The 142,485-nt window shown below is 43.8% G+C and overlaps 6 protein-coding genes across 12 annotated transcripts; 2 read left to right on the forward strand and 4 right to left on the reverse strand.

Annotated features, from left to right (window-relative positions):
- The first annotated feature begins 3,090 nt into the window (after positions 1–3,090).
- Araf (A-Raf proto-oncogene, serine/threonine kinase) lies at positions 3,091–14,962 on the forward strand. The gene is made up of 16 exons (XM_005000242.3): positions 3,091–3,265; positions 4,566–4,720; positions 4,855–4,958; positions 5,622–5,724; positions 5,815–5,969; positions 6,076–6,174; positions 8,853–8,994; positions 9,096–9,123; positions 9,212–9,363; positions 9,463–9,665; positions 11,867–12,043; positions 12,123–12,169; positions 12,667–12,785; positions 13,011–13,142; positions 14,008–14,142; positions 14,392–14,962. The coding sequence occupies exons 2-16, from the start codon at positions 4,625–4,627 to the stop codon at positions 14,524–14,526; spliced, it is 1,827 nt and encodes a 608-aa protein (XP_005000299.1). The 5' UTR covers positions 3,091–3,265; positions 4,566–4,624; the 3' UTR covers positions 14,527–14,962.
- Positions 14,952–81,995, reverse strand: Syn1 (synapsin I). Of its 2 annotated transcripts, none has more exons than XM_063245782.1 (13): positions 81,453–81,995; positions 70,498–70,555; positions 70,303–70,394; positions 69,037–69,193; positions 68,162–68,251; positions 20,328–20,390; positions 19,441–19,583; positions 19,276–19,350; positions 19,081–19,183; positions 18,064–18,210; positions 17,679–17,766; positions 16,975–17,566; positions 14,952–15,978 (listed from the first exon to the last, which is right to left on the reverse strand). In XM_063245782.1, exons 1-13 carry the CDS (start codon positions 81,827–81,829, stop codon positions 15,951–15,953), a joined length of 2,013 nt encoding a protein of 670 aa, XP_063101852.1. In that variant the 5' UTR covers positions 81,830–81,995; the 3' UTR covers positions 14,952–15,950. The 2 variants fall into 2 exon arrangements, with proteins under 2 accessions (XP_063101852.1, XP_005000298.2); XM_005000241.4 differs by having other exon boundaries at positions 14,952–16,016.
- On the forward strand, positions 24,968–29,318 carry Timp1 (TIMP metallopeptidase inhibitor 1). Of its 3 annotated transcripts, none has more exons than XM_063245783.1 (6): positions 24,968–25,126; positions 26,151–26,279; positions 27,621–27,700; positions 27,885–28,011; positions 28,227–28,430; positions 29,049–29,318. In XM_063245783.1, the coding sequence occupies exons 2-6, from the start codon at positions 26,159–26,161 to the stop codon at positions 29,129–29,131; spliced, it is 615 nt and encodes a 204-aa protein (XP_063101853.1). In that variant the 5' UTR covers positions 24,968–25,126; positions 26,151–26,158; the 3' UTR covers positions 29,132–29,318. The 3 variants fall into 3 exon arrangements, with proteins under 3 accessions (XP_063101853.1, XP_005000296.1, XP_005000297.1); XM_005000239.4 differs by having other exon boundaries at positions 24,969–25,126; positions 28,227–28,351; XM_005000240.4 differs by having other exon boundaries at positions 24,976–25,126; positions 26,148–26,279; positions 28,227–28,351.
- A 2,911-nt stretch (positions 81,996–84,906) lies between the features above and the next one.
- Positions 84,907–96,208, reverse strand: Cfp (complement factor properdin). 4 transcript variants are annotated; one of them, XM_063245785.1, is made up of 10 exons: positions 94,720–96,208; positions 91,254–91,347; positions 91,012–91,162; positions 89,617–89,792; positions 89,021–89,191; positions 88,698–88,889; positions 88,430–88,603; positions 87,998–88,189; positions 87,734–87,851; positions 86,148–86,394 (listed from the first exon to the last, which is right to left on the reverse strand). In XM_063245785.1, exons 1-10 carry the CDS (start codon positions 94,750–94,752, stop codon positions 86,229–86,231), a joined length of 1,467 nt encoding a protein of 488 aa, XP_063101855.1. In that variant the 5' UTR covers positions 94,753–96,208; the 3' UTR covers positions 86,148–86,228. The 4 variants fall into 4 exon arrangements, with proteins under 4 accessions (XP_012999764.1, XP_063101855.1, XP_063101854.1 ...); XM_063245784.1 differs by having other exon boundaries at positions 91,254–93,872; XM_013144309.3 differs by having other exon boundaries at positions 91,254–96,208.
- Positions 96,209–96,390: 182 nt separating this feature from the next.
- Positions 96,391–110,276, reverse strand: Elk1 (ETS transcription factor ELK1). The gene is made up of 6 exons (XM_003462550.5): positions 110,081–110,276; positions 102,045–102,318; positions 99,671–100,114; positions 98,580–98,993; positions 97,853–97,954; positions 96,391–97,773 (listed from the first exon to the last, which is right to left on the reverse strand). Exons 2-6 carry the CDS (start codon positions 102,252–102,254, stop codon positions 97,675–97,677), a joined length of 1,269 nt encoding a protein of 422 aa, XP_003462598.1. The 5' UTR covers positions 102,255–102,318; positions 110,081–110,276; the 3' UTR covers positions 96,391–97,674.
- A 1,121-nt stretch (positions 110,277–111,397) lies between these two features.
- On the reverse strand, positions 111,398–119,321 carry Uxt (ubiquitously expressed prefoldin like chaperone). Its single transcript, XM_005000244.4, has 7 exons — positions 119,188–119,321; positions 118,901–119,007; positions 117,210–117,291; positions 117,001–117,068; positions 116,596–116,703; positions 111,697–111,760; positions 111,398–111,500 (listed from the first exon to the last, which is right to left on the reverse strand). Exons 2-7 carry the CDS (start codon positions 118,996–118,998, stop codon positions 111,447–111,449), a joined length of 474 nt encoding a protein of 157 aa, XP_005000301.1. The 5' UTR covers positions 118,999–119,007; positions 119,188–119,321; the 3' UTR covers positions 111,398–111,446.
- Between the last annotated feature and the right edge of the window lie 23,164 nt (positions 119,322–142,485).

Consider the following 142,485-nt stretch of genomic DNA (forward strand, 5'->3'; position numbering starts at 1 on the left):
TGTGCCACCTTTAGCCTGCCATGAATTGTTTCTCCTCTGTGATGCCCCTCTGCCATGCCACCTTGCTTCAGAGCCAGCCAATTATGGACTGCAACCTCTATAATCTATACGCTAAATAAACCTTTTTTCCTTTAGCTTTGGGTGTCAGGTATTTTGTCTCAGCAATGAGAAAAGCAACTAAGACAATGCTTATGAAGGCCAAGAAATCCAATCCAAGGGTGCAGGCATCTGTGTGGTTTCTGGTGAGGACCTCATGAGGCAAAGTGAAAGGGAAGAGACCATATAGAAAGGAGAGAAGGGGACACAGGACCCAAATATTTTATAAAACCCGCTTCCCAAGTGGTAACCCAATCCAGTTTCAAAAAAAAAAAAAAAATAACATCCCTCTTAAAGGGATCTCCAACACCCCACAATGGCAGCCAAATTGCACCATGAGTATTGGAAGACAAACCACATTCAACAATGTCCATCCCATTCTCCCTCAACAACTAATCTCATGGTGCAGTTTAGAATTTCATACAAATGGAACAATCTCTTCCCCTCTCCTTCCTCTCCTCTCTCATATTACTACTTAATCCAGCCTGGGTTTGAACTCAGAATAACTCCTGCCTCAGCCTCCTGAATGCTGAGCTTTTAGGAATGCACTACCACACCTTACTAATATTTCTTTTTGTACCTGGCTTCTTTCTCTCAATTTTATTTTTGTCTTTTTCCTTTTTATCGGTACCGGGGATCAAACTCACGACTGCCCACTTACAAGGTAGGCACTTATGCTGCTGAGCTAAATCCCCAGCCCTTTCTCACAATTTTAGATCTACAGATTTATCTAAGATGTCCTATACTTTATTCCCTTGCATTGCTGAGTAGTAGTCCATTATCTCATTATTGTGTTACTTGGTCAGCTCTTTGTTGGACACTTAAACTGTTTTTAGTTTTTGGATATCACAAGTAAAGTTAAATCTGAATGTTTATGTACAAGCTTTTATAAGGATATAGCATAGTACCATGATGTGGCCAGCGTATCACAGCTCATTTTGTGTATCTTTTCAACTCTGGTTTGGTGATGTCAAATTATTAGCACAGTGGGAATCTTCACATGAACTTGAACTCATTATGTAGTCCAGGATAGCCTCAAATTCATGGCAGTCTTCCTGCCTCAGCCTCCTGAGTGCTGGGATTATAAATGTATGCCACCATGCCCAGCTTACACCATGATTTACAAATGCTACAAATGAGTTTTCCTAGAAAGTTGGTTGTATCTACCAGTATACATTGGATATGTTTTCATTTCTGAAATTAATAACTAGAAGTATTGTTAGCTTACACAGAAGGTGTATATCAAACTTTAAGGTGACAAACTTTTCTAAATGGTTGTACCATTTTATACTCCCAGTGTATGAAATGTTCCAGTTTCTCAGAAAGGGGAGATGGGAATTGGAGGTTATGTGACAGTCCAGTAAGTAGAAATTCTACCCTTTTTTTTTTTTTTGGCAGTATTGGAACCTTTACTGAGCTCCAACCCCTTTTTTATTGTTTATTTTGAGGCAGACTTTTGCTAAGTCACTAAATTGCTCAAACTTGCAATTTTTCTGCCTCAACCTCCCACAGTGTTGGGATTGTAGGCAGATGCCATCACCCTGTCTTCACTCTTTTCTAATATGGAGAAAAGGTACTCAATAAACACATGTTTAAGCAAGCTAAGGCTCCCTCACCTAGTAACCTTCCTTTCTGATCTTTCCCATTTCATCACTGAGGGATTTTGTGAGTCGCTAAACAGAATGTAGTCATTTTCAAACACAAAAGGACATTCATACCATTGAGGAAAGGATTTTTTTTTTAAAAAGTACCTCTTGCCAACCCAGTGAAGCCTCTCCATAAAGACAGAAGAAATTAAACAGCCTTATTATCGAGCAAGCATTTAACAAGACTGCTATACATCATAAGCGATATGCTGGAAAGAATTCAAGGACAGAAAGAAACCTATCTTGAGGCAGATACAAATCTTTATATACACATTCTCAAAGTAACCATTAACTTGCCCTCAGGTAAAAAAAAGTTGATAGGAACATTCAGAAGTTCAGTTCACCCAAATTCACCTAGTAATTTGGGATCTTTTAGTTAAAAGCCTTTATCTAAAGAAAACTAAGACTCCTGTGTCTACAACTAGCAGGTAGCAACTTAAAGCCAGGCACACAGATGAAATTCCCAGGCAGACAGGGATGCTATTTTTGTTGTTTTACATTTCAGGCAGATTGCTCTAACGCCTGTAAAGAACTTCAATTGCCTTTATCCAAAGGAAAACTAAGATTCCAATCTCTATGACAAGCAGGTAACAACTGAGAGCCAGGAAAACAGATGAAATTCCTAGAGACAGGAAAATTAGGTCTTTCACTGTTTACATTTCAAAGAGAGAGCTCCAAAGCCCTTAAGGAAAATATCGCTGGGTTGTGAAACTGGCAAGTATCCTACAGTACTTAGCTTGTATAGACTTACATACATCTCAAATGCACAGGAAAAAAAAACATTCACAAGTTTTCTGAAGGAAGTGCTCCAAGAAAAGGATAAAGTCTCCTTTTTGACACCAGGGAAAATTCAACCTTAAAAAAAATATCCTTCCAAAACTCCATACAATGACCGGCACTGTGCTCCATTCCAGGTCTACAATTCCCTTTCCACCTGACCACTTATGGCTTGTCTTTCAGATCCTCACCAACATCTTTACAAGCCTTCTAGAAGAGAAAACCTCACCTTCCAGCTCCGGCCACACCAGACACCTGCAGTAATCAAAAGCTATGATTATTATCAGTTGTAGAACTGATAATTGCATAACCCATTTCAGAGACGGTAAAACTGAGAGATAGGAAAATCTTGAAAAAGTGTTTGGGGTACTAGCCCTAATTTGCATCTTCCTCATCCTTTAAAATCTGCCTCAAATGATAGGAAAAACTACAACTACAACAACAAAAACCCACCTCTTCTTTATTCCCCGGCCTGACTGGCTTTAAAGCTCTCTGCACGCCTGCGCAAATCAGGACGTGCGAATTTGCCCTAGACCCTGACGTTTCAAGCCGCCTCGGCTAATCCGGAACACGAACACATTCTGCTGGTCCTGTCTTGACAGGCATGACCTTAATCCAATAAGAATGGACTACTGAATCTTGCAGCGCCAATGGCCAAAGTCCGAAGGGCGGTGGAGGTGGACTCTGTGAGGAAACAAGAAGACAGGCCCAAGATGGAGGCGCTGGAGGCTGTAGCGGTGTGACAGGTAAGGGCGGGTCCGGTAGCGTTCAGGTTTTGGAGCGGACGCGAACACGGGCAGGGAGCTCGGACTGAAAACTCAGCTCCAGGATGGCTGCGCCTGGACCCTGGCGCCCCCCGTCCGGAACCGGAGGAGTGGTTTGACCCGGGGCGAGACCATCCTCGACCGCGGGGGTGGGGCGGACAGAGCTGCTGTGATGGTTTCGCCCGCGGTGCGAGCCAGTGGCCCTGCGCCTGCGCAGAGCTCAATGCCCTCGGGAGGCAGGGCCAGACTGAATGGGGCCTGGGGCTTAGTTGTAAAGTGTCCACGTTCACTCGTAAACTGCTTAAAATTCCTTCCTTAAGAATTCCAGGGAGTGCATGGAAATGCGGCTCACTTCCTGACTTCTTTATTCTGGGATTAGTGATGAGCCCCTAAAACAGTCTGAGGATTTCCCCATCACCCCTCCCCCCTCTCCAACATCCTTCTGTGATCCCCCACTAAGCTAACATCAGTAGTCTGTTGTCATTAGTTGTTAGGATGATTTTTGGAGACCTTCCACCCTAGCTTCTTTTTTCTCACTTTGAGACCATCACCGTCTTTTTCTTTTCCCCATTAACAGTGTCTAGTGAGCCACCATTACTAGCCCTGTTATCTATCCTTCGCCCCATTAAAGTCCTTAGTGACTTCAATTATATCTCCCTTCAATATAATGACCCCCTATAAACATCTCATCACAGAGTTCAGTGACCTCCATTAGCCACCTAATGCAGCGTCCGTGACCCAACCATCAGCATTACATCCAGGACTCAGGAGTGCTCACAGTGCCCTTTACGAATGCTGATCTAACCTCCATGTCTCCCACACTAAGGGCAGGATCTAATGACCCTCCATTTCTTCACACGCTGTCTAGGCCACCTCCCATGCCTGTATATCTAGTCACTTCATTAAAATGTCAGTATAGCCTATTAATGCCCATTATAAACCCAACACTCCCAGTGCAGTGTGTGCTAACTTCCCTGTCCCCAGCACAGAGTCTTGTGTACTCTACCATCCAGGACAGCACGTGCTACCTCCCATTGTGTCCTGCTTCCTCAACAGTGATTCTGTGACCTTGGCACCCAGGGGTGAGACAAGCAGCAGAAGATTGAGCAAAAGAGGGACTTGGTAGAGTTCAGGTGTTAACAGGATCCTTGGGGTGGTGTGGAAATTAGACTACTGGGAGCAACGGGAGTCTGGAGTTGAAATTTTATGTTGTCCCTTGCCACTTTGCTTCAGGCTATCATTACTGGACCTTTAAATTTTTCCTCTGCCTCTTCTTTCCTAGAAGCCCCATGGCATCTGCCCAGACACACCTCAGTCCATCTTGACAAAGTCTGAGGCTCCATGGAGCCACTACGGGGCCCCCCTGCTAACGGGGCTGAGCCATCCCGGGCAGTGGGCACTGTCAAAGTGTACTTGCCCAACAAACAGCGCACAGTGGTGAGTCAGGAGGGCGAGACCGGCAGGGGTTTGGACGCAGTTGTAGGTATGGGATTGGAAAAGTGACAATGGCTGGTGGGTCACTGCAAAGGAGTGGGAACATCAGCTGGATCCCCACCTCTGCACACATACAGGTGACTGTCCGGGATGGCATGAGTGTCTACGACTCTCTAGACAAGGCCCTCAAGGTGAGGGGCCTCAATCAGGACTGCTGTGTGGTCTATAGACTCATCAAGGGGTAAGTGTGGCAGCCCTCTCCACCCACTGGGTGCCCACCTGCCTCACCTCCTCAGTCATATCAGTTCTTCTTCATTCTGGAGTAAAATCTTGTAACCCATGAGCCTATTCATATTTCATTTCATTTCTTCATTAGTTTTTTGGCCTGGAAAGTTCTGCAACTCATTCTCTCCTTAGCCCCTAACAGCGCACCTGCTCTGTCACCTCCTCCTGGAGTTCATCTGCTTTGTTTTTTCACAATGTTGTAAACTCATCAGCTGTCTTTTTCCTCGGTTTCTCAGTTGTCTCCTGAGTTGGGCCTCTCTTCCTTGGTTCATGGGTTCCTTAAATTTTTTATCCATCTTACACATGGTATTGTATTTGTTGTTTCACTTTCTTGGACTGGCTTGCCTCTAAAGTTTGGTTGCATAATTTCACTTGCTTCTTCCCTTGTGGTTAAGAGCATGAACTCTAATCATCATCCCCTTGTGACCTTGGGCAAGTCACTTTCTCCTGAGCCTGTTTCCCCATCTGTTAAATGGGAACAAACATAGTGACTAATTCAGTGAGAATTAAACATGCTAGATACTAGTCTATGGACTGGAGGCTTAGACTTTTGAGGTCTTTATTTGTCCCTGTGATCTCTCTCCACTCTCCCACTCATTCTCTTCCATGCTCCCTGCAGGAGAAAAACTGTCACCTCCTGGGACACAGCCATTGCCCCCCTAGATGGAGAGGAGCTCATTGTGGAGGTCCTGGAAGACGTGCCACTGACCATGCACAATTTCGTGAGTGTAGCATGGAGAAAGAGGGGGCAGCCTATGGGGGGACAGGGAGGGACCTGACTGGGCCTCAACCTCCTTGCTGTGTGGGAGCAGGTACGCAAGACGTTCTTCAGCCTGGCCTTCTGTGACTTCTGCCTTAAGTTTCTGTTCTATGGTTTCCGCTGCCAAACCTGTGGCTACAAGTTCCACCAGCATTGTTCCTCCAAGGTTCCCACAGTTTGCGTTGACATGAGTACTAATCGCCGACAGTGAGTTCAGCCTGGGTGGCTGGGGATGGGGAGGTAGAGGCCCAGCCACAATCCCTTGCAGACAGCTCAATAAGTTCCTTTTGTGTTATACCCTTAACACCTTAAGGTTCTACCACAGTGTCCAGGATTTGTCCGGAGGCTCCAGACAGCATGAAGCTCCCTCAAACCGTCCCACAAATGAGCCATTCACCCCCCAGGGTCCCAGGTAAGGATGCTTTAGCCAGAGGGCTACTGGGGAGAGACAAAGATCTGGTGGCCTTTGTAGACCACAAACCATACTTTCATTCATTTGTTTACTTGAGAAACATTTATCGAGTGCTTACAAACATAAGTAAAGGCATGAAGCTCTAGGACCTTGTGAAGGTTACCTATTCTCTCTGGGTTCCAGTTTACTCATCTATAAATAGGGGGTGATACTTTTTACCACCCAGGGTTCTGATGAAGACTAAATGAGGTAAGGCATGTCCAGTGCTTAAAGCAGGATCTGGTACAGAATAGTAAATAACTATTCTTATTAATAACTATAAATATGTATAAGCATCTAACTACTTTGTTGTAGTATAATTATGCTCAAGCCTTTATATTTTGAAATACATGTTATATTGTCATAAATTTCTGCCCTAATCCCAGTACTCCAGGAGGCTGAGGCAAAAGGATTGCAAGTTTTAGCCCAGCCCGGACAATTTAATGACTTAGTAAGACCCTGTTTCAAAAAGTAAAAAGGAAGCTGAGGATTTGCCTCAGTGGCATAAGCACCTGCCTGGCAAGCATGAGATCATGAGTTTGATCCTCAGTACCAAAAAAAAGGTAAAAAGGGTTAGAGGTATAGCTCAGTGCAAAGGCTCAGGGTTCAGCCCTCAGCACTACAAAAAATTACCTCCTTTATTTCTCTTTTATGATAATGTATCTGTATGTCTCTACAATGTATCTGTATGTCTCTGTATACCTAATATAGAGACATATATTTTGTAATGTGCTACTTATATGACAATATTCATACTATATTGCATGGTATTGTATTACATAAATTAATGTAGACTAACATTTTAATATATAAACAGGAATGGTTAAGATATTAATTACTTTTTTTTGTTTTTTATCTTTTTGAGACAGGGTCTCACTATGCAGTTCAGGCTGGCCATTGGCTCACATTGTAGCCCAGGCTGATCTCAAACTGGTAACAATCTGCCTGCCTCAGCCTCCCAAGTGCTAGGATTACAGGAATGTGCCACCACACCCAACTGGTATTATTACTTTTAAATATGAGTGTATGTGGATTAATTACCTTTGAATTTCATTTCAGATTAGTGAAAGGAACATTAAAAAATATTTCTGTAGCTGGGTTTATGCCTATAATCCCAGTGTCTTAGTTATTTTTCTCTCATTGCTGAGACAAAATACCCAGCACCCAAAGGAAAGGTTTATTTGGCTCGCAGTTTGTAGAGGTTGTAATCCATAATTGGCTGGCTCCAAGGCAGGTGGCTTGGCTGAGAGCCATCACAGAGGAGAGTAGTTCATGGTTCCCACAGATAGCGAAAGCAATGACGGAGAGATGATTCTTTCTGTCCCTCATACTGCATGCAGGCAATACCCTTGGGCAAGTATAACTCACATCCTAATCCTAGCCAGAACTATGTCAGGCCAATCAGTAGACTAATTTGCTGATCATACACCCTTAATTCTAGCATGACACTAGATTCAGCCACCTCTCGGAAAAAGTCCTGTTACCGTATGAGGCTTTCAGAGGACATCTAGACACAAACCATAATACCCAGCACTCTGGGAGGCTGAGGCAGGATTCTAAATTTTGGGCAGCTTGGTGAGACCCTACTTCAAAAATAAAAAGGGTTGGGTATGTAGCTTAGTGAGAAGACCCTGGGTTTGATTCCTAGTATTACACACAAAAAATATGTATGTATTTTTGTAACATATGTGTAATACGTATGTTATATGGATAACATGTACTATAACATATAACATGATGTTTTAAAGCATTGCCATTTTAATACACAGTACATATTATATAACAAATAATATATTTGAATAATACATGTCATTAAAATATGTATTTGTAAAACAGGTGTAGTGGGACACACTTGTAATCCCCGCACTCAGCAGGCTGAAGCAGGAGGATCTCCATGAGTTGGAGGCCAGTCTGAGCTACATATGACTTCTAGGCCAGCCCAAACTACATAGGAAAACTTTGTGTCAAAAAAAAACCTACGTAAGCCGGACATGGTGACACACTCCTGTAATCCCAGCACTCAGGAGGCTAAGGCAGGAGAATTGTTTGCAAGTTCGAGACCAGTCTGGGCTACAGCATGAGCCTAAGGCCAGCCTGAACTGCATAGCGAGACCCAAAGACAAAAAAAAAAAAAAACCCTATATAAATAAATTAATTAATTAAATCTTACCCTGTGCATATTTTGTTAGCACATATATTAAATCTTACCCTTTCCCCATCCCATTATCTTTGTCCCTCATTGTCCCTCCTTTGCTTCAGTATCACCTTCTCTGAAAAGCCTCTCCCAACACCCCTGTGAATACACTCTGTCCCTTTCTTTTGCTTTACCTTTTTTTTTCTTGCACCTATGGCCAGCAGGTATATTATATATTTCTTTATTCTTCATTCCTGTCTCCCTCTGCTGGAATATCAGCTCTTGAAGGACAAGAACTTTTATTTATTTTGTTCATTTTTTTTTTTTACCATCCAGAATGGTATCTGACACACAGCAGCCACTTGGTAAATGTTTCTTTAAATGAGTACTAATATGGCCTGCAGAAGTTGGCCCTGTACGCTAAATGCATGTTCAGGGCAGCAAGGGAAGCCCTCCCCACTCCCAGTGCCTTCCACAACACACTCAACTGCCTTCCTCCCGGCAGCCCCTGTGCCCAGCACCGCCAACCAGAGCACTTTGCGTTCCCTGCCCCAGCCAACGCGCCCCTGCAGCGCATCCGTTCCACATCCACTCCCAACGTTCACATGGTCAGCACCACAGCCCCCATGGACTCCAGCCTCATGCAGGTGGGTGTGAAAGGGACAGTGGCGCAGAGCATGTTGCAAGGGTGAAAGCCACTCCTGCCAGCCTCTGCGTTCCTGCTTTGACTCCTGTCCCCTTCTTACAGCTCACTGCCCAGAGTTTCGGCGCCAATGGTGAGATCCCTCCCCTGCCCCACTCCCACCTGGAGGTGCCCTCTCCCTGCCAGCCCCCTTGCTTCCACTCACATCCTCCTTTCCACAGCTGTAGCTGATGGTGTTAAAAGTGGTGGTGATGGAGGCCCCCGGGGGAGCCCCAGTCCAGGCAGCATGTCCTTGGGAAGGAAGTCACCACATTCCAAGTCGCCTTCAGAGCAGCGGGAACGGAAGTCCTTGGCCGAGGAAAAGAAGAAAGTGGTACGCTGGAGGGGATACCTTGGGGGGTTGCCACAGGCCGAGTAACATGGGTTAGGAGGTATGGGCAGCCCCCCCACATGCCACCCATCTGGCCCACAGAAGAACCTGGGGTACCGGGATTCGGGCTATTACTGGGAGGTGCCGCCCAGTGAAGTCCAGCTGCTGAAGAGGATTGGGACAGGCTCATTTGGCACTGTGTTTCGTGGGCGGTGGCATGGTGATGTGGCCGTGAAAGTGCTCAAGGTAGCCCAGCCCACCGCTGAGCAGGCCCAGGCCTTCAAGAATGAGATGCAGGTGCTCAGGTGAGGTGCCTTGTGCGTGGATGGGGGGCGGTGGTGGTGGCAGACACAGGCTTGGTGCCTGTCTGGGAAAAACCATGCCCCAGGATGTTTCCTGGATGTCATCTGCATTTGTGTACCACTGGAACCGGAAGTAATGTCTCTTAAGGATATCCCTCCATTTCTGGAAAATTGCCCTGTAGAAAGGACCTGTGCTGATGTTATTGTTTGTGTTTGGGATAATATTGATAGTGATTAACAGTTCTAGCTCCAAAATGTGATCGCCTCATTAAGCTGCTGTGAGTGGGTCTACATGTAGGCTGTCATCTCTGTGACCATAGCACTTAAGTGAAGAGTGTGGTGTCATTAACTGCAGTGCCGCAGTTAGGGAGGCTGGTGTTCCTTCCTTCCCCTCTGCTGTGCTGTATCATTCATGTTAAGGTTGTTGTGTTGTAGTCTTGTTATAAATTAATCATAATAACACCTTAATGCAAACAGCAGTGTTGTTGTAGTCATAACCATAATCAAATCATCATTCAATGATTGTAATTGCCACAAATAATGTGTAACTAGTGCTGTATTCTTTCATGTTGAGAAATCCAGCTGTTTGCTTTTTGCTGCTTTAGTTACTATGTAGCACAGTGCTACATGCCTGTGCTCTGCATAGACTGTGTGTGTGTATGCACATGCATATGTGTGTATGGTGCAAAGGATGCAACGCAGGGTCTTGTGCATGTTGGGCACATACTCTGCCACTGAGCTACATCCCAAGGCCCCAAGAGTGTAGAGTTTCTGTCAGTCCTGTGGATGCAGGATGTATTTTTCCCTGTCAAATGGGCCCAATTTTGTTGAATAGTCAATGTCATCATAATTGCCTGGGCTGTATTAATATATATCCTTATAATGAATGCCACAGTAAGATTTTTTTTTATTCTTGGGTCCTCTCTGTGAAATGGCAGTCATTTCAGTGTGTGCTGATTCGCATTCTATTAATGTACAGTGTATTGTCTTTGTGGTACTGGAGATTAAACCCAGGCCCTTTGGACTGAGCTGTATCTCCAGCCCTTTTTTCTTTTTTGAGACAGGGTCTCACTAAGTTGCTAAAGTTACCCAGACTGGGCTCAAACTTGTGATCCTTCTGCTCTGGCCACCCAGAGTGCTGGGATTACAGGTGTGCACTACCATGTACAGGTTGTATTAATGTTTTAACCATAATTTCCTACTATTCAATTCTTAGGTGCTGGGCTGAGGATTTCATTTTACCATGGGTTCTGGGCTTAATCCCTAGTAATGCAAAACCAAAACAACAAAAAACAAATGAAAATAGTTTTTAAAATCTTCATGTGTGCTTTGTTATCCTGTCTGACATGAGCAAAGTTATAGACCAACATCTATGTTATTTGCTTTGTGTTACCATTTCTGACTATAGTTAATACTTCTATAAGGGGTGAAGTTTTGCTTAAGAACTAGGGTAAGACAATTCTTGTCTAACAGTTTCAATGAGATGGACCCAGGTACTCAGGAGCAATGACAAAAAGAGCAGTGAAATTTTCAAGAGTACTTACTGTGTGTTCAGCTGTATTATAAAGCACCTTACAGATTATTTGTTCACTTACCCCTCCTGACATCACTATATCATAGCTACTGTTGGAGTGTTGCAGTTGAGGAATGTGAGGTCAAATGTCCTCCCTGAGGTCACACAGTAAGTAACTGGTGAAGACTTGATTTGAACTCTCAGGATGAGTTCAGACTCCAGGCTCTTTACATCTAAACCTGTCATGGTGATGAATAAGCTAATAATCATCACAGGTCACCCATATTCTGACTCTTCAGGTATTGGTATTACTGATGTATCAGCAAGGAAGACTGATGTTCCACCTTGTCTATAAGTAGTCACAGGCCCAGCCAATGGTCATTCTGAGGTGTATGTGTGGGGTATTGATAATTAGAGCGCTGCTGGGAGGCAGCCAGGTGGGGGCGGTAGTCTCTTGCTTCTGCTTTTGTTGACTCCATGAGGAAGTTCAAGACAGAAGCCCTAGTGGAGAATCATAGCCCAGCAAACATATCTCCCAAATTCACAGCCCACCCTTGAGCAGCACCAAAGACAAGGTTCAATGACTTAACAGGAAAATATGGGTAAACAGTACCATTCCTGATGCTCATTAATTGCATGATGGTTATTATTTTTCCTCCCCATCCGATACCACTTCCTTGTCTTCCCATAGGAAGACCCGACATGTCAACATCTTGCTGTTCATGGGTTTCATGACCCGACCAGGATTTGCCATCATCACACAGTGGTGTGAGGGCTCCAGCCTCTACCACCACCTGCATGTGGCTGACACGCGCTTCGACATGGTCCAGCTCATCGATGTGGCCAGGCAGACTGCACAGGGCATGGAGTGAGCCTCCTATCTAGAGGGTGGGGTGGGGGGGATGAAGACACTTCCAGCCACTTTACCACCTGCCTCCATCCCACAGCTACCTCCATGCCAAGAACATCATCCACCGTGACCTCAAGTCTAACAGTATCTGCTTGTTCCTGGACTGGTTGGGGTGGGATGTTAAATGGGGTAAGAGCTTAGAAAGATGTTTCTCATGTCATGTAGGTTTCTGGGAATGAAGGCAGGCATGTGTCATATGGTTCCTTGCCAGGGGGCAGGGCTATGACTAATGAGGTGGCTTTAATGGGGGAGCTTTTGGTTAGGAGTAAAGAGATGTGGCTGACTTAGGTGCTGTTCTTGACGCCTCTCATCAGGGTGTGAGGTGTGACAGTTGTCAAGAACATTGACAAGAAGTTCCCTATCAGGGTTATAGGCACCATGGGTTTGAAATCATTAAAGGGGCTTCCTGATCAGGGATCACACTGGGGCCCAGTGGGGAGGGCATTAATTGTAGATAGTTCTTAAGACATTAGGGAGCTTCTGGTCAGGTTCAAAGGCTGATAATGGAGGCGTTAATGGAACCCTCCCAGTCAGGATGCATGGCTATTGGAAGTTTCTGTAGTGGCCCTTGACATTGGTGGACATCTTCCTACATGAGGGGCTCACAGTGAAGATTGGTGACTTTGGCCTGGCCACGGTGAAGACGAGGTGGAGTGGGGCCCAGCCCTTGGAGCAGCCCTCAGGCTCTGTACTTTGGATGGTAAGTTGGACCAGGCCGAATGGGGAGCCTTGGAGACATGGGCTCCAGGATTGGGCCATACAGGGCAAAGCAGGGATGGGGCCAGGTACAGATGCCTAGACTGTTCCTGTTTGACTTTCTGTGGGTGGCTCCCAGCTGTACCCAGTGTGGTCAGCAGGGTCTGGGACTGCAGGCTGGCCATTTTCTGACCCTCACGGTTCCCCTGCTCTGTGTGGTCCATTGAAGGCAGCTGAGGTGATTCGTATGCAAGACCCAAACCCCTACAGCTTCCAGTCGGACGTCTATGCCTATGGAGTTGTACTCTATGAGCTCATGACCGGCTCACTGCCTTATAGCCATATTGGCAGCCGTGACCAGGTGAGTCTTACACCTTACCCACAGTTCTCCCAAAATTCCCACCTTTGCACAGACCAAGATATCACTTCCCAGAAACCTAGAATTTTAGGGGAAGAAAACTCCCAAAGTGAATCCCTTCAGTGTCCTATATAGACTGCTTTCTTCTCCATATCCACAATCTCTGGGGGGGGGGACCTCAAAATTCAGAATCCACTGAATTCCTATATCAAGATTGCCCTTTGGTCTCAAAACACCTAGAAACCCTCTGGACCCCCAGATAACTACAGTCTTCTGCTCTGGGTACTTAAAATACCCTCAGTCCCTAACACCCTCAAACCCTATTTCTTTCAGAAACAAAATCCCTTTGCACTTGCTGAATACTCATAGGACCCCACAATCACCCAGGATTTGGGTATTCAACAGGCATTGCGGGCCTGGCACCCATGATAATCTAGACCCCGTACTCACAGTTTTACAGATTCACTGTCCAGAACCTCCTAGACCCTCAGAGCCCCAAGATCTTCTAGGATACCAAGTGTCAGGGCTCTGAGTGAAGTCTTACAGGCAACATGGGCTTCACACTCCCATAGAAATGCAAGCTTCCCCAGAATTGCACATTTCCCCAAGACTCAATACTTTCTAAGCCCCTAAGCCCCCTAGAAACCTGTGGCCTCATGGTCCTGTGGGACCCATACATCCTACAATCCTTGATACCTCCAAACTGAAGTCCCTTTATTCTAAAAGCAGAGAATCCTCTTAAGTCCTCAGAGATCCCAAAGTATCCAGGGTTCCCCCAAAATGAGTCTCCTACATACTTCAAGACCCAGAATCCCTGGGCTTTTCAACCCAAACCAAAGTTCACCACATTCCTGCCCCCCTGCCCTAGATCATCTTCATGGTGGGCCGTGGCTATCTGTCTCCAGACCTCAGCAAAATCTCCAGCAACTGCCCCAAGGCCATGCGGCGCCTGTTGTCTGACTGCCTCAAGTTTCAGCGGGAAGAGCGGCCCCTCTTCCCCCAGGTGGGCTGGGTAGGAGGGCGGGATATCTGCCACAGGGGACTAGGAGTCTCCATCTCCAAGTCCTCTGTCGGAGGGCTCCCCTCTGAAGGTGGGGGGGGGCCTCTATCATAGAGGACTTGGAGGTGGAGACAGATGTGTATGTAAACCATTTTGAAGGCTCAGATTTATACTGTGTTTCCCCATTAGAGTGGGGGTGTTGGAGTGCCCATGGTGCTCCAGGCACCTCTTCTCACCCTCACCTGCCCCCAGATCCTAGCCACGATTGAGCTGCTGCAACGATCACTCCCCAAGATTGAACGAAGTGCCTCAGAGCCCTCTTTGCACCGCACCCAGGCTGATGAGTTGCCCGCCTGCCTCCTCAGTGCAGCTCGCCTTGTGCCTTAGGCTACACCTCCAGTCACCAGGGAGCCACCCTCAGCTCACGTGCCAAGGAGCCCTACCCACCAGCCAATCAATGTTCGTCTCTGCCTCAATACTGCCTCAGGATCCCCTATCCCCTGCCCTCAGAGATGTGGGATTCCTAAGTGCTTTTCCACTTTCTGTGGAATTGGGGACTCCCCCCAAAGACTGAGACCCCTTTCCTCCAGTTTGGTTTCTTTTTTGCTTTGGGGATATTTGTAAATTTAGGGAGCTCCTCCATCTCCAGTGGCTGGGGTTTGTGGCAGGACTCCACTCAGAACCTCTTTGGAATTTGTGCCTGATGTGCCTTCACTGGATTTTGGGGTCCCCAGCACCCTATGTGGATTTGAGAGTTCCGTGTCTCCTTGTCATTCAAGGACTCCCCTCTTCCTTCACCAAGAAGCACAGAATTCTGCTGGGCCTTTGCTTGTTTATTTTGTTACCCGACTCTTCTCTTGGGGTTCAGAGCCACTGAGGGTGGAGAGAGTCCAGGCAAGGAGTAGGGGTTGGAGGGAGGTGCAGACCACACAGACAGCATCACTGCACACATCACCACAGGCAGCACAGTGAGCGAGGACCACGTATGCCAAGCACGGCACAAGAGGAGGCCACATCAGTCACAGACACAGACATCACAAGCAGAGGTTAGGAAGTAGAAGACCACTGGCCTTCCATGTGCAAAGGATTCTGGGAGAATGGGTGGAGTTTGCATATTTAAAGACAGCTGTCTGAGGCAGGAAACTGGGGCACAGGTCCCTGGGAGAACTGAGGGGTCCTAGAAGCAGAAGGAACTTCCAGTGTGTTGAGTGGAGTTGGGAGAGTGGATAGAGGAAAATCTTTGTGGGGCTGGGTGGGGGTGGCATTTGAAGATGTGGATCTTCAGAGAGATGGGAGATCCATGGAAAGTGATTCAAAGGTGGGGGTTTTTTGAGTTTGAAAGTGCTGACAAGGAACAAAGTGCTAGATTGAGGATGAGGAATAGGGTTTTCCAGGACTTTCAGGACTCCAGGAAGGAATTCAGTAGTGCTTGATATTTGGGAATATCCAGGTAGTGATAATTTAGGAGTATCAGGAAGAGGGGTCACCAGGAATCTGGAGGTTCTAAAACATCTTTAGGTGACCAGGAGCAAGATTCTAAAAGGACTTGATCCCAAACGTGAGAACTGGATTTAGGACCAGGTATCTCGAGCGACTTGGGTATCTTGAGGGATGAGAAGTGGGATATTGGAGAACCCAGGAAAGGGGTTCTCAAAGGATGTGGAGATTCCAAAAGTGAGAAATGGTTTGAGGGCCCAGAGAGGGATTGCCCAGGGATTTGGGGAGTTCTCAGTGTAGGGTGTCAGTCGGAGAAGAGGCTGGCGAAAGACTTCCTCAGGCTGCGGATGGTCTCAGCTTTCACCTCATCCTGGCTAAGGCTGGGCCTGGGCGGGGCTGGCTCTGGAAGGTTGAAGGCATTGGTCAGAGACTGGGATTTGCTAGAGAGAGACAAGGTGGAGGCATGGGAAGAAGGGGAAAAGAGGAGGGGGAGGAAGGGAGAGAAACACAACGTTACCCCAGGCCCGGCCCCAGCCCTGCCCCTCCGATCCTGGGGCTGTGCCTGTGACCTCCCCACCCACCTTTAAGGACCTGGACCCTGTAAATTCTCCAGGCTGGGAGAACTAATGGAGGGGCTGGAAGCTGGGAGTTGGGAGGTGGGACTGGCTGTGCGGACTGAGTTTTGAGGTATAGAAGTGTGGGAGTAATGGGAAGAGCCTTAGGCTAAATGTGGTCTTTGAATTCTAGACTAGTTTGATATGAAGCAGAAGTGTAGGAGACACTGGGAGGGACTTGGACCCAGGGCTGCCTGGTGGTAGGGCCAAGTCAGACTAAGGAAGAGCAGTTGAATGGATCAGGGAGAATTCCTGAGGTAGGGGGAATTGGAATGGACCAGAAGAGCCAACGAGGGGAGGGTGTAATGATTTGAGAGGAGACTCAGACCAGATGGACTAGAAAGAGGCCTAGACTTGGAGAAAATGAGGATCTAAGATGTGAAATGATAATGAGGGCTCTGAAGTGGTCATGGGACTTAGCAACTGGGAGGAGGGCAAGTTTTCCAGGAAGGCTGTGCATATTGGACTAGGAGGAGATCTGTGTGCAGAGAAGAGTTAGGCCTGAAATGGGGACTTTCCCAGGGCCTACTGTGAGGAATCTCCGCTAAAAGTGGAGTTTCTCTGGGATTAGATTCCAAATCTCTGTGATAAAGAGACTGAAGGATCAGCTCTTGGGGGGGAGGGGAGGAGTGGAAGCCTGGGGTGGGGTTGGGATTAGGCTAGAGACAGCTGTGGGATAAAGCAGGACACTGGCCTGAGGAGCTTGGGAACTAGGGCTGTCCTACTGGGGCCACAGCCCACTTTGTGAATAGCAAGTTGAGAACTGCTATTGAGGTCCCCTTACTTGAGCTGGGGGTGTGGGGGTCCCCCGGCAGCGGCGGTGGCAGGTGGCGGCACATCCTGGCTGGGTTTCTGGGCCAGCTGTGGCTTGGTGGGACGTCCAGCAGGACCTGGGCCACTAGGCCGGGGCTGCTGTGTGGTGGGTGGCCCAGTGCGAGGTCCAGGACCTGCCTGGCTGGCCTGACGAGTGGGGCCTGCAGGGCCTGGAGGTTTCTGGGGAGGGCCCTGGCGCTGCTGCCCAGCTGGTGGGGCCCCCGAGGCCTTTGGCGGAGCGGGACCAGAGACAGATGTCTGACGGGTAGCTTGTGGGGCCCCCGCCTGGCGCTGGGGAGATGGGGAGGCCGGTGGACGAGCTGCTGGAGGTGCCCCAGGGCCTCCTGCTACTGGCCGGGATTGGCGGCCTTGACCCTGCGTCATCGGTGTGGCCTGGGATGCAGGCTGCTGAGGCCCTGATGTGGGACTTGGTAGGCGCTGAGGCAGGGGACTCCCAGCTGGGGGTCCAAGGCCCGACAGATGCTGCTGACCCTGCGGGGGTGGGCGCTGCTGCAATGGTGGTCCCTGACGCTGAGGGCCTGGGCCAGGCTGTGGAGGGCCACCTAGGGGACAGAGAAAGAGAGAGAGAGAGAGAGAGAGAGAGAGAAACGCACATGAGAGGGCACAGTGAGAGGCAGGGCTATTTGAAATGCTGAGAAAGCCATCGTCACTTACCCTGGGGTGGGGGTCGTTGCTGAGCTGGGGGCCCTGCAGGCTGCTGGGAGGTCTGGCGGCCCAATGGTGGTGCTCCTGGAGAAGGAGTCTGCAACAGAAGAGTGGAGCAGAAAAGGTTAAAAATAGCCAATCACACTGACCCACCTCCCACTCTGCCCTGTGATGCCAGCTGAGGTGATATGGGATTGGTAGTTTCCCACCCCATACTCAGGGGTCAGGAGGCACTCAGGGAGGTGAGGTAGCAGATGTGTATTATTTCTAAAACAACTAGCAACTGGCCACATGTGCACCATGGGATGCTGATAACCTACTGAGAATCAGCTCAGTGACACAGCTTGACCAAGGGCTGGCCTCCCCACCACTAGCTCGATGCCAAGGACCTCACCTGGCTGTGGGAGCCCCTGCCAGGGGAGGCATCACGCTGTCGCTGCCGGGGCAAAGCCTGAGCCATCTTATTAACCACAAGCTCCACAATGAGCTGTTTGTCTTCATCTTGGTGGTCACCAATGAGTGGCATGGAGGAGCCCACCACCTGGGGGAAGAAAAAGAGTCCAGTGAGGGGAGAGGAAGTCCTAAGGGGCCCCGATTGTGCACTGCAAGGAAGCCAGTTGTCTGCTATAAAACACCTGACCATTTCTGAGGTCCTTCAGAACAGGGTCAGCAAATCAAGAAAGGCCCATGGGTCAAATCCAGCCTGTTGCCTGCTTATACAGGGCCCATGAGCTAAGGATGGGTTCAATGTCTTTCAATGGTTGAAAAGTTAAAACAATTTCATGCTATATGAAAATAAAATAATTAAAAACTTAAATTTCAGTGCTCACAAACTGTATTTTAGACATAAACACATAAGCTGTGTCCATAAACAGTCACACTTGTGTGTTTATACAGTGTCTGTGGCCCCCTTGGCAGAGTTGAGCAACTGCAACAGACACCATGGCTAAAACTAAAAACACATACTCTGGTTCTTCACTGAAAACATTCACCAATTCTCACTTTAGTTTGCTAAGTACTTTGTCTGTTACAGAGTGCCTTGCTATTGACCCAGTTCACAGAACACTTTAAGTGCTTCACCATTCACCAAGATGTTTAACAAGTGGTTTGCTGCTCACCAAAGATGTTCAAGTTAGATCAGGTTGGAGTTTTGTTTGTAGTGCTGATGATTGAACCCAGAGCCTCATGCATGCTAAGCAAGTGCTCACCACTGCGTTACACCCCTGCCCCAGGTTAGAATTGACTGTTTTGCCATTTGCTAGGGATGTCCAAGATGCCAGGGTACTTTATAGTTTACCAAGCACCTTGCCATCCACTGAAGACTGAGCCATGGAGTACTCTGAAGTTTGGAGGGTTGCTGCCATACACCTACTCCTCCCTCTGTGCCCCACTGCCCCCTGGGTGCTCCCACCTCAATGATGTGATCCCTTCCATCCTTCCCATGCAGCGCTTCCACTGCGCAGATGTCCAGTCCCCCAAAAATCTCCGAGCACGTGTCCACCCATAGCTTGTACCTGCCAAGATGGGGCCAAGGAAGCCAGTCAAGGCCTTGCCAGGGGTCCTACACTCACCCTCCCTGTCTCTGTTCCCTGCATTCAGCCCTCACCTGTCAGACATGGCGATCTGCTCAAGCATTGCAGAGCCTGTGTTGGTCTTCCAGTTCCCTGACACTGACGTCCTCCTGGGGGACAAGCAAGAAGAGGCTCAGGGGGCTCTGGGCTGTACAGGGTAGGGCAGAGGACCCCTCCCCAGGCCCAGACCTCCCACTCACATGTAAGCCTTGTAGTTCTGCCCGATCTTCTGGACACGCACATCATATTTCGCATCAATGAAGGGCTCTGCAGTGGCATATGTCTTGGTCAATGCCACAACACTTGCAATGTCCTGGAAGTCATGCTGATTGTCTACCTTGACCTGTGCACATAGGGACAAGGGATCAGGACCACGGTGGGAAGAGGGGCTACCTTGAGGAGTATGTACACATGACACATGAGTGAGGTAAGTACACAAAAATTAGGTGGGCAAGCCAAGGCACTCAAGCATACACAATTGTGAGTCTCTGTTTTGTACATGTCCACCCAAACACATAAGGGTATATACAACTCTGAACATTCTAAAATCAATTGAATTTTCCACTTTAAATGACTGAGTTGCATGGCATTTGAATTATATCTCAATAAAACTGTGAAAACACTAGGTGTATGTGTAGCATATGCATGGGACACCCAGACACAAACTCAGTTGTACACACCATAACATACAGAAGCTGGGACACACTCAAACTTAAAACTCACAAGTCTGCTTTCTACATACATACAGACAAAATCAGCATACTGGACTCCAAGATCCTGGAATGTAAAAGATGATATGATGCGTGTTCGGCACAGAAGCACACATACACCCACAGACACAATGCTGGATACATTAGCACAGTAACAGGATATAAAATTGCCTGAATACACAATAGAAAAACAGGCTGGAAAAATTAGCTGAATATGAGAAAACAAAAATCCAAATAGACATCCTAGGACATACCACGAAACAGAATTACTGGTGTGCACTGAATACACAAATATCCATGTATCAACATACACACAGTGCCCCAAGTGTGCACTATACAAACACATGCACACGCACACACTCTGGCTGGTGACTCACCTTGCCCATTCCAGAGTGTGCATGCCCCATCTTCACAACCACGGGGTATGTTGTGCTGCTGAGCTGGTAGGGGAAAGGCAGAAAAAGCATGGTCAGGATAGGAGTGCTGACCACCAAGTAGTGTGGAATAGTGCTCAACAATCCCATGTAATGTGAGCCACACTACGAGCCATTTTGCAGAAACAGTAGGTCAGAGACAGGCAGACACCACCTAGGAGTCACACAGCATCTCTAAGCTGAGAATCAAATCTACAGCCCTGCCTGCCTGCCTTCCTGCCTGCCCCACCCCCACCCCAGTCCATACTTCCTGTCACTGCTTTTCCAGGCATAGGCATGATAAAAGGGTGGGAGACTTCCAGAAAAGGGAAAGTTTGTTTTTACAATGAATGGACCATAGCAGAATGAGTGTGTGTGTATGGGGGTGTAGTGATGGTTAGTACATACCAACTGGACCTCTCAGCCAAGCCCAAGCCTTATGTGTGCGTGACTTAAGAGACATAAACCGTCAGGTCTACCCAGCCCACGAGTGTTGAGACAGACAATCAACACAGGCTCCAAGCACAACTAGCTCTTAGGGGTGAATAGAGACCCACACAGTCATTCCTATGTGGACACTGAGCCAGCCAGGTGCCCATGGTGTGCACAGCAGCCAGAGTTCCTGGGCAGCACACACTCCACACTCTCAGTGACACACAAAGCCTGAAGTCTGGCTCCCTGCCCCTACCCAAACTCACATAACAGAGGGACACACACAATACAAGGATTTACCCATGTGGCAATACAGAGGCACACACAAATCTACAGGCCACACACAATACAGCTGCACACATACCAAACTCACAGACACTTGCAACACTCCTGGGCACACAAGAAGTATATGTAGCTGGGTGTTGTGGCACATGCCTGCAATCTCAGCATTCTTCGAGGCTGATGCAGAAGAACTGCAAGTTTGAGTCCACCCTGTGTAACTTAGTGACTTAGTGGGACCCCTATCTCCAAATGAAAATTTAAAAAGGGACTTGGGGTGTAATTCAGTGAGAAAGCCCTGGGTTCAGTCCCTAGTACCACACACAAAAGGATATCCAGACACACACACACCCAACCTCCCTAGCAGTATATACAACACAGGGAGACATGTACACAATCCAGAGATACTTTGTACAACTCAGGCTAAGCATACAGACCATACACCTATGTGCATAAACACACACATACTCTCTCTGACTCTCTCTCTGTCTCTGTCTCTCTCTCTCACATGCATTTAGGCAAATGGAATATCTCTAGTCTCCCTATGCGCTGGGTGGGGAAGAGAAACTGGGTTGGAAGATCCCAGCCTGTCACAACGTCACAGCACGGGTGCACACGCAGGGCCCGTGTGTCTGGCTGACAGGGTAGAGAGATGACATTCCCAGACAGGCTGCTGGGGTGGGGGCAGTTCCTGGTTTCCGACATGTACAGGAAGCTTGCAGACTCAGGATGACTGATTGACCGTCAGTCCTCATCCTCTCTTTGCACCTCCCCTTCCTCATTTCCCAAATGACTGGCGTCATCTTGGGGATGGGGAGGGAGAGTTCTTTAGGCGATATGCCAAGCAAACAGGGCCAAGGTGTGCGTGTGTATGTGACATATCACTGCAGTATACTCACAGCGCACAGAGGTGAATATCACACTTAGGATCACATAAGGAACCCATAGAAATCACACATAATACACTTGGCCATATTCCCAACTCTCAGGAAGGGAAATTCACACTAAGGGGCACACATGCCACTTCTAGAGACAGAAACATACCAGACAGACAGACAGACAGACACACACATCTGTTGAGGTTTCTAAGTCTTTCTTTACTTCCTCTGGACCCAAGTCTGAATGTCACCCTGGATCTGTATATGTCCATGACCACCCATTTGTATGAGCAGGGAACTTGGGATCCCTGGGAGACTCCTAGGCTTGAAACTTTTGTTTCTTTATTTGTTTGTTTGATATGTGGGCCATTTTATGTTGTCCAGGCTAGTCTTGAACTCATGGACTCAAGCAATCCTATTGTCCCAGCCTCCTGAGTAGCTGGGACTATAGGCATTCACCACCATGCCCAGATCTTAGACTTGAATTTTTGCTTCTCCTCTTCCTAAGGTCATGTGGCACCACAGATATGTAACTTAAACTCTCTCTGGGCCTCAGTTTCTTGATCTGTATAAAGGGCATGATCAGGCCCAGCACTTGGCACATCATGTGGAGATTATCAGGTATCTGCTTTGTACATACCAGCTGGTCCCCAGTGTCCCACTCTATCCAGCTCTTCAGATGGTCACAGACCCAAACACCCCTCCATGGGGCTCATCTCTACCCTTTCCCAAACTTGGATCCACATAACTTCTCACTTACAAACAGTTGGCAAAATTCTGTGCTGACTCAGGTTTGAGAATTTGAGCTAGCGTCAGAAGCAAGATTAGTGAGTGCCAGAGATAGGACTTGCCCTGTTTTTACTTCTGCCTTTCTCCCACCACTACACTGAGTTACTCAGCCCCATCTAGTCCAGTCTCAATCCCCTACTTTCACAATCACCTTCTCCAAATCTGTGCTTCCCTCTCTCCTTTCCAAGGTTTTATTGCTTCTCCCAACAGCTGTTTCTTCACTCTCATTCCTGGGCAAGCCACTTTACCCTGCTTTGTCTGTTTATGAGAATAAGAATGGTGTGGAATTCACAGGGGTGTGGGGAAGAGAAGAATGGTATGCAATAGGGATATGAGGGATATAAGAATACTATGTAATTCACAGGGATTTGAGGGATTAGTCAGTGTTTCAGGAAAAAAAAACCCGCTTAGCACAGAATCTCTGGCACACAGTAAATGTCAATCCTCAGAAAGTATTAGATACTATTATTATTATTGGTTTAATATCCCTTCATTAACTTTTTTTTAGGGGCTGGGGATTTAGCTCAGCGGCATAAGCGCCTGTCTTGCAAGCAGGTAGTCATGAGTTCGATCCCCGGTACTGATAAAAATGAAAAAGACAAAAAAAAAAAAAAAAAACTCAGTAAAAACTTTTTTTTTGGTGGTGGTGGTGGTGGTCTTATTGGGGACTGAACCCAGGGTCTTAGCACTGAGCCAGATCCCCAGCCCCCTTACTTTAAATTTTGAGACTAGTGCTTCTAAGTTACTAAACTGCCCAGGATGGGACCAAATTTGCAATCCTCCTGCGTTGGCCTCCCAAAGTGTGGCTATTACAGGTGTGTACCACCATGCCCCACTTCATGAACTAACATTAATGAACAAAGAGAACACTAAGATTAGATGAAAGAGATAATATACAACATAAAGGCTTTAGCAGACCATAAGTGCTGGCTGGTAGTTTTTATTGTGGGGCCCTGGTTATTGAGCCAACCTCCCCAAGTTAATCAAGCTTAATTGGCAAGTGGGAAGTTGACAGTGAACGACATAATTTACACAAAGACCTTCTTAGTGCACAGTACACAGTAAGAGCTTAATAAGTAGCTGCTGTCATCACTATCCTCATCATCATTCTTGGTCTGTCCTCTGAAATAACCAAGGAAGCTAATCAGCCCTCAGAACTCTTTGGCAGGACCCCAGAGGGTACTCCCACGAGGACAGGAAGCCAGCATCACTTGCATCATGCCACCCCCACTAGGGCTGTGGGACCTTTAGTGGGGAAGGGGCAGGGCAGGATGGGGTAGGGATCAGGTTTCTATTGACTCACTACTTCTTTCGCCACCATCTAGCCCCTTCCCTTGCTTGCCAGGACGGTGCTAGACCTGGGTTAGGATCTCAAGGCCAGTTAGCTTAGTTTACTCAAATCCCAGTCATGCCATGCTCTGTGACCCCCTTCAACTTCTCTATGTCTCATATTTCCTCATTCATAAGATGGGTTCCCACCTTAGAGGCTTGCTGCGAACCTTTTGATGTTGGAGTTTTCAATAGGCTTTCCTATGTAGCCCAAGGAACTTGATATGTTCTTTCCTCTCTTGAGTGCTGGGACTATAGATGTGCAACCTTGTCCTCAGCTGTTGTGAGCTTTGAGATAAATTATGCCGAATGCCACTATATAAATGCTGGCAATTTTTTTCCAGGTCTGGGGATGAAACACAGGGCTTTACCCTCACTAGGCTAGACCAGGGATCTATTACTGAGCTGCACCCATTAGTCTTGCCTGTTTTTTTTTTTTTTTTTTTTGAGAAGAGTTTTTTGACCAAGGCTCCTGGCCACCTGACACCAGTCCCAGGTCTGCCATTAGTTAACTCTGTTGATCTTGGATAATCACCTACTGTATTTCGTGCCTCAGTTAACCCACATTGTGTCCCACCCACATTGACCTGCCTCAGCTATCTCCTCCCCCGCTGCTCTACTGAATTTGCCTCCCCCTCGGCAGAAAGTCAGACACATCTGGGGTCGGCATGGAATAGATGCACAATAAATGTTAAAGAAACAAACTGTTTCAGGCTTAAACCAAGGAAAATTTGGAGGAGGTAGGTGGTGGGAGAGACTTTGGAGATCCTCGGGACAGCTGGCCTGACATCTTTGGGCGGACGCACAACGTGGAGCTGGGGGAGGGGGCGCGGCGGGCTGGCGCGCATTTGGGGAGGCGGGTGGATCTCCTCTGGGCAACCCTCGGCCCGCCCCTAGGCTTCTTGTGCTGGGGTGGGCGGATGAGTAATGCATCCAGGAAGCCTGGAGGCCTGTGATTTCCGCGCCAACCCCGCCCCTCTCGCGTGGACATTTATCCTCTCCTGCTCCGGCCCTGCCGCCATCGCCGCAGATTCCGCGCCTAGAGACACACCGGAGGTGAGCGGGGATCTGGGTGTCCCGGCAAGGCTGGGCTGGCCTGAAACCTGTGTGCGCGCTACCAGGCCAGTCCAGTCCTGTGCCAGATGCCGGGCTGCTCAACCTGATCTGCGGGAATGAGGACCCTGGGCTGGTCATGGGGAGTGAGGGAACGAGGGTGCGAGGCAGAATTGCTTCCCCAATTCCAATACCCCCAAATCCTTTGAACTTCTAGCATCCATACCTAACTGCCCCAAACCCATAACTAATACCACGAAGGCCTCCCAACCTTCCAACTCCTCCAGATTCCCCTATTGCCCCCTAACGCCTTACCCAAAACCCCTGTGGCTCCCTTAAGTCCTCAGTCTCCAACTCCTTAAACCTCAGAAATTCCTCTACATTCAAATTCCTCAAATAGTCATCCCCTTAAGAACCCCAACTGTCCTACCCCTTGAATCCCCAAACTCCCCCAACTCCCTAAACCAACTCCTTTGAATTCCTCAATCTTCAATCTCGCATATTCTGTATCTCTTAATATGCACAACTCCTATACTCTTAATCTCTCCAAATTCCTCCAGTTCCCCCAGACCCTAAATTTCTCACCCTCAAACTCTTCAACCTCCGGGTTTCCCCAAGCCCCTTAAATCCTAAAACTTCCCAGCCACCTTGTTCATCAGTTGCCTAGAGCTCTATAATCCTTCAATTTCCTTAAAGCACCCAAACTCCACACAGCCCCAAACTCTCCCAACTCTTTAAAAGCTCTGCTGGGCATGGTGGCACACGCCTCTAATCCCAGCACTCAGGAGGCTGAGGCAGGAGCATCACAAGGAGCTTCAGGCCAGCCTGGGCTACATAGTGAGTTTAAGGCCAGCCTGAACTGCATAGCGAGACCTTTTCTCAAAAGTCCTAAACTTCTCTGGGCTCTCCAACCTCCTTAAAATCCTCAGACTCCCCAACCCCAAATCTAGTACCCTCTCCCCCAGAATCACCAGATGGGCAGATCAGCTTATCTGGGGGCTGCCTTTGACCCTTCCTTCCCCAGCAGAATCCACCATGGCCCCCTTTGTGCCCCTGGCTTCTGGCATCCTGTTGTTGCTGTCACTGATAGACACCAGCAGGGCCTGCACCTGTGCCTCACCCCACCCGCAGACAGCCTTCTGCAACTCTGACTTCGGTGAGTCTGGTCCTTCTCTGCCCATACTTGGTGCTGCAAACTCTGCTTTAGCCATACTGGCTTCCTCAGATATTCATGATTACATTAGGCCCAAACCCTCCTCAGGACTTTGGTGCTGGCTGCTCCCTCTGCCCAGCACACACTTCCCTCTAGGTATCCATATACAGATAGGAGGCTGCCTAAAAGTCATCCTCTCCAATGGCCTTCCTGTTTTAAAATTTTAATCCCTGCTTCCTAGTACTCTTGTTTCATTTTGTTTTTGTTGTTGTTCTTGTTTTATTTTTTTGTACCGGGGATCAAATTTAGGACCTTGTGCTTACCAGGCAGGTGCTTATGCCGCTGAGCTACATCCCCAGCCAACCCCTAGTACTCTGGATTGCTGTTAAAGAGAAATATTCAGTGATACTTGTTAAGGCATGGTAAGGCAGACTTTATTCAGGACCAGCTAGGTAGTTAAGAGGGCCCGAGGCAATGAGATTTTTTTTTTTGTCTTTTTCCTTTTTATCAGTACCCGGGATCGAACTCACAACTGCCTGCTTGCAAGGCAGGTGCTTATGCCGCTGAGCTAAATCCCTAGCCCGGCAATGAGATTTTGTTGTAGGAGGGAGAGAAAAATTGGGCTCAACTTCCAAGATAGCAGGGGCAAGTGGGGATCTATAGTCAAGGAGCAGCGTGGGGGTCAGTGAATGAAAAATTACTAAAAGGAAACATCAGGAGTAAAAGATATTATAATTAAACAAATCAATAGGATTCCTGCTGAAGACAGCCCTGGGAGATAAGGAACCTCTTCAGATACTGAAAGCAATTAGATGGGCTGGGGAATTCTCAGTACACTGATTTAGCAGGATTTTTTGCTATTACTGGATCTAATGAAAAGTACATGGGTGGGTCTGGAAAAAGGTTCAGGAGCCTGACTAAAATGGTAAAGCAAAGATTTTTGTCACCCCCTCATTTAGCTTTGTTTCCCCATCACACTTCATATCTTCTACTGTCCCATATATTTATCTGTAGTCTATCTCCTCTTGGCTAGAAGGTAAGCTCCACAAGGGAAGGCATTTCTGTGTTTTGCTCACTGTTACATCCCTAACACCCAGAACAGCACCTAGCATACAGTAGGCACTCCAAAGTATTGAGTGTCAAGTGAATATATGAAAAAGGCTTAAAGCAGTGTCAGGCAAAGAATAGACACTAGATAGATGAATCAATTTGCAGTTGTGTGAATTGCTTAGTGTGCTGTAGGACACTCGGTGATCCTGATTTGCCGGTGTGTTTTTATTATGATGATTATTTTTATTTGTTCACATCCCCCAATTGATGCGTTTTCTCCTTCCTCCTCGGTAGTCATAAGGGCCAAGTTCATGGGAACCACAGCAATCAACATGACCACCTTTCACAAGCGTTATGAGATCAAAGTGACCAAGGTATCTACCTCCGTATCCCCTCCCTAGTCTTCCCTAACCTCTTCCTGCTTCTCAAAATAGAAATTTCTGGACATGAGTGGTGTGGAAAGTCAGTGAAGTCAGGATTTGGGTATATGACTTAAGGGAAGAACTTGGAGTGGGAGGAATATGTCGGTAAAAGAGGACTCTTCCCATCTGTCAACAGATGTTCAAAGGATCGGATGCCTTGGGACATGCCAACGACATCCGGTTCCTCTACACCCCCGCCATGGAGAGCCTCTGCGGGTACTTCCACCCGTCCCAGAACCGCAGTGAGGAGTTTCTCGTCGCTGGTGAGGCCCCGCCCCCTCACCCTGGGCCAAGCCAATCTGTCCAAGGACGCTGCCTAGCAACCGGGTGGGGGCGAGGCTGGGTAGGGGCCGATCCAATTTCAGCCTATGAGGCCAAGAACAGAGCAGGGGTCTGTATGTCCTTGGCACCAATCAGGGGCTATCCAGGCCCTGGGCCCAGCCAATCAAAGGCTGCCTGTGGTTTTCTCCCCTCCCAGGACAACTGCGAGCCGGCAACTTGCATGTCACCACCTGCAGTTTCGTGGTTCCCTGGCACAGTCTGTCCTCCTCTCAGCAGAAGGGCGTCACCAAGACTTACTCTGCTGGCTGTGGGGCATGCACAGTGAGTGCCTGGGCTCTGAGATCCTCTGCCTGGAGACTGTTCTTGGGACTGTACCTGAAACCACAGGCTTGTTCTTTCGGTGACTGTTATTTTGACTGCTTCTCGATCCCCAGGGGTATCCATGATCCCTCTGGCTAGTCCCCCAAGACTGAGACTGCAGCCTGAGGAATCCTGGTTGTTTCCTTGTTCTGTACCTGATAACTTCTTGTTGCCTGTTCCCTGAACCTTCTCCCTTGTCCCTCTAACTCTCCCTTGTGATTATTCTGTAATCCCACTGTCTTTTTCTGACACCCTGGGATTTTTATTTCCTTAGAATGTTCTCCAGGAAGCCAAAGTGCTTTTCCCCAAACCTACTGACTCTTCCCGGTATAGTTCATGGATGCTCTGCAGCTCTGACTACTCCAGACACCAGGAAGCATTACAGTGACTTTCTGGCTATTCCAGCACTGTTCCTTGGTGGCTCTGCCTCAGAGCCCCATTGTTCTCTCCAAAGGGAGAATACCCTAGAACACCACACTACCATTCCAAGGCCTTGCATGCTCCCTTGCTGTTTCTCCAATGGGCTTTTCTTGGATCTGAACCCAGGTGGGGTGACACCAGTTCTGAACAGCTCCATGCTACAAGCTGAGGAGAAAATTCTCCATGGAAGAGGAAGAGGGAGACCAAATCCTCAGCAGGCTTCTCCTTTCTCCTCTAGGTGTTTCCCTGTTCATCTATCCCTTGCAAATTGTTGAGCGACACTCACTGCTTATGGACAGACATGCTCCTGAGTGGTTCTGACAAGGGCTTCCAGAGCCGCCACCTTGCTTGCCTGCCACAGGAATCCGGGATGTGCACCTGGCAGTCTCTACGGACCAAGACACACTGAATGAAGCTTACCCCTTCTGGCACCTGAAGCTTTCATGGTGTTTACTCCTTTCCACTCTCTTTCCCCCAAATGGTGAAATAAAAGAATTGTCATTTAGCAGACACTGTCTCTGTGTAGCGCCGGTGAACAAACCCATGTCACCGCCAACCTGACAGGAGCACCATGGGCTAATGGGAAGGGCAAGAGGGATGTTGGATTTGGGGGCTGGGGCTGTAGCTCATTGGTTGAGCACTTGCCTAGTATGGATGAGGCCCTGGGTTCCTTCCCCCAACAAGATGGGGAAAAAGATGTTGAGTTTTTTATATAAAATTTGATGTACTAGTAATAATCTGATCATAAGAATTAGAGCTGGTCATCTTCAACATCAGTCATGGCCCTTTAACCTGTTATGAACTCCAAATCATTGAATACTTTAGTCAGTACTTTAAAATATTTTACTGCAGTAGTTTCTAATTCCTGTTTGCCCAGGGCTCTCCCATTAATAAGTTATCCCATGGCTATAAATCCCCCTATTCACAAATCTCAGTTGACAAATTCATTGATACATGTCCCATCAATTAGAAAACTTTGCCTCAGTCCTTGTCCTAATGTCCAGTGAGGATGCCCCATCCAAACCTACTGTCCCTACCCTTAGGTTCTGTACCATGACAAGAGGGGATGCAGATGCTCCCATGTAACCCCTGGCTGGACTCCTCAGGAAGAAGAGCTAGCCTTTGCACAATACCCATAGAGCTGGCCATCTTCAACATTAGTCATGGCCATTTAACCTGTTATGAACTCCAAATGGGAGTTTCCATTAGCAGGGGGTTTTGAGGCATAGAAGTAGGTAGGATGGAGAGAAGGGATGATCCTAAAATCCCAAGGCTCTGCCCTGCTCTTGCTCTCTCCTTCCCTCACTGACTAACCCTGAAGGAAAGTCTGACCACAGTGAATGCAGGTGGGGTTCAAAATTAGAATCACCCATGCACACACTAGCCTATACCTATACATGCCTCCTTTTACCTAAACTGGGATTTCTCTACCTAAACCTCATATTCCCCCATAAAACCTAAGCAAGAGACCCTCCAAACACCCTCTTCCTGGCCTTTCTGCTCCCCTGCTAGGCCTAGGCCTCTCTAGCCCTTTCCGGTCCCTGGATCCTGCTCTTGATTTTCTGAAGGTCCTGACTCAAATGATATTACTGAGAACCACAATTCAAGATCAAGATAGTGCTGGGGACTGAGTCTGGCAAGTGTGAGGTTGTGAGTTCAATTCCTAGTACCCCCGCAAAAAAAGATTGAGACAAACTCTCAGTGGAACACACAAGTGCCCTATTGATCTGAATCTGCTTTAGGAAAGATCCAGTATGTTGACTTTGATGAAAAAAAGGACCCCCCCCCCAAATCCGTCACATCAGACTACCCCGTGGCAGTTAAACCAGGCCTCCTCCAGAGCATTCTAGGTCACCAAGTGTGGCTCCCTGGATCCTATGTAGTCCTGCTCCACAGCATTCTACACTCCTTGGAGATTTCGGCAGGTTCAAGTTATGACCCAGATCAGGATGGGCAGTATTTGAGCAACCAATATTTATTCCCCTGAAAAGGGAACACCCAGGTGGCTCAGAGGTAGACCAACAATGTCTGCAGCAACATTTACACCTTGGTTTTGCCTGGGAGATCAGAACTCTGCCCATCAAAAGGGGAAAATGGCAGGCTTCGCTGGTGGGTACAACTGCAGGGGAAGAAAACATGGGCACCCTTTGGTCCCTCAGCAGCCTGCAGGACCTCAGAAACTCCCGACAACTCACCAAACCCTAACATTAGTTCCTTACACTCTTTAGTCGCTCCCTGACTTCAAGGCCCATGCCCTGAGCCCTAGCCACCCTACCCCTGGGAAGAAGGTAAAGTAGAAAATAGCAGGTGAAAGACAGAACCCAGCATGGAGGCCATTCTGCTCATCTGTCCATACTGCAGGAGGGGCTCTGCATTCAGATCTGGTGAACGTAAGCAGGCATGTCTAGTCCCTCAGGGCACAGAGAGACCAGAACAGGGCTCAACGCTATCTCTTCCTGAGACTCAGCATAAACTCTTGGCAGGAACTATAGTTATTTTTGTTTTTCAGTCTTTTTGAGACAGAGTCTCACTATGTAGTTCAGGCTGACCTTGAGCTCACTTTGTAGCTCAGATTGGTCTTGAACTTGCAACAATCCTCCTGCCTCAGCCTCCCGAGTGTTGGGATTATAGGCATGAGCCACCACACCCAGAAGGAACTTAGTTCTAGGATGGCCACATCCCCCACCACTTCATAGAAAACCCATGCAAGTAAACACTCTCCAACATTTGGTGTGTCTGTGTATCAGTCTCATTAGAACTTTTGTGATAGTTGAGAGGAAGCACATGTGGTTGCAGCTACTGAGGTGTACAGCATGGGCTCCAGTTCAGTGGGTAATCTGGGCACCCGCCTTCCCTCTCCTGTACCACAGTCCTTTTCCTAAAATGTAGGTACCACAGTCCCTACTCAGAGTCCTTCAGACCTAGTCTCTTCTAGGGTTGGAGAATGATTAAGAGGTAGATTTACCTCTAAGATATTTTTCAGGTCAAAACACACATGAAACTCCGGCTGAGGATGTGGCTCAGTGGTAGAGCACTCGCCTAGCATGTGTGAGGCCCTGAGTTCCATCCCCAGTACCGCAAACAGCAAAAATGACAAAAACCAGGACACTCTCATAAAAATAGCTTAATGTGCAATATTACTAAAAATAAATTAATTTCTATACAGGCAGTGTTGTATACTGGTTAAGAACACGAACCCTGTAGCCAGGTCATTTGCATTCAAATCTGGCCCCTGCCATGTCCTCAGTCTGTGTCCTTGGAAAAAATCATATGCCCTTCTGTGCCTCAGTTCCCACATGTGTAAAACAGGGCTAAAATTATGCCTAACTCATAAGGATAATGTGTGTATTGAGTGAGGTAGTAGATATAAGGTGCTTAGAACTATGCTAGGCATGTAGCACTTATAAATAGTAGTTATAGTCAATATAATCAAATGTGCAATTGTAGCAATGGCAATTTTCATTAGTAATGAGTAATGTAATGTTGAAAAATATTTTTTTGAGACTGGGCCTCACTATGCATTTCAGGCTGGCCTTAAATTCACTATATAGCCCAGGCTGGCCTCAAACTCTCAGCAATCCTCTGCCTCAGCCTTCCGAGTGCTAGGATTATAGGCATGTGCCACCATGCCCAGCTGCAAATAACATTTGCTATCAGAAATAAAATAAAATGTTATAAATAATGGAAATTAGTAGCAGTGATTTCATGCACTCTAGAACCCTTCATATAAAACTCATGATCATGATAATCACTCCAGAGATGTTAAAAATATTTAATATACTTATTTTTAATATTTTTATTATGGTGAGGCTTATAACTGCTGACCAGTGTGCAAATCCCATCACAAATACCAACATTTTAGATTACTTCTAAGGAAATATATCTCCCAACCAGATGATAACATTCCCCATATGCCGTCCTCATTGTGGACAAATCTCTGCTTTTATAAATCTCTACTGTTTCCAAGACTCCAGATGACAAATCCCTAAGCCCTTGGTAAATCTTTCCTTTGATTAGTCCCATCTCTTCACTGAGACAAATCCCTTTTCACAAATACCCCATGAAGAAACATTTTGTTCATGAATATTCCAGTGCCATCTCCCCAGTGATAACATGCACTGACAAATCATGCCATTCATAAATATCCAGCAGCACTCTATTGTCTGCTGAGGGATCCCAGCTCAAGTATCTCTCTTCACAACTACCTGCCTGGTGGCATCCCTCCAGCTAACAAATCTCTATGAGTATCTTTCTAAAACATCATAATCAGGACAAACTCTATGTATTGGCAAATCTTCCCATTGCAAATTTTGACCCACTGGCACATCTCCTCATTATCTACCAAGAATGCTAAAACTCTCCATTCATACTTGTCCATCAGAAATGCTCCCACTGATAAGCTCTCTTATAAAATATTTCCATTCAGAAATAACCATCATTGATATTTATCTCATTTGTAATCATGTTTTAAAATCTTCCCATTCATAAAAATCCAGGTATCTATGTATTCACTATTGATTGACCAATGCCTACTGACACATTTCCCTATCCTTAGATATATCCAGTTGGGAAATAACTGCTACAACAACACCAAAAATATTATCCTATATGGTGAAACATCTCTTCCTACTACCCAGTGACAGATGGAGAGGTCAATTTATATTAGGTCAGACGTTCTCTCTCATTAATAGTGACTGACACTGACATCTCAGAACCCAGGTCTTGATGTCTTTTCTGTTTTTAGTGGTGAATTACACTTGCAAAACTCGCATCCAAGAAGAGGATTGGGAAGCAAGTTCTTTCTGGATGTGGAAGCTTCTCTGAAAATGATTGGTTGAAAGTCTAGTCTGTGTAAGAAGTTGTTAGAAGCCAGATGTGGTGGGGCACACCTGTAATCCCAACATTCAGGAAGCTGAAGCAGAAGGATCACTGCAAATTCAAGGCCAGTTTTAAACTGTAAAGTGAATTCTAGGCCAGGCTAAACTGCACAGCAAGACCCTGTCTTTAAAAAAAACAGTTGTTAGAGCCCCAGGTATACTCTCCAGCTACCAGTTCCCTGCTGCAGTAGAAGGCTGGAAATAGATCTCCTGAGAGTAGAGAGGGCTACTCTCTCTACTCTCTCTCTCATGTGGGCAGGAAGGCTTGAACCATATCTCCCTATTCTGGGCTATTTATCTACCACTGGCCTTGGCCCACTTGCTGGCCCTTTGTGGAGTATAGCTCTGACTGATGGAGACGGGTCCCCAGACTCAAGTGTCCTTTCCCTCACATCAAGGGGGCCTCCCTCTGGCCCCAGGAAAACAGTATTTATTATTAGCTAGATACTCTCAAATGCTCTCCTGATTGGGAATGAGCTGGGCCAAGGAAAGGTCATGCTTCAACTTTCCCCTCCACTTGTCCCTCAGGCTTCTACCACAAACTCTGCCTTCTTGTTTCTTCTGACTTTGTCCAAGAGCACACTTGGGCAGGTCTTTGAGATCTGCCTACCACATTACCATGATGTTTATTGTAATTGCAGACATGGGAGTTTCTAGAAGGACCTCAGAAAGAGCGGAAAGCAGATATTCTGTAAACTTTCTTCAAGGAGCCTTGAAGCCTAAGCCACAAAGGTTCCCCTGACAATATTTCTCCCACTCTTTGGTCCCTGTGGCTTAATTCCTGAAGCTCACACTTGTCATTCATACCTTGCAGCATTATGACTTCAGAATTACCAGAATTCCTACTCAGTGGTAGAACACTTGCCTGCCATGTGCAAGGACCTGTATCCTGTCTCTGGCAATGTGTGCATGCATGTGCATACACACATACATGCAATAGGGCACCTGGCCCACATCTGCCCAATAACTTTGACCTTGTTCTGGCTGAAAGAATGAACTAGATCTCTGACACCAAAAGCTACTGATGAGCTGAGATGGAGGCACAGACCTGTAATACCAGCTACTTGGAAGGCTGAGGTAGAGGATTATAAGTTTGAGGCCTGACTAGGTAACTAAGCAACTTAATGAGTCCCTTAATGAGGGAGGGGAATGTAACTCAGCACATGGTCCTGGGTTCAATCCACAATGCCACAAGTGAAGTTATTGATGAGATACTAAGACCCCAGGCTTCACCTCATAAATACTCCTCATTCCTAGTGTTCTCCTTTTGCCTCCTCACAGACTCTAATCACATGCTGGCCCTCTGGTTCAAAGGAGTACCCCAAATAAAAAGCATGGTAGTTATAGCTAGCTATAAGTTGACCATGATCATGAAGAAAGGCTCCCTTTATGAATTTCACAAGTCAGCGAACCTGTCCCAACCCTGTATGAATGCTTACTCTCATACCTCCCTCTGTATCTGCCCAGAATAAACAGTCCTATTTATGGAACATTCTTGCCACCAAGTGCCACCATGGGCTACTGTGCTTCCAATTTCAGCCCATGATAGCTAATTCTGTCCTCAACCCATGGTGTTCTGAATCTTAGAGACTTAGGGATCACATGCATCCTGCTCAAGGGACATTCAGTCACATTTTACCCCAGGTTCTCTAAGGGATGAGCACCTGTACCTCACAAGATGCCAAATGTGGCCTTGGAAGGGCTCAGAATGGAGCTGAAATGAGCTTCCCAAAGAGCAACAGGAAAGGATGAGCTGGCTTTTAAGTAGTGCCCTCAAGTATTTCTGCAAACACAGATGTCCCTGGTTGCTCCAGCTTGTCCTTGTGCTTTCCACTCCCTGCTTCCCTGTGCTGTTTCGTTCTCTCTTCCTTTTTCCTGATCCTCATTAAGCTCCCCCAACCATGGTGTTGAGCCTCCGGAAGATCAACTTTTTGTTTTGGCAGAACTAGGAATGGAACGCAGGGCAACTGTTTTGCCACTGAGCTATATCCATCTCTTTTTATTTATTTGTGTATTTATATTTTTGAGACAAGGTCCCTGCTAAGTGGCCCTGAACTTGCAATCTTCTTGCCTCAGCCTCCCAAGTAACTGAAATTACAGATTGTGCTCCTATATGAGGTAAGACCATCGACTTTTTTTTAAGTTTATTGGTGAAATTTTGGTATACATAATGATCACATTCATTATATGAAATTTGTACCTGTACATGATATATCTCAATTCCTCTTTTTTCTCATACTCTTAACCCCTCCTTTCAACCCCCCCCACCAACTTCTAGCTATGCTGAAGTTCTTCTCATGTGTTTTCTCTTGATCTGATGGCAGACATGTGCTCATAGTGAAAAGTCAATGAGCTGTTAACTTTATGTGTCTTTCTGAATTTTTCCTATCTCAAGACTTTTTATGTTTGGCCCCTCAGAAGTAACTCCCCCCCACACTGACATCTCTTCCTTGCTCTTTTCCCTTTTTTCCTCTTTTCTTTAATCTCTCTCTCTTAGTACCAGGTATCAGACTCAGGACCTTGTGCTTGCCAGGTGGGTGCTGCGCCGCTGAATTATATCCCCAATTCCTCTCTCACTCTTGCCCTATCTTTCACAAAATTACCACATCTCTGATCCTGTTGATTCCAATCTCAAAGCATACTTTCTTCATTCCACAGGGGGCAAGATTCCTGTGCCTAGAGAACGGACTGGAGTAAGAGAGGCCTTTGGATTGGATATCACCTGTCACAGTGTGTAAATCACTTGATTTGAGATGGCAAGAGAGGGGAATTCGCTATTACCGCAGCACTCTCCATCTGCATGACAAGACTGCCATAAGCAAATCACTAAGCTAGGGGTGTCAGGATGAAGAGAAGTTAAACTGTGCTCCACAGGGTCTTTCCATGTTTCCATTGGTGACTACTTAGACATAACTGAGCTGAATATCTTCCAGAGATTCCTAGTAGCTTGCAATCAGATGGATACAGATGGGGTGTCAGAGGCCAGTATGTGACTCTCACCACACGATGGAGCCTGAGCAGCCTTCCCACTGAAGCTTCAGGATGCATAATGGGGCAAGACTGCTCTACAACCCCAGGGCTAGCTTTGCCCCTTCATGCTTCATACTGGGTGGGGGACAAATAGGGAAGACAGGTGGCAAGCTGGCCTGTGAGGAGCTTCATACATCTGCTGTCTCATTCCCCATTACCCACCATTAACTCTGTCTTCTCAGATTCAAACGTCCTGTCCCCTCTGCGCCCTGACAAAAACAGCCTCTACACAGCTATAAAACAGTCAAGAGGTATGAGTGCCTTCTAGGTGTCAGGATTTAATGAGGTAATGTTGTTATGAAGGCAGTGTGGCATGGTCATGATAAACTGACCAGTGAAATAGAACACAGTTCACAACTTTCCCCACACAGGAATGACATTTTTGTATATGTTATAGGTGGCATCCCAGATCAATGTTGAAAGAAGAGTTAACCCTAAGGAAAAAGATGAACTGGATACATACCGACCTGTTCTTGGTTTGGATATGGTTTGAATGTGACCTTAAGGTTCACGTGCTGGAAAAGCTTGGTCTCCAGTGTGCCTGTGTTGAAGTAGTGGAAACTTTAAGAGGCGGAGCCCAGTGGAAGTGATTAGATCGCTGAGAATGCAGCCATGGAAAGGAATGAACATAGTCCTCACGGGACCCTGATTAGTTCTCTTGAGAGTGAGTTGTTATAAAAAGACTGTGCCTAGTCCCCGAGTCTCCCTCGCTTCCTGTCTTGCCACATGATCTCTCCCTCATGCATGCACTTCCAAAACAGACTAAGACACTACTTCACATTATAAATGAAAATCAATTTCAGAGGAAAAATAATTTAAATGTCATACATAAAGCTTTATTAAAACATCTCTTTCTAAAAAAAATCCTAACATAAAAAATTCTCTTTTTGCCCTAGTAACTTAAATTGCCATTTTGACATATACATGGATGTACATATATCTGTACATGGATATATATCCAGACTTTTAAGTTTTGTTCCTTTAGTCTGTCAGCCTGTCTGTTACATGTGTCAGCATGATATATTTTAAATTATAAGCTTCATAATGTATTTGAAGACAGAGGCATTAGATTCCTTGTAGGGTGGTAGGGCTAGCCCTTACCTCATAGCTAGTCCTTTTCAGGGTTTTCCTGGTTATTCTTATATGTTTGGTTTTCTATGTAAATTTTATTATCAGCTTGTCTAGATTAAAATAAAAGATTTTAGGTATATTTTTAAGAATCATTTTATTTGTAAATCAAATAAAGACCTCAGGGAATGAATTAATTTTTTTGTCTATTTGAGGTAGGGTCTCACTATGCAGTTCAGGCTGGCCTGTAGCTTTGTAGTCCCGATTGGTCTCAAACTCACAACAATTATCTTGTCTCAGTCTCCTGAGTTCTGGGATTACAGGCGTGCACCACCATGCCCAGCTGAGCTAATATTTTTATGATGTCATTTCATTCTAGCCAAGAATAATGTTTTTCATTTGCTTAAGTCTACCTTTGTGTCTTTCAAAATATGTTAAACTTTCCTCATTTAAGTTTCCATATTCCTTTTTTAATTTTATACTAAAGTATTTATTTTTTTTGCTATTATAAATAATATTCACTCTTTCATTATATCTTAAATCTGGTTATTTGCATATATGAAAACTAGTGGTTACTGTATGTTTTTATATTCTGTTGCATTACTAAATTATTTTATTGTCTGAATTAGCTTTATTATCAGTTCTCTATTGGATTTCTAGATACACTATCTTTTTTTTTTTTGTCTTTTTCCTTTGTATTGGTACCGGGGATCGAACTCATGACTGCCTGCTTGCAAGGCAGGCGCAAGGCAGGCGCTTATGCCGCTGAGCTAAATTCCCAGCACTTTATATGTCTTTTTTTTGTCTGAGATACACTATCTTAACATCTCTAAATACAGTCATTTTTATGTGTTCTTTACCATCTTTATACCTACAATTTTGTGGTCTAAAGGCATTAGTTCAAAACCTGTGGGACAATTTTAGAAAGGGCTTGGAACAGTAGGTACTTAACCTTGCTCCTGATCATAGTGGAAATGCCTTCAATGTTGTACCATTAAGATGATAATTTTAAAATCAAGATGTATATAGATTTTATTTTCTTCTATTCATTTTTAGTTTTATCCTGTATTTTATTTTTAATTTCTTAAGGAAAGAAATGAGGATATTTCATAATTTTCTTCTCTTCTAATAAATGTACTTGATGTTAAAATTTTTTTCCAAATGTTTAAATTTTTTTAAATTTATTTTTAATTTTTTTATTGGTATCAGGATCGAACTCACAGCCTTGCAAGGCAGGCCCTTAAGCTGCTGAGCTAAATTCCCAGCCCCGATGTTAAAAATTTTTTTTTTGTCTTTCTGAGACAGGGTCTCTCTATGCAGTTCAGGCTGGCCTTGAGCTCACTCTGTAGCCCAGGTCCGTCTCAAACTCTCAACGATTCTCCCACCTCAGCCTCCTGAGTGCTGAGTGCTGGGATTACAGGCGTGAGCCACCACGACTGGTTTAAAAACATTTTTTTAAAAAGTGAAAAAAAGATACATATAGATTTTATCATATGAAAGTGGTATAAATTGATTTGTAGCTGGACAGGATGGTATAGGCCTGTAATTCTAGCACTTTGGGAGACTGAGGCAGGAGTATCATAATCAGTTTAAGACCAGCCTGCACTATATAGTGAGATTCTCTCTCAAAAAATCCCCCAAAATAATTGATTTCTATTTTTGTAATGTAAACTGGTCTTGAACTAGCTTATATAGCCCAGGGTGGCCTTGAACTCAGTCTCCTCCTCCTTTCTGCCTCAGTCTCCTGAGTGCTGGGGTGACAGGCCACACCTGGACTGTGGCTGGGCTATCACACCAGGACTATTTTTGAATGCTTTTATCAAATTGACTGTTGAATTTTGTCAAAGTCTTGTCAAATATCTACGGAAATAATCATATGACTTTTTCCTTATATCTATCCATACAATGCATTAATACATTATCTAGCTGGGTGTGGTGATCACATGCCTGTAATTCCAGCACTAGGAAGTCTGAGGGAGGGGGATTGCTGATAGTTCCAGGAAAGCCTGGGCTACAAAATAATTTTAACACCAGCCTGAATTACATAGTGAGACCCTGTCTCAAAAAAAACAACCAAAAAACGCATTCCTAGAAGGAAACTTGGTCATGTCATATTATTTTCTTTACCTTTTAAAAATATTATTTTCTTCATGTGGTTTTCAATATAAGTTTTATTTAGGATTTCTGCATTGATATTTTGGAGTGAAAGTGATCTATGTTTTTCACTTTGTATTATCAAAATTTCTCTCCTTTTTATTCTTTGGAATAATTTACATGGTATTGGTATTAAGTTGTATCCAACCAGTGACTACACTGACCATGTTGAAGGTTAAAGTTTGGTAGAATTCTGTGAAATCACTTGGGGCTGATTCCTTCTTCTACAAGGTAGTTTCTTAATAATTTTCTTCTTTTTGTTTCTCCTGTGCTTGGTAGCAAAGGCAAGGCCTCAAATGTACTAGCCAAGTGTTCTATCACTGAGCTATACTCCCAACACTCTATTTTGTATAAATATTTCTATTAAGTTCTAGTGGGGTTAGTTTTTGCACACTGCTTTTTTTTTTTAGGAAACTATCTACTTTACCTAGATTTTCAATTTTATTGGTACATGCTTTTTATAGTTTGACTTTTGGAATGTTATATGTGAAACATAAAATTATAACAGTATCTATAGGAAAAACTAAAATTAAATGAAATATAAGCTGCATTTGAAGTAAAATGAGTAAGACAACCATGCTGAATCAGAAATAAAATGAACTAAACCAAGCAAATTTTTAATCTAGTATTTGACTACATACCTTCAGTCTAAAGACAAAAAGGGCAAACAGATTCCCCATTTTACTTTTATAGATATATTTTGCATAGTGATGTGGGTATTGCAATGTGGGGAACCACCCTGATGACTCTCCTTGACTCTCCTTGAAAAGAAGAGCAACTATCTCCACTGTGGATGAACTTGGCCCTATCTCCATGTATTGATATGTACAGAGCTGGCTAGGCTATTTCTTTGTCCCTTCAATTGGCTTTAAGCAATGTAAATTGGGTTAGCTGAGAAACTGATCTGTAATCTCTGAAGCAAAGCCACAGGTCAGTGTTACTTGACCCAGTGACTCCTCAAATACATAGTTGAGCTGGGCGGGATGGAGAGCCATGCTCCAGGCTATCACCTGGGACCGAGCCTCAAGAAAGAGGCTATGATTTCCCAGGACAAACAGTATTGTACATCAAAATTGAAGCACTGATCCTAAATTATTAGAAACTATCTCAGTTGTGCAAATCACTATCTCTGCAATTCTTATTCTCTGCATATCACAGAGGTGATCTCAGACCTACCTAGCCCAGCTCACGCAAGCATGGTGCTACAGGCAGCTGAGTTAGTTAGAAATATTATAGACAATCAGACAGGGCTGGACCCTTGAAGGAGCCACTGCTGAAGGTCAAATAACCTTGCAACATTGAAGGAGCCAGATACCTCTGCTGCAGGCTAGATCTTAAGACAAAAGGCAAAAAAAAAAAAAAAGCAACCACACCCAAAGTATAAATATCAGGAACTGATATTCTAAATAGGTCTCTATCACCTTAAAGAAGCCTGGAGTTACCATCTCAACCCCCTACAGAAAGGCATTGCTCTTTAAGCATGCCCGCTTGCTTGCTGCATGACTCAGTCCCAGATTTGTCCCCAATTTAGTCAATTTTACCTGAACAATTAATCTTATTAGTTGATGATAGTTCTGTCCCACCTCAGGCCTGCCTGCCTTATAAGTTCCCATGTTTCCCCCATCTTGGACCTGTCTCATCTCGTGGTTTTGCTCTATAAAAGTTCCTAGAAAAGACAGAGTCTTTGCAACCCACTTGGGACCTACTCTGTCTCTCTCCCAGACAGAAACTTTCTTTCTCTCAATAAATATATTCTGCCCTTAACTTCTGCTGTTCCTTAAACTCATTCTTCGATTTTAAGGAATACAAACTTGTACAGGACATCTAGTAGGTTGGGAGTTTCATTCTGTTACATCAATGGCAGTCACGTATTTCCTGCCACTCTCACTGTCAATCATCCCCAAGCAACTCCCCTCATGGAAAATTAATAAAACCTGGGTTGGGCTCTGGGCTACAGCCTTTGTTCTGGTGAACCACCGTCTTGGCTGCACTTAGGATCCCTTGGCTCCCTATCACTTTATATATATATATATCTTAATATCTTTATTCTCACTGTTAGTTGCACTGAAAGTGGTAGATTGCAATTAACTCACTAGAATTCCAATAACTTCTCCATGGGATTACAAATATAAACCCTCCTGGACTGCAACAAGGACAGGAAAGAGTTCTCTATATTGAAATCCTAAAAATATTTTCTGGATTGCAGAACTGAGCAAATGAATGACTATATTGATGATGCTGCACACTAAAGTTTTCACTATTAGAAAAGATAGAGTTCCCTGGGGGATCTCAGAAGATGGCAGATTGATAGGTAGCAGGGTAGAGAGCCTCTCTGAGAAAAACAACTCAGACACTAGAATTTAACACCATGGAGAAGACCAGACGAAAAGAGAGGGATTCTCATGACCCAGTAAGAAACTGAGGAAAAAGAAAAAGAAAAAAGAAAGACAGGAAGGAAAAACATGGATGAAAGGCTGTAACCAGACACACTCTGACTGGAGCAGGTCCTGCACTGTGCTGGGCGTGCCTTGGAGTCAGAGGACTCAGGTAACGCCGAAGTTGCAGTAGTGCTGAAATCCAGGGTTAGTGAGCCCAAGGCCCTTGGCAGGAGGATGACGTGCAACAGAGAGTGAAACCAATGTGGAGAGTTGCACTACCCTGTGGTGAGTGCTAGGAATTTGGAATCACGGAGAGGGTGACTGGCTACACGACATATTGGAATTGGGCAGGATGGGCCTGAACGTGGAACTGCAGTGGGCCACCCCTGGACCTTACAGTACTGGTGGGATCTGCTTGGGCTGAGTCACGCCCTGGACAGGACCCAGTAGCCAGGGAAGAAACTGTCCCAAACCTGTGATGTCTGCACAGCACAGACTAACACAGTGAAGGCACTCACTGGTTGACTGGCTCAGAGGAGAGGGGCCAGCCCACATCATCCCTGCATGCACGTGCACTTCACAGATCAACAATAAACTGGAGAGGGCAGCAATCCCTTAACCAGCATGCTTCAGAAAAACTATAGGCAATACAGAAAGGGCCTGAGATCTCCACCATACACCTGTCTGAAAGAAATGAGAGACATGACAAGAGAAAGATACAAGAAAAAGCCTCCAGCTGGTGACCCAGAGGGAATAAGTCTAGCAGAGGTAAATACAGAAAAGATCGAGGGCAGCAAACATGTAATATTGGACACAGCATCAGTGGACATAAAGAAATACGTTTAGGACCTCATAGATGAACTTAAGACTGAAATTCGAATTCAAGTAAAGCAAGATATAAAAAGATGAATAAAAGCAATGCTAAACACCTCTCAAGAAGACACAGATGGAAGAATGGAGGAACCCAGAAAAGGAGACAAACCTTTGATGAAGAAAATAAACAAAATCTAGAATACAGGAAACAGATCCAAAGAGATTACCAGGAAATTAAAAACTCAATTGAAAGCTGGCAAAATTCCTTAGCAGAAACTAAAGATAGACTTTCAAAACTTGAAGAAGGATTTTCAGTGTGTGATCATAAAAGGAAAGATCTCTTTTTTAAAAAAATTTTACTTAAAAGGAAAAAGAGAAAAACAAAACAAAGCGGTGTAAGGGTACACGTAATACAGAAATACAAAAAAAAAACAGTAAGAAATCACCTGTTAATAGATTACATATTATCATCTTAGAAATAGTTGCTCAAATCACAGTATCAAAGAATATAAAGTGGACATTCAAATAGAGAGACTGCAAACAGCTGTGTTCAATGATCCAAAAACATTAATATAGTCAGCTATTTAACACCCCTAAACACACTTGCTGTTATATCCGTTAGAGCTCTTTTTTTTCCCCCTCAATTTTTTACAACAAAATTTACACATTTTGGATTTTATAACTCCTTAGTTCTTATTACTTTTTTGGGGGAGAGAGAATAAGTCAAATATGGCAAAACAAAGCTGTCAGTCAAAACCAAGGATAGACATAGCACATGATATAAAACAGAGTACAAGGTTATCAACAATGGTTATCAACGATGTCTCTTGTTTTCTTAAAAAGAGTTGTCTATCTCATTAGATATTATAAAGTTGGACAAAACAGTAGAGAACAAGACCAATAAAACTTAGGCATTGTAGACATTACAGGACTTCCAAAGGAGACAATAGTCAAACCAGAATGGGCATCTTAGTGAATCTTATTGCCTTCAAAGTAGTTGCCTATACCCTCAAACTTGATACTATCATACAGAATGGAACAGAGTCTAATCAGTCAAAACAAGATCGTGGGAGTATTACAGGACTTCAAAACAAGTTAATAGGAAATCAAAAAGAGTTACTATTATATATCCTGCTAACTTTTTAAATTTATCTCCTTAATTAAAACAAACATAAGAAATAAATAAATAATTTTTTTAAAGAATAAGGGAGAGATTGAGATAAAACAGGACATAACAATATAACAATACAGGTCAAAGCGTGACTGTTTCAGCAATCTAGTGCTTCACCACCAAATAACCCGACTTAATAGTAGTTACCATACTGTCTGTCTTTTTCCTTGAAATATTTGGATAAAACTTCATATACTATAGATTCAAATATTTCCATATCAAGAAGCCCAGAATAAAGCCTTTGCAATTAATAAGGGAAAACTTTATAAGGCTTCAAGGCCACATAATGGGGAATCATGATTACCACATATTTTTATATATTTGAATCATTACTTACATTAGGGAAACTATTCGGTATTCACACATGCGAGATTGATTTGTTTCACTTATGAGTATGGTCTCAAGCTGCACCCATTTATTGATAAATATCTCAGTGTGATCCTTCTTTATAGCTGAATAATACTCCATTGTATAGAAATACCACAACTTTTTTATCCATTCCTCAGTTGATGGACACTTGGGTTGTTTTCAAGATCTGGCGATTATAAATTGTGTTGCTATAAACATAGGCGCACATATATCACTGTGGTATGATGCTTTCAGTTCTTCTGGGAATATGCCTAGAAGTGGAATAGCTGGAATAAATGGGATTTCCAATCCCAACTTTTTGAGAGATCTCCAGACAGACCTCCACAAAGGCTGTTCCAGTCTACACTCCCACCAACATTGCAGGAGAGTTCCTTTTTCCCCACAGCCTCTCCAGCATTTGTTGTTGGTTTTCTTGATCCTGGCCATTCTTTCAGGAGTGAGATGGTATCTCAGTGTGGTTTTAATTTGCATTTCTCTAATGACCCATGATGATGAACATTTTTTTCATGTATTTATTTGCCATTTGCATTTCTTCATCTGAGAATTGCGTATTCATCTCAGATGCCCATTTTTGGATTGGATCTTTGAATTTTGGAGGTCTGAGTTTTTTTAATTCTTTATATGTTTTAGACAAGAGTCCCTTGTCGAGAGAGAGTTCACTAAAATCTTTTCCCAGTTTGTGGTTTTTCTTTTCACTATGCTGGAGATTTCTTTTGACATGCAGAAACTTTTTAATAACAAGTGGTCCCAGTTATTGATTCTGGGAAGTATTTCCCGTGTGGTTTGAGTCCTGTTCATGAATTCTCTACCTACTCCTATGTCTCCAAGGTTTCTACCCAATTTGTCTTCCAATAGAGTTAGTGTTTCTGTTTTAATATTCAGATCTTTGACCCATTTAGATTTTAATTTAGTACATAGTGATAGACATGGGTCTAGCTTTAGTTTTCGGCAAATGGAGAGCCAGTTTTTCCAGCACCATTTATTAAAGAGACTGTCGTTCTTCCAATGAACCTGCTTGGCTCCTTTATAAAAGATAAGGTGGTTGAGTGTGTTTGTAGTTGTGGTTGTATCTTCTAATCTATTCCATTGATCTTCGGCTCTGTTTTGATTCCAATACGATGTTGATTTTACTACTGTTGCTTTGTAGTATAACTTCAAGTCAGGGATTGTGATGCCTCCTGCTTTGTCTTTGCTGCTTAGAATTGCCTTTGCTATTCTAGGTCTCTTCTGGTTCCAGATGAAATTTAGGAGTGATTTCTCTAGATCTATAAGGTATGTTGACAGTATTTCTATTGGGATTGCATTGAATCTGTATAACAGTTTTGGGAGAATGGCCATCTTAACAATGTTTGTTCTTCCTATCCATGAGCAAGGGATGTCTTTCCATTTTCTGAGATCATCCTCAATTTCCTTTTTCAGTGTATTATAATTTTCACTGTATAAATCTTTCACTTCTTTCGTAAGAGTAATTCCTAAATATTTCATTTTTTTGCTTACTAATGTGAATAGTCCAGTTTCTCTTATTTCCCTCTCTGTGATTTTGTTGTTTGTGTATAGGAATGCTATTGATTTCTGAGTATTGATTTTGTATCCAGCTACATTACTGAATTTATTTATTGTATCTAAGAGTCTTTCAATGGAGTTTAGGGGGTCTTCTATGTAGAGTATCATGTCATCTGCAAACAATGATAATTTAACTTCTTCTTTTCCTATCTTTACCCCTTTTATTTCTCTCTCTTGCCTAATTGCTCTGGCTAGTACTTCCAGTATTATATTAAATAGGAGTGGTGATAAACGACATCCTTGTCTTGTGCCTGATTTTAAAGTAAAGGCTTTCAATTTTTGGCCATTTAGTATGATGCTGGCTGTTGGTTTGTCATAAATGGCCTTTATTATATTGAGGTAAAGACCATCTATTCCAATTTTCTGTAAAGTTCTTACAATGAATAAATGTTGGACCTTATCGAAGGCTTTTTCTGCATCTACAGAAATGATCATGTGATTCTTATTTTGCCTTTATTGATATGGTGGATTACATTTATTGATTTGCGTATGTTGAACCATCCTTGCATTCCTGGGATGAATCCCACTTGGTCATGGTGTATAATCTTCTTGATGATTTGCTGCATCCTATTTGCCAATATTTTATTGAGGATTTTTGCATCTGTGTTCATTAGGGAGATCAGTCTATAGTTCTCTTTTATAGTTGGGTCTTTCTCAGGTTTTGGTACTAGAGTAATATTTTCTTCCAGGAATGACTTAGGAAGGATTGCTTCCCTTTCAATTTCATTGAATAGTTTGAGGAATGTCGGCATTAGGTCTTCTTTGTATTTCTTGTAGAATTCTGCAGTGAATCCATCTGGGCCTGGGCTCTTCTTGGTGGGTAAGGACTTAATTACATTTTCAATTTTATTAACAGAGAATGGGTTATTCAACAGTTTTACATCCTCTTGATCTAGCTTTGGTACTTCATATGCTTCTAAGAATCTGTCTATTTCTTCTGTGTTATCAAACCTTTGAGAGTAGAGGTTTTTGAAATAGGTGTTGATGAACTTCTGTATTTCTATTGGGTCTGTAGTGATTTCACTTTTTTCATTTCTTATTGCATGAATTTGAGCTTTTTCTTCCCTTTTTAAAATAAGGTTGGCTAGGGGCTTATCAATTTTATTTATTCTTTCAAAGAACCAACTCTTTGATTTGTTGATTCTTTGGATTGTTTTCTTAGTCTCTATTGCATTGATTTCTGCTCTGATTTTCATAATTTCCTCTCTTCTTTTGGCTTTGGGCTTGACTTGCTCTTCTTTTTCTAGCTGTTTGAGGTGTGACATCAAGTTATTTATTTGTATTCGTTCTGTTTTCCTAATGTGGGAACTCACTGCAATAAATTTTCCTCTCAGGACGGCTTTCATTGCATCCCACAGATTCCAGTAAGTTGTATCTTCATTTTCACTTTCTTTTAGGTATTGTTTAATTTCTTCTGTGACCCACTGATTACTCATGAGTGTGTTATTCAGTTTCCATGTGTTTGCGGGATTTTTGCAGTATGTTTTATCATTAATTTCTAATTTCAGAGCGCTATGATCCGATAACATGCAAGGAATGATTTCAACTCTTTTGCACTTGTTTAAATATGTTCTGTGAGCTAATATATGGTCTATTTTAGAAAATGATCCATGTACTGCTGAGAAGAATGTGTATTCTGATGTTGTTGGGTGGAACATTCTGTATATGTCTATCAAACCCATTTGTTCACAGGTATGATTCAGTTCTGTTATTTCTTTGCTCGTTTTCTGTCTGGTTGATCTGTCCCTTGGTGTCAATGGCGTATTAAGGTCTCCTGTTAGAATTGTGTTACTGATAATTTGAGTTTTCACTTCTGTTAATAATTGTTTTATATAGCTGGGTGCTCTGCAGTTTGGTGTGTATATATTTAAGATAGTTATCTCTTCCTCTTGGAGTTTTCCCCTTACAAGTATGTAGTGACCTTCTTTATCCTTTATGGTCATTGTTGGTTTAAAGTTCACGTTGTCTGCAAACAGAATGGCTACTCCTGCCTTTTTTTTGATTCCTGCTGCATGAAGAATTGTTTTCTATCCTTTGACTTTTAGTCTGTGAGTATCCTTCTGGGTTAGATGGGTTTCCTGTAAACAGCATATGGTTGGATTTTGTTTCTTGATCCATTCTGCTAGTCTGTTTCTTTTGATTGGTGCATTGAGACCATTTACATTAATGGTTATTACTGTTAAATGCTGGTTAATTGTAGGAATGTTATCTCTCTGCTGTTGCATCTTTATCTTTCTGTTCTGTTTAATTATTTGCTTTGCTTAGTGGTTTTTTCCTTTGTGTATCTAAACTGTCTTTCAATATTTTTTGCAGGGTTGGTTTGGTGTTCATGAAGTTCTTCAGCTGTTCTTTGTCATGGAAGTATTGTATTTCACCATCAATTTTGAATGATAGTTTTGCAGGATATATCAGTCTAGATTGGAAATCATTTTGCTTTAGGATCTGGAATACTTCACTCCATGCTCTTCTTGACTTTATTGTTTGTGATGAGAAGTCTGCTGTGATTCTGATAGGTTTTCCTTTATAAGTGATCTGTCTTTTCTCTCTGACAGCTTTTAATAATCTATTCTTGTGTTGGATTTCTGGGATGGTGATTATTATATGTCTGGGTGTAGTTTTATCTTGGTTATGACTATTTGGAGTTCTATATGCTTCACTGATCCTAATGTCGGTTTCTGATCTCATTCCTGGGAAATTTTCAGCTATTACTTCTCTAAATATCTTCTTGACATCCTTTATGTTGTCTCCTTCTTTTTCATTAATCCTTATTATTCTTATGTTATTCTTCTTTTCATCGTCTGGCAGTTGTTGAATTGTTGTTTCCTGATTCCTTGTTATTTTTAAAAGATCTTTCCTTTCCTATTCACTAGCTGCAATCCTATCTTCAAGGTCTGAAATTCTATCTTCACTTTCATTAAGGCGGTTTTTACAACTTTCAATGGAGTTTTTTATTTCCTGTATATCTCTGTGCCTCTGCATTATGTATTCTCTTTGTTTCTTATATTGCTCATCTAGGGATTGTATCTTTTTGTTTAGTTCCTCCAATTTTTAATCTGTGTTTTCTTTAGATATATTCAGAATCTCTTTCATTTCTTTTATCATTTCTTCTTTTATCTGGGAGATTATTTCAAGTTTGAATTTCTTTAAAGCTTCCTGGAGTTGCTTGTCAATTTCAATAGCTATTATGTCTGATATTTGAGGCGGATGGCATATATTTTCTTCTATATACATTGCTCCTAGGGTTTCTTGAGATGGGCTGGAGGTTTCCGGTTGTAATTTGGTCTTTCGTTTTGTCATTTTCCTATATTTCTGTGTTTCAAGCGTTATTTGAAAGCTTCCTCAGGATCTGTTGAAAATCCCCTTCTATGTTTGCAGCTACTGAGACTCTGGCACCACGCTACCCCAAGCCACTGGGCCTGCAGAACCAATGGCCCTCCTCTGCCTGCTCAGAACTCCGCAGTTCCAGACAAGCTGGGCCTCAGGGACACTGTGCACCCACCTGCCCCTTGGAAGCTCCACAGCTCTCCAATCACAGCTGGGTTAGGGTACTCACCACAGGCCACGATGTCTCAGGAACCTGCGATCCCTCCCTGCTTGCAGAGATATCCACAGTCCTCCAGACACACGGAGAGGCCGATGCAGGCACCCCAGATCCGCCCAGCCCCTCCTCTGCACACCGATGGCTAGGCACGGCAGCGAAACAGGCTGGGCTCCGGGGATAGTGTGGGCCCGCCCACCCGTCGGAAGCTCAGCAGTTCTCCAAGTGCAGCCGGGATGGGGAGGCGGATGTAGAGGCCTCAAACCCACTATTCCACTTCACTGCACCCAGAAGCCTGGAGGGTCTGGAACAGTTTGAGATTTGGGCAGAGTGTGCTGAGCACTCACCACAGGCCGCGGTGCCTCAGGAACTTGTGATCCCTCCCTGCTCGCAGAGATATCCACAGTCCTCCAAACACACGGAGAGGCGGATGCAGGCATCCCAGATCCGCCCAGCCCCTCCTCTGTACACCGATGGCTAGACGCGGCAGCCTTGGAAAGATCTCTTAAAAATAACATGGAACCAGGAAGTAACAATACAAAGGCTAGAAGATGACAAGAGGATCTATAGCTTACGAATAAAAAATGTGAGTAAAGAAGCAGGACTAAACAGAAATGAAATACAAAGCTTATTCATAGATATAATTAAGGAAAACTTCTGAAGCATAGGAAAAGTAAATGATATTCAGATATATGAGGCATACAGAACTCCAGCCAACTACAACCAAAACAGATCTACACCCAGGCATATAATAATCAAGATCCCAGAAATTCATCACAAGAACAGAATATTAAATGTGGTCAGAGAAAAGAAACAGATCACCTGTAAAGGAAAACCCATCAAAATCATGACAGACTTCTTGACACAAATACCAAATCAAGAACAGCTTGGAAAGAAGTATTCTAAGCTCTGAAAGAAAATAACCTGCAACCCAGATTGATGTACCATGCAAAACTGTCTCTCAAAATTAATGGAGAAACAAGATGTTTTCATGATAAAGATGAACTGTGGGAGTTCATGGCCACCAATCCCAGCCCTACAAAAATACTGAAGGACATTCTAGAGAGAAAGAAAATAATCACCAGGATTCCAGCAACAGTGGTAGAGAGGCCTCAATGAATGGGACAGACAGTGGAATGAAGGAGAAAAGTAGACACTTAACAGCAGAAAAATAGCATAGCAGGGATGAAGCAGAAAAGACTGGCTTTTAACATAGATAGCCTTGATACACTAACTGAAAGAAACACAGGCAGAGTAGGAGATAGGGTCCATCAAGATGCTCTGGATAGTAAATATAAACAACCTGAAAGAGAGTTAATGAACCAAAAGTCAAAGATGAGAAAACAATGCTCTATGTGACAGGGAACCAGAGATAAGTAGGGACAGCTCATCCAGCAGGTGCAGATATGTTGGAAAATCATAACACTTTTGTGCAGTGGAGAACTACTCAGCTAAAAGGAAGGAAAACCTTGAGGCTTTAACAGGTTAAGGAATACAGCTCAAGATCAAGCTCAGGGCTAAAATGTTCAGCACCACTTAGATAGATAACAGGTTTCCCCCCCTAATCGAAAAACTAAAGGAGTTAATGGGACCCAAAATGTACAAAGCATTTGTTGGGCTAGGATTGGTGGTCATGAACTCCCACAGTTCATCTTTGTCATGAAAACATCTTGTTTCTCCATTAATTGTGAGAAACAGAAAGGGGAGGAACTGTCTAAAAAAGGAAAGCAGAGGACATTGTTAATAGTGTATCAGGATTTAAAAGCCACATTAGTCTTATAGCTCTGTTTAGTTTGATTTTATTCTGTTCCAGTCTGTCTACTCGTACTAGATTTTGAGGGCATAGACAGCTATCCCCAAAATAGCAGGATATACTATGGTAACTATCTTTAATTTCCTATTAACTTAACCTGATGCCCTCTTTTACTTACACTGTCTTATTTGAACCTGGTCTGTTAGATCACTGTTTTGTCTTGACTGAGTTTATTGGAATCTGGTATGCTTTATAGTATCAGTCTAAGAGCAGAGGCAACTACTCTAAAGACAACAAGATGCAATAGGATACCCATTCCAGTTTGATTATTAACTGCTTTTGAAGTTCTATAATGTCTACAATTTTTTATTAATATCGCTATGTAGTGCTATGTTCAATTGTATTATGCCTGAATGACTGATGATATAGACAATTCTACTGAAAATAACAAGAGACATCATTGTAACTACTATAGATCACCTAGATTGTAGTATTATGTCTTTTTCATTTCATATTTTTCCAAAAATTTGTTTTGTTGTCTTGTTTTGATCTGTTTTGCCCTCTAATACAGAAAGGATAGGCATACATGTAGAGATTCATGCATGTGTGGAACTTCTAAACAGTTTATGAGAATAGATTATATAATACATAATATAATGAACAGATACTCTGAAGAAAAAGAGACACTAAGATACCCAGTGCTAATTCTGTAGTGTCATGATATAAAATCTAGCAATACTATTATTCTGTGTCCAGAGTGATATTAGTCTGTTTTCTTTTGTTTAATTTCAACATATGTAAAGATATGTAAAGCTATTTTGAAGAGAATGAGAGACAGTATGACAGCCATTGTTGACTTCCCTATTGTCTGGTCTTGAAGACCTAAAATGCCATCATCCTCCTGTTCTGATCAGTTTAGTACTATTTTGTTTGGTATGAATTCACTGTGTGTGAAGATGTAGACAACTATTTAGAAGAAAACAAGAGACAATATGATAGACAGTGAAGATCTCCAGTGGTCTTGCTTGAAATCTGTGTTTCTTAAATTGTTTTCTTATGATCTGTTTTGTTGTGTTTAACTTTACCCTCTTTAAAATAAAAAAGACAAATATAAGTGTAGAATGGAGGAAGATTAGAATATATCTTATGATGTGTTCAATCATAACCTCTGATTAGAATCAGAGGTAGCAGCATTATATACATAATATGAATGTATACATACACAAAATCTTAAGTTCTGACTTCCAGGAGAACATGGCGGATAGATAGCAGCAGCTATGGAGGCTCTCTGAGATACCCCACTTAAAATCCAGGAATGATGTGGTACGAGGAGTCCTAAGCAAGGGGAGATACACCCTGCTGACCCAGGAATGAACTAAGCTAAGAGAAACCAACTGGAAATCCAATCCTGGTGCTATAACACAAACAGATAAAATCTCAGCATGGGAAGCTAGAACCCATGCCACTGGAAGCTGTGATTTGAATTTCCTGCTGCCGCTGCTGCATCCAAATCTGCAGGGCAGGGAGAGAGACGCATGAAAGCTCTGAGAGTGGGAATCTGCAAACGGAGTTGAGAGCAGGACTAGCAGGGAACCCTACATCGACTTGCAGTGAGTGAGCGGAACGGGGACCCTTTCACAGAGTAGGAGGCTCCAGCAAATGACATACTGGGACCGGGCAAACTTGCCAGAACAGGCCCCTGCAGTGACATTAGCTGCATATTCCCCTCTCAAGTGGGATTGGTGGGGAGTGCCTGGCCTGCTTGATGCCACTGACTAAGACCCAGTAGGCTAGCCCAAACTAGGTCCCAGCACCTGGAGGTGCACTTTAGTGGTGAAGCTTTCAGTAGGTTGACCTGGAGGGGTGGGCCCAGCAGAGGCTGCTGAGGTCTGTGTCTCCCTAGTACAGTGCAGTGGGCGGGAACACCTAGCTGGCGCAATTCAAACAAACTGTAACCAACAAAGAGAAAAAATTGGGCCTCCTAATTCACTTGTATGGAAGGAACCAAAAGTATGGGAAGAGGAAGCAACAAGAAAGGGTCCTCAGTCCCCAACCCTGAGAACACTGATGCAGGAAAGGGAAAGGCAAAGGAGGACACAAAACATGCAGTATCAGACACGGCACCAATAGACATAAAGCGATATCTCCAGAGCCTTATAGGTGAGTTTAAAAATGAAGTATTTAATGATATAAAGCAAGATATAAGTAGAATAGTTAGAGAAATGCTAAGCACTGCCCAAGAAAAAACAGATGGTGGAATGGAATAACAGAAAAAAAGGGGAGAATTGCTTGGTGGAGAAAATAGAGAAAACATAGAATACGTGAAGTAGGTTCAAAGAGATTACCAGGAAACTAAAAACTCTATCGAAAGCTGGCATAACAGCTTGAAAGAAATTTTTTTTATTTAAGGAGAAAAGAAAAAAAAAACAGTGAAAGGGTACAAGTTATACAGATTTACAGAAGAAAAAAATGAACAGTAGGAAATCATTAGTTAGCTTGAAAGAAATTAAGGATAGATTATCTGAACTGGAGGGCAGGTTTGCTTTCAGGATAAAGAGGAACTAGGGGAATTTGCAACCACCAATTCAACTCTACAGAGAATACTGCAGGATATTCTAAAAAAAGGAAAATACCAAGACTTCAGAAACTGTGGCAGAGAGGCCACAATGAATGGAGCAGAAAGCGAAATGAAGACAAACTGACAAGAAACGACAGAAAAAGAGCTCAACAGAAACGAGGCAGAGAAGATTGGATGGTAGGAATAGCTATTTTGGAGAAAACAAGATGTCATAATAGCTAGTGCTGATTTAGTATCATCTTGCTTTGAAGTCCCATCAAGCTTTTATTCTTCTGTCTCCATCAGTCTTAACAGGATGTATCTTATTGGATTTTATTATATGTGATAATATAAGCAAAAACTTTTATAGACAAGGAGATTATACAGAAACCATTGTTTATTTTCTGATAGTTGGTTCTAAATACCCTGTAATACTGTCATTGTCTTGAATGGTTTTACATTGTCTTGATATGTTTGGTGCTACAGTATACGAAGTTATACTCAAAGATTTCAAGGAAAGAGACACTACGGTAACTACTTTTATGTCAGGATATCTTGTGGTGAAACACTATTTTGCTTAAATGGTTATGCTTTGACCTGCACTGCTTTGTAGTTATGCCCTCTTTTATCTCAATCTCCTTTTTAAAAAATTATTTATTTTTTTATTTTTATCTTTTTAATTAAGGGAAAAATAAAAAAGCAGGATATATTATAGTAACCCACTTTGATTTCCTATTAACTTGATTTGAAACCCTGTATAGCCCTCACTATCTTGCTTTGACTGATTTTCCCCTATTCTGCTTTGCTTGATAGTACCAAGTTCGAAAGTATAGGCAAAACTGTGAAGACAATAAGATTCATTATGACGCCCATCCCAGTTGACTATTATCTTCATTTAAAGTCCTGTAATGTCTCCAATGTTTTGGTTTTATTTTTTTACTGTTTTGTTCAATTTTATTGTAACTGATGATATAGGCAATTCTTTTTAAGATAGCAAGAGGCAGTATGGTAACCATTGTTGATCATCTAGTATTTTTTTTTTCATTATCTATTATGTCCATCCTTTTGATTTGACTGACTCTGTTCTGTTATGGCACATTTGGTTTTACTGTCTTAAAAAATGTAATAAGAACTGTGGGAGTAATAAAACCCAAAATGTATAACTGTCATTGTACAAAAGAAAGGAAAAGGAAGTGCTCTAAAGAATATAACTGCATATATATTTAAGTCTATAAGATAGATAACCATATTACTGAGTTTTATTGTACAAAACTGTTTGCAGTCTCACTGTTTGAAAGTCCACTTTATGGGCACTGGGGATTTAGCTCAGCAGCATAAGCACCTGCACTGCAAGCCAGCAGTCATGAGTTCGATCACTGGTACTGATTAAAAAAAAAAGGAAGTCCACTTTATATGCTTTAATTTTGTAACCTTAACAACTATTTCTAAGATAACAATATGTAATCTATTAACTAGTGATTTCCTACTCTTTATGTTTTCTGAAATTCTGTATAACTTGTACCCTTTTTCTATTTTTTTCTTTTTCTCCTTAAATTAAAAAAAATCTTAAGTTCTTTTCAATGAGTAGACTTAGATGACAAGACATTTTGGCAACAATGAGTATATTGAGTTCTCAGATCTTGGCTTTGGGATGCCGTTATCTTAGGACTAGAACTTGGAAAGAACAAGATATACTTGGAGTGGTAAGAAATGCCAGATAAAGGTCTATGACCCATGGTTTTACTCTATAAAAGTCCCTGGAAAAGACAGAGTTTTGGGCAACCCACTTGGGTCCCCTTCTGTCTTTCTCTCTGACAGAGGCTTTGTTTCTCTCAATAAATATATTCTACTCTTCACCGCCATTTTTTCTAAAATTCACTCTTCGGTTTTAGAGAACATGAACTCACGGACATAGTAGGTTGGGAGTTTCATTCCCCTGTATCACTAAGACATTGACCTTGAAGCTCTGTACAAATAGAAAGTGAAGATTAAAGCAAAACTGTAAAGTGCCTGCCTAGCATTCAAAGCATGCCTCAACATGTACACACAGCCTGTCAGCAGAAATCAGTGTTGCAAGCATGTGAAGAAATATTTGTTCCTGGACAGGCAGAACCAATATAGTCAAAATGACCATACTTCCAAAACTGATATATAGATTTAATGCAATCCCAATCAAAATACCAATAGCCTTCTTCACCGAACTAGAGAAAATATCCTAAAATTCCTATGGAACCAAAAGAGACCTAGAATAGTAAAAACAATTCTGGGCAATGTAAAGCAGAAAATATCACAATCTGTGACTATAAGCTCATATGTCAATATTACAAAGCTGCAGTGATAGAAACAGCATTGTTTTAGTATATGTAGCATAAGGATGGGGGGATTGGAGACTACTCCCATCCACCAACCCAGGGTTAATCTTCCTTCCATTGTTATGAGAGAAGCAGAAATAAAATAAAGACTGGAAATCTCTATAGCTCCAGGCCAGAGCACATACACTTTAGATCTCATGGACTGAGACCCAGTAAATGTTTCTGAAAGAGTTTTGGCCCAGACCTGACACTGTAGCTGGAAAAGCCTCAGCCAGAACCAAGGAGTTCCATCTCCCCCACCCCTAGGAATTTACCTATGGCACCAAACAAAGACCAATGGGCTACCTGTGCATCCCTAATGCCCCCTTAGGTTCCACCCCAAACCGAGGCTACTTATATACCTCCACTCCACGTGTTCCATGGAGAGATCGCTGACCCCGGGGGGAGATGCCACACTCTAGGGGATCGGGGATGTCTCTCCCCGCATTTTCAAAATAAAGGTCATTTATATTTCATACTTCTTATCTTTTCAGCCACCACTTGTCCCCCACAGTTCTATCATATGTTTCCCTGACTGGGAACAGCAGATGAGAGACTCCTGAGCTTTCTCAGTTTGAGTCCCCTGCCGTTCAGGACCAGGACCCGACTGCATCCTGCATTAATTTCTGACTTCTACACTTGGGAGCTGTAAACTTGTTGCTGCTCACTTGCAAACAACACTAAACCAATTTACCACAGGTGAGTAACCCCCAGAGATTGCCGCTGGGCCAGACCCCAGGCGGGTTTTCTCCCCCTTTCTGTGGGTTCCCATGATGCTCTCACGTCCTTAGATAGCAGAAGGCAGAGTCTTTATGGGCCAATCTGTGTCCACACTAGGAGACTCTCACATCCTTTGGGTTTGGATAGCCCAAGGCAGAGTCTTCCTGGGCCAGGCTATGTCCACACTGAAGGACTCTCACATCCTTTAGAGCTTTTTAAGTTCTCACGGGCAGAGTTGTTACTAAACCCATGAGAAATCCACTCATATGTTGGTGATGGCCAATTATTATGTGTTTTGGAACCATATAATATGCCGATCAGTCTATAAGTAAAATGTGACGACTTAAACTTAGCAGACCATGGTCCGTTGCCTCATCTGGCTATAACTCCGTGGGCTAGACTCCACACCAGATTTTATCTTAGGGACCACTTCCTTTCCCCCTCCCAAGAAAAAACCATACCTATCTATGGCTTATCACACTGAGGACAAATTTACAAAACTCTCTATCTTTAAGCCTTTGTTTTGAGAATGTGTGTCCTTTCCCGTTCCTCCAGGATCTCTCCCTCTCCCCACACTTAAAGAGATAATAGCATCTTTCCTTGCAGCCTTTCAGAGCTTTCTCAGCGTCACCTTTCCTCCCTGCTTCCCCCCCCCTCCCCCGCTGTACGTGCCAACCCATTCCCCACCGAGATGGAAAAAATGAGCCCAAACAGTGTTGAGAGATATGTGCGGGGCTGCTTTAAGCTTTAAACTGCTTTAGGCTTTCATGCTGCCCCAACTCCGAGTAGTATCTCAGCTCTCATGTGGTGGATCCGCATGGGGTTCGGATCTAACGCCGTGCCCTAGTCCTCGACTCCTGTGAGCAGTTCCTCCACGTGACGGCTCAGCTCTGTGTTGGTTGGCTTCCGGCCACGCCCCCGGGAGAAGCCCCAGCTTCATGCTGCATCCCAACTCCACCTCCCAGCTCTGCCCCCTGTGCACCATCGCCGCAGCTTTGCGCGTTTCCGGGGGCAGTCCCAGCCCACAGCGCGTGACGTCCCGGCACTCGTGCCACCTTCACTCTGCATGTGCTCCCCCCACCCTGGCACCCTGCCTGCCCTAAGCACCCCACCCACTCTGCGTGTTCCACCTATGTGCTGCGTGCCAGAGAGACCCCAGCCCCTACCCCCAAGCGCAGGTACAGCTCTGTCTGCAGGCACTCTCTGTCTGCCAGCGCAGAGGCGGGTCCAGCAGACAATTGTGATCTGATGCTGTATTCGTGTTTTCAGATATAAAGTTCAAATTGTTTCTGCTGCCTTTTTTTGTGTTCCAGCCATGACAAATGTTTTCTTTTAGATCCAGATATACGCTTAGAGATATACAATCTACATGTTTAACAACTAAAATTGAAAAATAATTATGAAGTCCTTTTGCTGGGAACCACTAGGTCTTTTCCAAAACAAGGGTTGTATGATATATGCAAAACAGCAAAACCGACACTGCGGCAGAAGCCAAACTTAAACCTTTTCCCAGCCTGTCTGCCTGCCCTAGCTCAGTCCTCCACTGAGCCATAATTAACTATATTCAACTGATATTAAAATTAACTATATTCAACTGATATTAAATAACACCATAGTTGATTTCTCTCCTAAATAAAAAGGAAAAAATTAATTAAACAGGCCATCCTCCAAAAATCAGATGGCATTAGATATTTTAATAACATAAAGAGATATTTATATATATGACATAAATAACATGTCAGTTCCTAAAATTTTCTAGACCTGTCCTCCTTATGGGAAGTCATTACTAAAACTCATACATACCCTGTTGATTATATTTGACTCCTGTATACTTACTTAATTCTACAGATACCTTCGACTGTAGTCCAGATCTCAAACAAAAAGGCAAAACTTGACCTTCAAACCTCATAGAGACCTTAATATGGCTTTTCGTGTTTTCAACAACAATAATAATAATACTTGTGACACTTGGAGTTCTGAGACAGGTAAACCGACACAAGGTGGAGCTGCCTGCCCCCTCCCCGCCCCATTGACCATGCCTTAAATGCAGCAGAAGACATTGGGCAAGAGAATGCCCCATCCTGGAGTTTCTTTTGGGACCTTACCCCAGGGCTACTGGACTGTCCTAGCCACCAGAGAGTGGGTAAACCATCCTAACTTCTAGCCCTCACAGGAAATGCCAACAATGCCAGATTCATTGCCGACAGATCTGCTTAAACTTGCTGCTGAAGACTGACAGAGCTCAGGGCCAACAACAGCCCACTTTAATGTGTCTGTCTCAGAGACCAAGTCCCACTAAAAGTCTCAGGTAAGACATTCTCTATACTTGTGGACATAGAGGCCATATATACAGAGCTCTTCCTGAGTTTTCAGGTTGCTATAGTAAGTCCTCGATCTCTAGAAGGTATTAAAGTTCAACCTATGCCATTTACAAACAGGCCTATTTCATGACTGCTTCTTCCCAGTCCACCCAGTGGTGCTAAATCTTCCCTCTGCCACTTACTCTACAGTCCTAAATCTTAAAAATGCCTTTTATTCCCCTGTGTTTATAAAGACTGACTTAGACACACTAAGGCCTTAACAGCTTACACCTGTTATTGCTAGTAAACCTCTCCTCAGTGATATAAGACCACCCTCTTCCTTTCTTATTAACCAATTTCTCAGGCAACCCTGGTCAAGATTGACAGATAAATTTTGTGTTCTCACTTTGTTTATACTTTTTCAGGATACATAAAAGTCTTTCCCACAACCAGGGAAACTGCTGATATACTTACTAAAATCCTGTTACAGCAAATCATTCCAAGGACTACAACCAGGTTACAGCGACCCATACCTGGTATTCTTGGCAACCTCAACAGTGATCAAAGTTGCTGGACTGACATCCTGGTTTCACATCACTCAGGCTAAGCGGTGCCCTCCCAGCCCTAAATCTGATCATTCTGAGTGATCATCTCATCTTCTGTCACCCACCCGTCTGTTTCACGAAGGCCTCAGCCACAACTCTCAGGCTGTCATGTTTTGTTACCCAATTTGGTTTCTAATTACTTATTCTTTTTACAGCAGGACTCTTAACTTCTATTTCCTAAAGACTCCAATGTCATGCATACCAGAGACAAGCCTTACCTACCTACCCTCTTAACTTTTACCCTTTCAGATGGGGGACTAATCACCTCATAACTTCACTCCTCCTAACCTCACACTTATTTTTCAGAATTCTACCTCACTGTGACAATGATCCTACTTCAACATGGTCCTGATATAATGACATATCAAAATCAAAGGCACTTTTCCTTCTACCTCACCTGGGTCCTTAAATACGACAGTGCCATGCCTCCTCATAACATCTTGCCACTTTGTTTTTCCAGTCTAACATACGGGCATTCACCAGTGAAGTTGTCCTGGTTAAAACACCTGGCACCAGCGTCACCTGGGCATCAACCTTCATCCCGTCAACTCCCCTAGGTCCCAGGACAGTGCCCTCTTACAGCAGGAAGCAGTTAAAGAGAGAAATCTTTGCTCCTTTTCATAATAATAATCATAAGACGGGATATGAAAGAGTTTTGGCCCAGACTGGACACTGTAGCTGGAAAAGCCTCAGCCGGAACCAAGGAGCTCCATCTCCCCCACCCCTAGGAATTTACCTATGGCGCCAAACAAAGACCAATGGGCTACCTGTGCATCCCTAATGCCCCCTTAGGTTCCACCCCAACCCGAGGCTCCATATATGCCTCCACTCCATGTGTTCCACAGAGACATTGCTGACCCGGGGTGGGGGGAGATGCTGCACCCCAGGGGATTGGGGGTGTCTCTCCCCACATTTTCAAAATAAAGGTCATTTATATTTCATACTTCTTATCTTTTCAGCCAACACTGGTCCCCCACAGTTCTATCAGTTTCCCCCAGTGGAACCTCACTAAAGATTCATAAATATGGACAGCATCTGGACTGGGAATTTAGCTCAGCAGCATAAGTGCCTGCCTTGCAAGTGTGTGGTCGTGAGTTCAATCCCTGGTACCGATAAAAAAAAAATATGGACAGCATCTCACACATGTAATTTAATCAAGGTGAACTCTGGGACACACATGCTTATTATGGTGCCCTTGAGATAACCCAGCACACTGTTGGTCATATCCAGAGTCCCAATGAGAGGCACCCAGGCTGGGGTGCATATCTTTTTTTTTTTTTTTTGAGACAGGGTTTCACTATGTATTTCAAGCTATCTGTGAACTTATTATGTAGTCTAGCTCACCTTGAACTTGCAGGAATTTCCTGCTTCAGCATTCCAAGTGCAAGGATTACAGGCATGTGCTGCAATCTTTTAGTATGTGTGCTGTCAAAGCAAGCACGGGGTATATATCTTTTAAAATCCCAAAGCCTGATTTATCTGTGTACTGTGCTTTTTATCTCACTGTCATGCCAACACCATTGCTCTGTTTGTGCCTACCCTGAGCACATCTCATCATCTTCAATAAATGTAGCAGCTTTCTTTTTCTCCTGTACCAGGGATTGAACTCACCTTTCACTTGCCAGGCAAGTGCTCAGTGCTATACCACTGAGCTATATCCCCAGTGCTGCTTTTTCTTTTACCATTGGAGTTACCTTTGCAATTCTTTGCTTGCTATACATAAAAGAATGGAATCCATCTGTTGGATCTACCACATGGCATCATTTGATGATCATTTGATGATCACAACTAGGAACCATTAACAGACTCAACCAGCCAGTTGAAAAAGCCCAGCCAGTGAAGGAGGTAACTCCCCTGTTTGGGGAAGATTGTCTCTCTTCCCCTTTTAACAAGTAATCAAGGGGACTTGTTGCAGGACAACCCCAAGTAGTCACATCCATGAAGACTTCTGGGGAAGGGATAATAAAATTGTGGAGCAAAAGCTTTGGTCTTTGCAGGGTGTGGTAGGGCTCCTGCCCATGACCGGACTTGTATTTATGTAAACAAACACTCTTTTGCTGTTGGTCATTGCGCATAGGAATTCACTTTCAGCAGCTGTGGTTTCTCATGCCTCTGGGGGAACGGGACACTTTGGCTTTGGACAGAATGCTCTAGGCCACTTTCTTTTTTCTCTCTCTTTTTATCGGTACCGGGGATCGAACTCACGACTGCCTGCTTGCAAGGCAGGTGCTTATGCCGCTGAGCTAAATCCCCAGCCCCCAGGCCACTTTCTTAATCTTTCTTGTTGGACTAAGAGGCATGGGCCTGGTCTGACTGATATTATTGTTTCTCTCTTTGCAGGGCACAGTTGGCAGCATGCTAGCTGTGTAGATTTAGGTGGCCCTTGGGCAATGGCCAAAGATGTTTGTGGAGCCTGATGAGTCTGTAGGCTTACACTGAGTGGGTGCCCTTCTGAGGTTCGTTTTCACCCCCCCCCCGGGAGAACTCCAGTTCCGTTCTTATCCATGCTCCCAACTCCAGGCTTTCATCTACCAGAGAACTCAAATTCTTTGGCTTTTTTAGTGCTGGTCAACTTGAAAAGGCAGCAAGTTGAAAGGCAGAAAGCAGAAAGAAAAACTTGTTGTCATTTTAAAAGATGCAATTTTTGCACTGGCAAAGAAGTGCCAATGGAGCCAGCAAAGGTAACTGAGGTGACAGTAATTCTCCTGGGTCCTAAGCTGGCGTATGGCTATTTCTTCCAGAAGTTATTTCTCTAACGCTAGTTGTTTCTCTCTATCCTACTGGGTTTTTGCTTTTGTTGTGATAACCATCGCCTCAAGTTTATGTTCCCACCTAAAAGGATGTGTAACCCATGGCTGTTGTATTGTGAAGTTTTCCTTTTGTCACCAAAACACACATTCTTTTTGCGACTTGATCTAACAAAAATATAGAAAAATTTTCAGAGTTTAGGGGGTTTTATTGAAGAAAACCTACTACCTCTCTTTACACAGGCTTGCTGTGATGTTAGGTGTTTTCATAATTGACTTGAGGCATCCAGTAAGTAGACCACAGCTCTAGACTTCTTGTCCAGAATATTCCAAAGGGCTGGGCATGGTGGCACATGCCTGTAATCCCAGCACTCGGGAGGCTGAGGCAGGAGGATCACTATGAGTTTGAAATCAGTCTGGGCTACATAAGTGAGTTCAAGGCCAGCCTGGATTGCACAGTGAGACCCTGCTTCAATAACAAAAGCACACCCAACAAAATAAAATAAAAGATCAGAGAACAAGAATAAGCTTTAGAAAACAAAACAAAAAAACAAACAGGTCAGGGATCAATCTAGGAATAGACCTATTAGGTTCTCCAAACTCCTTCTAAGCACAAAACCCAATTTGGAGTATGCCTCATCCATTCTCCCTGGCTCCCTGTTTAACTGCCTTCTCAGATGGATATTCAATAGTACAATGAAAAACTGGATAAATTTTCCAGGGATTCTAAAATTTGCTGATGGTTTATCAGCCAAGGGTCTGACAAAAATCCAGTTGTTTTTCCAACTCTAGAAGAGTTAGTTTGAAGAGACACTCCATAAATACACTAATTTAGATTCAGAGTCTAGGGAAGATCACATTGCCCTAGGAGAGCATTTTATTAGTCAGTCAGCTCTATATATAGAGGAGAAAGTTCCAGAAACTCCAACAGGGCCCACAAGGTGGGGTAAATCAACTGGTTGACATGATCTTTGATAATCGTGACAAAATAAAAGATAAACATTGAGTAAGAAAGAGCATAGCTAAAGCTATGCTTTTCCTAATGGATACAAAGCCCACAGTGCTAAGAGGAACCAAAGCAATCCAAACAGTGGTGGAAACAAGTCAAAATACTTCAAGTACAAGTGACCCGGTTACTGAGCAAAGGAGTGATTTCTAAAGCCACTAAACCCTTATCAGGACGGTCAAAACACATAAGGCTCTTGACACTGGAAGAGGGACTGCTTTTGTTCCTAAAGAGAGATGAGGTCATCCACTGCCACGGTCACCAGGGAATAATGCCTAGATAGTGAATGATGGTGCCTGAAGAGGCCTGCATGACCCCCACACAATGAGATCCTCATCATCTTGCAGGAGGCTTTCATGATCCTAGATGTAGTGGGCAAGCCTTTGGGGATTGCATCTTGTTCAATTCAAATTTTATATTGGGATAAGCTTTCATCACATTTCAAAGTTTTTGTAGTCCTTAAAGGAATTAACAAGTCAGGTTTCTTTATCCCCACTCTATAAACAGTCAGTTGGACTGTTTAGGCTTTGTGTTAGACAATTTTGCCTAACTGCAAGCTAATGTAAGAGGTCTGAGTATGTTTAATGTAGTGTAGGTTAACCCATGGTATTTGGTAGATTAGGTGTATTAAATGCATTTTAACTTTTGATATTTTCAACCTATGTTGGTTTTACTGGTACCTAATTCTATCTGTACTGAGGGGAGGAGTTTCTGCATTTAAAAAAGAAGAAAGTATCAAATCAATAACCTAATCTTCCATGAGAAGGGGAACAAGGGAGGGACAAGAGGAAAAGGAAAGAAGAGACAAGAAAAAGAGAATAGAAGGAAAAATTGAAACAAAACTTTTTTAAACAAAGAAGGGAGGAGGAGCTGAGGAAGAGAGGAGAACGGGCAAAAAAGAAGCAAGTTATATCATGTAATCACTATGCATACCTAAAATGTACCAATAAAATTCGAATTAAAAATACTAATCTTCCATTTTACAAAATTAGAAAAAGAAGAGCAAACTAAATTAAAAAGAAGTAGAAGGTAATATGTAATAAAGAAAAGAGTCAAAGTACATAAGTAGAGAATAAAAAGAGAAACCAATGAAATAAAAAAATTGATAGTTTGGAAGTATCAACACAATAAACTTTCAGGCTAAGGAAAAAAACAAAATTCTAATTACTAATGTTAAGAATGAAAGGAGATATTGCTATTGAACTTTGGAAAAGAGGATTGTAACTGTACTATGAGCAAGTGTATGCCAACAAATTAGAAAGTCTAAATTAACTGGATGAATTCCTAGAAAGACACAAACTACCAAAACTGACTCAAAAAGAAATGGATAATCTGAACAGAGCTATGATAAATAACACTTGCTACAAAGAAATGTCCAATACCATATATCTTTACTGAATTCTATCAAAGATTTAAAAAGAAATAACAACAATCTTCCCAAACTAGAATAGAAGGAAATACTAATTCTTTGTATGACAGTAGTATTACCCCAATACCAAAACTAGACAAAGATATCACTAGAAAAGAAAATTACATGTCAAAATCCCTTATGATATAGGTACTTAATCCTCAACAAAATACTAATTGAATCCCACAACATATAAAAAGGATTTATACCTTGACCAAGTGAAATTTAGCTCAGGGATGCAAATATTTACACCCAAACACATCACAAACAAAGTTATGAACCTATCAACTAGCATGAAAATCTATGTCATATACTATGTTCATAGAATAAAGGACAAAAATGGCATGATCATGTCAATAAACACAACAAAAACACTTGACAAAGTCATGATAAAAACAATCAACTAGAAATAGAAAAGGAATTTTGTCAACACTTAGGTAGCATTTAATATATGTCAGATGCTCTGTTCCAACCACTCGACATTTATTAAGTAATTTCATTCTCACACAAACTCTATGAGGCACTCTATGAGTGTTATCTACATTTTTCAGATTGATAAACCAAAGCACAGTGCATTTAAGAAACCTTTTCTATATTAATCAGCTAGGATTTTCATATAGAAATTGTGGCTGTTTGGGCTTGGTGGTGCAGGCCTGTAATCCTAGCACTCTGTCAGGGCTGCGGCAGGATGGCTGTGAGTTTGAGGTCAGCCTGGGCTGCACAGTGAGTTTAAGGCCAACTTCCAGTAACTTACACTACATAGTGAGAGCCTGTCTCAAAAAAAAAAAAAAAAGAAAAGAAAAGAAAGAAAGAAAAATAAAAAGAAATTGTGGTTAGAAAGCCTGTGTTCTTAATCACATTCTGTTATACTGTCCCTCAAAGAATGTGGGACAATAATAATGATAAACAAATTGGATTTCCCTGAACTAATAATTTGACCTTTTTTATAAGTAAACTTAATGAATAAAACTGTTAACTTATATCAGCAACTATAATTTCTACAGGAAAGTATTTATAATATTAGTAGCAGGGTTAATGTTGATAATTAATTGTTATTTAAGTAATAAATTTGGCAATGATTATATAATTAAACAATTTGCAATACTGATATAATTTGCAAAATTAGTTACAAACTTTAGTGGCAGTAGCAATGAGTTCATTTCTATTAATAAGTAAAATTTGATTCATAACCATATTCATAATTTATATAATTAAGCAGAACTTTAATATCAGCAATTTATAATAGAAATTGGAATGTTAACCAGGTCATTATTAGGATCTATAATTTATATTAGTAATCTTAATCTGTAATACTGGTAAAAATTTGTATCTTTAACAGTATTTGTATCTTTAGTATTTTGTATCTAACAGTCTTTTAGTATTGTATCTTTAACAGTATTTGTATCTAACAGTAATTTGTATCTTTAACAGTATTTCATAGTTTATATTAATACCTTGGTTTCTTTTAGTAATTATAATTTATTACATAAGTGCTACTAATTTATATTGACACATTTATTTGATATTGGTAACAATAATTTAATTTCTATAATATACTTTAAGATAGGCAATTATAATTTATATTAGAATGTAATGTTTAATACTAGTAATTTCAATGGTAACTAATGTTTGATATTAGTAATGATTATTTAATTTCTATTGTCAATTATAATTTAATTCATAACATTGGCACTCATACTTTATATCAGTAACAATAATAGACAGTGGTCATGATAATTTGTAATATTAGTGATTATATTTTTGTATAAAATAATCAATGATTCAGTTTCTATTTGTAAGCAACTTAGTTTATAACACTGCTATATATCACTTTTGTTGGTAATTCTAATTTGATTTTTTTGTTTTTTGTTTTTGAGACAGGGTCTTGTCATGTAATCCAGGATGGCTTTAAATTCACCATGCAGCCTAGGCTAGCCTTGAACTCACAGTGATACTCCTGCCTCAGCCTCTGGGATTACAGACCATGCCTGACCCTAAAATTTCTATCAGGAGAACTGTTTGATAACACTGGTAAAAATGACTTGATTTCTATAATAATCAGATTCATCACATTATTTCTGTTAATTTACATTCGAAAACTATTTTTAATACAGTACTGGCAAGAATAGATAATCTGAGCAACAGGATTTGGAAGGCAAAAACTCTACTATTGACCTACATCCCCAGCCCAAGCAACAGGATTTGATAAACACTGGAAAAGATTATTTAATTCACAGTTGTAGCCATTAGTAAATTTATGGTACAGTTTAAGGATACCTAAGCCAAAAATCCAAAATCTGAAATGCTCCAGAAACTTCTTACTTTGTTTCCTTCTTTTGTTCTTTCTTTCTTTCTTTTTAGACAGTGTCTTGCTGTGTAGTTCAGGCCAGCCTGGAACTCACTATGCAGTTCAGCCTGCCTGCTAACTCATAGCAATTCTGTTGCCTCAGCCTTCCAAGTGCCTGGTTATAGGCGTGCACCACCATACTCAACTTCCAGAAACTTTTTGAGCATTGCTATGATGCTACGAGTGTAATGATCCAAGTATAACATTCACACTTGACTTCTTGTGTCAGGTCACAGTCAAAACACAAGCTCGCTAAAAATACTGTATAAAATTATCTTTGGGCTATATGTGTAAGATGTATATGAAACAAATTTCATGTTTAGATAGGTCCTATACTCAAGATTTCTTATTATGCAAATTCAAGTATTTCAATATCCAAAGAAAAAAAAAGAAATCTGAAACACTTCTAGTCCTGAGTATTTCAGATAAGTGATACTTAACCAGTGTTAACAGAACCTATCACAAAGCAACTTCATCTCGCCACATGCTCCACTGGTGGCACTTTGATATCACACCACTGATAACACAGCCATTGATAATACTGTAGCATTGCTGACTCTCTTCCTTCTTGGCCACCCAATTTTCCCCAGACTTACCATCTCTTTGTGGTTGGGATAGAAGGTCTGATCTATTAGAGGGAATTCTTCTGTCCCCAGTTTCTTGTGCAGTCGAACCATCTGGGCAAACTATAAGGGCCAGGAGACATGGGTCAGTGACTCCTTTACCTGGAAGGAGTTTCTAACCTGGGACCCCAAATGCTGCAGATTAGATTTGGCATGCCTTCCAAAGGCCCATGTGATAAAGGCTTGCTTCCCAGAGTGGTGCCATTGGGAGATAGTGGAAACAAGAGATGTGGCCCAGTGGGAGGTTTTAGGTCATGGGAGATGTGCTTTTTTTTTTTGAGATGTGCTTTTGAAGGACACTGTAGGTTTCTGGTTCCTTCCTCTTTATTTTTCATTGATATATGCTTGTGATACATAATAATTATAATCACTCTGAGGAATTAGTGCATGTGTACATTGCATATTAATCTTTTTTTCGTTTGTTTGCTTTCTGAGACAAGGTCTCACTATGTAGTACAGGCTGGCCTCAAACTCACTGAGATTCCCCTGCCTCAGCCTCCCAAGATATATTAATCATTTTTACTCCTCTTCTCCTCTTTTTCACTTTCAGGCCACAAGGGGAGTGGCTTTACTCTGGCACTTCCTTCTCCCATTAAGTGCTGCCTTCCTATAGACCCAAAACAACAGGGCCAATTTACCAGGGACAGAATCCTCTAAAACTGTCAGTCAAAATAAATCTCTTCTCTTTTAGGCTGATTGTCTCAGGAATTTGTTACAATAATGGAAAGCTCAGTAACACACTAAGCTTCTAAATGTCCTCACTTCCCATAAGTCACAGACCATCTACAGGCACCCACATGTATATATGAGCTATTCCATCTGCCAGTAGTGTTCTTCTTGTCACTTACCACCCATGGCTTGTCACAGAAGTTATAGACAGAATGCAAAGAGTTAACACTGGGGATTCCAGCATACTGCAGCCCGATGACCAAACTGCGGTAGTCTCCATTGCGTGCCATGCTGAAGGCATGCTGACGGATCAGCACAAAGTCTGGCTTCAGAGACCTGCATGGGGGGCAGGAGTAGGGGCATTGAGAGTTTCCCTAGAAGTGCTCCACCACTCTTGGAATAAAGACTGAATTTCTAAATCTTCGCAGTTCCCAGAAACCACCAAGTGGTTTCTTACCTCTGCACTCACAGACAAACTGGTCCTTCTGCCTGAGCACTATTTCTATCCTTCCCATCTGTTGACCTCCTTGAAGTCTTCCCTTCCTGCTGCCCTCCTCATCAAGGTCAGCTGGCAGCACACCCATTAAGCCATGGCACCTCCCTGGGCACAGTCTCTTAAATGACCACCTGTCCTCAAAATGTCCTGCCCAGAATAGATTCCAGCCTCAGGGCCTCTCCACAGGCTTCTCTCTCTGCCTGAAACACCTCTCCTCTAGATATCTGCATAGATAAATCCTTCTCTTTTTTCAAGTCCATCCTCAACTCTTTTTTTTTTTTTTTTTTTTTTTTTTTGTCTTTTTGAGACAGGGTCTCACTACGCAGTTCAGGCTGGCCTTGGGCTCACTTTGTAGCCCAGGTTGGTCTCCAACTTGCAGTGATCCTCCTGCCTCAGTGTCCTGAGTGCTGGGATTACAGGAATGTGCCACCACACCTGGCCATCCTCAACTCTTTTATGCTATAGGCCACCTTATTCAAATTGCAAACTCTGTTACTACCCAACAATCCTATGCCTGCTTTATTTTTCTTAGGAATTTTACATTTATTTGCTTATTTGTTGGGTATATCCCACAGCAGAACATAAGTGTCATAAGAGCAGAGGGTTTTTGTTTTTTGACTTGGTTTGTGTTCTCCTAGGTCCTCAGCATGTAGAGAATTCAGTTCTTGGCACAAGTGGGTGCTCAGTAAATATGGATCAAACATGAAGTGCTGAGAGCAGCACTTGGCATGCAGTAGATGCTTAATGTTTGTGAATGAATAACTGAAAAATTTGGCTTGTGGCCTGCTGGTATCCTTAGCTCCTCTTCAAAAGAAAAACTATCTCTTCACATCCTGTGTCTAAATTCTTGCTTACTCACTGTTGGGTGGAGAAGTGAGGACTCTCTTCCAGTTCTAAGGGAGTTTTTTATGCTTTTCTCATAACAATACGGTTCCCATTTAATACTCACCGCATAACTTTTACCCCATTCCGAAGAACTTCCATGTCCACAGAGAATCCACCATTGGCATGAGCCACAAGGTTGAGATCAGAGAACTCGGCCTGAAAAGAAGAGAATATTGGTGTTTTGCCTACATCACACACAAAAAAATGGCTTCTGAGTTTCCAGTTCTGTTGAGCCCCAAATCCACTTGCCCCAGCTTACCTGTTCTACTTTAATGTCAATTTCTCCATGGATCTTTTTCCCTTTGAAGTATTTTGCCCTGGAGAGGAACACAGAAGTGTATATTCATTAATCTCAGAAAAGAAGACAAAATCCAAACTGGTCCTGTGACTCCTTTGCCCTTTCAGTGCTGCCACAAAAAACCATAAAGTGGGGGCTGGGGATTTAGCTCAGTGGCATAAGTGCCTGCCTTGCAAGCAGGCAATCGTGAGTTCGATCCCCGGTACCGATAAAAAGGAAAAAGACAAAAAAAAAAAAAAAAAAAAAAAACAAAAAACAATCAAGTGCTGTAATAGTGTTGAAATACTTTGAAAAACATAGCAATTTTTGTGAATAATAAAGTCTGTTGTAGTTCTCATAGAGGTGTGTAAATGTCAAAAGCCACTGCAAACTTTGAAGTACATGCTTAAACTACAGAGAGCAAGCATGTCCCCAAGTATGGTCTGCTTGTCTCACTGTTACTGCAAATATTCTTGAAAAATCACAAAATACGTGGTTCTGTGTTAGTTATAACAGATTTTGAAATTGCATGGAGGTTTGTAAATGGCAAAGACCTCACAAAATACATATATAGGTCATGTGCTTTTGATTGCACACATTTCAGTGCCTGTGTGTGTTCTGGGTCTGTGTCTGCTTGCGCGGCCTGAAGCACTCTGGCTCTTTTTCAAGGTGGACACCTTGACGATGGATGTTCTGTGAGAGACACAGCAGTCATGGGTGGGCAGCTAGCTGCATCTCCCTGAAAAGAAGTAGCAGGCTGAGAGATACAGGCCAGGAGAGATTTAAAGAAGACACAGCCAGCAATGATGGCAAGGGTTGTGGAATGCAGCTGAGAATGAGGGAAAGCCACAGGAAGGAGGAGGAGCAGCAGCAGTAGGCACATCACGAACTGCTGCGCCATCATCCTCCACCCCATTTCAGCTGAGCTCCCAGAATTCCTACCGAACTGGCTTCTCCACAGATGGAAGTTGATCCTTACTCAGGTCTCTGATGGAAGAATGGGGGAAGGAGACACCTCCGGGCCTCTGGCCACTGACATGGCACAGTCAGGGTCTGACAAATATGTACTGCACAAATGGGCTCTGGTGACTTCACTGACACAAGAGATGCCAAGCATAGACACCCTTTTACTCCCCTACCCTGACACTATCATTAATACTGTCCCCTCACAAATATTAGAAGGGATTTCTATCAGAACTGCAAGTTCATAGATGAAAACATCTATGAACTGATGATGAATATGGGTGATGAGCACATACCACTGTTTTCAAAGCTTTTTTGACCCTGAATGTAGTGGACACTGTGATGTTTTGTTCTCTTTTTTTTTCTTTTTCTTTTTTATCAGTACTGGGGATCAAATTCATGACTGCACACTTGCAAGGCAGGCGCTTATGCCGCTGAGCTAAATCCCCAGCCCCTCAGACCTCCTCTTTAGGGTCAATGTATTTTTTTGAGCAGAAGATATTTATTAGGGAAAGGAAGCTTCTGTTTGAGAGAGAGACAGAAGGATCCCTTGGTTTTCCGAACGTTCATTTTTGGTCTTTTTTGGTACCAGGAATCAAACTTAGGGCCTCACACTTGCTTGCCATGCAAGCAATGTGCTGCTGAGCTACTTCTCAATGTATCTTTTTTTTTTTTTTTGTCTTTCTGGGACAGGGTCTTGCTATGAAGTTCAGCCTGGCCTTGAGATCACTTTGTAGCCCAGGCTGGTCTTGAACTTGTAAGGATCCTCCTACCTCAGCCTCCCAAGTACTGGGATTACAGGTGTGGGCCACCACGCCTGGAGTCCCTCAATGTATTTTGCATACCAGCTGCTGACAGTTCATTGCCTTGTCCCTGGTGGGAACTGTCTTCTATCACAGGGAATCCCCTCAGTCAAGGTTAACCTACTTCCCGAGGAACCTACTTGCCTGGCCTATATCTGATTTCTGAAAGGGTACAAAAGCTGGGCATGGTAGCACACACCTGTAATCCCACTATTTGGGAGGCTGAGGCCAGAGGATTGCTGCAAATTTGAGGTCAGCCTGGGCAACATAGTTAGATCAAGGCCAGCCTCAAATACATAGTGAGATCCTGTCTCAAAAAGATGAAAAAGAATCTGAAAGGGTACAAAGATCATCCCAGTTCCAGAGTCCTTTCAGAATCAGCTGAGGCCTGTGATCCAACTACATGGTGATCCAGTTTCTTCCTCTGCTTGACTTTATGCTGTTTAAAAATAGATTACATATTGTTATCTTAGAAATAGTTGTTCAAGGGGCTGGGGATTTAGCTCAGCGGCATAAGTACCTGCCTTGCAAGCAGGTGGTCGTAAGTTCGATTCCCGGTACTGATAAAAAGGAAAAAGACCAAAAAAAAAAAAAAAAAAGAAATAGTTGTTCAAAATTAAAGCATATAAAATGGGCTTTCAAACAGTGAGACTGGAAACAGTTCTGTTCAGTGATCCAACAAAACTCAGTAATATGGCTATCTATCTTATACACTTAAATGTACATGCGGTTATATCCTTTAGAGCACTTTCTTTTCCTTTCTTTTGTACAATGACAATTACACATTTTGGGTTTTATTACTCCCACAGTTCTTATTACTTTTTTTTGAGGAGAGTAAAACCAAATGTGACATAACAGAACAGAGTCAGTCAAATCAAAAGGATGGACATAATACATAATGTAAAAACAAAATACAAGGTGATCAGCAATGGTTAATACTGCCTCTTGCTACCTTAAAAAGAATTGCCTATATCGTCAGTTATAATAAAATTGAACAAAACAGTAAAGAATAAAACCAAACCATTGGAGACATTACAGGACTTTAAATGAAGATAATAGTCAACTGGGATGGGTGTCATAATGAATCTTATTGTCTTCACAGTTGCTGCCTATACTTTCGAACTTGGTACTATCAAGCAAAGCAGAATAGACTTTATGCTTTTTACAAGTAGGGATTTCAAAGGCACTCCCATTGAGCCTCCAATATGCAAATCTCTGCCTCAGTGTCCATTTCTGGAACCCAATCTAAAACAGTGGGCCAGGGAGGTCAAAATACAAAGAAGACGGAGGATCTGTCAGTACTAGGAGATGAAGCACAGGTAGCCACTGACATGCTGGAGCTACACAAAACGCTCTGTCAAGTCCGGTCTGCATGACAAGTATGATGCCGTTTAGGCCATCTGATCTGCTGGATTCTATCACACTGAAAGGAGGAGTCAGTAATGGGAAAAGATGCCATGTTGAACCTATTCTCCTGTGACAGAGAATGACAGCAGGGACCACAGGGGTTTGGGAGCAGCAGTGACTTCTGATGGTGGACTCTAATAGGAATCTGGTGGGAGGCAATGAACCAGATGGAGAAATATCTCTGGCACTTGAGAGGTGTGAGGGAAATGGTAACCAGATTGGAGTCACTGTTTGCTAAATGCCATTGATTAGCTGCAGAGAGATCTGACATGCTCATGGTGAATAATCATCACTTTAAGGCAAAATGTGAAAGCCAGAGGAGCTTCCTGACTACATTTAAGTAAACCCTGATCTGCAGCCACAGGACAACCAAAGAGGAGACCAGGCTCTGCATTCAATTGCAAGTGTGTCACAGCTTCAGAGAAGGTTGAATTCTCAGGCCTAAAGTGTCTTATGTCATGTTCACAGCCTTAATAGGACAGAAGTGGGACCCAGAGGCTTGGTAGGGGGATATCTGGGCAGATGCAGTTAAACATCTGGAACTTAAAGACTCACCTGAACCCCCTGTGCCTGCAAAAGTAGCCCACACCCCTTTGTTAAGATATAGATGTTTGGAGCTGGGGATTTAGCTCTGCCGCGTAAGCGCCTGCCTGACAAGCACAAGGTCATGAGTTCGATCCCTGGTACCCTCCCCAAAAGATACATTCTGTCTGTTTGAAGATAACTCAGAAAACCTCAAATGAAGCTGGTACCTTTTAAGTCAATGCCTACCCCTTCATGATCTACCTCCACCCCTCCTCCTGCAAAGCAGACCAATAAAAGACCGATGACCAATAACCCAGTGATAACCTCCCCAGTTCACAAATGCATAAATATAACAATATTCTGTAATTGTCAGAACCTCAACATGGCTTCCTTGGCCTGAACAAAAATTCTTGCAGTAGGAAAACAAACAGAAGCTTCTGAAATGGCACATTCCCATAAAAACTCAGGAGTAGGGGTGTAGCTTAATGGTAGAGTGCTTGCCTAGCCTGCACGGGGCCCTGGGTTCCATCCTCAGCACCACCAAAAAACAAAATAATAAATCAAAAGCAATGTTGTGCGCATTCTATGGGGTGATAGTAGAAATTATGGCCATTTAGAAATATCTAAAGGATGCAGGAGAGTTGATCCTATCTTATCTCCATTGAATTAACCAGTGTGACCCCTGACAAGGCCGGATGGCTCTAGAGAATGCCTGTAGTCTGCTGCAAATTCAACCAAATAGTAGCCCTGACTATAACTGCTATATTGGACATGCTATCATTGTGACAGCAAATTAGTAAGACCTCATTTATGGCAGGTGGCTACCAATTTGGTGAATACTTTCTTTTTAATTCTGATTAGAAAAGAAGACCTAAAACAGTTCATAATCATTGGAACTGACAATATTCACTGATAGTCTTTGCATAAGACTACAGTACTTTCTCATCTTGTGTCATAAGATAGTCCAAAGGAAATGGACCATCTGGACATCCTACAGACCATTATATCACACTGGACCATTATAGCTGTTACATCATACTGATTATGCAAAATAAATCCGAGATGGTTAGCATATTGCCTTGATAACACATATGTGCTCCAGATGGCAGGAGAGAAACTCTATAAAGACTCAGAGGCCTGCCACATTAGTAAATTTTTAGGGATACAGTGGTCCAAAGCACAGCAGAGTGGCCTCTCCGAAGAATAGGGCAAAGCATTCTCTCTTGCAGTTTCCACAGTGGAAAAGTATATCAGCCAGTAGGCCTCCTTCACGTTCTGAAAGCAGCATATTCCACATGTGGGAATACTGCTTGAACCCATGTTGCAGGTGACATATAAAGCTGCCAGTTCAAGTGTGGGACCAAACCACAAATGGGCTCTGCAGCAGGTCTGACCTGGAGTATATGTAGTCCTGCTATTTAGGCCATGTGATCCAGCAGGTCTTGTGATATTGGACGTATCAGCAACAGGAAAAGATGCAGGATGGAATCTATGAGAAGCCCAAGTAGCGGGCTCTTTGGGTTCTGGAGCCAGGTTATGCCATTTGCATCAGAGAATTATATGCCTGCAAACAAATCCTGCTGCAATACTGGGCCTTATTGGAGATAGAATGCTGGACTATGGGGCAACAAGTGACTGTGCTTCTGAAACAGCCCACTAGGAGCTGGATCCTACCATATACATCAAATAATAAAGTCAGCTGGGCCCAGAAGCCAAGACTGAGCCCATGTAAGACTCAGCAAGTTGCATGAGCCGGTAACCCAGATCCCTATGCCTTCCCCAGCTGTCATGCTGATCCCTCTCCCTCAGCTAAGGAACTCCTTAGAGCCAGCTGATGAAAAGGAAAAGTCAGCCTGGTTCACAAATGGGCTGTCTTGGTCTATAGGTGGGCGCAAAAATGGTTGCACTAAAGCCAAACTCTGAATGGTTCTGAAAGATGACAACAGAACTCATGGTAAATCTTCATGCTGTATGAAAAGTTTATCTATCTAGCTATCTATCTATCTACCTACCTATCTATATAGTTTTTGTAGCACCAGGGATCGAACTCACAACCTTGCGCTTGCCAGGCAGGCGCTTATGCTGCTGAGCTAAATCCCCCGGCACTACATACATTCATTAATGACTTGATTGGATGTTCAGGGACCTGGAAGGGTAAAGACTAGAGGTCTGGGATATGGAAAAGTGGGCAGACATATGGGAGTGGGAAAAATGGAGGAGAAGATCTTTGTAGTGCGTGTTAACACCTCCCCCCCCAGGCAGCATCCACCATGGAAGTGGTACTAGGCAACCAGGTAGACTGGATGAGTCAGCCAGCCTCTCTAATCAGCCACCCTCGTGCTAGCAGATGGGCACACGAATGAAGTGACAATAACAGCAGAGACAGAAGCTATATATGGGGCCAAGAACTTACAGCTGAATGTCCAACCTGTCAGCAACAGACACCAACACTGAATTCCTGATATGACACTGCCCTTCCAGAAAACCACCCACCCACTTGGGGGCAAGCTGGCTACATCCGGCCTCTCCCACCTTGGAAGGAATAGTCATCTATCATGGCTGGAATATTCTGTATATAGTTCACCTTTTCTTACTGCAGGACTTTAGCCAATATCACTGTTCAAGGGTTTGTACAACAATTGATCTGGCAACATGAGATCCCGCGTAGCACTGCACAAAACCAAAGGACACATGTTACAGCAAAGGAGAGGAATGCAAAGTAAAGGAGGTGCCTGTAAAGGAGGCGCGTGGACTATAACCATGGAATCAACTGATAAAGTGATATACTATATTACTAAGAGGCTGCTGGCCTCATAGAATGATGTAGTTTGCTGTGGTCACAGTTAAGACCCTGCCATGGAGATGGGCACCATCCTCCTCTCAAACATAGTGTAAGCCCTGAAATAATGACTGCTGTATGTGCTGTTCCTTGTAGGCAGAATACAGGAACTCAGGGGGTTAAAGCAGGAACCACCCAGCTTACCATCAATCCCAGCGATCCACTTTTGAACCGTGTACTTCTTGTTCCCTCAAGGCACTGCGAGGTTAGTGGCCCTGGTTGTTGGGGGGGGGCATTGCTATCGGGGGACATAGCAAGAATCCCATGAAATTCTAAGCTGTCATCAACTGTACACTCCATGTTTCTCATGCCAAGGGAAAAGGAGACACTGTGTGGTTGGAGGACATGGCTTTGATTTTTAGGAAAAGGCAGGGCCACTGTTATACCCTGGGGGCAATGAGGAGTATGTTTTGGCACCTGTTGGTGCTCCTCATGCAGCTTTGATGGTAAATGAACAGGCACAGCAGCCGGAGCCAGAGAAGAGTGTGGGGATACAGGCTCGGGGAATCCTTCAAGGATAAGAAAATGAATCACCCACTAAGAAAGCCGCTGAGGTCAATAGAGATGCTAGTTTAAGGTGAAAGGTCTGCTTCCAGAGAAGTCTATCTAAGGAGAGAAGCCACAATAAAAACAGTTTATATAACCCACTATACACATGTTTCCATCATAACTCATGCTATATATAACATATATTACATAAGACACATATGCTAGACAGCAAATAGAATATATGTCTTACATAATATATAACACATAAAATGTTGTATAAGTATATGTCTCTAGAATGTATAGTAGAATATATTTAAGTATTATTACACATTTGATGCAAGGTCCTATGTTCAATTTCTGATACCAAAAATATTACACATTTGGAATGAAGTTTTCAGTAAACAATTATTTTAACTATATGCAATGAAGTTTTATATTTCTTATTCTATTTTATTCCATTTTGTGAAAGAAAACATACACACATAGGCATACTATATACTGTACAGTCATTATATATTGTGAATTATATAGCATTATCCTATATAATAGTGTACATTATAATTTTATATAATTGGAATAGTTTTACTACACAATTTCACTTATGTCCAATGTACTCTGCTATTTTCTATTTTCTACTTTCGATTTTTGTACTTCATGAAGACATGCTGGTTGTAAGCTGAAAGGTGATCCACATTTTGAAAAACAGTGGACTAAATTACCTCTGCAAAAGGAGAAATGAGTCTTGGCTCAGAGATTAAACTTTAAGCCACAAAGGAATGCAGACTCAGGAAAAAATGACAATGGTCAAGTTGGGAGAAGGGTATCAGATTGTACTTAGATGTGTATTTGTTAGAGCTGGCAAGACTCCTTTATTTCAGGCTGAAATCTCTGAAGCTTGCATGAGATGGAAAGTTTGCAAGTTGGTGATGCAGGGTTCTATTTCCACATTGATCCTGGCATGAACAGGCTCTTTTCTTTTGTCCATGTCACCCTACACATAGTAGATACTAAGTTAATACTTGCTAGATTGACTGAAAAAGATTTCAGTTAGTGAGATCTTTATTTTCTGGGCGTTTCTGGGATGCAGAATGAGAAGCAAAGAATTTCACTGAAGACAGCAGTAGCTCAATAAATGTTTCTGAAGGACTGGGGATGTAGCTTATTGGTAGAGTGCTTGCCTAGCATGCACAATGTCCTGAGTTCAATCTCCAGTACTACCAAATAAGTAAGTAAATAAATAAATAAATAAATAAATAAATAAAATGCTTCTAGACAGATGAGAAGATAAAAATGGGGAAAAACGAAATAGAAAACACTGCAGTTGCAATTATGGAAAGGGAAAGGGACTCTTCAGTATTCAGTAGGTAGTAGATGCTTGATGCAACAGAGAAAAGGCAATAAGGAATCCCTCTGGAGGGTTGGAGTGAAGAAGGGAAACCTAAAGGAGTTACCAGTATTCAGCAGAGGCCTCACTAATCTTCTCTGACTTCACTGGAGTGAATGTAGTCAGGAAGATAGCACCCTTGTGGTGTGGACACCAGGGAAGGTATTACTACGTGTGCCCAATACATGCTTTAAGGCTTGATGGAATAAAACAGTACAGCAATCTGCTGCAATATGAAAATGTGCTTTTTCTAAAAAAAAAAAAAAGAAAAAGAATGGATGGGAATCTCACCAGAAAAAATAGAGAAAGGTACACATTACGAGCAGTCAGGAGTGTGTACTGTGAAAGGCATGATGGAGACTATTAAAGAGGGAGTCATACTATCAGAAGGGCAGGAGAATATAGGGTCTTCCAGGGTGTACAATGAGTGCTCATTAAATATTGTGAGGCTGAACAGAGGAAAAGGTATATTGAAGCCAGCTGGTGGCTGGGATTAGAAAAAAGGGAGCTGAAGGAAGGGATTTTTTCTAGTACACAGTCATGCTTAATAAATGCCTCTCTTTTTTGGACACATGGAAAATACAATATAAATATGTGGAATGAAAAAGTGGCTTTGAATAGAAAGATGGCAGGATAAGGGTCTTGGGGGAGAGATGATCAAATTAGCAAAATTGGTACTCAATATATTTAGGCTAGAGAGTGAGCTCTTGAGGCAGAAGCAGGAACTACCAGGGATTCCGAAAAAAAAAAAAAATTCCCATACAGTTGGTGCTCAGTATTTACTGGCTTAGACTTTAGGGTATGAACTTAAGATTGGGAGAGGGAATCCTAGGGGTAAGGAAGGGAATGGGAAAAGGGTAACTCTTATAAACTGGGTTCTGGATTTATTGAAGGGAAGCACCTTATGATTGCAGCAGGTCCTTCCAGCAGTAATGAAGGGAATGTACTCCTCATATGCAACACGCACTGCATATGTGCTCACTGGATCCAGTGGAAGAAATGGTCTCTGGAGAGTAGGCACGAACACACAGAAGTCATTCCAGAAATGCTCAAGAAAGCCATAGGAGTAAAAGGTCTTTGGGGGAAGGAGATAAGAATGGAGCACAGGACAGAAAAGAATACAATGTTCACTGGATCCATTAAAAGAGAAGATTTGGGAGAGGAAGCCAGTGATGGGCACACATTTGATGCAAGCTCACTGGATCCTTGGAGGAAAAGTCCTTTGAGGAAGAAGGATGGGCATGAAGACAGTTTATCTATGTGAGCATAATTCTCCATCTGTGGGAGGCAAGGTTTTTGTGGAAAAGGCACAGAATCAGACACATAGCAAATGTTTCATAAATACTTCAAGGAGTGACTAAAAGAGAAAGTCTTTGGAAAGAGTGCCTGAAATGATATGGAAGTCTAGATATATGACCACTGGTTAATTTGGGGGCACAGGCCTTTGTGGAGAGGTCTGAGGCTTGGCATGCAAGAGGTGCTCAATACACTCTGAATGAAGCCACTGAAGGAAAAGGTGTTAGACAAAGCGTGTGGGGAGGAGGTATAAGAAAGATGCTCAATATATGCTTGTTGAATATATTGGATGAAAAGACATTTAGAGAAGGCTGATGTTGCAGGCAGTTGAGCAATGCTAGATGGATCCACAAAAGCAAAGGACTTTGAGGTAGCTTTGGAATGGTGGATACAAGAGCCACTTAATAAATGCTTTCCAGATATATTTGTAGGAAAAGGTCTCTTAGGGAGTCTGATGATGAGTCACACACAGAAGGTTCAAAATATTCATGGAATTCACTAGAGGAAAACTGTTTGAGAGGGAACTTGGAAATGGACACATGTCACTTAATAAATGCTTTCTAGATCCTTTGGCAAAAATAGGTTCCCTCAAAAAGAAGGCCTGGAGTTGGGGCACATAGAAGGCATTCAATCAAAGTTCACAGGTGAAAAGCTGGGGTGGAATACACAGCAGGCACTCACTGTTTACTGAATAGTTTAAAAGGTGGTTGAGGAAGGGGCTTGTGTGGGACACAGTATCAATTGGATACCTGCTCACAAGACCTGTCAGAGAGACGGCCTCAGGGCAAGGGTTGAGGAGAACAGGGCACAATATTCACTGAAGCCAAGGCCTTAGGGAAGGACTCTTCAATGAGGCATACTGCAGGTACTCAGTAAGTGCTTACAAGATTCATTAGAGGACTAGGCTTTCGGGGCAAAGGGTAGGTGGGAGAAATGGAGCACATTTGGCTTTTGAAGGCTCATAGGATTTAATGAAGACATATGCTTTAGGGAGGTGGACTGGAGGAGAGGTACACAGCAGGCAACTGATAATTGCTCCTTGTATCCATCAGGAAGGTTTTGGGGAGGTAAAGGTGGGGCCCACAGGAAGCAGCCAAAATAATTACTTAAAGGGAATTTGAGTGAGGAGGCCAGAGGCCAGGCACACAAACAGCACACTATAATTGCTCGTTCACCATGGAACTAACTAGCTGGGGACCCAGGCCCACGGGGAGGTGCGGCAGTGGCTTACCAGTCGGTGTGCGGCTCGTCGATGACCAGCAGCACCCTGGCGGCGGCGCCCCCGCGGCCTGCACCCCCAGAGCCGCCGCCCACCTGCTCGCTGAAGGTGGCTGCCGCGGCTGCAGTGGTCTGCTTGACCGCGTTGGACAGCGACGAGAAGAAGCCGCCACCCCCTGAGGACCCGGGACTAGGAGCTGCGGGAGAAGCCATAGGGGCGGCGGTAGAGGCCCTGTCGGCAGTGGCAACCGCGGAACCGGGCGTGGCTCCGGGGCTAGCAGCAGAGGGTGGCGGCGGGGGCGGCTGCGGGCGCTGCAGGTCTGTCATGTACCCATTCGGCAGATTGGCCATGAAGTTGCTGTCCGACAGGCGGCGCCGCAGGTAGTTCATGGTTGCGGCTTGGGGCAGGGGGTCCTAGAGGCAGTCTGACCAGGCGCTGCGGGGGCGGACCGCGCGGGGCCCAGGAGCACAGCTGCGCTCTCAGGCACGACGCGATTCCTCTGCTGCCCGCCGCAGACTGAGGCAACGCTGAGTCGTCGCCGCCGCAGCGCGGATAGTCGCGCCCGTGTCCCCCTAACTCGCGCCTCGCATGGTGCAGTCCGGCGGTACCCACGGCAGTGCGGACGCGACCAAGGCGGCTGGGAAGGGGAGTTTCTGGAGGAACGGCGAGTGACGTCAGCGTGCGTTTAGTGCTGGGGTGGTGGTGGAGCACGCTAACAGGCGGGGGCGACGGCGCTGTCCGCGGTGCTGAAGTTGGCAGTGCGCAAGCGCCACGCCGCATCCTATTTCCCTTCCCCCCCTTTGATAGGAGATGCGCAATTTGGGGAGTGGGGGTGGGGTGCTTGTCCAGAGGGTCCGGTACATAGTCAAGCAGTCCGCCCTCTACCCACCTTATTCTGGTCCTCATGTTCACTCGCACTCACACACAAGACCTTTTCCATATGATGTTTATAGTATTGACGTTCACGGCAGAAGGCATTTTAGAGGTGAGAGGGCATACTCAAGACATAACAGCAGAGACATAACCTCCTCACAGCAAGGCGTGGGGTCACACACAGTGTCTCTCACGGAGATTAATCTCCCATGTCCAGTCTCAGCTTTACCGAGAGATGCATGTAGGGGCAGTTAGCTTTAGACAAGCAGAGGTGGACATGGTGTACTGTACACACTCTTGCCTTGGGTGGCAGGAGTCCTGAAGACGTACAGAGAATGACACACATAAAAGTGAGGAAACACGTGAAGTGAGGTACAGAGGACACACACTTGTCTAGGTATATATGCAGACATATAAGTCCAGGGTAACTAAATCACATGAGCATGTTGAATACATGTATGCATAACATGCTACACACAGGGGCAACATACCAACACACGGACCCAGAGAAACTCACAGAAGCACACCCTCCACCTCGACACAGTACATCCCACAGATGACCATGGAGAAACCTAGATATGCCACACAGACATACTCCTGCAGCTGTAGGCCTGATAACTGCTCACTACCACCACCCCCATTTAGTCAGTTAAATGTCCCCATGCCTCTGCTTTGGACACAACCCAAACCTGGTGTTATCAGTGTCTGTGGCTGTCTTCTTCACTCGATAACTTTCCACAGAGAGAGTCAGGATGCCAAATAATGAGTGCACATGAGTAAATGAGGTAGTCAGGCTGAGGTAGGAATGTGGATGCTATCCTATCAAATTTCTAAGATTCTGACTACAATAAAAGCACAAATTCATAAATAATCATTTGTTGACTGTACCCAACACTTAACTGTTTACATACATTGGTTCATTCAATTCTCACAACTATCCTGTGGATGGACAATTTCCTTTTGCAGATGAGTACATTTAAGAACCCCAATTAATTTCCAAAGTGTTATGTTCAGTTTATGGTGTGTACATTTTTTAGAAAGAATGTACCAGGTAGATGGTACTGCAGATGCCAGTGTGGCTAGAACAATGTGAGGGGTGTTCTGGCCAGAGATAGAATCAGAGTGGTCTCCAGGGGCCAGATTAGAAAGGGTCTTGACCATAGTGAGCAATGATGGTGAACCAGATGAAGTGGCAAAGGATATGCAAGTAGGCAGATTTGGGATCTGCCTGCAGGATTTTCAGATGAATCATCCACTTATTCATTTGTTCATTCTTCCTTAAATCATCAGCCTGTTTAAACAAGGCACTAAGAGTGTAGGCAAATGCTTGGCTTCAAGTCTACAGTACCCACTTGAAAAAGTGACCCCATCTCTCAGAATTTTGGTTTCATATATAAAAAGGGATGATGATCTGTTACACCTCTAAGGAAAAGGTACCTTTGAATGTCTTGTAACCACTGTCAGGAATGCCTCTCCCTTCCTCTCTGGAGCTGCCTTGGATTATATCGTCTAGGAACCCCCCCCCCCAGATTCATCCCCACTTCCCCTAGTTGTTCATGGTTCATAAGTTAAACACTTCCCAAACATCATCTTGCTCCCTCCTGGATCCCAGCCACCTTTAGTCCCACTTCCTGGCCTTTGCTTTGGCTAGTTCTTCCTCCCTCTGGGATGCCCTCTCTGGCATTTCAAATGGAGATGCCCCACAAATTGGGCATTTTCCAGTGTTTTAAAATATGTGCTTCCATTACTAATTTTAAAAACTTTGTTGCTTATTAACAGAAGCAAGCAAACTACCAGGGCTATGATGACCTCTCTGGGGGATGGGAGCAGCTGCAGGTTTGCAGGTGCCTCTGGACCTGAATTCAGGATCCTGAGGACTGTCTCTAGACTGCAGCTCTTCCTAGGGATCTGATTCCCAGGTTGTACTTGTGACCTCCAGCACTCTTTCCTTTTTTCCAGCTGGTTCGATTTCCAGAAAAAAATTTTTGTAGAGGAGTCCCTCAGAAATATTTTAATTCCCCAAGGCAGAGGAAGCAAAGTTTTTCTGCACTGTCTCCATCTTAAGTATGAATAGATGTACAGAAGGGGCTCCACGAGTAATTTTTTTTTCTGTGCAAGGATTCAATCACACACTCACATGTTCACATTAAGTACTGTACCCACTTTTACAACCCATACATCCATCATGATATCTTAATGAGTGTGCAGTTTTGGCACACAGTTGTAACCTCACACATACATTCCACACATCCTTAATTCTGTTTATTTTTGAGGCAGGGTCTCACTGTGTATTCTAGGCTGGCTTCCAACTCACAGCAATCCTCCTGCCTTGACCTCCCAAGTAATGGGACTAAAAGTGTGCACTCTATGTCTGGCCAATACACCCTTAATTTTTGCACAGCTCCACAGGTCTGCATCACACACACCTCATAAAGCACACACCCACATACCAATGAACACATACCTCTCACACCTTGTAGTAGCAGCCGGAAACCCTCTTTGGTTCAGTCTTTCCAAGATGACCAATTATTAACTTCACTTCATTACATCAACTGGCCCATTTTACATAATGGGAAATTAGCCCAGAGAAGTCAAATGAGCATGTTGACAAGATGCCAGGCACCAAAAACCTACCTTCTGAACCTTCATGCACAGAAGGATTCCCTTCACCCACTGAAACAGTCTTGAAATCTGCTCCTGATATTTAAGGCCACACTACACTGGTGCTTCAAAAACACCCAGCTCCATAGCTATCTGTGCCTGTTTCTTCCTTTGTAAAATGGGGGTAATATTGACTTCCATGGTTTGCTGTGGATTGAATGTGTTCAAGCTTCAAGACACTACCAGGTGGATAGTAACTACTTTCTAAGTGCCAGCTATTACCATAATTATTATGATTCCCATGTGTCTCATCGCAGGGGGCTTGGCATTCTGTGAGTGGTAAATGAATGCACAAATGCTAAGAGCAGTGGTGTTTTATTGCCTCCTTCACTGTTTCTTAGAGAGACATGTGCTGCTCTTGATTTCTCTTCCTATGTCCCCTGATGTCCAGCATTATTGTTCGTGTACAGTAGATGTTAAGTGTCAAATAAATGTTCAAACTAAAGGAATGCCTATTCTGTGTCTGTTCCCTGGCTCAGATGTACTCCTTCTGCCAGCCCTCCTTCACCTCAGATGTCTAGCCTTAGTTCTAACCTACAGTGAACGCTAGTATGTTCAGTGAAATGGACATAGGTGAAAGCAATTAGCATCTGGGTTTGCCCTGGGGGATCCTCCCTGTGGATGCTGTAACTGCTCTCAGCCTCTGCTCCAGCTCACAGCATATCACAGCCACTTCATCAGCCGCCCTCCCACCCCCGCCTCAAGGAACTATTTGTCGCCTGTAATTGTGGTGTTGGAGCTGGGCTGTTGCGAGTGGGTAGGTGCAGGTGTTTGAGCTGCAGGGTGCCAATGCTAGCCACGCCTCTCTGCGGTGGTTCTGGGTTAGCTGAACGCAATTGGTCAGCAGGGAGGCTTTAGCAGGCCACCTAGAGAGCTTCAGAAGGCCAGAAGACTGCAACGAACCAGCATGCTGGCCAATCAAGAAGTGTCTGCCAGGGCCAGTAGCCAATCAAGACACTTTTCAACCAGAGATCTGCAGAGGAACTTGCTGGGTGCCCTGGGGCCCTAGTGAGGTACTGCCTTAGGGCAGTAGAGAAAGGAGCTTTGGGATGGAGACTCACTTTCAGGACTTCCAAGGAGAGTACTGTTTCCCTCAACTGGCTGCTTGACATTTTGCTCTAGAAGATACTATTGCTCCATTTCTGGGACAGGGGCTAGGTTGCTTTGCCTTCGTTAAGGAGTCTTAGAAGAGCCCAAAGAGGCTGGTTTATTGAGGTCTGGGATGTCAGGGGGGGCAGAGCAGAGAGAGAGGTTTTAGGGCTCTTCCTCCTCAGGGTCTTTGCAGGCAGGCACGTGTAGACATGGTCGTTTCTCCTCCAGCAGCACCTTCTGCCCTTGCAGCTCCTCGCACTGCGCCAATGGTTTCCCCCAGAAGGTAACGTTCTTCTCACCCTGGCCTTCGACGACGGAAACTGTGGGTCTGGGGCATTAAAGGGGCAATGGAGGAGAAAAGCTCAGGGAAGGAAAGAATGCATTCGACAGTTTTTTTTGAGGGGTGGTGGTGGTACTGAAATTGAATCTAAGGCCTTTGCACTGAGCTATGTCCCCAGCCTCGTATTTTTTTTTAAAGACAGACTCACTAAATCAATAAGTTGGCCAGGCTGGGCTCAAACTTGTGATTCTCCTACTTCAGAGTGCTAGGAATACAGATGTGCACCACCATGCCTGGCAAGAAACTTAATGAATGCCTACTTTGTGCCTAACACTATATTTTACCTGTAAAATATTGAGCTGTTCGTCTTTTCAGGAACTGAGGCACAGAAACAGAAATGGTACAAATAATGTCAATACTTGAGTGCTCAATAAATGGTGACTGTTAATTGCTGGCATAAGCTTTTTTGTTGTGGTGCTGGGGTCAAACCCAGATTCTCACATATGCTAGGCAAGTGCTCTTCCACTGAACTATCCCTGGCCTTTATGAATTTTTTTAGACAAGTTCTTGCTATGTAGTTCAGGCTGGCCTGGAACTTGCAGCGATCCACCTGCCTCAGCCTCCTGAGTGCTGAGATTACAGGCATGAGCCACTCCATTCAGTCTTTCACTCATTCAAGGCCCGTGTGCTGCCATTCAACAACTCTAACTTATCTTCAAGACCCATTTTGAGCTCCACATTTGGGAGATCACATCCTAGATGGCAGACCTTGTATGAGTTGGGAACAGCCCACTTAACCTAGTAACTTGGGTATTTCAACCCTAAAAGCTGGGCCACTCTGGATGCCAAAATACTCATATGGTGGCCAATCACATGTGTTCAGGATCCTGCCTCGTTTTGATGTCAGGAATGCTTTTCTCAACCGTAACTGCCCAGGAAGACCCAATCAGCTTCCTGGACCCAGGCACAGTGGTAGTCCCTTTGCCACACACATTTGTTTACTTGGGTCCCTTAGAGGATTCAGAGATCTGAGTTCTATATGTCAGCAACTGTTGCAAAAAAGGCTTTAGAGTGCCTCAGCATGGTGAGATGTCACGTGAGTGAGTGGAGGAATAAGTGACTGAGAGCTTAGAGTGAATGCACGTGAAGGACTAAGTGAATGGGAGAATGGCTGAGTGACTAAATGGGTGACTGAGGGCAGAGAGGTTATAACTTTTCCCCAGTATCTGTTTTCTCTTCCTAATTTCTCCCCTCTTTTTATAGCTGGGAGATGGCATTTGGCAAGGTAAAGACTACAGACCCAGTGGTGGAAGCCCGGGTTGGAGGAAACCCACTCTCACACCTTTAACATCATGACCCCTCCCAATATACTCTATCTGTCACTCACGAGAACTTGGGGAGTGAGGCCATGCAGCGGCGCTGGCGGACGCGGGTGGGGTTGGGCCCACATGGGGGTGTACACAGCCCCCAGGGAGTCCACTGTGACCATGAGCCTTTCTCTCCAACTGGGGGGACAAAGTCAAAATTGGAGGTCTCAGTGCAAAAGGGAAGGGAGGGCTGCTGGGCCATGGGGTCCACAGCAGAGTTGGAAGACCCAGACCCCTGTCCCTGGGTGTGCCCACCCTCACAGTATCATCTGTGGGACACTCACAGATGCAGTTTTGGATGTTATAGCAGTGTCGGATTTCCTGGTGTTTCCCAGGGCAGCGCTGGCCATTAAACTTTCGGCCCTTGCAGATCCTTACGCGTGTCTGCTGGCCTACGATTTCCTTACAGCGGATGGCGCTCAGGTGCGGGCGGGTGCAAGTACTCCAGTCACCCCAGGGCTCCCACTCTCCGTCCACTGCAGGGACAGGGGGCACCAGGATGCAGATCACAGTGGGGAACCAGTAAGGGGGTTCAGGGAAGAAATGAAAACTGGGGGGAGCGAGTAGGGGTGATCACATGTGGGAATGGGGGCTCAGAGGTAGAATCAAGGCATGAGGAATAAGAGGCAGGAACAAGGCCTTAGAAGCAGGATTTGGTAGCAGAGATGGGTAAAAGCATAAGGCATGGAAGCAGCCCCTTCCCTTGAGGTGCTGACCAGGGCAAGGCACAGCTGTGTTGCAGATGTGGGCACGGGTGTCATCACCAGTACAGAAGCTGCCTCCATGCTGGGGCACAGGGTTATCGCACTTCCGTTGTTCCAAGATCTGGCCCAGGCCGCAGGTCACAGAACAGGGGCTCACAGAGCCCCATGGTCCCCAGCCCCCAGCCACTATTGGAGGAGAAAAGTGAGTAAAGTGTAAGGATACCTCAATCCTCCCTCAGCCCAGGGACCCGAGGTAGACTACCCCCTGATCCTTGTGTACCTGGGCAGGGTGGCAGACCAGCACAGCTCTGCTGCTCATAGGCTGTTCCTGGACAGGGATTTCCAGGGGGATTCTTGGAGGGCTCAGGGGCAGAACATGTGCGGCTTCGTGTCTCCACAGGTTTGTGGGGTCCACCGTGACAGGAGCTTGAGCACGAACTCCAGGGGCCCCAGGGACCCCAGGCGCCATGGGCTGTGGTGGGAATGGGAAGTCACATGTTGGTTAGATATGTTGAAGTCCTCTTACTCTGGTAGTTTTCTGCTGTAATCCTAAAGACGCACCCTGTGTACCCGCATCAATATCCTGTGGCAACCCTCACTCACTAGGGCAGACCTGCTGGGTGTCGCAGGCTTCCGATTCCTGGGCCACTCCTGGGCAGTGGCCCCCACACTTGGGGGCAGGGTTATTACATACTCGACGGCGGATCCGGGTTCCTTTGGAGCAAGTGACCGTGCAAGGCCCCCAGGGTTCCCAGTTAGACCAGCCGCCCATCTCTGTGGGTGAGAAGGGAATGGGATGGAAATGGGAGTGCCATTCATGGATCCTCATTCAATTCCTCATGGACTCCACACCAAGTAACACTGTCCCTGTATCCTTTGCTCCCATCCCACATTTGGCCCACATCCATTAGTCATCTAGACTATAGCAGTAGTTATACCGGTTCCCCTGCTTCACTCCTCAGGTAGACTGCTCTATTTACAAACAAAGAAGATTGTATTTCTCCCCTGACCACAGTTCAAGTCACTCAGACTAAAGCTCACTGTGGTCCTTTTCCTCCAGCCACTCTCCTCCAACCACCCTGGCTGCTCATTTTCTCAAAGCATCCAACACTGCCTACCCACAGTGCTTCTGTGCCAATGTTTCCAGTGTCATGAGTCGTGTGACAGGAAGTGCTTGCCCACTTTGCTAAGCTCCTCACCAGGACAGCATTGCTGCTCCTCACAGGCCTGCAGCTGCCATTCAAGGGTACCAGGAGCCTTGTTCTCAGAGCACTGCCCACCCCAGCCTATGCATCGGCGGTGGCGCAGCTGGGAGCCTTCAGAGCATGACACTGAGCAGGGGGCCCATGAGGACCACGGTGACCATCGTGGGGACCTGTGAAGAAAAGCACATGTCCCATCCTGGTACAAATAGACAGGATGGCATACGGGACTCCAGAAGCACTTGAGAGAATGTCATGTAAATGTGAAGATTTGATTGATGAGTATCTACCCCCTTAGACGTGGTGGGGTATTGAATGGAAAGAGGCGGGTACATGGTATGTGCTTGGCAAATATCCTTTTCTTTCATGGCCAGGGCCCTTGAGTTAACCCTTGAAAATCCCCGAGGACAAATCCAGGTACACAGTAAGCAAATGTAAGCAATAGGAGGTTGGGATTGCTGCCAGAAACCCAACAGGTCATCACTCTACACAGTGAGAGGCAGACAGAAATGCTTAAAAACAGAAGCCATCCTCCCAATGAGCACAGAGACCCCCTCAGAAACACCCCTGCCAATGCCAACTAGGGGCCCAGAGCTGTTCTTAAAAATCCCTAAGGTCCTAGCCTCATTACGAATCTGGAATATAGGGTAAGCAGAAAATAATGAGCGAGGCGTAGTGGCACATGTTGATATTAGTCAAGAGAATCTACGTTCAAGGCCAGCCTGAGCAACTTACACTGTGTCATAAAATAAAATAAAATATAAAATAAGTAGTTCAGTGTTCCCTAGGTTCAATTCCCAATAGTCACCCAAATATATATTTATTAAGAGATGAGTTACCCTCAGGAATCCTCAAACTGCTGTCCAGCTCCTGCAATTCATCTAGTATAGGGAAAGTGCTCAAGGAAATGTAAAGTGTCATCATGATTAGGGCTCTGCGGCTGTCCTTATGTGTTTTTATACAGTGAGCAGTCAATATATAGAGTTGTCATCACAATTTGGAGGGTAGAATTACCTTCAGAAATATTTGAGCTGCAAGCCAAATAATTCAGTGCACTATGGGAATGATTTTCAACCAGGGGTGCCTTTGCTCCCTCACCACTCTGGGGAGATGTGGCAATGTCTGGAGTCATTTTTGGTTGTCTCAACTGGTGTGTGTAGAGAGGTTGTTATGAGCATCTAGTGAAAGGGTATGGATGTTACAAAATATCCTATAATGCACAGATCAGAGAAAGAATCTCCCAGTCCTAAATGTTAATAGTGTCAAAGTCAAGAAACCCTGAACTAAAGGTTGTGATCAGGAGCCCAGGGGGGCCACCCCATGAGACTAGAGAAAGCAGGCAGTTCTGGGTAACAATCCTCTCCTCCTTCCCTCAGCCCAGGTGCCCCGAACCTGCATGCCTGGCAGTGCCCATTGTCACGCTCCTTGAAGGCATAAGCAGCATTGAGACAGCAGTCCTCCAAACTGACATCTTTCCCCAGGAGGCCCTTGCACTTGCCTGAGGAGTCTTCATACTGGGAAAAGCAGAGCACTGGGTCCGAGCCTGTAGTAGGATCAGGGCAAGGGACATGGACAGTCAGGGGTGTGGTGGGCTTGGGCACCCCTGGCAACAGTCAGTCCCTTTCCCCACTCACCTGTGGCCGGCAGGGTGAGCAGCAGCATCAGCAGCAGCAGCAGCGATTGAGGGACCTGCACTGGGGCAGTCATGATGAGCACACCACTGCACCTCTGCCAGAGAGGACCAGCTTGATCTGAGCTGACCTGTTGCTGCAAAGAGGAACCTGCCTGCTGCGGGAGGAACTGGGAGGGCACTGTGCAGTCCTCTTTGGCTCTGGCTGTTCCCTTGTCTCTCTGCCTCCTCCTCTTTTCTCTCCTCCCCATTTTCTGTGTTACCCTTAGTCCTATTTTATTGTCATCCAATCTCCAGTACCTTGTACTCTGCTCCACCCAACAACTTTTCAGCAATCAATGGCCTTTGGACAAATTCTCATTTAGGGGCAATGGGGCCTGGGAGTCCAGAGGAAGATGACTATGGGTAAGTCACATCAACCTTTCTGAGCCTTAGTTTCCCTATCTGTAGGAAGAAACACTCTCAACCATAATGGCTTGGTCAAGCCCCTGGCAATGCTGAGTGTGGATGAACTGAGTGTGGTGCTCCGTATGGGGTGGGGGAAGCATGGATTGGGGAAATTGCTTCATTCTCCAGTCTGACTGAACCCTGCCCTCCTTCTGCAAAGTGAGGTTCCCTGTGGTCAGCATGTGTGTGTATGGGGGGTCAGTACAAAGGAAGTGAGAAAAGGAAGTGGGTTGGTGTGAGGAGGGACTCAGAAAGGACACATTTGGGGATATCCGTTCCCCTGGGGGCCTAGCTGAGGATATTTTCAAACCCTGGGGCAGGGGTAAAAAGGAGGGTATTGCCATGCTCCTTCAGATTATCCTTGAGCAGGTACCACTCGTCCCTGAGCCTGTTTCCTCTTTTATAAATACACAGGGACAGCACGAACAACACAGGTCAGGCTTGGTGCAAAGATTAGGAATTGATTTTTAAGTTCCTAGCACAGTGCCCGGCAACTGTTACATTGATTTGCTCAACATGTATTGAGCACCTATCAGATGCCTTATGTCGCTCTCAGGATTAGATGGAACAGAGAACAGACCAGACAAAAAATTCTGTTCCCCTAGAGTTATACTCTAAAAGGTGAGACAGTGAACATCTTGGGTGACATCTTTGTCACTCTCTAACCCAGTGGATCTTTTTTTTTTTTTGGTTCCAAGGATGGAACTCACAACCCTGCACTTGCAAGGAAGGCACTTATGCTGCTGAGCTAAATCTCCAGCAACCCAGTGGATCTTAAACCATACTGTAAACTGGGCATGGTGGCACGTGCCTATAATCCCAGCACTCAGGAGGCTGAAGGCAGGAGGATCATTTTGAATTCAAGACCAGCCTGGGCTGCAAAGTGAGCTCAAGGCCAGCCTGAACTGCATAGCGAGACTCTGTCTCAAAAAGACAAAAACAAAACAAACAAACAAACAAAAAAACTCCACTATGTACACCAGGATCAAAAGGCTTGATAAAATTTTAGATTGTTGGGTCCCACACCAGGGATTCTGAATGTGCATTTCTAACAAGTTTCTGGTTGACCACTTTTAGAACTGCCATTTTAGCCCTCCATCCTTAATTTACTTTGTGGGTCTCAGCTACAGAAAACAATCTCACATGCTCTCTTTTACTGTTAATGATTAATTCCTCTTCAGCCCACTTTTTTTGTAGGTGAAATGGAGATCCACAGTCCTGCTATTTTCTTTTTTTCATAGCCCTGAGTGAAATTCCAGAGCCCGTTGTAAAAGCAACAATTTTGTGGGATAGGGTTGGGGCTCAATGGTAGACTGCTTGCCTAATGAGTGAAGGCCCATGTTTATCCTTCAGCACCACAAAGCATAAAAACAATCTTTTTAATTAACAAAAAGGAGCCTGAGAAAGACAAGAAGACAATGCCTCATTTCTCCTGCATTCACAGAGAAAATACAAAAACAAGATAAAACAATAAAACAAGATAAAATAATCTGGTGGGGGGGTCAAGACAGAAGTTTCTCAAGGGTACTGCTCATTGGTACACAATGGTTTGAGGCCAGCAAGTTGAACCACATAGAAATACACTGTCTCAAAAAAATAAAAATCAATAAAAAGAATACCGTTCTTATTTTGGGGCAATAAAGTGTGTGTTAATATCTGTATCCATTACAGATGTATTCTGTTCTCAGAGAATGTAAGACTGTTTCTCAATGTGTGCCTTGAACAAAGGGGTCTTGTTAAGATTCTAAGACTTCAGCTGTCAGCCCTGTGTTATCCTATGAAAACAAACTCCCCAAGAAACCTGCAATTCTGCCTACTTGTTTTATTTAATAACCTGTTGCCCTGGTAATACTGTTATAATCGATATTTCCTTTGTTCCTTAACTACATAAATACTTACAGGATTCCCTGCGGATGAGCGTTACCTGCACTTTTTCTCCCACACACATTTAGGCATTAAAATGACTGCAGATTCCTTCTTTAAACCAAGAATGTGAGAATCTTGTCTTATTTATTATATTACTACCTGATACAATGTATTTTATGTGTTTCTTGTCAGTTTCCCTCACTGAGTATGAGTTCCACAAGGGCACAGATTTTTGTCTGGTATTTTGACTGCTGGGTCTGTGGGCCAGGAGATGGGTACCAGCAAACAGTAGATGCTCAATAAATGTCCACTAAGTGAATGAACAAAGCAAAGGAACAAAAGTTGAGATTCAATTACTAAGTGCTTAAAGGAACAGTCTACATTGAGAATAAATCACCTTATGGAATAATTTGCATTTCAAGGGCTGGGTCTGGTTCAGACCACTTAGAGGGTGTGGAAGGAAGTCCCAAGAAAAAGCAGGGGATTCCCAGCATTTCAAGTTTTGGAGAACTGAGAGGTGCCAGCCCAAAGGGCTGAATCTAAGGGGCCTGTGAAGGCAGCAGACAAAGGAGAGGTTTCTTCCCTAGGCCTGGCAATTCAATCTATGGCCTCTAATACACTGGTCTCTTTCTCTCATGTTTAATTTTTTTTTTGCCTGTATACATAAAGTGCTGGATTTGCAGCCTCTACTATAGTTATTTTTGAACAAGCTGAAATACGTACGTATCCCATCACACAATCTCAGACAATGCCACTTACGTACTCACGAAGTCATTTTCTGACATTGATTCTCAGACTCACTACAATCTCCTCTAACAGTTTCACATGCAGTTATCTCTCATGGCTTGACTCATTCAGCATCCCCGTTGTTTATTTTTTCATTAGTTAGTTTTTCACGTACACGCAAGTCACATTCTCTAATAACAAGTCATTTCATTCAGTCTGCCATTTTTTCACATCCATAAATAGTCACTGATTTACATTCATTACTAACTGGACTCTTATGAAGTTTTTCATACAGACAAAATCACCATCTCTCTTCCTCTACTCACTTAAGCCATTTAAACCCCTGCAGTTGCTGATTATAGCCTTTGATAGCCTCCTGTGAATGGTCTCACAAGCATGCGTCATTGCAGTGTGTTCGACTCTACCCTTACCTGCTTCTCAGCTTTCTTCTCAGCTTTCGCCATTCCAAGTTTTTGCGCTCTAGCCTGTAAAAAGTCTTTACAGAGTTTCACACATAAGTACACAACTGATTTCTAAAAACCCTGCTCACTCGTTTACTCTGCCTTACCACCTAGTGTACTTCTGATACATGCGGATACTGATTCTCAACTACTGCCAGACTCTCCACAGGTCTCACGCAATCAGCTGTCCATGCTGTGTCAGTCATGCACACCACTGTGTTCCTCCCAGTCAGCTTGCTTATAGACACACACAACTACAATCTCCTAAGTGTCTCACACATTCTGATCACAGTCACTCAGGGTCTCAGTGGCTCAAGCTAGTTTTTTCTTTTCTTGTTTTTTCACAAACATATGATCTCTCTTTCGTTTTATGAAATATTTCACAGACTCACACTTTGTTTTTGTACTGGGAATCGAACTCAGGACCTAATGCTTTGCCAGGCAGGCACTGTGTTGCTGAGCTGTATCTCTGGCCTGACTCACACTCTTAGACACTGCTCAGTTGTGAAGTTTCTTTTCCATGACTACTGTTATTGGCCTTTCTGCTCTGTACCTCTCATTAACATTTTTCTTCTCTCTCCCTCATGGACAATTCTGTGACCTACTACATCAGTTTAGTCCCTCAGGATCACCAGAGCTGGTGGAAAGACTGCAGTCACTACAAGCCAGGGTGCCACTTGTCTCAGGTTCACAAGTGCATGTACACAATGAAAGCCTCTTAGCCTCAGCTATTGCGTTTCTTATGGTTTTTTCCAATCATCATGAAAAGTTTTCAGAGACATATTCTTGTACCTTGGATCTCAGTATCTCTTAGCCCTCAGTCAATTTTTTTCTTTTCCTTTTTTTAAGGGAGGAAAGATTTACTTAGCTCACAGTTTGTAGAGGTTTTAGTCCATAACATACAGCCATTTTCTCTCACACAATTCAACTCACACATTCCTTTGACTTTAGCTGACACTTTAGCCTCGCACAGCTTTGCACAGAAGCCATTCACACTCCACAAGTCACAACCAGTCAGTCGCCTGTTTTCTCACAGTAAAGCCTCTCACTTACACCTGGTCCCTGACAGTCTCTACCTGTTTCCTGGCTACACAGTCTCTCACACTCCGTTTTGGTTATTCACTCTGTCTTGCTCAGCATCAGCTTGTAAGACACTAACTATCTGCAGTTCTCATTCCCCTCTCATAAACAGTCTTTCATGCTGATCACTGCAAGTTTTTGTTCAGGACTTTTTTGCGGGGGAGGCTGTGCTGAAGATGGAATAGGCAAGCATACTCTACCACTGTGCTACATCCCAACTCTTGTACAGTTAATCTTTCATCCAGTCTTAGTTGAGTTTCTGAAACACAACCTCAATTTCTCATATTGACACACAGTCAAAAGTTTATGGTCACAATGTCTGCTCTTCTCTCATACACATAAGACACACAATCACAGCATTCTACACTTTCTCTCACACATATTCAATCACCAATTGGCAGTCTTAACTACGGTTTCTGACACACGCCATCATGTTATTTCTCTCACAATCAGTCTCTGCTTCACACTCTCATTGCCCTTCACACAAAGTTGTGACTATCACATTCAACTCATCATGAAGACATTCAGGGGGGCGGGAAAAATGCCAGCAGCCTCCAGCAACACCTTTAAAAATATATATTTACAGGAACAATTCCCCATTCTCTGGGACTCTTAGAAAAAAAGGTCCATTTTGGGGAAATAAAACACACAGTGGAGACGAGTTCAGTATCATCTCCCAAATCACCAAGCCCCAGGTCCCCAGGCCTGGGCTGGTGCTGACAGGAGGTGAGCTCAGAGTCTTTTGAACCCACCCTCTTTAGCCCGGAATTGAGACAAGACAGCTTTATGTCCCTCATTCCTCCCTCCCAACTCCAGGGACACTTAAAGGGTCCTTTGTACCCGCCCGCAGGAAATTGGGGGGCTGGGAGGGAAGGAGTTGAAAATACATGTTTGGTATCAAAAATAAACACTTGGGTGTGGCAGGAAGATTCCCCCCAAATCCCTTCCTTCCCACCCACCCACCTCAACAGATATAGGAAGAGATACCTCCCTCTCCCTTATTGAAAAGCCCCATTTAAAAATAGATTATACTATCAAAATGGCAGGGGATAGGAGACAGGGAGACCTGGAGTACTGGGTGGAGGGGTCCCCCAGACGGGGACCACCTCCCAAGAAAACCCTCCATTGGGAGGTAACAGGCAGGACCCCAGGAAGTTTGGCAGACAAAGGAATGGCTTCTCAAGGGGGAGAAGAATAAAAGGGATGTTTCTCCCTGGCCAAAAGGTTAGTTGATAAAAGGACAAGCTGTCTGAGAGAGAGGTTAGAGAGGTGGAAATTCAAATTCCAAGGGTGCAATTTCTCCTTGGCCAGGACTCCCAAAGTATGAAACTATAGGAATTCTTCCTGGACATTTAGTATGGCCAGGAATAACAAAATGAAACAAAGTAGCTGTTCTACCCACACCCCAATATGTAGACAGGGCTCCCTCATCTCCCCAAGGGCAGGCCGAGAAATAAAGAAAGAAAGGTCTTTCTCCAGCCAGACCCTGATTGTCTTGCCTTGGGGAAAAAAAGAGTAGGGAGATGGGGGAGATGTCTTAACTACTCCCCTAAAAGAATTGGGCCAGGCTCCTCCCAGTGGCCTTCAAAAAATAAATAAATAAACCATCCCTACCACTGCAGTAGGAGACGAATAAGGGCGGCCACTGGGGGACTGACGAAGAAGAGAGAAATGGTGTTTTCCACGGATGAGTTAGTGTAAGAGATCCTTCTTCCCAGGAATCCCACCCCACCACAACCAGAGCATGAGTCTGTCAGATGAACTGTTTCTCCTTGAGATGGTTGGCTGGAGAGAAGTCCAGGGACATGGATGGAGTGACCCCAGAAGGGGCAGTAGTGGTGGTAGTCATGGCTTCTGGGGCCCTGGGGAGAGCACCACGGGGGTCGAGAGGCCATCCACGCTGATGGAAGGGATGTGCACATGGGCGCTGCCACTGGATGGAAACTGGGAGCAAAAATGGAGAGGTCATAGATGGAAGCCATGCTACTCTTGCCCTCTCCAAGATTGCGGGGAGGAATACTACCTGGAAGGAGAGTTTGGCCGGGCTACGGGGTGCGATGGGACTCAGGGTGCTCCAGAAGTGAATGCTGGGGGGTAGCGAGCTGGGTGTCAGCAGCACCGGGGTCTGTATGGAAAGGTTGGTCAGAGCTCAAGTGAGCAGAAGGCAGGTGTGGGAAGATGAAAGGAACTTGGTCTTATCCCACTACATTTTCCCAGACTTTATACAGTCACTCCTCAAGTTTGTTTATTTTTTATTTTTTTCAATTAGATTTATTCCTCAAGATTATAGACTGAGACTATATTTACTAAAGCTATGTCCATGAAATCCCTCAAACTCTACACAGACATCCCTTCCCAACTCCTCAGAGTCCACTTCCTGTTGCTGAGACCACACTGGACGAGACACTCAACCAAGCTCTACCCACAGGCTGCTCTCAAGCCTCAGGAGTTACTATCACAATAGCTCAGGGTCTATGCAAATCCTGGAATATAAAGCCCCATACCACCCAGGAAACAGCTCCCACAGAAAGCTTCCAGGCGTCTTACTCCCACACCTACAAAGTCCCCAGATCTGCCTTTCCTAAAGTCCCATCCAGTCCAAGCCTCAGCACAGTCAATCACTCTGGAAGATTCTACCCTCTTCAGAGATAACCATATTTATTTATCCTATTATGTTGGATGTCACTCATCCATTATGTGCTAATCCCATCCCTCCCAGCTGCTAGCCACACCCTTATACAGGGACTCACCAATGTGTGCGTAGGTAACAGAGATGGTGTCAGTGCCGGCCCCGGTGCCTGCAGACCAGAGCCAGTTCCTGATCCTGGAGTCCGTTCAGGTCCTGGTCCACCCAGCAGGCTCGGGCTGAGTGGAAGCTCTAGGTCCCGGGGCTTCCGACCTTTCTGTGGCTGAGTGATGTCAGGGGTGGAGACTTGTGCTGTAGCCTCCATAACTGGGGGCAGTCGGGAGGGCACACCCTCTACAGGAGGGACTTCCGGCTCAGCCTTGGCAGCTTCTGGCACAAATCCCACTTCCCCAGCAGCTTCCAACTCTTCCTTGGGCCCCTCCACCTTCACCTCTGGGGGAAGTGGTCGGCCCAAACCAGGCTCCACATTTAGCTCTTCCGATTTCAGGTTTGGAACCTCTGGTGGAGTCAGGATAACCTAGGAAAGGAGAGGGCACAAGGTTAAAGGTTATCACGAGGTAGAGAAACTGTCTCCTGTAAGCCATTCAATGATTTCCCTGAGAGATGGGCCTTGGTACTGGGAACATGACTAGCTATTAGGGCAGGTCCTCCAACAGGACATGGGGCTTCTTAAAGGAAGTGGAACTTTCTCTGGGGTAGGTCTTCATATGAGAAAGGAAATCTAGGGTAAATATCTGATAGGGGAAGAGCTCCTGATATCAGTCTCAGTCTTGAGAACAGAAGTTCTCAAAAATCTACTTTAAAGACCAGTAGCACCTTTTTCAAACTCATTAATAATGCAACTTTTTGCATTCCACTCTCAAATCCTGTTAATCAGAAACTCTGAAGGTGGATCCCAGAAATCTGGCTTACTAAGCTATCTTGTTGATTTTGACGAGCACTGAACAATAAGGACCAGTGCATTAAATAATTACACTCAGAGCATGTACTCCATATTGGGTAACTACTAATTGTAGCACATTTGTTCTTCCTTCTCAGGATTTGCATAGCTCTCCTCCCCACCTCTTTCTAAAGCTCATGTCTTGTCCTCTTTCCACCATTATGGCCCTTAACAGGATTTCTCTCTTCTACCAGTCCCAGACCTCATTTCAGAATGTGGTCTCCTTACCCACCCCCACTGACTCTCCAACTTACCTGCAGAGGCAGGCCCGCGTCTTCTGCCTCCAGACAGGCTTCCAAGGGGTTTGGACTGGTGCTCCTGCTCACTGAGGCGGGCACTGCTCCTCCTGCAGAGGTGGCGTTGGGGAGCACCGAGGCAGGCCGAGGATGAGGGGGTGGCTGTGGCTGTAGCGACTGGATGGTGAATGTGGAATAGAGGCCCGAGCGCATGTATTCATTACGGCTGCTGCGTGCCAAACCGCCTGGGCCTACCATTCCTGCACCCTTGGGTGTGCCTGGCTTTCCAGAGGCATTGTCCCCAGAGGCTGCATGTACAGCAGCAGGGGCCACATTTGCCACTGTAGAGGCTACAGACGCCTCAGGCTGGGGCGGGCAGTCCTCTGTAGAGCACCGTGCAACATCAGGGTAGGACACAAACTTGTAGACGAACTTCTGGCCACTCACCTTGCGGATGATATTCTGGGGAGGGGAAAGACAGAATCATAGGCCTTGGAGCGAGAGAGAGGAGGGTGGAAGGAGGACACTGATGGGTATTTCTCTTCTGGCATCTTTCTTCCTACTTGTTTCCTCTTCGCTCATCTGTTTTTCAGTTTGTGGGCTTCTCTATTTTCCTGTCTATATCTCCTCCTTTTCTTCCATCTCCCAAGTTTATCCCCCTTCTCTATTTCCCCCTCCAAAATTCTTTTTTCCGTATCACATTTTTCTTTCTGGCTCAAAAAACTGTAAGTTAACAGCGTTGGGTTGGGGTGGTTGCCAGGACATAGTTTTGGAGATTAGCTACTGCAATAAGACAGAAAAATGAAGTAACTGATCTAAATGTTGGCAGACTACATTACTATAGGCAAATGGAGTAATAAACTGTTGATATAGAAAAGCATTTAAGGCTATTGACACAGACATGGAACAAGGCAAGGTCACCTCTGAAAGACAGGGTGAGGCCTCATCAATACTGTTGTGGAAAGTAAGTAACTGACAGCAATTAGAAAAGAACATTAAGATACTGATGTAAATACTGGGAGAAGAGTCTCTGAGATGGCTTGTGGGGGTCACAGAGCATGCTTGGGGGTATTTCACAACATGCCTAATCTGGAGGGTCTCAGGGATGTTCTGGTGGTCTCAGAATGCAGAATGAGACCACCTCATTATTAACATTGTGTTGGAAGTTTAAGTTACAGAAATAAACGATTAAAATGGAATATAAACCATAAAATGGCATAAATATCATAAATTATTAATGATGTGAAACACAGGTATAGGGCTATTGGGGGGGTAAGAGGAATATGGGGCATTAGGACATTCTGTGGCACTCTTATGCTAGCCAGGTATGTCACAAGGTTGGCTTATGTTTCTCGGAAAAGCAACACAAAGGGATATTCACTAACATTGTTTTGGAAATTTCAGCTAAGGAAACATGATAAAATAAAATGGTATAAATACTGAATGGAAGAAACATCCAGTGTTGGTCTATGGGTCTGAGAAGACAAAATGAGGAAAATCTAAAATTTTAGCTGTAAGACTAAGATGATAAAATAGTTTATGTAAATGCTGGGATGGAATAGCATTTCTCTGGAAATTCCAGAGGATGGAGTGAAGAGCTGGCTCTATATGTTGTTCCAGAGGCTGTAGCTAAAGGAATAAGGGAAAAATGGAAAACAATTGATCAAAAATGTTTCGGGTTCCAGAGAATGAATTAAGGTTAGAATAGCACTGTCAGAGTGTTTTTAGGTATAAGGATAAGATGAAAGAATCTAGAGTAAGATAAGACTATTAAATAAACAGGGGATCCCATCACTGTTCCACAAGCTCTAAAGGACATGATGAGAACTGTCATTGTTAGCACTGTTCTCAAAGTTTGGGTTATAAGAACAAGGCACAGAATAAGAGAATGGTGGGGCAGCACTGTCTGGGGGATCACAGCGTAGGATGAGGAGCAGTCAGTATTAACACTGCTATAAAGCTTTTAGCCAAATCAATAAGACAAGAAAATATAATAACTGAGATAAATGCTTGGGGGTCCAATATTGGTTTGAGTATACCAGAGGATGGGATAAGAAAGGGTAAATTTTAATACTGCTTTCAACATTATAGTTACAGGAATTAAGAAAATGAAATTTATTTTTCTTTTTTGTGGTACTGGGGATTAAACCTAGGGCCTTGTGCATGCTAGGCAAACACTCTACTACTGAGCTACATTCCTCATTCTTGAAAATGAGCCAGGAGTGGTGGCACTTGGGATGTTGAGGCAAGAGAATCACTGTGAATTTAACAGCCTGAAATACATAGTAGGACCCTGTCTCATCACCCACTCCCCCCAAAAAATACTAGTCCTGAAAATGAAATTTCTGATATAAATTTCAGGGGGTCCCAGGATTGGTTTGAGAGGCCATACCTTGTCATAGTAGTACCGCAAAGCCCGGCTGAGCTTGTCATAATTCATGTTGGTCTTGTTCTTGCGGAGTCCCCACAGCCGGGCCACCTCCTCTGCATCTACCAGTTTGAACTCACCACCATCCCTCGAGGTCCAGGAGATGATATGGCCATTGCCTTGCTCTCTCAGCAGCTGCAGCAGAAACTGCCACAGGGTCACAGATGGGTCCATCGCTGGGGGAGTGCTCACGCCATCCCAGGGGTAGCTGGAGGGCAGACAACTCAGAACTGAGAGGCTGTGGGTAGATGAGGAGGCAAAGGACAGGAAAAGGATGATTTCTTTCTTGTTATCTTGTCTCCACCTCTGTCCCCAAACCCTACCACCATCTCTAAAGTACTTTTATACAAATGTCTAAGCTCCCCTGTTTGGCTTTGGATGCTTCCTGTTATGTGATGAGACTTTTATGGATCTGAGGATGGTGTGAATGTATTTTGTTTTTTTATTTTTTATTTTTTTAAATTTTATTATTATTTTTTTTTGGTACCAGGAATCAAACTCATGACCTCGAGCTTTCCAGGCAGGCACTTACACCACTGAGCTAAATCCCTAGCCCTGTGAATGTATTTTGTGTGTGGGACAAATGCAAATCTTTGCAGACTAGAGGCCAGACTGTAGTTGGCACATAACACTGTCTGGGCCCCCAAAGATGTTCATAACCTAATCCCTGGAACTTGTGTGTTATGTTGTAGTACATAGCAAAAAGGAACTTTAGATGAAATTAAGATTACAGATCTTAAAAGCAGAAGAGGGAGGCAGAAACAGCCCAGACATGGGGTGGAAGAACAGGTGGGAGAGATTCCAAGTGTGACAGGGACTTGAACTACTCACTGACACTAGAAATGGAGAAAGGGGGCTCCAAGCCAAGGAATATGGGCAGCCTCTTAAAGCTGGAATGACGCTCAGCTAAAAATCAGTAAGGAAACGGGGCCCTCCGTCCTACAACTCAAGGAACAGAACTCTGCCAACAATCCAAATGAGCAGCAGGAAATGCTTTTCCCCTGGAACCTCCAGAAAGGACCAAGCCCTGCCAGCATGTTGGTTTTAGCCTGATGAAACCAGTATTTGATTTCTGACCTACAGGGCTATCAAAAAATAAATACATTGTGTTAAGCTGCTAAGTCTGAGAAGAATTTATTACAGCAAAACTACAAAACAAGCACATACCCCCACTTGACCTTTAACGTTTGCATCTTCTACCACATCAATGTCAAGAGGGAGGCATGTCAGGAGGCATTTTTTGTCAGACCCTTTCAAATGGTGTTCACTGTGTATAGGGCTCTCTTCCTTTGCTTAGCAGACTTCCTCATCTTTTAATTCTTAGCCCAAGGGCTAATAATTTCATATTTCCTTTATAAAGCTTTTCTGAAACTAATGACATGTTTTTTGTCTACTCCTCTCACCTGTCACTTCATTTTGTTTGTTTTTTTGCAGTGCTAGGGATAAATCCAGGACCTTTCACATGGTCTACCATTGATCTCTAATTCTAGCCCCTATTCTTCTTGAGTACAGCACTAACATATATGGATTGCTTGATAGATGTCAGGAACTGCTCTAAGCAAAGAGGCAATATGGCCTAATGGACAATTGCCCAGGATCCAGTACTAGACTGCCAGGTCCAAATCCTGGGTCTGCCACTTATTAGCTGTATGACCCTGGGCGTGTTTTTATTTTTAATTAATTAATTAATTTTTTGGTATTGGGGATTGAAACCAAGGCCTTTGCACTGAAGTATATTCCCAGCCCTTTGCGTTTGATTTTTGATACAGAGTCTTGCCAAATCATTAATTTGCCCAGCAGGTCTCAAATTTTTAATCCTCCTGCCTCAGCCTCCCAGAGTATGGGGATCACAGACATATGCAACCACCTCTGGCTACCTTGGGTGTAATCTTTAATCTCTTGGTAACTTAAATTCTCTCATCTGTGAAATAGGGATAATGACATGCCCATCTGTGAAATAATTATTATGTGGATTAAATATGCCTGTGGTATGATAAGTTCTAACAAAATTAATTTCTGATTTGTTCATAATTCCTTGTCCACTACCCTAAAATCCATAAAGCTCTCAAAAGCTTCTCTGTAACTCTTTTGGCAGCAAACTCTGATTTAATACAAAACTACGTTCTTTCCAGTCTTTATTCATCCTCACTTAATGTGGATGTTCATACATTCTGCTGCAGAAATATGAATCTAGCCGATGACAGAGCTTGCTGAGAGTGTTATGTAACATATCATATGTACACCAGGTTACCTTTCTAGAATCTGAAAAATTTGCAGTTTTGAAACACATCTGGCCCCAGGGGTTTTGGATAAGGGCATGAAGACCTGAACTGTTATTTTTTTGTAGGCAGTGACTCATTTACCCTTCATCTTGACTCTGGAACGTAGATATTTCTATTATCACTAATTCATAGATGAAGCAGCAAAATGTCTAAGTGACTTCCACATGCCATACACCTGTAGGTGACAGGGGCAGAATTTGGGCCCAGCAATGAGGTCTAAGCTTTTTGCCATTGGGCTACACTACCCTCACATGGATGGCTCTCTCCTGGCACATCTCTCAGAGAACATACTTTTCCCTGTCAAGCCACCAATGCTTTTTCCTGGCAACAAACTGGGAATCAACACAAGCCTCTGGCTCCCCAAGGGAATAATTTTTGTCAATTAAATGACCACTTTCCTTGGATTGTTGGATTAAGAATAAACCTTCTAAATCAGAAGGTACTTAAGAACCTCCCTCTATTATTTATGGCTTTGCTCTTTAATCTGCAGTGAAATATACAATATGATCCTCTTACATCCATTCCAAGTACACTAATTCCAAGTACACTAACAGTGGTCTGAGACAACTGTGGTAGACAGTAAGCCATGGAGTGCCAGATTCAAGTCCTTTCCACACAGACCTCCCTGTATTTTATTTTAAGGCTGGCTTTTCTCAGAGGCCCAGAGAGTTCAGTGTGACTCCTGGTGGTGAAAACAGACAATTTTTCCTAGTTTCTCTGAGCTTCTGCAGAATCTCTTGGCTATGTGAAATCCAATGATTTCCAACCTCAACAGCACACAGGTTGTTGTGTTTTGCTTATTTCACTTTTCTCACTTGACCCCTAGGAAATCTGCCTTAGTCAGATGGGTTTATTTCCCTTCACTTGATTCACTAAACAAGCTTTCATTGAGTGCCTACTGTGGGCCAAGTGCTGGGATATAGCCATAGACACAACAGATAAGAATCCCTGTTCTAGCCAGGCACAGGTGCTGTTCACTTGTAATCCCAGGACTGTAGAAGGTTGAGGCAGGAGTGTGGCAAGTTCAAGCCCAGCCTGAGCAATTCAGCTGGGGATGCAGCTCAGTGGGAAAGTCCTAGGTTTGATCCCCCGTACCACAGCGGTAGGGGTGGTGGTGGTGGTGGGGAGGAGGAGGAAGGAAGAAAAAAAATGAACTCTTTCTCTGGCCCTGTATAGTGGTATAGGACTGCAATCCCAGCATTCAGGAAGTAGGAAGATCATGAGTTTAAGGACAGCCTGAGCTACACAGGGAGATCTTGTCTCCAAATAAAAAAGAATCCTTGATTAAGGAAAACTCACATTTTGGTGGGGCAGACAGACAAGAAATGAGGCAAACAAGTCAGGAGTATGGTAGAAGGTGATAAGGATTAGGAGAAAAGAATCAAGTAGGGAAGGAGTGGCTGTTTTTTCCAAAGTCAGTTAGTGGAGTCTATCCATTGAGAACCAACATCTAAGATCTGAAGGAGGGGAAGGAGCTAGGGCACTGTCAGCCTTGGACTGCAGGTGAGACAGGAGCCATGAGAGGGTTATGAATAGAAAGGTGACAGCCGGTGACTTGGATTTTAACAGGGTCTCCTTGACTCTTTGGGCTGAAGAGGCTACTGCAGTTGCCCAAGTGAGAGACTGGAGGTAGCTATGGAAATGCTGAAAAATAGTTAGGTTCTGGTTAAAATCTGCAGACAGAGAACAGAGATGTGTAGACAAGATTGCATGGCAGAGAGAGACAGGAGTCCAGAGTGACCTTGGTTAGTGGCCTGATCACCTGGAGGATGGTTGGTGATATGATCAAGTGAGAAGGCTGCACTAGCGGTGAAGAGGTTCTGAGGGGACATCAGGAGGCCAGTTTTGCAGAAGGTCAGCTTCAGAAGTTCATTACACAACAATGGGTATGCTATGTATAACATTAACTTAAAAATATGAAGCAGTCATACAGCCAATACAGTATACAGTATACTGCACACTGTTTTTTAATCAACCTATTTACGCTTAAAAGCACCTTACAGATGGTTTTTCATGTTTTCCCCATTTTCCAGATGAGGCACTGGAGGTACACAGAAGTTAAGTAACTTGCCCAAGGCCATAGAGCTGGAGGATGCCAGAGCCAAGAGTCAAACCCAAGTAGCATGGCTCCAGTCAGCAACCCAAGCCATTTTATACCAGCTGTGTATGAAAAGAAATGTGAAAGAATAGGACCCTAGAGGGTAACACGGATGCTGCTTACACACAGGGTGAGCAGGAAGGGTGTCCCTGAGAAAGTGACATTTGACCCAAAGGTGGGAAGGGACCATGGCATGCTGACACATGTGGGAAGGGGCTCTCAGGCACAGAGAACAGCATGTCCAAAGGCTCTGAGGTCGTCACTCTGTACTATTCAGTTAGCAGGGAGCTCCTATCTCTGAGGATAAGCACTCACTGTTCTGCCTGTGAGGAGGGCTGTTCCCTCTCCTAACAAACTCTATTATGCAATCAAGTCCCAGTACCTCCCAGGCAGAATTAATTCTTCCTCTGCATGATCCAACACACCAAGGAACCTGTCTGCCCTTGTAAATCTAGCTCTTCTCTGTGGGTTGTCAGCCTCATACCCTTCTGCCCTGTACTGTTTGTGGGGCCTTGAGAAACTTGCTCAACTTCTCAGGGCCTGTTTGTTCATCTGTGAAATGGGGATATCTGACTCTTGAAATCGAATATTCTCAAAAATACATCTACCTTCATAGGCTTTCATGAGGTTTAAATGAATGTGTCAATATATGAAAAGGACTTTGAAAAGTTTCTTTGGCCATGGTAATCCTCCAAGAAATGTTAGCCATTAGCTACTGCGTCAAACTTCTCCCTCCCCCTAAACACTGTTGAAACACCATGGCCTATGGCCTACACCACCTGGCTTCCATCACCTCTGTGGCCTCATTTTCTATTCCTCCCTTTACTTTGCTCCAGCTATACTGGCCTCCTTCATGGTCCTTGAATGTAGCAGGCACAATCCTACCCCCCAGGGCCTTTGTACAGCCTTTGGCTGTTCCTTCCGTCTGGTAAACTCTTTCCCTTTCTAATGTGCCATGTCCTATAACTTTGATCACCCCAATTCTCTAGTCCTATCTACCCTATTATATTTCTTTCTTCCTAGGACTTGTCTAATGTACTACCTAAACTTACTTGTTTATTTGTAATATAGACTGTCTTTCTCATTTTTAATAATTGTCTGCTGCTGTGCAGGGAAGGGATTTCTGCCTATCCACCCTACCTTGCCCCTAAAACAATGCTTGGTACTCACTAGGTGTGCAGTAAGTATTTGAATAGTCCACATTAACATTTTAATTAGTTATCTTATCTTTTCTCCATCTGACCCCACAGAGTTGTCTGAAACAATCATTTTCTCCATTTACTCATGGTTTAGATTTTTCTCAAGCACCTACTGTATATATTTTCAAGTTCTCAAGGAGCAATGGATAACCAGACAAAACCTGTAAGTCCTCACAGGCAGTGACAGACAACATGCAAACTGTACAGTGTGGCAGACAATGACAGAGGGCAAAATGACACAGCAGGGAAGGGGCCTGAGCCCTGCTGGTGTATAAGATCAGATGGTCAGGGGGATGCTGACTTTTAAAAAAAGCACAAATAGCATCCTTAGAAACATTTTTTATACATGTGCCTTTATACAGTGTATTTCAAGCACCACAGTGTGATGAACACATGCTTTACTGAAATAACACCACCTAGATGCAATGAAGTGCCCTTAGAAACATCTTTTCTCTCCGTGCCTTCAAAGTATTATACATCACACTTTAGTGAACAGATTCGTTCAATGAAATAACACTCACCTTATTCATAAATCAACTGGTATTCTTGGAAATATTTTTTATACATGTGTCTTCATGCATTGTGCTCCCTATGCCAGAATGTGGTGAACACACTCTTTAGGGGCTGGCATTTGAACAGAGCCCTGGAAGGAATCATGCCAGCACACAGGAGTAGCTTGGAGGCAGAATGAACAGCCAACACAAAGACCTCGAGGCTGACCCACGCCTGCTGGGTTGAGGAGCATTTAGTGGGAGGCCAACATTACTGCAGCACAGCTCTGGGGTGTAGGGCGATGGAGGTAGGGCCAGAGAGGTGACTTGCTTTACTTACAGGTATTCCTTATTTGCACTGGAGGGGATTCCAGTTCTGATGCTCCCATTTTAGAAATGGGGAAACAGGTGCAGGGAGAAAGTAGTGAAATCATTTATCCAAGGATATGGCTCCTAGCATGGAGCTGGGTGGGTGGATGTTGAGGCCAGGTGTGGAACAGACAGCTCTGCGGACAGAGGGAAAAGCCAAACAAAAGTCTGAAGATGGGAACTAATTTGGCTTTTTAAGGAATAGGGCCTCATGTGAGGAGTAAGGAAATAAGAGAGAAACCTCAAAAATGATCCTGTGCCTGAATATTTACTGGGGCCATCTTTGAGTAAGGTATTTAACCTCCCTATACCCCAGTTTCTTCAGTATTATCTCATACAGTTGTGATGAGGATTAAATGGGCTTGTGAATATATAAAATACTCTGCCTGGTACATAGCAGATGCCCAATAAATGTAACCTCACATTGGCATTTTCATCAATATCTCTAATGTATTTATTTGCTTACTGCAGTGAAGCAGAGTGCCTTCGGGGTTAAGAGCATCTGAGAGGGAGTCTGCGCTACAGTAAAAAGCCCTGGGCTCAACAAGTACAGAGGCTGATCTAAGAGATGAGAGGCTGGGAAGATCACAGACTGATCCAGCACAAGATTATAGGAGGATATGGTATGTGGGGTTTTTCGGGGAGTGGGGTGGGGGAGAAGTGTGTGTGTGAAAGCAAGGACAGGGGGAGTAAACAGGCCAAGAAACATATCACTAGAAAGATAGGAGGTTACCGTGTATCTTCTGCCGAGGTGAGTAAACAGGTCAAGAAACATATCACTAGACAGATAGGTGGTTACAGTGTATCTTCTGCAGAAAAACTTACTGGAAAAGCCATCACAGCGATTAAAAGGAGAGAGACAAGGTCACACTGCAAATGAAAACGTATAAAGCACCAAACTGACCCATTATTAAAAGAAGGGGAAATGCCCAAGGACGGGAGTCTACAAATAAGGGAGAGTCAGGGCAATGGATTAATAACTGGGGGAATGTGAACACAACATGTAGACTGATCCACTATAAGATGGGGTGGGGTGGGGGGAAGCCATGGTTTGATGCATTGGGGTTGGAGGTGTCAGAAATAAGAACCCAGAGGGACTCATCGTTGGGGGGAGGGCCTTACGGCGTTACAGATTGATTCACTAGAAGGAAGGGGTGCAATAAACAAAGCTACAGACAGTTCTCCTGAAAGTTGAAGCTTGGAGAAATACAGACACTCAGATGCCCGTACTATTAAAGGGGTTGGGCAATGCTGCAGACTGGTACTAAGTGAGGAGTGGGGAGACAAGACCATGAAGGACGAGTCCACTGTAAGTTGGGGTGGAAAGAAATATAAGCACGCAGACCAATCCATTACAGAGCGGGAGAGGGAGGTTGGGCCACGGTCAGATCCAAAACAAGAGGCGAAGGGAGGGGGCAATGCCACACGCAGGTCCACCAGCCTTGGCGGTGGGGAGCCCAAAACCAGCAGGCCACCGGCCAAGCCACATCCCCCACGCGGGGGCGAAAAGGATATATGGGGTCACGGATAGGGCCCTTCACTCTCCAGGCCCTGGGCTCACCTGTGCCTGGTGCAGTGGCGGCGTAGGCAGCTCCGGGGGGCGGGGGCTCCATACGCAGCCCCACCGCCCCCCAGGCCTGGGTTCCGAGGCGGCGGCGGCGGCGGCTGCGGCGGCGACGGCAGCAGTGCCAGTGCTGGCGGCTGCGGCGACAGGAACACCTAGAAGCCACCCCTGCGTTTCCCCACCGCTCACGTGGGCCCTTAGGGGAGGAGCCAAGCGACCCGCCGCTCGCTGATTGGCCAAATACCTTAGCTCTACCGCACAGTTTCGGGGGGCTAGGGGCCGGGTCCTAACCCACAGAGCTACATCATGATTGGCTCAAAGGGAAATGATGGACCGCGGCCGGTCGATAGAGTCCGGGTGAAACGGGCTTTGCCTCACTGGTGCCCCACGCTGATTGGCTCAACGAAGACTGCTAGGGTGTGAGCGATTTACAAGGCTTGGGAGATGCCCACTTCACATAGATTGGCCTAAGGAGAAATTGATGGCAGTCAGCCCGCCTATGAAGAAGGGGGTAAGTGGGTTCTGTTTTTAGCTGATTGGAGGACTAGAGACTCCTAGACAGCTGCCAAAATACCTAACAGGCAATGCTGCACGCCACGCCGCTCAGCGGAAGCAGGACTTTTATAGAAATGGGCAGAACAGCAAGCAGGAAGAGGGTGGGGCCAAAGCCTGCGTAGGCAGGCAAGGGTAACTGTATGGTGATTGGCGAGAAAAGACGAATTTAGAATTAACAGAGGTAGGCGGGATGGCTGTCAAGACTAGCAAAATTCTTTGAATGGCAGAAACTAAATGTCTACAAGGAAGGCAGGGTCCAGTAGGGCTAGAGGGCAGAACCTGGCTCTTTTGGAGGTTAGCAGGACTCAACCTAGAATGGGGCTGGAACAGGAAGGGCAGGATCTGTGCCTGTTGATGTAAGCTGGATCCATTTAGAAGCAGGGCCAGGACCAAGGTCAGGCTGAGACAGGTATGAATTATTTAGGGTACCTAAGAAACTACTGGAGTGTGGAAGGGAAACAACGTCAGAAGTGATATGCTGATGACCATGTGAACAAGCCTCTATCTTGAATTCTCTACTGCATTTCAAAAGGTGGTGTCCCAGAAAAGGAAGAGTGAGATGGGGCCCAGGTTGTCAAGGTGACAGAAAAGTGGGTAGAACAAAAAGTCAAAGCAAATACTGTCAGTGAGCTGGAGGAAAGACTTCTGGATACTTTAGATTTCTAGATACTGAATCTGGTCTCCCAGTAATTTTGTGATTTAGAAAGTAGGAACCTTGGAAACCAGCAAGGGTTAGGGGGAAAAGAAGGGCCACTTGACTCAAAGGCATTCAAGTTCTTTAATGTCACACGAGGACTAGAAGAAGAAATCAAAGGTGAGATGTCTCTGGAAAGTTCTGCAGGCCTTGTAGTTCTCTAAGCCCCTGCAAAAGAGGACAAACGATACTAAACTGACGGTTTGGCTCCATGCCTCACTGTGGCCTTGCTTTGACTCCCCCTCCTTGGCTTCAGTTTAAAGGGAAAGATGGTCTTTCCCTTCTTTGGCTTTCTCCCTTTTCCAAGTGACCATCCTAAACACATCTAGAGAGAGGGTCTGGCAGTGGAGTGAGTTGCTCTCACCTCTAGCAACATGTGGATATGGGCCTTGATATTCATGGAGTCCTTGGTGAGGCTGTTGCTGAGCCTGGAGAAAAGAAATAAGAAAGGGCAAAGTGGACCCCACTGAGGGTTATAAGGATGACCCTTCCTCAGCATTTCAAGAACTATCTGCATTTTTGATGACTTCCCCCTGGCCAGGTTCTATGCAGAGATGGCTAGCCACCATCTGGACCTCATGGATTCAAAGATGACTGAATGCATATTGTATACCAGGCCGTTTTAAAGTGCTGGGAATATGACAGCAAACAAAAATTCCAACCTCAGAGATCTCAAATTCTTGCTATGAGAGACAAATATATGATGTAATAAAATACATGGTAGGCCTGGGATTTAGCTCAGTGGCATTAAGTGCGTGCCTGGCAAGCATGAGGTTGTGAGTTCGATCCCTGGTACCAAAACAACAACAACAAAACAACCTAAAAAACAAAACAAGTAAAAAACAACAAAGATGAACATAAAATAAAATACATAGTATGTCAGATGGTTGTAAGTACTGTACAAGAAAAAAATGGAACAATGAAGGAGGATAAGTAGTTAAACAGAGCATTTAATTCAATATTTAAAGAAAGGGAAGAAATTAATATTGTGATTATATGCCACATGTGTTCCACACATAGGGGGCAGCCAATACAAAGGCACCAAGATGGGCATGTGCCTGACATGTTTGAAGAAGAATAAATGAAAGGGTACTGTTAGAGGTGAGGTCAGAGCGTAAGGAGAGAGGCAGATCTTGGCTTTTATACCTTGGCTTTTATACCAAGTGAGGGTTGTGAGCAGAGAGGGAAACTGACTGGGATTTAGGAGGATTCATCCGGCTTCTGGGCAGAGAAGTGACTGAGAATAAGGAGCTAATGTGAAGACAGAAGTGTACTGAAGGGAATACTGCAATAGGCTGGGTGAGAGATGGAGGGTCAGGTGACAGTGGCAGCTGTTAAGGTAGTAAAAAATAACTGAATTTGGGATTATTTTGAAGATAGAGCCAACAGGATTTATCAAAGGTTTGGACATCAGGTGTGAGACAGGACTCACGGAGGAGGCCAAAGTGTAAGGAACTGGGAAGTTGGAGTTGCCTGCAACCACCCTAGCCCTGCACTTCTGGGTTATACAAACCAGTTGGTTCCTTTTGTTTAAGGCTGTTTGGATCAGGCCTCAAGAAAAAGGATCTTGGGGATTTAACTCAGCAGCATAAGTGCCTGCCTGGCAAGGAGGAAGTTGTGAGTTCAATCCTTGGTACAAAAAAATCTCAGCTGGCAGTGGTGGCACACAGCTATAATCCTAGTACTCAGGATGCTGAGGCAGGAGGATCTTCATGAATTCGAGGCTAGCCTAGGCTACATAGTGAGACCCTGTCTCAAAAAACAAACAAATGAATAACCAAAAAGAGTGGTCTTTAAAAAAAATGCCTGAGAGGCAGGAAAGAGGAGGAGCAGCTAGAAGATAAAAGTGTTAGACATTCAGTGAATGGTAAAGGGAGGTGATATATGATAAGGTTCAAGTGATCAGAAGGGGCTAGCTCAAGCAGAGTCTTGAAAATATGACAAAAAATGTGAATTCTATTGTGCTGAGCTATCTGTCAATATAGGACTCAATTTGAAGTATAAATAAAACTAATAATGTATAAGAAATAAATAATAATGAGCTAGGATGTTAAGTTGGAAAAAACATATATGAGCCTAATATATACCAGCATCTCGCAAATCTATATTGCTAATCCAGACTTCTCTCCTGCACTTGACTTGGGAGTTTTAATTACATCTTCAAAAAATCCACATCAGTGTTTAATAATTTCATAATTTCCAGACTAAATTCCTGATCTTCCTCTCCTAATTTGCTCCTCTCCGCTTCTTAATCTCAAACAATGGAAACTCCATGGTTCTAAATTGCTCAGTAAACACTTAGATCCCCTTCTCATTTTCTCTTTTTACCTGTGCTAAGGATGGAACCCAGGGCCTCATACATGCTAGGTAAGTGCTCTACCTTTGAGCTGCACCCACAGCTCCAAGACTCCTCTCTTTTTCTCACACCTCACATCCAATCATTCATTCTATGTAAAATCAGTGGCTTCATCCTGGGCAATGCTTCCAATCTCTGTCATAGGCTCTTTGCCTGTAGCAGTGTCAACATTTTTACTTGTTTATGGCCTGTCTCCTTTAATTGGAAGGTCAGCTGCACAGTGGTAATAATTTTTAGTCTGTTTTATCTCCTGCTGTATCCCCAGAAACCAGAATGATGTATGACAGAATAGACATCCAAAGGATGTTGAATAAATAAAACAAAAGACTACTTCACCCAAAGGAACCTGAAGTTCTCAAAAGACATCTGAGTTTATGTTTAAGGACACCAAGTAAAACACGGTGTTCTTGCTGGAGACCATCTACACTTACAAGAATATCTGGGATAGTACTCAAAAATCTTAAGAATGGACTTTATCAGCATCTAAGGGACAATTTGAACATCAAAAAAGAAAAAAAATTAGTTAATGGTACAAGATTAGTGTATAAAATACTCAGTTCACTTCAAAGGAAATAAGAGGGCTGATGGTATAGCTCAGTGGGAGAGTATGTACTTAGCATATACAAGGTCCTGAGTTACCCCTCAGCACCAAAAGAAAAAAAGTAGAAAAGATTAAAATACAAAGTTCATCAAATGCTAATTATATACAAAAGATAAATTTAGTCCATTACTACTGATTTCATAAAGCAATATTAAAATTCATGTTTATGCTTTCTTCTATAATTACATTTCTATATATAAGATGTGTATGTGTTCTTCTTTCTGTGTAATCACAAAAAAAGCATACACGGAGACATTTTTTTTTCTTCAAACAGAGAACTATACTAAGAACGGGTTATAAAATAACCAAAAAGAAAGTTTATTTACAAAGTAACCGAGTATTTCAAATAGGAGAGCCAGCTACAGACTCAAATCCTCATCTTCTAGAAAGATTAAATTTTTAGACAGTTTCTCAGAAAGCAATATGAGGTTCAACCACTATTTTCATGACACAAAACACCCAGATCAATATTACAAAAAAAGCAAAAGAGACAGACATGAACAATTTAAAATATCTCATTTGGGGGAACGACATAAAATTTCAAAAAATTAAAATCTACTATTTTTTTTGTCTTTTTGAGACAGGGTCTCACTATGCAGTTCAGGCTGGCCTTGGGCTCACTTTGTAGCCCAAGTTGGTCTCAAACTTGCGATGATCCACCTGCCTCAATGTCCCAAGTGATGGGATTACAGGAGTGTGCCACCATGCCCAGCTAAATTAAAATCTATTTGAAAGACCCAAAAATCCTGTGACAAAAGAAGGAAAGCTTTGTTATAAGAATTGGACTTGCTCTAAAGGGCCACCAATTCAGAATTGTGCTGACTACAAAAGCTTTGAAGCAACCCTCCCCTGCAAGCTCCTCGCTACTTGGTCTGATCATCAAGATTGAGAAATTTCAGCAGGTCTCAGGTCCACTAACAACAAAACCCTGCAAAGTTTTGACAGGATAAAAGGAAGTGATTCTAGAAGAATGGAGGCATAAACATAACCAAGAAGAAATGTCACATCAATGGTATTCTTGTCTGTGAGATGTTAACAATCTAAGTTTATTTCCCAATGGCTCTACACTCATTCCATCTGAGATACGCTTATCTGTTGGCAGTCTGTGGGCACACTAGGTACACTGTACCCTTCATCAGGAATGTTCTTCCCCAGAGGGCCCTATGACTTGTTCACTCAGATGCCCCAAATGTCACTTCTTTTGAGAGGCCTTTCCTACCTGCATTTCAAACCCCAGATCCATGCTCCAATTGCCCTTTCCTGCATAAAAATTAAACTCATTTGAGCCCACACTTTCTTTCTTCAACACTATCTACATAGTTTTCCTTCAAGCACTACTTCATTTGCTTCCAACATAGACTTTTAAATTCATTCAACAAACAGTGTCTATTATATGCTGTGCACTATTCTAGTTATGTGAGGCACAGACAAAAACTCTCCCTTTATATAGTTTATCACATAACTGGAAGAGATGAATGAGAAAGAAATAAATTACAAAATAAAGATTAAGAGGTAATAATTGTTGGAAAAAAAGAAAACGTAAAAGGAAGGAAGGGAATCAAGAGTGCTAGGATTTGCGATTTTAAAATTTAAAGTCTGGACACAATTGGCATAGTTGAAGTGATATTTAAGTAAGACAGCTGAGTGAAAAGAAAGGAAGCCACATGGGAAGACACTGCAGGCAGAGAGAACAGCCACTGCATGTGCCCCAAGGTGGGATCATTTTGGGTTGTTTAAAGAAGCATTTGAAGGTCAATGTGGTGATAGCAGAGAATAAGCAGGAAAATTAGCAGGAAGTAAGTGAGAGGTAACTTGTTTAATTGATACTATCTTATTGGTGGTAGCCTCATAGATTTGGTAATAATTTTATGTATGTATAACTGAACAGTCCCTCTAGAATGTAAGCCTTCATCCTTGCTCCAACTCATCACTAGATTCCCTATCACCAAGCACAGAGCCTGGTGTACAGAAGGTACTCAATAAATTTTTTGTGAATAAATGATACAAAGACCATTTATTGGTGCTTATCATACAGTACACCTGGGCTGAGCTAGGCATCCCCACTTCCCTCAGCCCCAGCCCTGAGGAGACAGGAAGCTAGGTGCTTATGTATCATCCTAGGTAGCCATGGAGAAAGGCAGAAGAGTTAAAAATGGTGGTGCTTTTACTCGTTTATGTATTTTTTTTGGTGTAGTGCTGGGGATGGAACTCATGGCCTCATGTATGCTAGGCAAGTACTCTACCGCTAAGCTACAGCCTCAGGTAGTGGCGGTGATTCAGACACTATCCTTAGGGAATGGACTTACTCTGTGAGGAGAGAGCTCTTACGATCAATGAACTTGAGAGCTTCTGCCAGTGTCAACTCCAGGAAGAAACCGTATCCCAGGGCCACATATATGCGTGAAGTATCAGAGCTGAGGAAACAGAGGTCAGAGGAAGTGGAGAAGTCCTTATTACTGTTTAGCATACCGTATAATATATTAAAATGCTTCTCACTCCCTCCCCTTTCCCAAACAGAGGCTCTGGAAGGGCAGTGATTTTGTTCTAGTTTATTTATTCATGGTCACATCTCCCAGTACCTACCTGATATCTAATAAAATATAAAAGCTAGTATAGTGTCTGGCATATAGAAGACACTCAAGAAACATTTGTTGTATGAAGGAAGGGGGAAACTGAACCCTGTGGACTCAGAGGGGTGGGTAGACACTCACACCACTGTGTCAACGAAGAAGTTACAGCCCAAATCCACCTGCATATATAACTCCGAGTGCTTAGTTTCCTGTGGGGCCATGGAAAAACAGATAGGTATCAGTGATCAACTTTTAGGCTAGGTGATAGGTCTTAGTCTGGAGTCCCTATTCCCATCTCTCTCCTCTTTCCCTCCTTCAGAAAAATTGGTATCTAACCCTGAAGTCTTTACCTGGAGTCGCTCAATGACATTTTTCAGTTGAAGGTATTTGGCCAGCTGCTCATATATTTTGTCTCGATGGTCCAGCACCTTTCTGATAGGAGAAAATATAATGGTGATCAAGAAGCAGCCCTGTCCTTTTAGGGAGTACCTCACATCATGCCCCAAACAGGGATTTTAATGCTGGCATTTCAATTCTGGACTCTGTGTTAGACTGCCTTGGTTTGAATCTGAGCTCTCTCTTTTACTAGCTGCATGGCCTCAGAAAGTAAGAAATCTGTTTCTGAGCCTGGCGTGGTGGTGCATACCTGTTATACCAGCACTGGAGAGGCTGGGACTAAAGAATGGCTGTGAGTCTGAGGTCAGCCTGGGCTACATAGTGAGTTCAAGGCCAGCCTCAATTACATGGCAAGATGCTGTCTCAGGAAAAAAAAAAAGGGAGGAAGAGAGAAAGAGAGGGATCGATCTGTTTCTTTTACCACACCTGGCTCTCAGTTTGCTCATTTAAAAAATAGACATCATAGTATTATTTCCTAAGAGTCTTTAGGATTAAACAAATGTTTACTATAAATCATTTAGAATAATGCCAATCAAATTTAAGTTCTATATACTTGTTAGCTATATTTTATTACTATTATTGTACTGTACTCCCAATGCTTCCTGCCAATTGAAATGGCCCATCCTCACTCTAGAAAAAATTACTCATTCTTTTTAGGATGCTCAAAAGGTCTAGATTTGAATGCCTTACTTTCTGATCACATTAATGTTAGCAACAACAATTCTTCATATTCACTGAGTCTCTGATATGTTTCAGGCATGTACAATAACTTTTTTTTGATACAGAGTTTCACTATGTAGTTCAGGCTGGGTTTGAATTCACCTTGCAGCTCAGGCTGGCCTTGAACTCATGGAGATCATTCTGTCTCAGCCTACCAAGAGCTGGGATTATAGGTATGTGTCCCCACACCTAGCTCAATAAATCCTTTTTTTTGGTACCGGAGTTCGAACTTACGACTTCGCGTTGTTAAGCAGGAGCTTGTGCCCCTGAGCTAACCCTAAATTCTTTTCCTTAAAGAACCTATTTAGTTTTTATGTTTATATATATGTTTACCATTTTTGTTGTTGATTTTTATTGAGATATGGTCTCCTTGCCCAAACTGGGTTTGAACTATTTATGCGTCCTGCCTAACCTTCCTGAGTACATAGCTGGGAACACAGGAATAGAACCACAAGCCTAACCTTGTGCTGAAATTTTTACAAAGGCTGAACACATTGGAAATTCAAACTCGCCGTGTAAGTTTCCATACACTTCCCTATTTTGCATATGAAGAGAATTTACAAGGCAGAGAAAAAAAGGTGATGTACAAAGTATTTAAGATGGCAAACTGGGCAAGCTAAGACTCAAACCTGGAAAATAGTTTGGGAAATCTAGCACTAATCCAAAACAAAAAACCAAACCAACAAACCAACAAACCTCAAAAACCCCACCCACCCAAAGACGCGCGTGCGCAGATATGCCCTCTGCTTTGACAGCCTGGTTTTAGCCAAATCTCACCGGACGTGTCGCCCCGCCCCATTACACACATGTAACAGCGCCAAGGATTAGACTTCCAGCTCACCAATCCGAACGATTGGCCCAGCCTCTGAACGCCCCACCCACCACGTGGGATGTTCCAAATGCCACGCCTCTCGCAGTTACTCACTGCAAATCCCGCTGCAATACGTCACTGATGAAGGCCTCATAGCGCAGCACTTTCTCCCCGGTGGTTTCCACCGCCCGCCGTTTAGGGGGTGTCGCCATGATGAGCTCCTGGGGAATAGGTATGGGGGAGACCACGTTGACCGTGTCAATTTGACATCAAGCACAATTCAACTCCACCCTCTAAAGGATAGAAATAGGCTCTTTTGGCACATGCAGAGGGGGTTCCGCCTTCTGGCCCTCCCAACTCCGGGACTTCTTCACCCCGGGACGCCCAAAGGTGGCCCTTACCTTTGGGCCGCCGGCAGTGAGAACTATTGGTATGAACCGTGGCTTCCGGGTGGCGCGGATAAATGACACAGGAGGAAACACATTGACCAATCAAATAGGCATTTAAGGCGAGGCGGTCCTAAACGGAAGAAGACTGGCCAAAGGGAAAACGGGAGGGGCGGGCTTTACGGAATCCAGGAGATCACGGAAGACTGCAGAGTTTGGGAACAAGGATTGTCGGGCTTAAAAGGGCCAATGGGGGAATGTGAATGCAGTACGCGGAGCCTGTGGGGACCTTGCCTGACAGATGGAGGTGGAGTTTAATGGGATTTGGCGGGTTCTGGGGGAGGTAGGTAGAAGTGAAACATTTCGAATTGAAAAGGCACGCCTTTAGTTCCACCACTCTGGAAGTTTAAAGCGGAGGATCGCAAATTCAAGCCCAGCGTGGGCAATTCAGCGGTTTGGCGAGACCCTGACTCAGAATAAAAAATAAAAAAAGGGACTAGTGGGCTGGGGATTTAGCTCAGTGGCATAAGAGCCTGCCTGGCAAGTACAAGATCGCGAGTTTGATCCCCGGTACCAAAAAAAAAAAAAAAAAAGGGGGAGAGATTGGGTCTGGAGATGTAGCTCATTGTGAATGTCCCAGCCTAGATTATGTTCTCCACTCCGGGGCTGAAGTGAGAGTTGGGCCTCGAAAGCAGCCGAGCCGGAACTGATTAGTCTTCTAATCTGTGAAGAAGGGATAATATTCCCTGTGATCTGTTGCTCTGGATATTGTTTGTTTACAAGAGAAGTTTGGGTTTTACTCCCGGTAATGGGAATGACTGAACATTTTTTTTAAAAAAGCATTTAAACGGAGACAAATTTCCTAAAGTTTGTCTCTAATTAGACTTCCAATTCTGTAAACCGCAGTCCGTAATTGACGCTCACATGGAAAATGACAAAGCACTGTCTGTAATACTTCACTTAACAGTCAAATGAAGGGTCCCTGAAGTTCTCTGCTGTGGATAGGCTAACTTTAGGAATAGTTCCTGAGTTTTTTGTTTAAATGTGTACTTTTTTATAAATTTATTTTTATACACTCGAGTGAACACATTTGCTTCTCATATTAGATTTTCATACAGTAGCATCTAGTCCAGCAGCTCAAGAAATGAACCTGGAGAACCCAGACACTAGGAATTTATCCTGCCATATAACTTGTGCTTTTGGTGTGTAAAAGCAAGATTCGGTGGTTTGGGTTTTTGTTTTGTTTTCTTCAAATGTGCAAAACCTAAGGAAGCCAAGCTTTTCTTTGCCTTTAAAGCAAGGCGATTTTTAAGAAAACATTGAGAATAAAACAATTTTTAAAAACCTGCCAGGTGTGGTGGCACATGCCTGTGATCCCAGCAATCAGGAGGATTGTTGCAAGTTTGAGGTCAACTTGGTTTATATACAGAGACACTGTCTTTAAAAAAAATTTCTACTGTTCAACCAGGAGACCCTGTGAAGATTCACCCTGTCTTGAAAAACCAAACCAACAACAAAAAACCCAAACAAGTCTCATGTTACTTTTGGTTAAAATTATATTTGGTCTTGAAAAGGACAATAGAAGGGCTGGGAATTTAGCTCAGCGGTATAAGCTCCTGCCTTGGAAGCAGGCAGTTGTGAGTTCAATCCCCGGTACCGATTAAAAAAAAAAAAAAAAAAAAAAGGAAGCCGGGCATGGTGGCTCATGCCTGTAATCCCAGCACTTGGGAGGCTGAGGTGGGAGGATCGTTGCGAGTTCGAGACCAGCCTGGGTTACAAAGCGAGTTCAAGGCCAGCCTGAACTGCACAGCGAGACCCTGTCTCAAAAAAAAAAAAAAAAAAAAAAGAAAGAAAAGGACAATAGATACTTAAAACAAATATTATTCTCCTAATCTGTACAACTTTCTTGTGAAAAGAGAGAGAGAACGTGTATTGTCTTTACAGTCAGAACATAGTTGTTTTGGTACTGGGGATCAAACGCATGAACTTTTGCTTACTGGGCAGGTGCTTACACCACTGAGCAAAATCCCTGGCTTCTACAATATAATTTGAATGGGCTGGAGATGGTTCTGTGCAAGTTAGTTTATTTATCTGTTTATTGAGAAAGGATCTCACTGTGTGGTTCAAGCTGACCTTGAACTTGCTTATGTAGCCCAGCCTGTCCTTGAACTCATGGCAATCCTCCTCCTTCAGCCTCCTAAATTTTAACATTACAGGCATGGGCCACCATGTCCCACTGTGCAAGTTTATTAATTTAACAATTTTAAACTTAGTTTCCAACTATACTTTTACATTTCAAACCTATAGAAGAGTTGACACTGAATAACCCTTAGGGCCTTTACTGAAGTTCACCATTTGTTACTATTTGGCAACATTTGTTTTCTTTTCTTTTCTTTTATCTTTTTCATTTTTATTGGGAGCAGGGATGGATGGCCTGCTTGCAAGGCAGGTGCTTATGCCGCTGATCTAAATCCCCAGCCCCCATTTGTTTTCCTCTCTCCAGAACACTTACTTAATGCTTGCCATAAATGCACAGTATTCCATCATGTGGATGACTTCAGATGTTTGAGCCATTCCTCTTTATTAATTTTTTGTTTTTTGGCGATAAGGTCTTATTATGTAATTCAGGCTGCCTTTGATCTCAGCAATCCTCCTGCCTTAGCCTCCCCAGTGCTGAAATTATAGGTATGTGCCACCATGTCTGGCTGGATATTTGAATGTATAGTTTTTTTTTCATTGTTATAATCTAGGATAGATAAAAAAAATTTATTAATGACTTTCAAGTTTTTGTGTGCAATTTTGATTATTTCCTTGTGATAAATTTTAGAAGTAGAATTTATGGACAGGCATGGTGGCAAATGCCTGTAGTACTAGCACTCAGGAGGCTGAGGCAGGATACTGGGAGTTTGAGGCCAGCCTATGTTACATAGAGAATTCAAGGGCAGCTTGAATTGCATAGTGTCGATGTCCGCTCCCGGCCGGCAGGAAGGACACACGACACAGTCTGGTAGTGGACAACCTTTTCTTTTTATTTTCCTTCTCCGTACAGCCTGCCCTGGGTTCTCCCAGCTGAAGCCTCCTTTGGTCCGCTCCCCGCGGCTCCTTTTGGGCTTCTACTTCCGGGCTTCTATCTGGCTTCTACTTCCGCCCAGGGGTGGCACCGGTATATATACGGGTACAGTGTCCAATCATGTTAAAGTAAGCAAGGCAAGCTGATTGGCTAACATCATCAGTTGCCAGGCAGACTATATTGTTGAGCGGGTTGTTTACGCGGTAAGCAGGAAACTAACATATTCGATGGGAGGGGTAATCTACCTCAGGCCTCACTCTTTACTACAGGCCTCACGTCCGCCAAGTGAGGCGACCGGGCTCGGGGCTGCGGCTCCCAACATCTCCCCCTTTTTTATTTTTTATGAATGTGCGCATCGTAGCCCTTCCTGGACTGGGTGCAGAGGCTTATGCCCTATGTGTAGGCCCACCGTAGGTCCTTGGCTTAGACCCTGGTCGGCCGTCCCATGGTCTGCCAAGGCCCTGAGGCCCTCGTCCTTTTTCTAGGGCCAGGCACAAACTGGACGGAACCTGGATGCACACAAGCTTGCACTCATTTTCTCTCCGTAAAGAAATCCCCTCGGAGAGAAATTTAGACCTGGGCAGCATCTAACAGTCCAGCGGCTTACGTGCAGGATGGGGTAGGGCCTGGCTTAGGTCGAGTCGTGCTGGGGAGGCACGCTCTTACCCGTCATTGACTCATCTACCCTGCTATGTATTGTCACCTTATGGAGGAGAATGAGGGATGCCCGCCATATCTAGACTCGGTCGTGGGCCAATTGAGCAAGCCATGCATATGCCTGAGGATCTTCTTGTCCATTTCGGGCTACCGCTATTTCTATTCATCTTGTTGGTTGGTCTGTGATGGATCTCCAGTAGGGCAGGTCTGATCTTCAGTCGAGGGCTTTGTCGTCCGTGTCAGTCTCTCCGGTATCCACAGTGGTTCTCGTCCCGGTTCCTGTGGGAAAACACAAACCGCGCCTCGGTTCCAGCTGACCACTGGATCCGGGCCCATCCATTGTCCTGTCAGGACATCTTTCCACTTCACCCACCCTTTATGGTTGGGGGAAGGGTTGCAGTGCTCCACAGCTGGGGAGCGATTATCATTATTTAAATTTAAAAAATTGTGTGTGAATAGTGCCATGGATAATCGTGCCTTTGGGGCCAGGCCTTGGCCTACTCCCCCTTTTTGTTTTTGTAAAATTTCTTTGAGGCTTCTATGAGCCCTCTCAATGATTCCTTGACCTTGGGGATTGTATGGGATACCATGTTTTAATTGAACCTCCATCATTTTGCAGAACTCATTGAAAGCTTTGCCTATATAGGCTGGTCCATTATCAGTTTTTAATATTTTTGGTTTGCCCCATGCGGCCCAAGCTGCCAGGCAATGATTGATCACATTAGACACTTTTTCACCTGTTTCTGCTGTTGCAAATATGACGTGAGAACAGGTGTCTGTGGAAACATGAACATATTTAAGAGTCCCAAACTCCTGTATATGTGTGATGTCCATCTGCCAAACATCACCAGGGATCAAACCTCGAGGGTTTACTCCCATTGGTATGGCAGGTTTGTATGTGGCACAGGAGTCACATAGTCGCACGATATCTCGTGCATCTGCTCTAGAAACATGGAAATGGTTTGCTAGTGTCCTGGCATTGACATGAAACTTATCATGGAAGGCACGGGCTCGCTCGATTGGTGTTAGTAAGGTAAAAATCCATAACGGGCGAGTGGCAGTGTCAGCAGCCGCATTCCCCTGTGCCATAGGCCCTGGCAGGGATGTATGTGCTCTTATGTGGGTGGTGAAGACCTTATGGTGCCTGTTCTGAAGCAATGTCTGGATAGACAGGAACAGCCCTCTAAGATCTATAACATAAACTGGCCAGGACTGAGGGATGGCTGAGAGAGCTGGCAGCCCCCTCTGGACCGCCCCCAGGGACTGCATCTGCGCGTTGACCGCCCTTAGATCATGGAGCAGCCTCCACTTGCCAGACTTTTTCTTAATTATAAAAATGGGGGTGTTCCATGGGGAGGTTGACGGCTTAATATGTCCTAATCTAAGTTGTGTACTGACTATTTCTGACAAGGCTAATAGCTTCTCCTTAGGCAGGGGCCACTGAGGTACCCAAACCGGATCATTTGATCTCCAGGTGATTTTGATCGAAGTGGGTAGGAGAGCTTCTTCAGCGGCCCCTAAGAAAAACCCAATCCTTGCCTACCTTTTTTGTTCTCCACTGGTATTGGGGATGTCCGACCCTGCAGGGCATTGCCCAAGCCTTTGCCGGGGGTATATCCCTGGTTCCTGAGTATATCCTTAGCCTGGGGGGAGCAGTTTGACGTAAGCGTGACATCCATCTGAGTGAGGATGTCCCTTCCCCATAGAGACACTGGCAACTGCAACACAAACGGTTGGAAATGGCCCTGATGGCCCTCCTCATCGCACCAGAGCAGGGTTGAAGCACTAACCTGAGGAGCTGACACCATCCCCAGGCCCTGCAGCGTGTTATCTGCAGTGTTGGTGGGCCAGTTGGAAGGCCAATCCTTTCTGGAGATAATGGAACGGTCAGCTCCTGTGTCTAGGAGCCCTGTTATATTCTTGCCATTGACCTTAAGTGAGAGCATAGGCCTTTTACCAAGTGTCATATGGAGTCCCTCAAAGACTTCCCCTGAGGAACCGAAACCTTGACTTTCTCTAATTTTCTGCTTTGAGGGAAATCTCTTGTGGAGACTGGGGAGCAGCAAGAGCTGCGCTATCTTGTCTCCTTTATTAATTACCATAGTACCCACAAGAGATTGAACCATAATTTTAATATGTCCTGTGTAGTCTGAGTCTATGACCCCCGGGACTACTGTGAGACCCCGAAGGGCCGTGGAGGATCTCCCGATCACCAGACCCACGGAATTTTTGGGTAACGGTCCCTTAAAAGTGGTTTCAACCACTTGAACACCCATATCAGGCACTAATATAAGTCCTGAGGCGACACTGAGGTCCACACCTGCTGACCCAGGGGTGGCCCTTGTTGAAGGCTGCCACCCTGAGCTGTCCTGTCTCTGGGGCGGGGGCCCGCCTATGAAGGGGGCCCCCTCTGGCCGTTTTTTGGCTCTCTAGCATCTTGTCCACAAATACGGTTGCCCTGAGCATCAAAGACCGACCTACACTCCTCAGCTTTGTGTGATCCCTTCTTGCATCGCCCACAAACATATGGCTCTTCATTCCTAGGGCGAGGCCTAGCATCTGCATTGTTTGGGCAATGACGTTTAATGTGTCCTGGCTCCCCGCAGGCAAAACACCCTTTAGCCTTACATTCCCCTTCTAACCCGCGAGGTCCCCTCTGCTGTACAGCCGCGGCCAGGAGAGCAGCCACTCCCGAGTTGGAGAGCGGCCCCCCTATCTCTCTGCATATCCTAATCCAGGCATTGAGGTCCTTGTTCTTATGAGGAGCTATCGCTGCCTTGCACTCCTTTGTACACTGTTCGAAAATCAGCTGCCTTACCAGCGGTCGAGCCACTCCCGGATCAGAAAATATCTTATCGGCAGCATCTTGCATTCGGGCCACAAAGTCAACAAATGGCTCTGTGGTACCCTGAATTATTTTTGAAAGACACAAGGAGGCTGTTCCGGCACCACTTACTTGCTTCCAGGCGCGGAGTCCTATGGCATTGATTTGCTCATAGACAGCGCCGGGGAACTGGGTCTGATCATCAGCGTGCCGACCTTCTCCCATAAGCATTTCCTTGTTCCACCCCCGGTTTCCTCGATTGGCGTTTCTCTCAGCCTGCTCTGCAGAGAACTCTGCGTACCAGGCTCGCCAATCCAGGTAACTGCCCGAGGGCAGACAGGCCTTTGCCAGCTGAATCCAGTCCGCGGGGGTGAGGGGCCCAGAAGACAGATTCTCCAGCATGGCAATGGTGTAAGGCGCAGTCGGCCCAAAGGTTGTAACTGCATTTTTAAGCTCTCTAATCTGCTTTATCTCAAAAGGCTCCCATACATTGCGTCCTTGGCCCATAGCTACTTGTACAGGAAATATCTCGTAGGGGCCACTATCTATCCCAGGTGGATGTACCTCATGAGACAAGCGTCCCTCCTGCCAAAGCCGCCTGTAAAAATACCGACCCGCCGGCGGCGGAGCATAAGACGGCGGCCGTGATTGGGCGGAGAATGGGGGCCCGTGCATCACTTCCTGTTCTGGCGAAAGGGGGGGGGGCTCCCAGGCGGCCGCCTCGTGGCAAGGAATCGCCTCCGGAAACGGCCCCCAGGGTGGGGCGGAAGGCTTTGCCTCCCTCTCGCGCCGGGGCGCACTCAGGAGCTCTCTACTCCTCCGCAGACCAGGTTGAGCAGAGCGCAATTCGCGGGGCAACGCTGGAAAAGAACCCTGCGACTCCTTATTGAGCGACTTAGGCTCCTGACAGCTGGTCTCTTTGGCCTCCCTGCCATTCAACTTTCCCTCGTCCTCGGAGTCAGACGACTCCGAGGCTAGAGCCCCGTCCTCCTCCTTAGCATCCTTGTTCCCCTTGACAGACACCTCTCGGGAGCTCCCTGACTGGGCCTGCTCAGATACCCTGCGTACTTTTGTAAGCTCTTGAGAGCTTTCTCCACAACCACCCTCGCTCTTAGTGCCGCTACCTAGCATGTTTCCCATTTTTTAATATGTTACTCACCGCGTGAGGCCCAAGGAATCCGCCACTTACGCGTGAGCCTGAGGGGAGTCTAAAAGCCCTGTAGGTGCGCGCCACCCAGAGCCCAGGCTTATCCCCAACTCACCTGTCTCGCAGCTCTGTACTGGAGCGTTGTCCACTTCACGTCTCGGGGGTGATCAGTCCCCGTACGGGCCACCAAATGTCGATGTCCGCTCCCGGCCGGCAGGAAGGACACACGACACAGTCTGGTAGTGGACAACCTTTTCTTTTTATTTTCCTTCTCCGTACAGCCTGCCCTGGGTTCTCCCAGCTGAAGCCTCCTTTGGTCTGCTCCCCGCGGCTCCTTTTGGGCTTCTACTTCCGGGCTTCTATCTGGCTTCTACTTCCGCCCAGGGGTGGCACCGGTATATATACGGGTACAGTGTCCAATCATGTTAAAGTAAGCAAGGCAAGCTGATTGGCTAACATCATCAGTTGCCAGGCAGACTATATTGTTGAGCGGGTTGTTTACGCGGTAAGCAGGAAACTAACATATTCGATGGGAGGGGTAATCTACCTCAGGCCTCACTCTTTACTACAGGCCTCACGTCCGCCAAGTGAGGCGACCGGGCTCGGGGCTGCGGCTCCCAACAGCATAGTGAGACCCTGTCTCAAACAAACAAAGAATAAAGTAGAATTTATGGATTGGAGCGAGATCACTGCATTAAAAATCTAGTATTAAGTGACTATTGTATATATACTTCTATTAAAACCTCATCTAAACTGTACATCTGGAGTCAGCAAAATACAACCTCACCCTGGGTGTTTCTCTATGGCTTATGAGTTTAGATTATGACTTATATTGTTTAAATGATTGTAAAAAGTCAACATATTTTATGAAAACAATATGAATTTCAAATTTTAGTGTCCTATAATAAGGTATAATTGGAACAGAGCTACACTTTCTAATTTGAATATTGTCCATGGTTGCTTTCATTCCATAGTGGCAGAATTGAAAAATTGTTGGAGAGGTCATATGGCCTGGTAATCCTAACAAATTAACTGTTTGGCCTTTTACAGAAATGCAAAACTTGACACAATCATGTCAGTGACCAATGCAGAAATTGGGGCTCTAACTATATGGCCTCCCTGCCTTCCACTGGCTCCCTGTTATCTGGCTAATGGGTGGACAGTTTTAGACTGTTACTGGGTACATCAGCAATTTAGCCTGGTATTTTTTAATAGTACTGGGAATTGAGCCCCAGGCCTCCTGCATGCTAGATAAGCATTCTACTACTTGAATACATCCTTAACAATTTTAAATTTTATTTTGAGATGATACACAGGCTGGCCTCAAATTTGCCGTCCTGCTTCACATCCCGAGGAGCTAGGATCACACACAGGCATCATCAAGCCTGGCTTAAATAGGGTCTTTTGTAAAGCAAACACTTGTACATTTGAAGTCCAGTTTATTCATTAAAAATATTTTAGATCATGTTTTTTTTTGGTCTTTTTCTTTTTTTTTTATCGGTACTGGGGATCGAACTCATGACTGCCTGCTTGCAAGGCAGGCACTTATGCCACTGAGCTAAATCCCCAGCCCCTTTGGATCATGTTTTTGATACCATATCTAAGGGCTCTTCAAATCCCTAGCTCCTGAAGATTTTCTTATATTTTATTTTTAAATTTTTATAGTTTTATATTTTATGTTCAAATGTGCGTTCTGTTTTTAAAAACAACTTGATTCAAATGAACTTGAATTATTCAGCAGATTTTAGTTCAACTAAACAATCATCAAGTGGTTTTTAGTATATTCACAGAGTTATGCAGACATCACCACAGTCTAATTTTAGGATTATTTTCACCAGCCCAAGTAGAGCTCCATGCTCACTCCTCAGCCTATTCCCTCTGCTTCAGTCCTATGCAATCATGTGTTTACTTTCCATCTCTAGATTTGTGTATTCTGGATATTTTATGTTAATGGAATCATACAATATGTGGCCATTCAGGCCAGACTTTTTAAATTAACATAGTGTTTCCAAGGTTGATTTGTTTTGTTTTGAGACAAGGTTTCACTATGTAGTCCAGGCTTGCCTCAAACTCATGGTGTTCCTCCTCCCTCAGAGTATTGGGATTACAGATATGTACCACCAACCCTGGCCATTTATCCACATTATAACTTCATCAGTAGTTTATTGCTTTTTATTGCTGAATACTATTCCATTGCATATATTTATCATATTTTCTTTATCCATTTTAACTATCTGAGTAAAATCTAAAATAGTCACTTCTCAAGACTTCCGGGAGAACATGGCAGACAGATAGCAGCAGCTATGGAGGCTCTCTGAAAGACCCAGCTTAGAATTCAGGAATGGTGCGGAGTAAGGAGTCATAAGCAGGAGGAGATATGCCCCGCTGACCCAAGAATGAACTGGGATGAGAGAAACCAACTGGGAATCCAATCCTGGTGCTATAACAGGAACAGAAAAGCCTCAGTGTGGAAGTTGGAGCCCACACCATTGGAAACCGCATTTGGGTTTCCCGCCGCTGCTGCTGTGTCTATATCGGCTCAGCAGGGAGACAGACTCATGAAAGCTGAGAACGGGAATCAGTGAACCAAGTTGAAAGCAGGACGTGCGGGGAGCTGTGCATTGACCTGCAGTAAGTGAGAGAAACTGGGACTCTTCCACGGTCTAGGAGACTCCAACAGAGGACATTCTGGGACCGGGCAGACTTGCGGGAACAGGGCGCTGCAGTGACTTCAGTCACATATTCTCCCACCTCAAGCAGGATTGGTGAGCAGTGCCTAGCCTACGTGATGCTGCTGGCTGAGACCCAGTAGGCTAGCACAGCCCAGGTCCCAGGGCCTGAAGGTAGATTGACCTGGAGGGTTGGGCCCCACATAGGCTGCCTGGTCTGTAACTTCCTGGTGTGCTGCGGTGGGCGGAAACACCTAGCTGGTACAATTCAATCAGACTGTGGCTGACAGGGAAGGAAGCTGGGCCTCCTATATATGCTTGCATGTATAAGGAACAAAGAATATGGGAAGAGGCACCAACAGGAAAGGCTCCTTGGCCCCCAATCCTGAGAAAGAGGCAATAGCAGACTTAGCACCAATAGATATAAAGCGCTATCTCCAGAGCCTCATAGACAAGTTCAGGAATGAAGTTATTAATGACCTGAAGCTAGACATAAGCAGAATAGTTAGAGAAATGCTAAACACTACCCAAGAAAAAACAGATGGTGGAATGGAAGAACAGAAAAAAAGGGGAGAATTGTTTAATGGAGAAAATAGAGAAAGCATAGAATACATGAAGCAGGTTCAAAGAGATTACCAGGAAACTAAAAACTATCGAAAACTGGCATAACAGCTTGAAAGAAACTAAGAACAGATTATCTGAACTGGAGGGCAGATTTGTAATATGGGAGCATGAAATGAAAAATTTCTTAAAAATAACAAAGAAACAAACAGCAAAATACAAAGACTAGAAGATGATAAGAGGGTCTATAATTTAAGAATTAAGAACATAAAAGAAGAAGTAGGGACACAAACAAATGAACTACAAAAGCTACTCACAGAAATAATCCAGGAGAATTTTCCTAATTTAGCAAAAGGTAAAGATACTGAGTTGTATGAATCATACAGGACCCCAGCCACCTACAACCCAAACAGAGCAACACCCAGGCATATAATAATTAAAATTCCAGAAATCCAGTACAAGAACAGAATATTAAAAGCTGTCAGAGACAAGAAACAGATCACTTACAAGGGAACACCCATCAGAATTACAGCAGACTTCTCTGCACAAACCATCAAATCACGAAGAGCGTGGGGGGAAATAATTCAAGCTTTGAAAGATAATAATCTCCAGCCAAGATTGATATATCCTGCACAACTATCCCTGGAAATCGATGGAAAAACAAGGTGCTTCCAGGATAAAGAGGAACTAGGGGAATTTGCAACCACCAATTCAACTCTACAGAGAATACTGTAGGATATTCTAAAAAAAGAAAAATACGAAGAATCCAGAAATAGCGGCAGAGAAGACACAATGAATGGAGCAGAAAAAAAAAATGAAGAAGACAAAGTGACAACTAATGACAGAAACAGAGCTCAACAGAAATGAGGCAGAGAAGATTGGATGATAGGAACAGCTATTTTGGAGAAAATGACGTCTTAAGAGGTAATACTGATTTAGTATCATCTTGTTTTGAAGTCTCATCAAGCTTTTGTTCTTCTGTCTCCATTGGTCTAAACAGGTTGTATCCTATTGGATTTTATTATATATGATAGTATAAGCAAAAACTTTTATAGACAAGGAGATTATACAGAAACCATTGTTCATTTTCTGTTAGTTGATTCTAAATACTCTGTAATACTGTCATTCTCTTAAATGGTTTTACATTGTTTTGATATATTTGATGCTACAGTATACGAAGTTATACTCAAAGATTTCAAGGAAAGAGACAATATGGTAACTATATGTCGGGATTATCTTGTGGTGAAACACTATTTTGCTTAAATGGTTATGTTTTGATCTGTGCTGTTTTGCTGTTATGCCCTCTTTTATCTCAATCTCCATTTTATTATTTACTTTTTTATTTTTATCCTTTTAATTAAGGGAAAAATAAATTAAAAAAATAGCAGGATATATTATAGTAACCCACTTTGACTTTCCATTATCTTGATTTAAAGCCCTGTATTGCTCTCACCATCTTGTTTTGACTGATGTTCCTCTATTCTGTTTTTCTTGATAGTACCAGGTTCGAAAGTTTAGGCAACAGCTGTGAAGATAGTGGGATTCATTATGACGCCCATTCTGGTTGACTATTATCTACTTTTGAAGACTTATAATGTCTCCAATGTTTTGGTTTTGTTCTTTACTGTTTTGTTCAATTTTATTATAACTGATGATATAGGCAATTCTATTAGAGATAGCGGGAGGCATCATGGTAACCATTGTTGATCACCTTGTTTTATGCTTTTATATTATCTATTATGTACACCCTTTTGGTTTACTGACTCTGTTCTGTTATGTCACATTTGGTTCTACTCTCTTCCAAAAAAGTAATAAGAACTGTGGGAGCAACAAAACCCAAAATGTGTAATTGTCATTATACAAAAGAGAGGAAAAGAAAGTGCTGTAAACGATATAACTGCATATATATTTAAGTGTATAAGATAGATAATGATATTACTGAGTTTTGTTGGATCATTGAACAGAACTGTTTGCAGTCTCACTGTTGGAATGTCCACTTTATAAGTTTTAATTTTTTAACTTGAACAGTTATTTCTAAGAAGACAATATGTAATCCATTAACTAGTGATTTCCTAGTGTTTATTTTTTTCTGTAAACCTGTATAACTTGTACCCTTTCTCTGCTTTTTTTTCTTTTTCTCCTTAAATAAAATTAAAACAAAAAGAAAAAACAATAGTCACTTCTCTTTAGGTCTTTCTGTCTTCACTTTTGTATAGCACTAAATGATACAGGAATTCCCTCTCTAGTCACAGAAAATCACATCAGTGTTGTAATTTTTGTTTCAGTCATCAAGCACCATGTAGTAAACTCAAGAAAATAAGAAGTCTATTTTATTTAATTCTATTTCATTCCTCATGGTATAATTCCCTTTCTAATGTATCGCAATTATTTCTCCTTCTCCCTCCCACCACTAAAGACTAAACTCCGATGCAGCAAGCTACGTCCTTCGCCCTTAAAAAAAAAACTTTTTTTGAGACAGGATCTTACTATATAGTTTAGTCTGGCCTTGCACTTACTTTGTAGCCCAGGTTGGCTTTGAACTTGGTGATTCTGCAGCCCAGCCTCCTTAGTGCTGGGATTATAACACATGCCTGGCTGAAAAAGTTTTATTATGACTTGGGGACTCCCTGTGTTGCTCAGGCTGCCATCCTAATGAATCCTCCTGCTTTAAACTCTGGAGTAGCTGATATTGCAGGTATTCCTGCAGTAAACTGCAAGATTTAGTTCTTTATCATTGCCCTTCTGTTCCAGTCATTCCTTTAGTCATTTTTTTTCAAAGTGGGTCTGCTGCTAAAAGTCTCCCAAGTGTTTCTTCATCCAAGAGTGTCAATCTCCATTTCTAAAGAGCATTTTTTAAATCTTTTTTTAAAATTGGTACCAGGGATCAAACTCACCATCACCTGCTTGTAGGGCAGGTGCTTATGCCACTGAGCTAAATCCCCAGCCCCTCTAAAGAGCATTTTTAAAGCCAGGCACGGTGGTCCATGCCTGTACTCCAAGCACTCTGGAGGCTGAGGCAAGAGGTTCACTGGGATTTTTGAGGCCAACCTGGCCTACATAGTGAGTTCAAGGGCAGCCTGAACTACATAGTGATAGTTTGTTTCAAAAAAAAGTGGGGGGGGGGAACATTTTTCTGGTTAAAAGATTCTTGGATGGGTGGGTATAGTGACACATACCTGTAATCCCAAGGGCTCTGAGGGCTGAGTCAGAAGGATTGCAGGTCAAGGCCGGCCTGAGCAATTTAGCAAGACCTTGTTTCAGCATAAAAGTTTAACAAGGGAATAGGGATAGTTAGTGATAAGCATTCTTGGGTTTGATCTTCAGTCTGAATAAAAGAAACAAGCAAACAAACAGTCCCACAGTGAATTCTTGATTGGCATTTCTTTTATTTCATCACTTGGATCTTGCTACTTCTTCTGGCCTTTATGTTTTCTGAGAAAGAAATTCACTGTCTTTCAAATTATTTTTCCTTTGTAGATAAGATATTTATCTCTGCTTTCAAGATTTTCTTTCCCTTTGATTTTCAGAAGTGTACAAATGATGTGGTTTCCTTGAGTTCCTTTAGGCTGATCCTCTGTAGTGTTTTTTCAGCTGCTTGAATCTATATTTTTGTTGCCAAATATGGGAAAATTCAGACATTCTTTCCATTACTTTTTAGCCCTGTCCTCTTTCTCTTTTCCTTCCTAAACTTTAATGACAAAAATGATAGAAGTTTTGGTTCCACCTATCCCTGAAACTATTCCTTTTAAATCTATTTTTCTCTCTTGTTCATATTGAGTAATTTATGTTATTCTGTCTCCAGATTCACTGCTTGTTGCACCATCTCCATTTTGCTTTTGAGTCCATCATTGGGATTTTTGTAAGCCCTAACGGTAATAGCCACTACTTACTGGCAAGGATCAGAACTACTAAGTTACTTCAGGGGCCATATGTAGTATAAGCACCATTTCATTTCATGTGGATAGGCAATTTCTTTACTTTTTATTGACACATATTAATTGTATATATTACATTAATGGGGTTCAGTGTGTTATTTCCATACATATTTAGTTACTTTTCTCTCCTTGCTGAGACAAAATACCCAATGCCCATCTCTGAAAAGCCTGTTTCCCATCACTGCATGAGGTTTCGGGAGGCATCTAAATACCATAACATTCTGCCCCTGGTGCCCCCCCCAAAGACTCATGCACATCCCTCTATACAAAAGGCATTTTATCCATCTCCAAGAGCTGCCAAAATCCTAACAGATTCAGCATTGTTGAAAAGTCCAAATCCCAAGTGTCGTCTGAGATATAAGGCAAACTCATAGCTGTGAGGCCCTTTACAAATGAAAAGAAAGTTAAACACTTCTAACATTTAATGGCACAAGAAAGACATTTCCATTACAGAAGTATTTATGGGGATACAAAGGAATGGGACCAGTGCAAGTCCAAAATGTAGCAGGGCAAACATTAGGAACTATAGTTCCATGTGTAGCATTGGAGGCAATTCATGGCAAGATGTGAGCTTGCTTCAAAGGGCTTGGGTGGCTCCATCCCATGGCACTTCAGTGGTTGTAGCTCTCATGGCGTCTCTCTTGGGCATGCTGTGCTCACTCCTTCCAGTTTTCCTCAGAGGATCCATGTTCCTGGCTTCTCCAAACTTACAGGATCTCTGCCACACCTTTGGCAGCACACTTCAGTTTTACACACTGCCTTCTCAGGGGCACACTGCCTGGGGCAGGCCTTCTGAAATGTGGTTGGAAGCGTTTACCTCACAACTCTTCCACTCTGCATGTACCTAAAACCAGTGCCAGGTATATGATGCTGAGGTCTGCTGCCAGCAGAAGCAGTAGCCAGGCTTCCCTTTTGGCTAAAGGGGTTGAATGTCTTGATCACTGAGCTCTCTGAATCTAATTTAGAGGGACAAATTTTCTAGGCTGCTGCCATTCTGGAACATATTGCTTTGGGGCTTTCTTTTCAAAGCAGAGTCTCACCTTTGCAATTTTGAGACTTTTGAAAGAGTTTGCCCTAGTGTAAATTACTGTACCCTTATGGTGGTAGTCTACTTGGTGGAAGGCCAAAGTGAGAATGCTTACCACTTCCTCCTTTAGCTCTAATTGCAACTCCCTTTCCTGTTTGCATGCAAAAAAAATTCCAATGAGTCCCTCATCAGTGCCTACCCCACGTGCCGTTTCTGGTCAGAGATCATAAACCTACCACCATGTTTTCTCTCTGGTGAAGGAGATAACCCAACCACCATAGGTTGTGTGCTCCTTTCCACATCCCCAATAAACATGTACTTTTATTTTTTTTACTTTTCACTTTTCTATTGTGCCAGAAAATGCTAACATTTTGGTGCCTTGTGACTTGGATTAGCAGTGTTTGTGAGCTCCTATGGTCTTGAACCCCCTGCCTAATGAACTGTTTTTTCTTCTTCCAGGACCTGCTTATTTGCTGCTCCTAGCCTGCATCCAACACTGACCCACCTCATTTGTCACAGGTAAGCTACCATTCTGTCTGGGGATTTCTGTGTCAATTTCTCAGTGGATAATAGCTTTTACATTCCTTGGATAAACTGAGGTAGAGATGTTCTCAGCCTTAGAAATTCTTAAGTTTACATCATATAACCATTGACATTCCTGGACAAATATAGAGGTTCTCAGGTTCCTGGGGTAGGACAGCCTGAGGCAGAACAGTTGTCTTCTTGTTCTCTGGGACCCCACCCTGCATTCTTCATGACAGCTGATGAGAATGGGTGTTGGGACCTTCCTTGTCACACTTTCAAAACAAATGATTGCTTCTTTTGATAAGTGTGATCCAGTACAACTCTCATGTTCCTTGGACAGGACTAAATCCCTCATGTTCTGAGGCAAAGTTGTTCTCTTGGCTCACCTCTAATTCAGTCACTATGGGGAATACCATTTCCTGTCCCCCAAAACACACCACTGGGAAGCTTGGTTCATAATCTTGGTGCTCTTGGCCTCAAGAAGTCTATAAAATTTTTTTCATTTTGTTTTTTATCGGTACCAGGGATCGAACTCATGACTGACTGCTTGCAAGGCAGGCACTTATGCCGCTGAGCTAAATCCCTAGCCCCTATAAAAATTTTTAAAAACTGATTTTTTACTGTCAAGTGGCTTGGCTGACCTACCAGCTTAATAGTGGCCCATGTCCTAAGGGTGGGGGGACGTTTGACCCCTCTATCCTTCAGGATTTATATAACTTTTGTCACAATGGTGGCAAGTTGGCAAAAATCCCTTATGTTCAGGCTTTTCTCACTTTGAAGATGTGTTCTTCTCTCATTCAGTCACGTATGGTGGTCCAAGTACTTGGAGGCTCTCTCTACTCCACTAGGATCTCTCCCTGACTTCCCACTAGACCCCTTAGATGATGTGCCTCCTGTCTTTATTGCTTCTCTCCCATGTTCCCAAACCCAAACTTCTCAGCCTTCTCAGATGACTCTGAACCCCCTGTCTCATTCTCTTCCCTTTCCTCACCCCTAGAAGTCTCTAACTCTTCCTTTACTTTCTCTCCACAATCTCAGACTTTTTAGCCCCCTCAACCTTAGCCATCTATCCCATTGTATAGCTCCACTTCTATCCCATCTGCTCCTGTGTCACCATTCTCCCTGCTGGCTCACCACCCTTGGTCTTACATGTTTCAACTGCCTAGCAGACCGCATGGTGCTTGACTGACAACTTGCCTTTTTTCTCATCATGTATTCACCCACAGTCATCTTGTTGTGTGTCTCATGGTAACCAGTCACAATCTTGTGCTTCCCCGTCACATGGTGACAAGAGGTCATTTTATGGTCAATCATCGTGTAATTGCCCACAGATGCCTGCTGGGTTGTTGGCTGCTCAGTGGCCATCTACACCTCCCACTCCACAGCCTTCTCAGCCTCAATCTCTATTCCCCCTTCTGGAACAGGGTGGTCCTGAAGGACTAGTTCATATTCATGTTCATTTTTCCCTTGCTGACCTATCTTAGATTAACAATAAATTAGTTTCCTTTTCTACTGACTCACAAAATTATATTAGAGAATTTAAATATATAATTAATTGTTATGATTTACATTTCAGGGACATTTATGTGTTTCTGAACACCATCTTCAGCTCAATGAGCTCAGCTATGACAAGCAGCTTGAAAAAATGCTGATCATAGACATAAAACACATACTGCTGAGAATGACCCTGGGTCTGCTATTCTTATTTTAACAGATCTCTGTTAATCGACCTAGAGGTAGTCACTAATCTATTTATTATAGTTCAAATTGGCCAAATATATTTGAGTGCACTCTATATAAGGTTTCTGTCTGTTAAACTGTATATGTTTCTATATCCTATCTGTACAGATCATCTATATGTTTCTTTGTCATGTCCACAAACACCTTTTCCTTTTTATTTGTGCTCAACAATCCTTTCTCTTTTCCTTTTTTATTTGTATTTTCAGATCATTTAATCAAGGATTATTTAGGTTATAAATTTAAAAAGCATGCTTCCACCTGGGTTGTCAGCTGGTCAAAATGATGCTAAAATTGGTTAAATGAAATCCATTGGGGTGAGGAGAAATTGGACAAGACTTCAATTGTTGGGCAAGGAAGTGGCTGCCTGGTAACATTAACCAGTTCTTATTCATTAATTGGATGCCCCAATAATCTCCATAGCCTTATGGGAGACATCCCAACTAGAGTTCATATGACTAAGACAATTCATTATTGCTGATTTTATGGTATATTCACACCTTCAAGTATAAAATTGGGGTTGTTTATGATGATAAACATTTTCTTTCAGATCCAGACATCTCCCTTTTTCTTGTGCTCTAGCCAGGAGATCCAAGTCAAACCAATATGAAGTAATCAGTCAAATGATAATTTTTAAACAAAAATGTAATGTCCATTAACAAAAAGACCTAATAGACAATAGTTTACAATTGCTATAACTTAGAAACAGTTTCTAAACTTAACTGTCAGCCCTACCGCTCATGCTTTGATTATACAGACCTTAGTGTAATACTTTGATTATACATGCTTTGATTAAAGTTTGTTCTTGCCTACAAGGTACCACACCTCAAGGCATCATACAGATGAAAACAATGGGCTAAATTCCTTTTAGATTCCTTTTACTGGGATCCACCCAATTTTGTCCAGAAAATGGTTATATGATGCATATTGAGGCCTTAATTAACTATACTCAACAGACCTTAAATGGCACTGCAGCTGATCTCTCTCCTAAATAAAAAAGGTAAAATTAATAAAACAGGCCATCTTCCAAAATCAGATGGCATTAGACATTCTAAGAGCACAGGAGACACTTTATAATTGTAAAAACTAAATGTGTGTATGACATATCAGTTTCTAAAATTTCCTGGACCTTATCCTTATCCTCCTTATGGGAAGCCACTACTAAAACTGTACTCATAATTATCCTATAGATTCTATTATTTGGCCCATGTATACTTAATTGATTCTTTGCCTTTGTCTCTTTCAGACATAAAGCCATATGCCTACCCAAGATAAAAATGCCTGGTATCTACTGAGGCCATTAGTTAAAAGCTCTTCAGAGTATCCCTGATTGCTTGTTCAACAACTACATCCCTTTTCAGCCTAAAGAAGCCAGATTGGTCATTGCCTATTACGCCTCATGGCAGTTCAGGTTGCTTCTTCAGAGGGGAAATGTTACAGGCAGCTGAAACTGGGTCACTTAAAAATATAGGCAGTCAGATAGGCCTAGGGCCTCAAAGGAGCCAGTGCAGAGGACCAGATGCCTTGTGACCTTGAAGGAGACACATACCTCCCACTGTGGATCAGATCCCAAGAAAAAAGGCTAAAGTTTACCCACAAACCCCACAAGGAATCCTTCTTAATATGGCTTTTCATGTTTTCAACAACAGAGATAAAACTCAAAAGGAGAAAAAAACCTTGCTAAATGTTAATCTGATCTTTTAGCTGTGATGCTTGGGGCTCCTAAGACAGGTAAACCAAAACAAGGTGGAGATGTCCAAAATCACACCCCCAATCATGCTTTAAGTGTGACAAGGAAGGACACTGGGCAAAAGAATGCCCCAACCCATGAGTTCCTCTGGGTCCCTTCCCCATCTGCAATCTCAAGGGCCATTGGAAGAGTGACTGTCCCAGTTGCTAGAGGATGGTAACCCATTCCATAACTCCTTGCCCTCACAGGACATCTTGTCACTACTGGATTCATAGCTGGCTGATCTACTTGAACTTGCTGCTGAAGACTGATGGGGCTCTGGGCCCACAGCCACCATTAAGGTATCCTTCTTGGAGCCCCAAGTCTCACTGAAGGTCTCAGGTAAGATACTCTCTGTACTTGTGGGCATGGAGGCCACGTATAGTGTTCTTCCTGACTTTGCAGGCCATTGTATTAAATCCTCAGTCTCTGTAATGGGTGTTGACAGCCAACCTACACAGCCTCTTCAAACAGGGCCCTTTCCATGCAGGTTCCAGAATCTTTTTCACCCATAGCTTTCTGATACCAACAAATCTCATACCACTTTTAGGTAGAGATCTCCTCTAAAAATTTAACTTCTCCCTCTCCACAGCTCTCATCCTCCAAACACTATCACGATGTGCCATAAGGCCATCCCCTCATCTCCCTTCTTCCCTTGCCAATACCATAGTCTAGGACACCTCCAATCCTACTGTGCTACCCATGCTATACCTGTTTTAATTCATCTCAGAGATCCTTCAATCTTTCTTTGCATTCCCTAATATCCCATAGCTCTCAAACATCTACAGGGACTCAGACCTATAATCAAGCATCTTTTAGACAATGATTTTTTCAAACCTACCCATTCACCCTACAGTACTCCCATTCTCCCAGTACTCAAGCCAATCCTATCATCTGGTACAAGACCTTAGGGTAATCAAAGATGCTCTTACCCAATTCCACCAGTTGTGCCAAGCCCTTATGCTATGCTCTCTCATATTCCTTCCTTCACCACTCACTTCACAGTCCTAGACTTTAAAGATGCTTTTTTTTAACCATCCCTCTAAATATGATTGTCAGGATTTCTTTGCATTTACCTGGACTGACATTCTCAGGTCTCATCAACTTACATGGATAGTGCTTCCTCGAGAGTTCAGGGATAGTCCTCATTTATTTAGCCAAGCTCTTGCTGCTGACCTTACAACTCTTGACCTCAAACTCAGCACCCTCCTTCAATACACTGATGACCTTCTCCTGTGTTCTCCATCACATAGTTTAGTCATACAGCCAGTCTCCTCAATTTTCTCTCCAATTGTGGGTACACAAGGTTTCCCTTGCTAAAGCCCAAATAGCTTCCCCAAAAGCCAAATATCTGAGTCTCTCTTACTCCTATCACTTGTTCCATCACTACAGATCGCAAGGCAATTCTTCAAAATCTCCAGGTGCCCACAACAAAACAACAGGGTCTATCTTTTCTGGGTTTATCTAACTTCTTTCGCCTCTGGATTCCTAACTTTAAAGCTCTAGCCCGACCCCTCTTCCAAGAGCTCCTTATTAAAACCCCTAGCCTTAGCCAAGCTCATCACATTTCCCTGGGCTCCTACATTGTTAAGCCCCTTTAAACTCACGTATAGTTGTCCATTCCTACTCCACAGTCTTCCTACTCCCAAATTCTCCCTCCTCTTGATGACTACATCCCAATCCTCTCCTTCCTCTGACATTTGTTATGACAACATGCTGATCTCTGCCTTCCCCAACCCTCTAATGGGATCAAACCAGATCCCTCCCATATCCCCAGGAGACCTAATTTATCTTAAACCTTCTAAATCCACAGGACTGTAATCAAATTGGAGTGGCCCCTACCTGGTCTTCCTTGCAATTCCAATGGAAGTTTGCTGGATTGCCATTCTGGTTCCATGTCACTCAAGCTAAGTGGTGCCCTCCTAATCCTAAATCCTCTGAGTCTAAACATCCTGAGTTGCCATCACATGTCCTATATCTCACCCATCTCCGTCTCACCAAGGGCCCATACCTACAACTTTCAGACTAAGTCATATTTTGTTACCCTATTTGGTTCCTGATCTCTTACATTCTATTAGTTATACTTTTTCCTGTAAGACTCTGGACAATTTTTCCTAAAGACCCTTACATTATACTTAAAATTTTTTCATGCTGTTTTACATAACAACTATCTTCATTCTCTCCACCCTCAGCTGTTTACTTAAATATGAGAGCCTTTGGGGTCTGGGATGTCATCTCACTTATAGTGATACAGCCACAGCTCTCCCTACCTCTAGTCTATAATTTCCTAAACATGATTCAACTTTCAGGCCTTACATTTCTCATGCTCTCCATTATCTCCAGTTCAACTCCTAGACCAAAAACAAGTCCTACCTACACTTTTAATTTTGTCCTTTCAGATGGGAGAATCATTGCCTCCTGTAACTTCACCCCACCCAACTCCATGCTTATTTTTCAGATTCTTCCTCACTGTGGCCCTGATGGAATGACACATTCAGATCATGGGCACCTTTTCTTCTACTTCTCCTGGGTCCTTTAATTGTGATAATGATCTGCCTTCTCATAGCACCTTGTCTTTTTATTTCTCCATTCTAGGATACAATCATTCACCAATGATAAACTTGTCCTGGCTGAAACACCTGGTACCAGCTTCTACATGGGCATCAACCGTCATCCTGTCAACCTCCTAAACCCCAACACATAGCCTCCATCCAGCAGAAAATAGTAAGAGAGACTCTTCACCCTTTCCTAACAATAGAAAGATGAGAATGAAAGAGTTTTGCCCTAGTATAAATTACTGTACAATTATAGCATTGGTCTAACATGGTGGAAGGCCAAAGTTGGAACATTTACCACATCTTCCTTCTTATTCAGCCCTAATTGCAGCTCCCTTTTTCATTTGCACACAAAGAAAATCCCAATCAGTTCCTCACACATCATCAGTGCCTGCCTCAAGTGCCGCTTCTGGTCAGAGGTCATAAAACCTCTCACCATGTTTGTCTCTGGTGATGGAGATCCACTGCCATAGGTTGTGTGTTCCTTTCCACGTCCGCAATAAATGCATTCTTTTCACTTTGTACTTTTTGCTTCTCTATTGTGCCAGAAAACTCTAACAACTTTTACTTTTCAATTTTGAGGCTACAAAGGATTGACTCCTACTGCTCCGTGTGATGCTCTCAGGCCATCTTTTATATTTTCCTGTTCCTTTTCAGCAATCAAGATCTCCTCTGTTCTATCTTTGCAGTCCATAGCTTTTCTAGGGCTGCCTTTCTGGCCAAACTCACAGTGTTTTAAATCAATCTACTGGGAGCTTTGCTCTTGATTCTAACTATAGATCTAGCTAAAAACCCCAACAGCAGCCACATCACCACTTCAACTGCCTTGAAATTTCTTCTGCCAGATTAATTAGTTCACTGTCCTTAATCATAGCCT

This window comes from Cavia porcellus, unplaced genomic scaffold, assembly GCF_034190915.1.
Source record: "Cavia porcellus strain 051 isolate PalLab524CR breed Dunkin Hartley unplaced genomic scaffold, mCavPor4.1 scaffold_3, whole genome shotgun sequence".
NCBI classification, from domain to species: Eukaryota; Metazoa; Chordata; class Mammalia; order Rodentia; family Caviidae; genus Cavia; species Cavia porcellus.

Bases quoted from the DNA above. Each gene is read 5' to 3' on its own strand.
- Cfp (XM_063245784.1), bottom strand. From the start codon at position 91,500: ATGGGGAGGAGAGAAAAGAGGAGGAGGCAGAGAGACAAGGGAACAGCC. The intron at 91,163-91,253 runs GTGAGTGGGGAA...ATCCTACTACAG, and splicing joins GCTCACCCTGCCGGCCACAG to GCTCGGACCCAGTGCTCTGC. The intron at 89,793-91,011 runs GTTCGGGGCACC...TTTTCTTCACAG, and splicing joins GGGCACTGCCAGGCATGCAG to GTCCCCACGATGGTCACCGT.
- Timp1 (XM_005000239.4), top strand. From the start codon at position 26,159: ATGGCCCCCTTTGTGCCCCTGGCTTCTGGCATCCTGTTGTTGCTGTCA. The intron at 28,012-28,226 runs GTGAGGCCCCGC...CTCCCCTCCCAG, and splicing joins TGAGGAGTTTCTCGTCGCTG to GACAACTGCGAGCCGGCAAC. The intron at 28,352-29,048 runs GTGAGTGCCTGG...TTTCTCCTCTAG, and splicing joins CTGGCTGTGGGGCATGCACA to GTGTTTCCCTGTTCATCTAT.
- Elk1 (XM_003462550.5), bottom strand. From the start codon at position 102,254: ATGGACCCATCTGTGACCCTGTGGCAGTTTCTGCTGCAGCTGCTGAGA. The intron at 97,955-98,579 runs GTGAGTCCCTGT...CTTTCCATACAG, and splicing joins TGTTACCTACGCACACATTG to ACCCCGGTGCTGCTGACACC. The intron at 97,774-97,852 runs GTAGTATTCCTC...TTTTGCTCCCAG, and splicing joins CGGCCAAACTCTCCTTCCAG to TTTCCATCCAGTGGCAGCGC.
- Araf (XM_005000242.3), top strand. From the start codon at position 4,625: ATGGAGCCACTACGGGGCCCCCCTGCTAACGGGGCTGAGCCATCCCGG. The intron at 8,995-9,095 runs GTGGGTGTGAAA...CCCTTCTTACAG, and splicing joins TGGACTCCAGCCTCATGCAG to CTCACTGCCCAGAGTTTCGG. The intron at 9,124-9,211 runs GTGAGATCCCTC...TCCTTTCCACAG, and splicing joins CCAGAGTTTCGGCGCCAATG to CTGTAGCTGATGGTGTTAAA.
- Uxt (XM_005000244.4), bottom strand. From the start codon at position 118,998: ATGGCGACACCCCCTAAACGGCGGGCGGTGGAAACCACCGGGGAGAAA. The intron at 117,292-118,900 runs GTGAGTAACTGC...TTCTCCTATCAG, and splicing joins GTATTGCAGCGGGATTTGCA to AAAGGTGCTGGACCATCGAG. The intron at 111,761-116,595 runs GTAAGTCCATTC...TCTTTTCTCCAG, and splicing joins AAGAGCTCTCTCCTCACAGA to GCTCAGCAACAGCCTCACCA.
- Syn1 (XM_005000241.4), bottom strand. From the start codon at position 81,829: ATGAACTACCTGCGGCGCCGCCTGTCGGACAGCAACTTCATGGCCAAT. The intron at 70,556-81,452 runs GTAAGCCACTGC...GTTCCTCTCCAG, and splicing joins GACGAGCCGCACACCGACTG to GGCAAAATACTTCAAAGGGA. The intron at 70,395-70,497 runs GTAAGCTGGGGC...TCTTCTTTTCAG, and splicing joins TTGACATTAAAGTAGAACAG to GCCGAGTTCTCTGATCTCAA.